The sequence below is a fragment of the Dipteris shenzhenensis genome, chromosome 13, assembly GCF_047967505.1.
Source record: "Dipteris shenzhenensis isolate YYH24624 ecotype China chromosome 13, Dip_SZ_1.0, whole genome shotgun sequence".
In the NCBI taxonomy this organism is placed as follows: domain Eukaryota; kingdom Viridiplantae; phylum Streptophyta; class Polypodiopsida; order Gleicheniales; family Dipteridaceae; genus Dipteris; species Dipteris shenzhenensis.
This window is the reverse complement of record NC_141608.1, coordinates 19,070,989-19,215,167: the sequence shown is the minus strand read 5'-3', so window position 1 is coordinate 19,215,167 and position 144,179 is coordinate 19,070,989. Positions and strand designations below refer to the sequence as shown.

General features: G+C 41.6%; 1 protein-coding gene and 1 pseudogene across 1 annotated transcript; both read right to left on the bottom strand.

The window, feature by feature from the left end:
• Positions 1 to 44,871: 44,871 nt before the first annotated feature.
• LOC147895125 (aspartic proteinase nepenthesin-1 pseudogene) lies at positions 44,872 to 46,341 on the bottom strand (annotated as a pseudogene).
• A 37,816-nt stretch (positions 46,342 to 84,157) lies between these two features.
• Positions 84,158 to 143,621, bottom strand: LOC147895124 (uncharacterized). The gene is made up of 22 exons (XM_087383372.1): positions 143,491 to 143,621; positions 140,430 to 142,791; positions 140,193 to 140,261; positions 139,795 to 140,047; positions 139,587 to 139,674; positions 139,325 to 139,406; positions 139,109 to 139,168; positions 138,958 to 139,010; positions 138,657 to 138,838; positions 130,988 to 131,198; positions 118,372 to 118,429; positions 118,203 to 118,259; positions 117,742 to 117,996; positions 112,700 to 112,764; positions 112,526 to 112,582; positions 112,235 to 112,328; positions 111,983 to 112,123; positions 111,682 to 111,790; positions 111,433 to 111,593; positions 101,424 to 101,645; positions 84,758 to 84,843; positions 84,158 to 84,467 (listed from the first exon to the last, which is right to left on the bottom strand). Exons 2-18 carry the CDS (start codon positions 142,731 to 142,733, stop codon positions 111,683 to 111,685), a joined length of 4,137 nt encoding a protein of 1,378 aa, XP_087239498.1. The 5' UTR covers positions 142,734 to 142,791; positions 143,491 to 143,621; the 3' UTR covers positions 84,158 to 84,467; positions 84,758 to 84,843; positions 101,424 to 101,645; positions 111,433 to 111,593; position 111,682.
• Positions 143,622 to 144,179: the final 558 nt, after the last annotated feature.

The following is a 144,179-nucleotide window of genomic DNA, read 5'->3' as shown; positions in this document are numbered from 1 at the left end:
TACCAGGTATAGACTAAAGCCATATCTGAGCACATCCTTTGCCACATCATGTCAATACCAAATATCATGCCCTACTCCTAGACATACAGGGTCTAATCCCCCTAAATACTAACAACAAAGATGGGCGTAATGACTTTATCAAAGCTCTGTAATCTCATGATGTAGGAGCTCACCAAGAAATGATAGAAGCACATCAACCAAGTGGAATAGATCCTCATGCTTGGCTACACATGAATTGCTATCCTTTGTTAGGATGAGCCTAAGCCACAGGTCCAGATGCCAGAAGCACGTCCCTAATGTTTCCCTAGCATACCTTGCAAATTACTAGCCTCAACAATCAATTGTCTGAGCATAATGAAAGCATCCAAGGTAGTAACACACAAACACTCAACAACCAAGCTATAGCTAGCGCTCTCTAGAAGGGCCACATCCATGATGATCAATCCACCCCACCTATATGCCCTCACACTCTTTGCCAACCTGGACCAGTGCATGTCGCGAGTCCTTACAAGTTGTGATCCTAAAGGAGCAACTATTGGCATTCCAACATAATTGGGATAGATTTGAGGCTGAGCTCTAGGTTGCATGCTTGCATTTTGATCTAAAAAGTAAATCCTGGAGCAAGCAAGAGGAGTACAATAAGGAGATCTTGTCCCTCCAACAATAGCTCCAAGTGCTATAACAGCAAGTGCACGACTACCTCAACCAATCCCACGCAGGACCAAACACCGCTATAACCACCCCACCTCCAACCCATCTGATGCCGCCTCCATCTCATCCCTTTTTTAATCGAAGCTATACTTATATATGAATATAAAATCTTGGCGAAAGTTTATCAAGCTAGTTTTTTTAGTTTCACAATATTTGTAGGAAATATTTCAATATTATATATTTTGTGTTGAATTTTAAAGAAAAAGTTGTAAATCTTGGCAAAACTTTAAATTTTTTCTCATAAAAGTTTTAAATCTTGGTGAATTTTTCAAACCTTTATTTTTATCAAGGCATACAAACTTTCGACACCAATATAAAAGTTTTCTTCTTAATGAAACTAATAGGAAAAAATTATCCATGTGTGGCCTAAGACTCACCAGTCAAGAGAAAACCTCGGAGTGGCAAAATAGATACTCAACCTAGCCAAGACAAAGCTAATTGTAGAGGTTGTTGATCTAAGAATGGGCACCTAGGAACTTTATCAAGAATGACAGAACCTACAACATGATCTAATGATCACCCAACAATGCCTCATATTTTGGAATGTGATCATCAAGGAATTCTTCCTTGGCATTCAGTGCCTTGCATAGCTAGTTGTGTAGGCACAAATTACCACAACCTTCATGGTATCCATCCTTAGCGTGGCTTACACAGGCCCATGTGCATAACCTTGTTGCGTTGCCCCTGCTTCCAAGTCAACCACCGCCTTTTCCCATTTAACCTGTTGCCTCTTGAAATGCTTAACCCATCGCACCTCTGACCTACTTAACCCATTGTACCTCTGATTGCCACAACACCCCAAGATGAGTTTTAGGAGATTATAACAAATCAACTAGTAGCTAGTAGCAGTGTGGTGCACTAAGTGCAATGTCTTTTGGAAGTAAGATTGCAAGAGCAAGCATCTTCACCAAGCACTACACAAGGATGGCCGAACACCCTTAAGTTAGTTGTGGTTGAGTGAACCAAAGCGTCAACATTTTGGCAATCCTTCTGGGGAGGGGTCAATAGAATTGTGAGTTGACAATTATTAGTTTAAGAGATCTAGAGAAACGAGGTAGTAAGCTTTGAATTGAGTGGTCACTAAGGTTCATGTTGACCAGTACAAAGTGAAATAGTTTCTAGGAAGTATGGGCTATGATAAGAAATTTCTCCTAGTAACTCTAGACGCACCTCTTCTTGCTATTGGATGGAAGCGCTGGCATAACTTTTGGCTCTTCATGACTACATGTAGATCTTCCACAAGTTCTATCTCTACAGCAACTTTGGAAATATCGTGTGATTCTTGTGTGGATGAGCTCTGAGTGCTAGGAGCTCGTAGTTTTCTTTTGTGGCTTGATAGGTGATTGCTTATACACAGATGCAACAAGCCTCGTAGGGATAAGCATCTATTAGACCAGTGTGTGGGATATACAAAGTATGCTACTCGAGTATTTTATGCCTTAGTCCAAGGCTGACACACACTCAAAAAGAAGATGAAGATACATGGCCATGAGAGAAGAGTTCTTGAGCCAAAGGAATTGGCTACATCCTACCATGAGAACTAGAGTGGTCTCAGAACCGGATTTCAATGCTTGAAGGAGACTGTGGGAGAAGCATCAAATGTCCAATAAGAGAAAAGAGTGTGAGGAGAGAGACTTGGCCATGCCACCGCTGCAGGGGTGGAAGTTGATTACTATGCAGAGTCAAAAGAACAAAATGAGCTACTCTTTGACTGAGGCATCTCAAAAGATTGGCAAATGAAGGTTCGTCATGGGCATTCATCCATAGAAAGCTTGGATTTTAAACAAATGGCCAGTTTTTGTGTGGAAGATCCAAATGAACATGAAGACCAATTTAGAGAGTAAAGAGAATGACTTTGACAATTACCGACTATCATTCTAGAGGAATTAAGTGAGAGTAACACCACCAAAGACCTAAAGTGAATGCGGAGCAGCTTAGGCAATCTTTTTGAATCCCTCTCACTATGGGAGAAGTTCTAATCGGCCTATAGGCATACAATGACTTGCCCCTCTATGGCCTGAAGATACTATAACACATCGATTGTTGCGGGTTAGTCAACAGTGACCTCATACAGTGGAGAACTAGTGGCTTGGTTCTATCAAGTAGAAAACCTATCTACCCTCATTATAGAGCAAGGATCAAACCACCTCTAGAATGAGTGGAGAAATCTAATCCAGCACTAATATTAAGGTAAATTTTTGAAACTTTAAGGGCACTGATGATGAAGACCCATATAGTCATCTACTTCTTGCATATCAATGGTGCCATGACACACCAAGAATACATGGATTATTTTCTATTTACCTTAATAACAAAATGCATAGAGATGGTTCAACCAATTTCTGATTGGATACTTCCTTGATTGGTAAATGTTTGAAGCTTTCCTATGAAGGTTTAGGCAAGAGATTAACAGAGAAGATGTTTGTATGAAGCTATATGACTTGAAGAAAAACAAAAGGGAGTTCATCCAAGACTTTGTACTGAGGATGCAAGATCTTATCAATAAGTTGAGTACTGTCCCAGATGACAAGTCTATGTGAGCCTGGCTAATCACAAGCTACACTCAAATAGATTTGTGCAAGCAAGAGATAGTCAGTCTGACTAGGACTTATGAAGAGTCGCTAGACCGAGTTGTTTCTCTAGAGAAGATTAAAGGTTTAAAAAGCAACGCAAATAAGAAAGATGCTAACAGCGACACCGAGGAGATGCTAGAAAAGAAAGATAAGCTCAAAATTGATATGAGGGGTCTTGAAATAATTGGGCATTTGAGGGAAACTAGGAAACAATGAGACATGGTATAATAAGTGTTCTAGGAGTGAACACTTAGAAGAAGAATGAAAAACTCAGTATTGCAATACTTGCACCAAGTTTGGGCATGACGACTCGGAATGTTTGGTTCAATGGTAAAAATCACAAAGTGTCAACAAGCTAGGTGACAACTGATGCTCTTCCACCAAATGGTAAGCCACCATGACCCAAGCAAAAGGATAAAGGTGAATGTTAAGGAGAAAACAATCCATCCAAGATCATGTGTTTTTGTTGTGGAGAAAATCATCTAAATTTGGGTTGAACATTTGAAATTTCCCAAAACTAACATGGAACGAAAGGAAGTGGATCCAGAATGCCAAGAAGTTGTAGCCGAGCTACCAGATGCAGTTGATGTCTAAGTGGTTACTAGCTCAAAAAGACCAATTGCGACCACTGCAGAAACAGGTGCCTCAAATAAAGACATTAATTGGAAGAATAAAAGGAGTTAGCTGCTACAATTACAAGGGATTTAAAGGGGAAATCTCTGATAGTGGAAATACTCAAACAGATTTTGTAGTCCATTATTGAGCAAGGAGAATCCTCAAAATCTAAGGCAAATTTATCTGAACCAACAGTTTTGCCAGAGTCTAGCATATAGCTAGCCCGAGCATGGAAATTATTCAAGAACATGCAAGTCAATCTGACATTCATTGAGTTAATGTGTATCACTCCATATTGTCGGGACTTATTTGCCCAACCAATTAAAGAGTCATTGGAGCAACCAAAAGAGGTAGGTTCTTTAGCTACTATACCTGTTATTGGCACTCTAGTCAATTGATGAGGAAATACCAATGATCATAATCAAAGCTAAGAAACATACTATACCTATTATTGACACTCTAGTCAGTTGATGAGGAAGTACTAGTGATCACCATCAAAGTTAAGAAACATACTATACTGGAGTGATAATAGATGGTGGTTCTAGAGTCAACATTATTTGTATAGAAATTGCTAGGAGGTTGAATTTAAAGTCCTTTAAACCATCACATTTTTAGTATGCATGGCAGATTAATGGCTAGTTGACTCAAAAGGTATGCTACACGATGTTATCTCTATAGGTGGAATCTATTATATATTAGTTTTATTGTGATTGCTATGGAGTAGCATGCCTGCCCAATACTATTGGGACAACCTTGTCTCAAAAGTGCAAAAGTACTCCATGATTGGGGTTCAGAAGAGATGATCATTTAAATGGATAGTCAAGATGTATGCATTCCTACAAACCCTCGAAAGGTTTGAAATAGTTGTCGGCCAAAGGATTTGGAAGCCACAGATCCATTTCCTCAAGATGTCAAATCACGATTGATGGAATTACAAATATCACCTATGGGTGAGATTTATATTTTTCAAGTGGCTACAGACATTAAATAGAAATTAAAAGCTGAGAAAATTGCTAAGCAAAAAGATCTCATAGTAAGTTCACTGAAGACATTGAAGGGGAACGAGAGTTAGCTAAAATAACAATGACTATTATGAGACTCGTTACTATGCAATTAGTACTAGAGCCAATAAAACTAAAACTTAGAACAAATGATAACCCTGCAATGGTAGTGGTAAGTGCCAATCTTTCTTCCAAGCAACTAAGGGTTACAAAAGATTTATTTATTGAAGGTATAAGTACTTTTTCCTGGAATTATAATGATCTACATGGAGTTCCTCCTAAGTTGTGTCAACATAAGATATACCATAAGTGTTGGATGCCAAACGAATCTGACAAACAGAGTTATAGAGTGAATCCCAACTATGCTAAAGTACGTAATAACCAAGTTGGATCAACTTTTGTGTGTTGGTTTTATATATACTATTGATTGCAATGGCAATTAGCTATTTCCTATTGTGTTTGTTCCTAAGAAAAATGGTAAAATTTGAGTCTAAATGGACTATCGAAAGTTAAATGCACAAATAGTCCTTGATCCATTTCCAATACCCTTCACTAATGGGACCTTGGATCAAGTTGTAGGACATGAGAAGCACTCATTTATGGATGGTTACAGTGGTTATAGTCAAATTATTGTAGCTCCAAAAGATCAATCTAAAACTACCTTTCTCATAGAATGGGGTGCTTATGCAACCCCAGTAATGCCCTTTGGATTAAGAAATGCTCCATCAACATTCCAAGAGTTTATTGTACAAAATTTTTTTGATTATCTCATTGAGTTCATTGCCATTTACTTACATGATTTCTGTGTTTACTCTTTAGACAAAGATCATATCAGTTATCTGAAAAAGGTATTTTTGAGATGTAGGCAAGTGGCTATTTCACTTAACCCACCTAAAAGTGTATCTGTGTCTAAATAGGCATATTGCTCAGTCACAGAAATTTTCAAGATGGTATACAAACCAAGCCAAGTAAGATTTGAGTTATACAACAAATCCCTGAGCCTAAAAATCTAGGTCAATTGCATTCTTTTGTGGAGTTTATCAACTTCTATAGATGCTTTATAAAGGATATTGTATCTTTGTTGTAAGAGCTGACAAATAAATATGCTAAGTTCAAATGGACTACCGAGTTGTCTATGGTTTTTCATGATCTTAAGAGCCGAGAAATGGCTACAACCATTTTAAGGAAACCAAGATGGAATGTTATTTCTAGATGCATGTAGATGCTTTTGGGTATGCCTTAGGCATTATTTTGGCTTAGCTAGATGGTCACCTAGATTATCCAATTATTATGTGAGTCGTTTATTGATGCCTACTAAGTCCAACTACAGTACCACAGAGCGAGAAGCTTTGGGGATGATATTCAGTGTCCAAAAACTAAGGCATTATTTACTCAAAAATCCTTTTGTGTTTTATGTGGACCATTAGGCATTACTTTATCTAATAAATAAGACTTAATATTATCCAAGTGTGCCTTGTGCATTGGATGCCACTTCTTTAAGAGTTTAGCTTTAAAATCATTCATAAGCCCAAGAAAACCCATGTAGGAACTGACCTCTTATCCAGACTTCCTACACCCGAGGATACTCTGGGAGTTGCTACTAAACTTTTAGATGCTTAACTCTTTAAAGTTGACTATTGTGAGCATGAATATGCCGAGTTGATGGGTTATTTGTTTAAGGGTACATTTCCTTTTCGTGATACAATGCATCTTGACAAAACATAGACAATTGGCCTTGAAGGCTTGGAAATACTCTTTAATTGGTGGACACCTTCGTAGTCAGTTTGTAGATCGAGTTCTTCGTTGCAGATGGGTTATGCCACACAAGAGAGCAATGATTTTGCAGGAACCTTACTCGAGTCCTTTAAGAGGACATTTTTAAGGGGAGTTAACTACCATAGTTGTAGGTAGGATTATGGGAGAATTATGGTGGGAAACCTTATTTAATAATGCTCAAACTAAGTGTATGCACTGAGATGTTTGTCAACACACTGGATGGTTATTGCCCAATCAATATATGCCATTACAACCTACTCAACCTTGGAAATCTTTTCATATATGGGGTTTGGGTTTTGTTGGCCCTTTCAAACCTGCAAGGTTTACATAGATTAAATACATCATGGTAGCTATTGACTATGCTAATAAGTGGGCTGAAGCTAAGGCACTCCGAGATAACTCGGCTCGTAACACTCCCAAGTTTATTTTTAACAATATCATCTATAGATATGGATGCCCTCTACAGCTTGTTAGTGATCATGGTTCACATTTCCTTAATGACACTATCTCCTCCAAGCTCAAGATGAACACCCCCATAAGCTATCTTGAATATAGCCACCAGATTATGATGATTTAGCAGGCCAGGCTGGTGTGTGTGAGCTTTACCAAGCTAGCACAATTAGATAGGTACCTTAGGTCCAATACCCATCGAAGATGAAGGTACCTCAAGCTCTAAGGAAGTAGAGGAAGTAACACCCCAAGCACTGCTCTTGCTTAATCCATTAGGTCCAGTGAAGCATAGGAGTATGCCCACTCAGACTTGTGCTTTTGCAGATGCTGCAGTACAAGTCACAATTTTGGTAGACACATGTGACGTGGGGATCCAGAGGTTTGACCAAGTTTTAGATGCCAATGCAGGATCTTTTCGAGGTTGTGCTAGTGACTAGAATTTTGCACCGAGTACTAGGCTAGGAGAGATACTTATTAGATATCGTACATGGTGGCAGATTGAAGAGGTCAAGGTCACTCCTCCCCCATAGTCTATGCATTAGGGTGTATTTGGGCTAGTGTAGCACATTATCTCCGTGTATGATCGAGCCATAAAGGCTTTCAATCATTTTTTAGAAGATCGAGCCATGCAACAACATAATATTTTCAAGGTTGAGCGATGGATGATCATTTCTCAGATCTGCTAGCTACCCAAATTAACTATGCTCGAGCTTCCTTCTTACTATTCAAGATTTTGCAAGAGCTCAAGAAGTTCATAAGTAGCCATGTCACTGAGGTAACAGCCATGCAGAATAATGTTCATTGTGACCTATGTAAGGATCCACTGACCAAGTGGTAGGAGAGAGTGACCCCGATTCATCACTACATGACCAATTTTGAGAGGGCACTATGGACATCAGTGTGGCCAAGATGTGGAGTGTTGACTGGCTCACTAACCCGGAGGCCTCCCCTCATCATTAGCTCGCTATTTCCATGGCCTCACCATAGACAAGGAGTTTTGGCCCCAAGACTTCAACTACTCCCTAATCCCCATCTATAGATGAAGCTAGCCCCTCCAATCCACCACCTTGACAATAATGCCATCCTTTGCAGTGCCCCTCTGGCTTTAATCTAGGAGCTTAATGTATGTATATAAAAGTATGTTACAACAACTACACAGGGACAACTATCATGGAAAAGGTAAGACAGCACATTGAATTACCAAAAAGCTGGATCCAACTTCTAATTATCACAATGGGCATTACATAGTTTTTTCTATCTGATATTCCTACATAGTGTCTATCACCTAATCTCTTATTACATCATAGCTTAGCTATAATGTAATGGGAGATTACATCATATCATAGCTATCACCTAATATCCTATTATTTCATAGCTCAGCTATGACTTTATCATAGATTGCATTGCACCTTGCTAAAATTTCACTCACAACTTAACAATATAAGATTGACTTACTTGCATTCACGTGAAGGGCCATCTCATAGCTTAGAAAGAATAGCCCACATTTTCATTATTCTTGATGGAGGTAGATTATCAATCAACATGTATGCATATTTATGACTTAGCTATATCATGAAGACATGAAGGTCTTCCAATATAGTGAAGCATTGGAGATATACTATGACAATCAAAGTTGCATAGCTATCACAAAGACCTCAAGGTTCAAAGCCAAGAAAAATAACATAGAGATTTATTACCAATTTATCAAGGATGATCAAGGATGGGTTGACAAAATTGATCTACTGCACCACGGAGGAAAATGCCACCAACATTTTCACAAAGACTTTATCTTGCAAGTAGATGGAGCATCTCATTTAATATTGAGTGATTGAGAGGTGATATTGGAGATCAATGGCTCCATGTGAGCCCCCATATGAGGAGGACAAATCGGTTGATGATGGAATAGCATAGACCTATAGGTAACTCAAAGTTGGTATTGCATGAGTAACCTAGATGTGATCTACATAGAAACCTACATTTGATTTCAAAAGACAAGATTCTTGGATTGGACCCAAATGACACCTAAACCAACAAGAATCCTAAATAGAACCTAGGCATCAAATCAAGCATGGATTTTGGTATTTGTATCTCATTAGAAATCAGCAAATAATTACCATGATTGTCAAGCACCTTAAAGGCAGCCATGATTCCAAGATGGTAGAAGGTATGGAGCTTTCTTAATAAAGGATGCACAATTACTTTGTTAGGTGGTCAAATGATAAGACATTGGAGGCACGAGGTAGGAGAAAGGTAGTTGCATAGCATATAAGTCTCAAGTGAGCTACATAACATAGATGCATGGCAATGGCAAGCTCAAAAGCATGAAAATGAAACCATGTAACATAGTTGCATAGTGGGGGCAGTAACAAGGCAAGTCTAAGATGCAAGATCCACATCATCCCTTGAGTAGTCATGGTTGTAGTCATTTTTAGTGCTACTATGCATTCTACCAATGTTTGAAGGCATTGAAGGTCCTTGATGGGCTGTGCATCATCAAGGAACTAGTTTGGTGCAAAGTCTTTGGTTTTAATCTTATCTTAGTATACTTTTTGTGCATCATCATTCAAGTGTTGTTATCACCATACTAGCCAACATAGGATCAGAGAGAAGCTTCAAATCTAATCCCCCAAAAAATAATTTCTACTACATAATTCAAGGGATGGCTTGTTCCTCCAACATTATACTATTGTCATGGTGTCCCATCATAGCCATTGCCACACATGTTAGTGTCATGAGGTTTATGTTGAGAAGATGGAGGTGACAAAGAGAGGTGTGTAAACTACAAGATTACTAACTATACACAACATTCAAATGAATAAAAAATTGAATACATATAGCTTGACAATGCATTGGGTTAGAGTTACAATTAGGGTTTGTCCCATGAACAATATCTAGTCTTCTATGGATAAGTGTAGTTTACACTATCCTTAGCACTCACCTTAAGCTACACTAGTAAAAGAGGTAAATTTACAATAAATTTTTTAATAAAAATATCACATTATGACAAAAAAGTTGATGAAGAAGGAAAAATAGTATAATTACATAGAGTATGTAGGAGGTGTAATAAAAAAGTATGTGTAAAGGGAACAACTTCACTTTCTCTTTATCCCTCTTAAGTTGTAGCCAATTCTTGAATATACCAAGGTAATGTCAAGATGTAGATAACTTATAAGTAGGGTGGTAATTTATAAGTAGATAATTTATGAGTAGAGTCGCTATTGGGACTTTTTAAAATGTTCTTTATCTTTTAAAAATATCAACCAAATAATTTATGCCTAGTTACCACATGATGGGATGCAATTGACATACTTTACCACATAATTTAATTACGTATACCAAGCAAGCTAGCAAAAAGAGGTCTCCTACTTTCCTACATTGTTTCCATAATTTCTTGCCTCTATGAGAAAATTGTATCTCCTTCTTGTGAACTCTTGTGTGCGCTTTCTATACAAGGCTATGTGTGGGGGCTCATAGTTGCCAAACTATCCACCCCATTTTGATGAGAAATTGGGGAGAGAGAGAGAGAGAGAGAGAGAGAGAGAGAGAGAGAGAGAGAGAGAGAGGTAGAGGTATGGCATGAATGAATACCTCACATTGACCTAGATAGGTATATTCAAATTTAGTTACATCATTGTGTGTCATACATCTTGCATACATAAATATGTATGTATGTATCTATATATTTAATTGTTTAACCGTAAATTAATTTAGACATATAGAGAAGGATAGAAGTTAAAGAAGTGAAAGGTAGTCTAGCCGGTGGAAGGAGAAGGAGAATAGACATCAAGTGGCGATGCAAACATCTCACAGCTCAAGGAGACATCAGAGGGGTGAACATGCAACCAAGGAAGTTGCCAAAAAAGACTAGCATGTAGCTATGCAAATGTCGAGAGACACCAACATCTCAAAACGAGCCTTGGTTAAGAAGCAAGCAATCGCATAGGTTTGAGAGGTGAGGAAAAGTGAGCCAAGCAGGCAGAAGAGAAGAGAGGAGAATATGGGTGAGCCCACTAAGGAGTATTCAGTCTTTGAAGGCTATCCAAGGCAAAGAAGGGGATCCCTGATCATGGCCCAAACGGCCACCATAGGCAGAGAACCAAATGAAGGGCAGCCAAGAGGCGAGTCTTGGCAAAAGAAGGCAAAGAGACCATGGATTGATACAAGAGCATCACTGAGTGGAACCAAGATGAAGATGATAAAGGAGTACATAGGATAGAGACTAAGCGATTGTAGCAAGAACCATATAATTGACTAAAGAAGAAAACAAGGCAATTTCGATCTGTTGGACGCTCAATGTGCTTTCAACAGACCCCAGAGTTGATACAATTGAGCTAGTTCCAAAAATGGTAGCATACCTATGTCAAGAAGCAAAGTAGTGAGCTCCACCTATAGTAGCAGTGTGAGGAGAAGCTCATAGAACTAGTAACATAAGTAGGAGATGGAAGCAAGGCCAAGCATGGAAAAGCTTATTCTTATACTAGCATAAACAAGGAAGTTGACCAAGGAAGCTGACCAACCGTAAAGCATAAAGAGAAGGTGTGGGCTCAATGTGAGAGGTAGAGATGGTGTAAGAGAACAAGTGGTCAACGTCTTTGAAAACAATAGAGAGATCCGTAGATGGAACCAAGCATAGTTATGCAGTAAGAGAGAATATAATAAAATCTAGAAATGGGACAATGCAAAGTCTCTATTGAAACCTACTCAATCCATGATTGGATCCACTTAGGGACAGGAGTAATGGAGATAATTGGAGATTCCACAATATAGAAGAGCCCATCATTAGGAAAAAAGGGAGCTCATTTTGGGGTCTTTCAGCGAAGAAAGAAAATAGCCCTCTACCAATAAAAGGAGGGCCAATGTAACGTTGAAAAAATAAGAAAAAGGAAAAAAAAAGAAATGCGATCAACTTTACTTTCAATGAGGATACTTGAGCTACTTTATTATATCTAACGTACGGTTAGAATTTGGTATTTCCAACATCAGCGATGCATCTGGAGCATTTCAAAAGCCTTTTCGAGGGTTTTGGCCTGCTGCTCTGGATGCATCGATGATGTCAGAAATACCAAATTCTGCACCGTACGTCAGTGGGGTTATGTCATATTTTATTGTTTTTAAGGAAAGAAAAATAAAGAAATCGTGAATTTCTCTCAGGGCCCCAAAATGAGTTCCCTTTTTCCCTAATGAGATATTACAACTCTCTGTAAATTCTTGAGTCCGCTTTTATACAACCAAAAGATAAGATAGTGGAAACGACTTCTTAGAAAAGAACTAAAAATGAATGGAAAGAATTAAAGAAACTCTAGATTGGGGACATTAAACTATGGAGCTTAAAGAGTCTGCTAACAAGAGCCTAAGAAGGATAGTGTAAGCTATTGTGATGTATATAGGATGGAAAAGTATCTCGACTAATAAGGGAAACACAGGGCTATTTTTACTCGAGCTAGTCAGGTCCAGTTAATGGAAGCTGGGACCAAAAGTGACTCTGGCTTTCTGAAATCAAACTATTACAAGAGGAATAAACATTTAAGGGACAGGATTTTAGTTTAGAAGACAACAATTTATAGGCATGTATGCCCAACCCTAGTATACACATAACAAAGGAGCAAAGAGGAGGGATTTATCATGCATCAATTCTTGATTGCAAATTTGTTTTATGAGGATGGGTTGCAGCTTATTGGGTTCTTGGGTTCTCATCATTAATGTGCATTCTAGGGACTAACCAACACCAATATGGCAGACACATCCTAGATTGGGTGTTTAAGCAATACACTAGTTATTAAAAGTCATCCTTGAGCCAAATTCACACATGTAGTATAGAGACACAGGATTTACTATGAAGACCAAGTCAATATGTAGCCGCATTTGGGTCTTTACTACATTTTTCTTGTCATGAGAGCATTGCGAGTCCATTCTTTAGCATGCTATCCACAAATAGGCCGAAATGGGTGGAATATAGCCAGGGAATGTGAGAATGCTTCCACGCATAGCATAATTGCATGAGCTTCTGGCATACAGGGAAGCATGCAAGGAGATAAGTGGAAGATAGAAAAGAGAGAGGAGATGAGCGGAGAGGTGGAGCCACATCAATGCATTGAGATAGCCTCGACATGTATGAGCCAAATTGGCAATGAAACCAACACCAACAAACCAACAAATGAAAATAGAGCTACTCGTCTCACACCAAACAGACACAAGCATGAGCATTTAAATTAGAACACACCAAAGAATGGCTTACCATATAACGACTATTAGATTGATGTGTAGATTGGTGGTGACGTGTAGGAACACCAATGGAGTACTCCTCCAAGCTACCTTGGGTTAAGAGAAATGCATGAAAATTCCATCCACTAGTGTCACTCTAGCAACTCCTGGCTTGTTGCAACCATGAATCCATAAGGAGAAGAAGAGGGAGGGGAGAGGGAAGCGGAGAAAAGAGAGGAGGCAGAGAAGAAGAAGGGAAGAGGATAAGAGAACATGGCATTCACAAAAGGCACTATGAGGGAACAAGAGACAACTCCAAAGAAGAGAAGGAGAGATTGTATTCCAATGTGTGCAACCAACTATCTAGCCTACTACACTACTGGACCAATAGTTTCCAATATTATAGTAACCCAAATGCTAGCATATGCCATTGCCCTTTTCAAACACCAAGTCAAAGTAATCCCTTCATATTCAACCTCTTCAAACAGGTTAACAAAATTATTCCCATTCATGCTAGTAAAATTTACAAATTCCAAAAAGAGTCGAGTGATCCCCAGTAGTTAATTCATTCCTACGTTACAAGAGCATTACAAGAAATAGAGATAATACACCACCAAGTCCTCCTCGAAGTTGCCAATTCCATATTAAATCATGCCAAATATTTCATAATAATGCAAATGCAATGGAGAGGTATGCTAACTCACCTGGTTCCATCACAATCAAATGAAAGTTAGATCAATCCATTTAAGTTGTAGAAGCCAGGCTTCAATGCTGGCACACAGTTGTTATCCTTGTCACTCTGTCTAAATAAGCATCAAATCTCGACAATCTTATAAAACAAAGGTTGGCATTTAGAATGTCAAAAAGTCTAGTAGACTATAGTAAGTAGAAAGGTAGAATATAATGAATAAAGTGTTTAATAAATCGAGGCTGAAGTAATACTCATGTTGTTGAAACCGTGGGTGTCAATGCTACAACCCCAATATCACTTTCAAAAGGTGAGATCCAAATTAAAGTCGAGATACCAACTATTATCAAATCTTATTAAAAGAAAAATTCAAAGGAAGTTCCTTCCTCTTTAACCCCAAACTCTTGCCAATATTCCTCTTTAAGAAAATTCCTAGTTAATAGTCAAAACTCCAAAGGAAATACTCCCTCTTTCCAACCTTTATAAATACTCCTACAAGGGATCAAAAGAATGTCCTGAAAAAATCTTCGTAAAAAATTTTAAAGAATAGAAAGATCCCATAACAAATAAAGGGGACACCCATGGATATCCTAAGTAAAAGACCATGTAATAAAAATTGCCATGGCAGTATCCTTTTTGTTCATGAATCATTATATCAATATGTAGATTTTAAATAAAGTCCAGCCTTCTCATTTCAATCGGTAAGCTCAATTTAAAAAATAATAAATACTCATGAAAGATTCTTTTTCTTACTCCTAGCCCCTTCTATATAAGAGGACACAGTGAGAATGATAAAACTATATAATTATCAACAAGTAATTGAAACTAATGTTACCCAAGGAATTATTATTAAAAAGTCATAAGGATGCACTAGAATATTCCTCTATCTATGTAAACTGTAAAGCTTGTGACTAAGCTTTTTGCCTAATGTTCTCAACACACTAAACTCCTCAATGAAAATAAATTAGACTTTCTTGGTGCCTTAACGTGAAGACTTTCTACATGTAAAGAAGAAGCCTCAATGCTAAAGGGCATATATATTGAAAACACATTCAACGTACGACAATGCCACAGCATTCCCAATTAATATTGCTAAATGGTTCTCAAACAGGGGATCATATGAAATCCCATAAAATGTAAGAGATTAAGCAAGTAGATTTTGAGTGTAATCTATTTAGACTAAGGTTATATAATCAATGAGGGAGTATAAAATTCCCAAACAATTTAAATGGCAACATCTTAATTCTGTCAACCTGATAAGATTCCAAGAATTTTTTGATGCCTATGGACCCACATAGGTCCTAGAATCCCAAGTGTAAAAGGTTTAATGCGATCTCTCTCAACTAGGTCTCCTTTCCATATCTAAAAATGATTCTACATATAGTAAAAAAGAAATATAAATTGCAGTGAAAATGATTACCATAGATCAGTAAGCAAAATTAACACTACTGTGATGAATTTATTCAATTAGCCTCTTTAAAGAATTAGAAACGATGCCTCAGCCAAGCATTTTACAATGAACGTCACAATCATAGTTCGGGTTAAATCCACATTTTTGGAGACTTGGAGGGTACATAGGCTCTCTTGCTACTGGAATCCATCCTCATAATCTAAGGACGACCACAAGTATATCATCTCTCCACAGCGCAACTAAGAAGATCTTTTGCATCCAACATGAATCCCAGGCATGCACGCTATTATTTGTGGTCAACAACAAGCTCCCTTGTGTGATCCACACTATAATTTAAGCTACTAATATATAGCCAAATCGTAATTCACCAATGCTTCTCTAACCATGCTTGCCGATCCATAAACCTTTGCGTAGATCCATCTATTAGGACTAATTCTAAGCTGTGTCAAGCCGGCTAGCATACTGCCAATGTCACAACGCCCTTCTTCTTTCCAAAGCGTGTGCTATTACAAGATAAGCCTTATATTCCAACTCACTTGGAGAATGTAAATAGGCGGCCATACCTCTAAGACATATCGAGGGAGGAGACCTAAGCCATAGCGCAATGATCCTACGATCCATAAACCTTTGCGTAGATCCATCTATTAGGACTAATTCTAAGCTGTGTCAAGCCGGCTAGCATACTGCCAATGTCACAACGCGCTTCTTCTTTCCAAAGCGTGTGCTATTACAAGATAAGCCTTATATTCCAACTCACTTGGAGAATGTAAATAGGCGGCCATACCTCTAAGACATATCGAGGGAGGAGACCTAAGACATATCGAGGGAGGAGACCTAAGCCAAACTTGGAAGATGGACGTGGTTTAAGCATTAACCAAGGACCATGGACCTACGTAATGAGCATAGCTTCTGTAAGAGTATACCTGATGGACATTTTTGTTGATAGGGAAATCCCTGAGATCCAATGCAGCAAAGAAGTCCGAAAGAGGCGAAGAATGAAGAAGAAAATTGTGACGGCAGTTCTTGAATGTGGAGGCCAAGGTCCATGAGCTTTTGCGTCATAAGCCGGGACGGATTGGCAGCCTTTCAACACGAGTTGCATGTCACACAGAGTTGAGAACACAGACTAATCTGTAGACCACATGGGTGGCTTGACCACACAAGAGCCCATACACCGCCTTCACAAAGATGCGCACGCAAAGTAGTAGACGCGCAGAGTCTAGCTCTGAGGTGGATAGTAATCAAAGCTTCACATAATCGACCTAGGCTCCGGGAATAAGATATCGCTTGAGCTAGACATCGTTCTGCCAGTGAATACAGAGAGTTCTGCCAGGGAGCAATAGACCCCGTTGGGTTCATCTCAGAGAAAAATGTTCATGGCTCTAGGACGAGAAAAATGCCATAACCATATATATGAGACTTGCTAGAGATAGTCGTATTCTCTGTCCCTGGAGCCCAAAGGGAGCATTATATTAGGCTAGAGAGAGTCGCCCATCACTGGTGTATTCGCCCACGTCTACCCAGATTTCATGCATGCATCATTCTCTTTAATAATTCCAAAATGCTCAAATCTGAGCTAGATATCCCATCCAAACGGTTTTGCAACTCACGCTCTGTGTCATACACACACAGTTGTGCAAAACGTGGAACTTCTCATCTAGACTTATTAGGTAACAAATTCCCAACACGATGATATATAATATACCATGAACTCAAAAGTTGTGTATGCCTCTATTCCCAAAAAGCAATATCACACTATTATAATCCCTTATGTTTTGCTTAAATAGTTTTCTTCTAGCATCATTTCATGCAATAAAACTTTCAAAAGCTTTGGTAGTTCATCTAATGGAAATAGTGATAAATGCCCAACTTTACAGTAGTGCTTTCCCACAACTTGATGCATATCTCCTCTTGTGTCTTGCTTCCACAATTGAACATTGCAAAGTCTCCAAAAGTGATTCATTCCTCCAAGAGACTCAGGAGTAGGAAAAGACCATTGGAGATAGAGATGGGTGCCCTATATCATCTTTTAAAGGAAATCTTTGTAGAATAGAGAGGTACCCCTATGCATCAAAAACCGCAGCCATGTTGCTGACAATGCCCTGCCTAGCAACTGAATGTCTGGAAGCCCTAGTTGCAACCAATTGAATTATTCTTCTTACAATTGGAGTTTTTTTCTCATTTATTTCTTCAAAATCATGTTGTCTTCCACAAGACACGGGTCTCTTTCCGATGCTATCTATCGATGCCTCATGGGCACGAGCACAAAAATCATCAGTACGTTTGGTAGGCAGGGAAGGTATCAGTGTAGATGATGAAATTCTAGTCGATATGAGCATCAGTATGCATATTGGTATAGGCATCTGTATAAACCAATGCCTATACCAATATGCATACCGACAATTAACAATGCTTTCACTGACATTGATACCAACTCTAGGTTAAAATTTTCATATCAACGTTTTTACAAAACATTGTTTCCAAAGGGACTTAAAATAATTTTTAACCATAAGTTTGATGATTTGAAAGATAAAAAATAGAAGAGTCTATACACCAAAATTGAGATCAAAACACTCATATATTGATGGTGTAACATACAAATGTACACAATGTCACTATAAAAATTAGAGGGCCAAATATAGGAAGCCTCATCCATGTCAAAACAATCAATCAGTAGCATTTACATTGATGACTTCGTCTCGAGCCAAGTCTCGCATGCCAAATAACTCTATCTCAATGTTTACATACAATTGATCACCTATATCATCATCCCCTATTGTATGTCTACCTTAGACTTAATTCTCTAGTTCACCCTCTACTTCTCCCTCTTCTTCCCCAATGTCATGATCTCCACCTTCCTCCATTACAATGTCATTATTGTCACCTTCTTCCTGTACCATATCATCACCTTCATCCTATTCCCTAGACCCATCACCATCATTATTTGGATCTATTGATGGCATCTCCATATCCACATTCCTATCTTCAAAAATATGTTTGCTTCGAGGAGCAACTTGGACCATGTACCACCATCTTCGATCCAAATGAAATACCACCTACATTGAAGGAGCATTGAAGATGCAAATTAGATGCCAGTAATTATATTATAAATATAAATATAAATAAATACATAAATACATACATATACATACATACACACACACACACACACACACACACACACACACATATATATATATATATATATGTATATGAACATCTACCAATAATTGTTTGAAAACTAAGATATTAGCTTTTAATAAATTTGTTGCAAAGAAATCACTACTGTCTCTTCTGACTGTAGCATTGGGACCATTGTAGATAGTTCTAAACCATTTGACATCAAGAATGAAAATACTAAATCATCTACCAATAATTGTTTGAAAACTAAGATATTAGCTTTTAATAAATTTGTTGCAAAGAAATCACTGCTGTCTCTTCTGACTATAGCATTGGGACCATTGTAGATAGTTCTAAACCATTTGACATCAAGAATGAAAATACTAAATCATACATGTTTCATATGGTCCTACAATAATCTGACTACGAGGAGAGAAGATTGGTATACAGTTTCTCAACTATCTTGTATGAAGTTACCATGACTCCACAATCATAGGTGACTCTCCTTGAATCGATGCGCTCCACATGAAAATGTCGTCCATGTGACCATAATGCACTGTACTTTTTGTACTACAAAAGAACATGATTAAAATAATGAGGTTCCATTTTGTAGCGATTGTGACCATAAATACCCAAATTAAGTAGAAAGGTAAGAAACTTACATGTGGCATACATTCAACTGTAAGCTCACGCTCTCGATCATTTATGTCCTCTCCATCATCTTTGGCTCACAAAGAGCTTCTTGTAGACAATCATGTGACATGTGATTGGGGAGAAGAGCAAGGTCTGGTGGATGTGGCACCCTTCTCTTGTGCATGACTCTAAATATCATCCTCTCATTTATTCTTTCTGCTTTAGCCCCTTGATATCTTTCCACCCATCTTTGCATATTGGGACCATTGAGGATACAAAACTTATTGTATTTCTCTCTTTGCTCTTCGCTCATCTTTCTTTTAATCCCTTTACCTTGGGGAACCTCCGCAATAACACAATCATTTTCCTTGATGTTCCAAGCATGTGACATATCAGGATCTATGGGTGCAAGAAACTCCATGATGTATACTAATGACTCTTGCACAAGCCATCCCTCTACCATGCTTGCTTTGGGCTAGCTCTTTGCCTTACAAATCCCTTCAAAGTTTTCATAAACCATTCAAGGAAAAACATCCAACAACTATGAACGGTTCCTACAATGGCAACCTCATCAACTACCTGTAGTACAAGCAAGTGCACTTGAGTTATCATAATGCTTGAGGGAAAGTGCTTCTCAAGCAAGCACAGAGCTTCAATGGAGTCCACATTAGCCCTCTCGATGCTTGATATACACATCTCTTTTTGTGAGATCCATCTATTCCACGTGCACAGGTAAGATTCAATATTTTTTACTGATCATTGAAAATTGTATGAAATATAATGAAGGTGATATGATTTTAAGCATACCTAACAATGCCAATGATCTTGTAGATAGCTTTTCTAACATCTTCCGATAAGCATCCTCTTATTATAATTGGGAGGATAAACTACCCATGTGTCCCATGGGTATCCAAAAAGATGCAATGTCTACTGCCTTGACCCTTGCCTCCTCTACCTTGTAAAGGATCCATGGTGCCTTTGGGAGAGAAATTCTAGGAGGATGCCCTTAGGTTCCTAAACCACCCTCTTGAGTTGTGGAACCATGCTCTCAGGTTCTACACACATGCTCTTAGGTCCATAAGTGAGGCATCCTACCCATCTCGTGCAAGTCTTCTCACACTCCCCTTGTGTCTTTGTCACCAACCAAGTGTGCCCAGATAGAAGCCCCCAAGATATGCATGGGATCCAAGAGATGATTAATTTGTAACTCACCCCAATAGAGCCCCAATATGGAAGCTCGTGAAAGATCAAAATCCATTCCATACTAGTAGAGGCTCCTCACTATTATCTCTAAGTCCAATCTCAAATCCAGTCACTTGCCTTCCAACGGACATGTTGTGGATCAAGTTGACCTTCATGTGCAAGATGATCAAGCAGTGAGAAGAACCTTCATAAACCATCTTCCTCATATGTTTGGAGTGTCATGCATTCAAACTAGGACCACAAATAGGCCAAGTAGGGTACCCTTGTGTTTTAAGTCCTACATATATGCATGCACAAATAGGTCATTTGACATGCATAGATCATCACCACAATAAATCATAAAGGTATCAATAGGCATGCACAAGCATGTATCAACACACTCCCCATATCTTGGATAGTTATGCATGGTCCCATCAGAATTACCATGATGAAAATATATGTGGCATGCCTCGGGGCTCTAGAAATATCAAAGACATGTATGCCACTCTATAGAGTCTGCGGCTCCTCGATCAAGGGTGCCATGTACATATCCATATTTTTTGCCTTGTACTTCCCTGGCACAAGTAGGGCAAGCATGAGGTGTCCCTTCTTTATTGTTAGCCATGGCAGGATATTGTAGCTCACCAAGACTATGGGCCATGTCAAGTGTAACCTGAAAGTGTTCACGCCATCTATTGTGAGCTTGAGATGTAAATTGTGTGGCTCCCTTGCAAAGTTCGGCCGCATGTTGTCTATGTGCTTCCAAGCAGCACAATTTGCAGGGATCCTCGAAGTGCCATCAGTGGACTAGTGTGCAGCATGCCATGTCATCAATTGCACAATGGACTTGCATCTGAACATGTGCTATATTATGGGGATGATGGGAAAACATGTCTCAAGACCTTCACTAGGATCATGTTTTCTAGCAAGTCCTGTCTATAGTGCTATGCTCCACAATCCAGACAATTGACCAAATCGCCATACTGATGACGAAACAAAAGACAATCATTAGGCTAAGCGTGGTTGGTGTATACTCCATCCCAATCATTGTCAACATCTTCTTTGCTTTATCTATGGAGCTTAGCATGGTATTTGGGATAGGCAACATCTTCTAGAGCAACCTATTGCGATTTGCATATCAAATAAACCTTAAGAATGAGATACTAATTAAAACAATTAGGAACAAAATACTAAGGACGAGGATCCAAACATGATTTGCACTAATCTCATCAAGGCTGAGACACTTGCATCTGACCAGCCATACTTTGACTGCAAATTCAATACCGAGAGGCAAGCTCGTTGTTTTGTCATCCTCGCACCATCATACAAGTGTGTTGATGTGAGGTTGATGTCAAGTCTCACATCATAGTCTCATGCTCAGATATCTCACTTCCATCTCCAATTGTGCCTCCAAAAATAGAATCCATCATGTCTACCATACCCTTGTCCTCCTCTAGAGGATCATCTGGCTTGAAGTGTGGTGGTGGTGCATGTGCTCCCTTAATGCTCTCCTCATCTTGTATAATGACACAAGAATTGGTCTAGAAGCTTTAAAAACAATTTGAGAAGCCTTTTATAATTATCAATTTAGGAGCATGCATGTGTGTAGCCACACATTTGTTCGTATGTATGTGTGTTTAAGATAACCTTATCAATGGGAAAAGAAAAACAAACATCACCAATCTAATGTAATGAGGGAGGTAGAGGGGATGTACTCACATAAAGAAATGAGTGAAGCTACGCATAGTGACTATCCCTACCAAAAGTTGAGAAGATTCATAAAATGATTTGGAAAAGACTTTAAAATGAGTATGAAGATTTATTAAAGAAATTGCACTAGAAGCTTTAAAAACAATTGGAGAAGCCTTTTACAAAAATCTCTCTAAGAGCATGCATGTGTGTAGCCACATGTTTATTTGTATGCATGTGTCTGTGTGTGGTGTGTTTAAGATAACCTTATCAATGGGAAAATAAAAACAAACATCACCAACCTAACATAATGAGGAAGGCACAATGGATGTACTAGTGGTGTAGGGAGTTGTTAAGACGGCACCGATTGGACATGTGCTATAATGAAAAAACCATAAAATGTGTGTTTGTATGTGTGTGTATCATTGGTATATGTGTGGAGGCCTATATACTACATATGTACATGGGTATTACAATGTCTGTGTACGTGCATGTGTGTGTGTGTGTGTGCATGCATGCATGCATGCGTGTCTGTGTGTGTGTGCATGCATGCTTGAGCTTTAGTCACTCTTATTGAAGGCCACATACCCATTAAGAAAATATTTTAGAAGATTCGTCGAATGATTTTTGAAATGAGTAGGAAGGTTTATTAAAGAAATTGCTCTAGAAGCTTTGAAAACAATTTGAGAAGACTTTTAATAAGTTTTCTCTAGAAGCATGCATGTGTGTAGCCACACTTTTGTTGTGTGTGTGTTTAAGATAACCTTATCAACGGGGAAGAAAAACAAACATCACCAACCTAATGTAATGATTAAGTTAGAAGGGATGTATCGGTGGTGCAGTGAGTTGTTGAGCCACCACTAACTGGACAAGAGTACCTTTAATTTTAAAACTAGAAAATGTGTGTGTGTCATTGCTATATATGTGCAAGCATATATTCAACATGTACATGCATATTCAAATGCATGTAGCCTGATCACTAGCCTTCAAGAAAAGATTTCTTTAAAAGGTTGCCTAAACAAATTTCTTTAGAAGATTTAAATAATTTGAGAATCCTTTCAAAAAGATCACTTTAGAAGCTTTAAAAGACAAATTTGGCTTTCAAAACTCAACTTTCAATCAAGCATGCTAAGGTTCCCTACCCAGTAAGAATATATTTTTATTTTAAAAGTTGCTTCAGGAGCTTTGGGAAACTATTTGCGAAACCTTCTAGAAAATGATTGTGAAGTATTTAATTTGAAGAAAATGCTCTAAAAGTTTTAGAAAAATATTCAAAAAACCTTTTAAGATAATTATAAAGAATTCTTTAAAAATTTGCCTTAAAAACTTAAAAATGATTTGAGAAGCCTTTAAAAAAAATGCTTTAGAAGCTTTAAAGATGATTTTTTCTTTCGACACTTTGGAGCAACTTGTGTGTGTTGGGGGGGGGGGGGGGGGGTGTGTGTGTAGATTAAAAAGTCCCATCAAGAGTTGAGCCATACAATTAATTCCATCAATTGGATAAAAAGTAAAAAAAGGGGAACATATTGGCAAAAATGTTTGAGACATCTAAGTTAAAAAACACGACGACTAGAGTTTGCAAAAATTTCCACCAAAATTACAATTTTTTAATAATATTGAATTTGACAAACAAAATATTGAAAAAAGATGTTGAAAGCTCAAGAAGTCAAGGTTCCAAGGTCAGGCTCCACTTACCTACCACCATCCAAACAAACTAGGTGTTAGAACATCATGAGAGCATCATAGTTACTTTTGGATAGATAGGTAACACCTGTTTTCCTTGGCTTGTTATCATTTACCTAGGAATACAGTCAACCATATGCATTCTTAGATAATTTATTTAAAAATAATAAAATTTAGTCACAAGTGGAGTAAGGAGTGAATGAGTGCATGAATTCATAAGGTATTAGAGGAGGTATGGGAGGATTAGTGTGCTTGGTGTGTGGGGTGGTTAAAAAGAGAGAGTAAAGGGGAGACTTCACAAAGGTTACATAAAAGAATAATTCATATTTTGGGAAGAATACATGTGTGTGTGTGTGTGTGTGTGTGTGTGTGTGTAAAGAAATAAATGTCTATGTGTGAGATAAATTTACTAATCAAAATTATATTGTGTGTGTGTGTGTGTTTGTGGCCCACCCCTAACCCAGAGTGTAAGACCACATGGTGGCGAGTAAGCCCACCATGTGAAACTTACTCCCCACTTATTGATAATAAGTGAATAAAAGTGGATCTGTATGATGTATCAAAATGAAAAAATGATGCCAATAGTAAATGTGTAAACCACTTCTACAAAATAGATATAAAAGTTAGTAAAAAATAAGGTGGATCACAAAATGACTATGGATTATCCATGCTAAAGAATTATCCAATGGATGTGAATTAATTGTATGGCACTAGCCCGACCAAAGGCTAGATGGGAAATCAAAGTGTGTGTTTAGATTAAAAATTCCTATCAATAATTGATCCATACAATTAATTACATCAATTTAATAAAAAGTAAAAAAAGGACAACATATAAGGAAAAAAATGTTTGAGACATTTAAGTTGAAAAATGCAACTAGAGTTTGTACAAATTTCCACCAAAATTAAGGATTTTGAATAATTTATTGAGTTTGACAAACACAATATTGAAATCCCCAGGCAGTCTACGTTCCAAGGTCAGGGTCCACTTACCTACCACCATCCAAACAAACTAGATGTTAGAACATCATAGTTATGTTTGGGTAGGCAGGTAATGCCTATTTGGTGCGGTTAAATAAAGAGTGTAAAGGGGAGATTTCACAATGGATACATAAAAGAATAATTCATAAGTGGGGAAGTGTACATGTGTGTGTGTGTGTAAAGAAATAAGTGTCTGTGTTTGTGAGATACATTTACTAATCAAAATTATTGTGTGTGTGTGCATGTGCATGCGTGCACGCGTGGAGAGGGGGCACTTGATAGGCATAGGTTCTCCAACAATTTTTTGATGAAAATGCACATGATTATTTAGTACTCTTCAAAGGGCATCATGTGTCCTTGAATTTCTGGATGGAAGATAAGTTTGGTAGTTACATTTCTAGGTCTTGCAAAAGCATGATTTGAAAAGTAGCCTCACCTTATAAATAAAATTTGGTCTTGATAGCTATAATTCTAAAGGAGCATTTTGAGAAGGGAGAAGACATCATTAATGTGCATTGGGAGGTGGCTATGTTGAGGTAGGAATAAGGTGACACAGTGCACTATTATGTGGATCAGTCAGCCACAACTTTGGATAGTTACACAATTTGGCAATGAGGTTTCCTCCACCAAATTGACATTGAATGGCTTCATGCACTAAAGCTGGCTCTACTCTTGAGAGTAGAGCTACTCACCTTTATATCATAGCATGGCTATAGCTTTCAATGTCAATGCCTTCAACATTTACTGCCCATTCAGTGGATCTACTGACCTTAGCACCACAAGGTTGAGTGCAATAGCTTCATTTCTCTCCTTGACTACATATATCACCTCCTCTTCATCCTCTTTCTCTAATACTTCCCCCTCCTATTGGAGTTCCTCTTTATCCGGTTCTTGATATCAGGGCTAACTTGATGGTAGTTTAGGTACAATACAAACCCCAAACATTCCTCTAGAAGTTTACACTTTTTATTTTGCATGTTGCACTCTACCTTAACATGCTTTGGCAATAGCAATACATCTATCTCTTGGGAATATAAGGATTTCGCATATGGAATTTTATTGGGCTTTAATGGTGAGCTATTAAGAGGTGGAGGAGTATGGTGTCTTTGTGTAATAATCTCTCTTTCTTCTTGAGTGAGCTCATCCATAGCTATTAGGCTATGAGTTCCCACTGGGCAAGGAGATGTGTCTCCAAATAACCTCTTTTTTTGTGAATATGTAGAAGGCACATCCTTTAACCCATGGATTTCAGAAAACCTTTTTAATAACTGGGGAGTTGTAATCATAAAATGTTCTTGTTGTTTCTCATCTTGGATTATCAACTCTTTAAGTTGAATTTGAATCTACACTAGCTTTATGAGTGAAACCTTTTTATCTATGTGATTCAAGTGCCATACTTTGCACCAATCTTCTACTGCTACCTTGAAGTTAATAAGGTTAAAGCCAATCCAACAACATAATTTGATCCACTCTCTAAGTTCCTACTTATGGAGGTGGAGGCCTTCACCTCTCAATTTGGCATTGGAACATGGTTTATTGAGGCAAGGTCACAGCTGTTGACATGTAAAATTATCATATACTTTTCAATTTTTGTGTTCATAGAAAGAAAACCCACAAACTCTACCCCTTACTTCTTAAAAGAATGTATAGAAATAACTAGATGGTGGTATTAAGGGAAAAGGTCTTATTTGCCAAGGAGTTAACAAAATGCATGTCTTATAATAAGCAATTACAAGCATTCTATCTAGGGCAATAAATAAATAAATGATGCTATCTAGGGCCAAGGACTTTTCTACCAAATAGTCGGCAAAATTCATGTGTTACAATAAATAATTATGAGGCAATTACATCCTTGATTAGCATAGGCTAATAATACCCTGTATGTAAGATCTTTTCAAAGAATGGTCAATGGCATAATATCCATAAATAAACCCATCATGCCAATTAAGTTATCACCTACTGCAATTTTTATACATCAATTACCCACCACAAAATTCCATTAACCTCTTGATGGTGCTGGATGCCCTCCAAGCACCTACGATCTTTTTGGATGCTTTTGTATCCTTGGATGGAACAATTGGGAGGGCATTTATCATTATGGTTATGGATGACAAGAGTTTTCCTTGGGACTTTCCTCTAGATCAATTAGTGCATTTTTCAAATTAGATTAGTATATGGGCAATCCTTCAAGAACTAAGGCCCTTGGCACTTGCAGCATGAAACTTGCTGATTGGTTTCTTCCTTGTATGGACACTCACTAGCCCTATGGGTATCTTGATATGTATAACATTGAATGGGGGGTTTGTGGTTCTAGGTGGCCTTTACATTGGGGTCCTTGTAAAGATGTTTTGCTCCATAGCCAGAGAATAGCAGTGAACCTACATTGGCTAAGGTTTCCATTGAAACTTTATATGGGTAATTATAGAACTGAGCTCTTGGCACTTGTAGCATGAAACTTGCACTAATTGGTTGCCACCTAGTATAGACAGTAACTAGACCTATGGGGACCTTTACATGTATAATATTGAATGGGGGGTTTTTGATGGTGTAGGTAATGTAACTCTAATGTAAGAGGTGGCCTTTGTTGATACATCGACCGGGGCAAAACCTTAGGGCAATGACACTATGAGGTATCATGATTTCACCATTGTGCAAAATGAACACAATAGAGGTTAGGCCTTGCCCTAAGGTGAGGGCATTCATTGGTGGAATGATTCCTAGTGTGAATTCCACACCACACATTATCACATTTTGGGAACTTGGTGAGGATTGCTAGGGATTTCCTTAGCTATTCCTCCCTTCAATTATTGGCTCAACTGATTTAGTAGTTTTGTATAGAAAATTCATCCACCTTGGTGGGCACAGTTCTCTCCTAGTGGTCTTGAAGGTTTGACATGCCTCTAATGAGGTAGATTGGGTCTTCTCTTCTTAATATTGTCATCTAGCCATACATTAGTCTTGCTACTACACAACTCAAATGAGGTGGGATTCATTACAAAGAGATGGTCATGAATCTTAGAGCCCCATAGCCCCATGAGGAAGCATGTCAATAGTTGCACATCACTCATCCTCGTGTGAGTCTCACATCATGATTTCAAGCCTGCTTGATCTTGGCAATACAATCATGAAGGGACTCGGTTTCCTTCTACTTTACCTCATATAGTTGATTCATAGGGCTCCATTTGGGTCAACTAGGGCCAACCCACTAAAAAATATTTTGTAGTATATCCCAATTAATTTTCTCTTCAAGATTTAGAGCCCTATACCATTGGCCTTCTCTACCATCCACGCAAAGTGTTGACTTTGTCTAGCTCTCCAATGTCCCCAAAAGTTTCACAAATTTGCTCAAACCTCTCAACGTGGGACATTGGGTCTCCTTCACGTAAGAATTTCATGATGATCTTAGAGATCATGAATGGCTTACTCCTCAATGGATTAGTATCCCTTCCAATAAAAGTTGGTGGCATGGCCCCCCTTCCTAATGCTTGCACTAGGATCCTCCTAGCTTCAACACTTGTGGTACCAGAGGATTTACTGGAGGAGGCATTGCCCCATATGTTGGTTGTCTTGGTGGGGGGTTACAAAAGGTGGTCGGGTTGATGAAAGTAGGATTGGTAGACCTTGACCCAATGGGTATTGGCATTGGCATACATGGTTGGCTAGGTCTAGGAATAGGCATATTGATGTTGGGCATTGATCTGTATCAAGCAGCTATCAGATAGGGAGTACTTTCTAGGCCACTTCTCCAAGTTGGATATAAAGGAGGTCAGGAGGCCAACATTCTAGGAAATGTACCCTCCTTTGGTTCATTCCACTCATTGATCTATCCCATCAAGTCTTCTTTCCAATAATCACTCGGTACCCTAGGCTCAAATATATCACTGAATGAGGGTCCTCCCTCATAGAGCTATAAATGTGGTGTGGTAGTACCGATTGGTACAGTGGGAGTTGGTGTCATAGTTGGTTGGGTTGGTCCATGCAACTACACTGGCACTCTATTCAGCCTAACAAATGGATTCACTATTTGCTAATTTTGACATCCCAAACCTCCCCCATCATGTTGGAAACAGTCTCTCAAATGGCACTCTATTCAGCCTAACAAATGGATTCACTATTTGCTAATTTTGACATCCCAAACCTCCCCCATCATGTTGGAAACAGTCTCTCAAATTTGAGATTCAGTGGTGGAAGGAGTGGGGGAATGAGGTCGAACCAAGCTAGATTTAGGAGCCATAGAGGCTCCAAGGTTTGATTTTTCACCCTAGCAATTTAACGTTCCACCAAATTAGCAATTTAGCATGGCACTGAATTAAACTTGTCCCAATGTGGTGTATACTAGGCAACTCCTACTGCTGTGAGTTGATTGTTGTGGTCTTTGATCTGGAGTACATAAGCATGACCAGTTTCACTGCTATTGTGGAAACTCTGGTTGTTTTGGTTTCTCAGTGTGAGAATTCTGGAAGTATTCTTGGACTCTTAGAGAGCTACGAACATATCCTATGCTTCTTTTGATTTCTTGATGGTGTTGAGTTGTCCTAGCATGACATCTTACACGTTCTGCTTGATCAGATAATATGCATACTTATCTTTCTCATCCCATTCTACCTGTGCTCGGGCAATGGTAGGATCTGCTACGGGTGCGAAAACTATTTTTGTAGCTGGAGATCCCACTGTACATCTCGCTACTGGTGCTATGTTGACAACAGGTGGAGTAGAGCTACTGCTGGTTGGATCCTCCAATGGTCTAGGTATAGATCCATCGACATACTCCCATTTGTCTTGAAGTACAAGAATGGTCTCCATTCGGTATTTCCATGTGCCATAATTGGAGTTGTCTAGCTTAGTAGATGCCTCTAGATTGAGGTTGCTAGTCGTAGACATGGTGCAAGAAATGTACTTAAAGTGTCCTGAAAATCATTGTCTGAATCAACTGACTGTGACAAGTGAAATCTGAATCAACTGCAAAACACTTACCCTATCTTGCCTTAACTACACCTGTGGGTGTGGTTTGTGGAGAGCCAGTTTCTCTCTTAGAGAGAGGTCTTGTCGATGGAGAAGCTCTGAGCGCGGGCGTCGATGGAGGCAGTTCATCGTTGCTACAGGTCAAAGGTTCATTGTAGGAGTGCTTGGTCATTGTGAGCTTGGGCTCGTTTGCTTGAAGTGCTCTGTGTGGAGTTGCCAGCTACTTCGTTGGAGGCTTTGTCTATGTTGATGACAGGCGATGGGAGCTGCAGAGTCGTTGGAGCGCTGTGTAGTCATGGGAGTCTCTTGTAGTTGACGTTATAGCTGCTGTGGAGGGAGGCCGGACGTTAATGGAGTCTAGGCTAAAGTTTGGTGGCTATACGAGGTGCTGTAGAGCTCATTGAGTGTGTTGCGGGTGACATTGAGAGAAGCTCGAGCTGGACGTTGCAGATGAAGTGGCACAATGGACCGTGTAGAGGCTTGGCACTCACTGTTTGTGACCTAGCAATCAATCACTGAAGTTGTGGAAGTAGTCGAGGTGCTGGCTGCTCGTAGGGCACCATTTTGTGGAGGAGAGAGCCGCCCATTGGCCGCCGCTGGCGTTGAAGCTTTTGAGGACACCTTACTATTGAGAAAGAGTCACCTTCTTTGTTGTCTTTGGGAAAGGCCATCTGCATGCAGGGAGTCGCTGTGGTTGAGTAGGCTATCACTGCCTTGGAGGTCGTAGATGAGCCACCAAGAGCTCGTAGATGGCATAGATAGGTGTCTCTTTAGAGCCAGTGTTGTGCATCTGTAGGCTGAAGCTACTCAGGGATCATGTAAATCTCTTAAAGAGTATTGAAAACCTTGTTGCAGCTCCGTAAGCTGCAAATGCAAGAAGCTTAGGATCTCTCTCTCAATCTTTCTCTCTCAGAATGAATAGAGACTCTCTTTCTCACACGGAAGAAAGAACAAAAGATTATGAAGGAATCACTCTCTTTCTCTCAAGCAAGCAGAAGACACTCCCTATCTTTCTCACAAAACCTTTGAAGACCTCTCAATGAACGGAAGTCTCTCTCTCTCTCTCACATGGATGGAATTGTATGGCGTAAATGATGAGTGACCCCCCGAGGAATCCAATGGGAGGAGGGGATCATCATGATACCAAAGTGAGTTCTCTAAAGCCTACTAGCTCTGATACCAAATGTAGAAGTATTTGAAAATGAATAGATGCATCATGGTGCCACAAAGAGAGAGAGCTCAATTGAGGGAAAATCCATTGTATTATAATGAAGGAACATCCTCCATTATATAGAGTGAGAGGTAGGTGTAGGCACCTCCCCTATATCAGTGGCAATCAGGCCCTACATCAGTGGGACTGGCTAAATCAAAGGAACCTCCCATGTGGGGGCCTTTGTGCTTACATCATCACTTAGGTCATAGACTCGACACCTCATAGCACTAGGTGTGCTTCTATTACACACAAACGCACACACATGTGACTTCCCTAGATGCACACATGCACCTTAGAGCAAGCCCTTGATCACACTTATCTGAACATGGACATGACTCTACTGGCGGAATTCCTCAAGACATACAACAACAACACCAACATTGGTGTCTTGCGGGATGCAGCAGGCAACCCCCACCACTACTAGATCAATCAAAATGTGGTGCAGGCAGCATTCAACCTGCCAGTGGTGGCAAAGAGATACTCCAAGTAGGAAAAGAAGCTCGAATCCCTAAAGACGATCTGCCACTACGACCGCCACAAATGCAGAGGCCGCATCCAGTTCACCACCGTCCACAAGCCCGAAGTAGAGCGACCAACAAGAGCCTTGCAATGGCTCACCCAAGTGAAGCACATGGACCATCATCAGTCCATTGTGCCCAATATCTTACTGAGAATGGTGAACTTTAATGCTGACCACCTTTTTGGTAATTGGTATGATTGCTTTTTGCTCACTAACTGAACATTCTTTGTTGTGCCCCAAGAAAAGTTTCTCTTGGATCAGGAGTTTCATAATAACAATGATCAGATTACTCAACTACAATCAAAATTGTCTAAACACACTCAAGAGGCAAGCAGATGTTCAAGTGCAAGGCTGGACAAGCACACCCAGCTCATCCCTCTACTCTACCCAGTCAAAGAGGAACCAGTTGATTAGTCTACTCCAATTGGATCTTACTCCTCATTTGTTTATCCCATGTGCACAGATTACTACTGAAGGCTCCAGTGTTGAAAGATGGCACATCTTCAAATCCTTGCTGTTTTCTTTTGTTTGCCATGGATCTCTGCCTCCTTCTTGGGTTGTCAAGGACCTAACTGGGATATATATTTTGAGACATATCAACCTATTAAAGTTAAGATACTAGTTTTGTTTCCTCTTATTTATAGAAAGATGCTTTTTTGTATGCTGGGAGCCCTCATTAGAGGTAAACTTGTCTGTCAAAGTTTTGACAGCATTGTACAGATGATCAAAATATAAACAAAATTTTGTTTGCCCAAAAAGAAAGCCATCCCTTATCTTATTGTTCACTTTTGACCCTAGAAGGCACAATTCCCTGCCTGATTGGAGCTTAGAACTGTACAGTGTATCAGTGATGACAGTGAGGTGAAGCACTGTGACAAAATGCATAGCATTTTTTGTTTATGGGAAGTACATTTGTGAATGTGTTTATTTGGAGAGCTGCAATGCTTGCCAATCTAGAACACAAGCTGAACAAATGCTTTGCAAGGACAAAAGGGTTGTTGGTTGGGTCAATTGCACAAGAGAGTTGCTCGGTGGGAAATTTTGAATTTCCAAATGGGAAACTCGATTTTTTTAAGCATATCAAAAAATTTTGGAAGATTTATCCGCACTTCGATGGTACAAACACCTTATTAGTGGATGACTCGGGGTACAACTGCAGCGAGAATCTCCTGGTACATATGTGATAGTCCCAAGGATGGAGGACCAATCTCCGAAAGAGATAAGAAGTTTTATAACGTGTGACCTTGGGCGATGGGTGAAGAAGTGGTTGAAAGCAGTAGATCGGGTGGAATGGGCATCAATGTGCCCATTTAATGTATGTACCATGCCTAAGAATCAGTTTGTCCTAAAGTCTCTACTTGATGGAGGAAGAATTTTACTGTACAATGAGTGGTGGTACCATGAAAGGGATTGTCCAAGGAAAAAAAGGAGGTGAGGGGAAATTTATGTAACCCTCCCTGCATTTATACCAGAATTTCGTTGGTATAAATGCAAGTGGTTGGACATCAATGTAAATTGCAGAATTTTGATGTATAAATGCAAGACTTTTGCTAATACAATGTAAATTGTAGAATGTGTAGACTACTTTACTTGGTCACCATGTTTGCACTATGTCTTTTACATTGTACTGTAAAGTATTGGGAAAATAATTTAATGTGTGTGCTTATAAGTATTTGCAAAATATTTTATTTGCATATAAAGTACTTTTAGTACTCTTGAGGAACTTTCCATTTAATTGAAAGTAACCGACGTGTACCTACTTAACCCACATGTACCCAAAACTAGTCATTCATTCAGGCATCATATACCCAAAACCAATCATTCATTCAATATACCCAATGCCAAAGACACATCATGTTGCAGCTGTAACTATAGAAGGCAGCTGTACAAACCAGCACTTACCTAAATGGTGAAAGGCATGCTATTTGGCTACATGGCCAAATCTTCACAGACCATGGTGCTTTGAAAGGAAGATAGCAAGATTTATCCACACAACCAAATCTCCCGAGACACTGGTGCTTTCAACAAGCCATCAAGATTTGGCCACAAAACCAAATCTACTTAGACTTTGGTGCTTTGAAAGAAGCCAAATCTCCCCATACCCTGGTGCTTTGAAAGAAGCGCACAAGACCGGTGAATGAAATTTGACGGTTAACGATAACCAGTCTAACGGGCACTAGCACTATGCAACAAATTTTAGGATAGCACGACAGTAGTATAGGGATAGCACGTTAGTAATGTAGGATAAGTTATCGCTAGCGTGGTGGTTGGTTGCACTATGATATTAATAGCCACCAACGTGGTGGTTTATTACAAGATAAATGGATTTGTAAGATGTGTGGATTCATTATGGGAAACCAACGCAGTGGTTGTTGGGATATACTAAAAATAAGCATGAGATGAAATTTGACGATTAACGAAATGATAAACTAAAGGGCACTAATTTAATATAGCACTGTGCAACAAATTTTAGGATATCACGATAGTAGTGTAGGGATAGCACGGTAGTAGTACAAGATAAGTTATCGCCAGCATGGTGGTTGGTTGCACTAGGATATTAATAGCCACCAGTGCGGTGGTTTGCTTCTATTATTACAAGATGAATGGGATTTGTATGATGTGTGGATTCATTATGGAAAACCAGCAAAGTGGTTGTTGGGATATACTAAAAACAAGCATGGGATAAAATCTGACAGGTAACAAAACAATAAATAGTCTAAAGGGCATTGTTTTAGTATAGCACTGTGCAACAAATTTAAGGATAGCATGGTAGTAGTGCAAGGAGCACGGTAGTAGTGCAAGACAAGTTATTGCCAACACAGTGGTTGGTTTGCACTAGGATATTAACAGCGACCAATGCAGTGGTTTGCTTCTATTATTACAAGATGAATGGATTTGTAAGATGTGCGGATTCGTTATGGAAAACTAGCGCGGTGGTTGTTGGGATATACTAAAAATAAGCATGGGATTTACCATTTGGGATTTAGAAAAATAATTTAACCAAACTAGCACGGTGGTTGTTTGGGATATAATAAAAACAAACATAGTCTCAAATACAAATTCCATTTTGTAGGACAAGTGGACGTATTGTTTTCTTGCAATGAGACCATGCATTTTCTTAGTACTATCTCAGTCGTCCTCGTCCACCGCTCCAAGACACCCCAAGATGTGCTCATGTGTGTCTAAATCCAATTTGAAGACACTCTTGCCCTTCTTTCATTGTGGCATAGGTTGCATCTAGAACTTAATAGCTCTTACTAGATGAGAGTACACACATGTTTGTGGACCCTTATGTAGCAGTTCATAATTGCAGCCTCTCTTGGATATTTTTTTGTACCAAAAAGCTCCAACTACTACATCCCACTTCTCATAGGTTGCTCCCCAATTATCCTTAAATGTTTCCTCAACCTTATACTTAGCTTTTGTGCACTGCAACAGAAAGTATGGGTCATCTTCCTCGTTCTCCCCAAAATCTGTGATAACTACAAAGTTATCCCCCTCTACCAGATAGTCAGTGAGGTCATCGAAACTCTCCCCAAACTGTGGTGAGTCGTTTATCTCTCCATTTTTTGTCACTCCATCTGAATGTAGAGGGAAAACTTGAACTCACTTCCATGTCTTCACAGTTGCAATGTTCTCACAATCATCACTCATGATCCCCTATGATGCACGCATAGCAAAAACAATAAAGTTTTCTTGTTTTTATCAATTGGTTGTTTGAAAAGCCCCATATGCTATGCAGACCACGAACTCCTTTAATTTTCTCACAATCGTGTTGACTTCTCCTTTGCACTCCATCCACTTTCACTTCATGGAACACTCTATGTACTATAGTATTCTTAAGGCTTTGTTTACTATATGTTAAATGTGTGCCTGTGGAGAGGTTGGCTCTAAACCATGTTACAATATCATAGGCATCATTGAGGTTTTCTTGAGGACATGCTAATTGGTGTTTAAATAGAGTTTGCTTAATAGCAACACTGCATCCATCATGTTCACCCTTGCCATGGCTAGACCCAAATAAATTCCACATCATGTCTAGACCGGTCAAGGATTTGAACCTTGAGACGAAGTAGAATCCACCACATGCTGATTTAAATTGAGAGGCAGCACCATCTGACCACACCCAATGTTGTTTTATATTTTCTGCATGGGGATTTTCCTTTTTCAGCCATTTCCAATGCAGTAGAAAAGCATGTTGCACAAATAAGATGTCATGTTCCCTATCATCTAAAATGTAGAAATGGCATGTGCATTGCACTGACCTGGACTCTTGTGAGTTAGCAAGCAGATTGGCATCAGGCATGGAAGAATCAAGCAAATGATTGTACGTGATATGCACAAGAATTTTTATCTGCTTGTTATACCAGTGAGCACTTTGTATCTCATCTTGTTCTTGAAAAGAATAATTCTCTACAAAATCTATGACAAATACAATAGTGTCACGGGGAAAATTGGCAAGGCACGTCCTGAACTACTTATCCTGCCAGCTGGCCATCGTGAAATTGTGATGCACATATTTTGGGATGGATTGAACCACGTGACCTATAAGCTTCCTTGGCTAGGTTCTCTTATATGACAGTAGCCATTTCTTTTTATCGGATCCTTCAAAATTGACATTTTCAAATCTCCTCCATTTTAGACTCAACATGGTTGTCCTTTCTCATTTCATTTGGACAGACATTGAATGTCTTCTTCTTCAGCTTCAAACTGCAATGCTTGCATGTGCTGCGAATGCATTCAATCCTATGCCACTCACAGTCTCCCTTTGGACAAACCATTGGCTCCCACAGAGACCTCAGACTACAAAACTTGCCCTCTCTTGCAACACATGATGAGGATTTAGGTGGCCTACAGATTGCACATTCATTGGGGAGACATGGGCATCGATGATCCCAATGGAGCAATGCTCCAACATGACCAAATCTCAAGTCATTCATAGCTTGTCAGGCCAGGTCAAAGTCTATGTGTGTTTTGTAACAAGAAACATTCCTGTCTTTGAGTTTCCTAACGTACCAGGGCTTACAATGCTCAAAACTCCTCTGCTTAATTGAAATGTTCGGATTTTGATCCACAAACTTAAGATACAACTTCGTCTACTGAACCAACATGCGGGAACAACACATCGGGATGGTTTAGCCTGACCGTCTCAACTTCACATATTAGACAATAACAAGTATATTGCTTTTCGTTTTTGAATTTCACCATTAGAAAATATCATTATATTGCTTTTCATTTTTGAATTTCACAATTTAACAGTGGTATATGACCAGAATAGCAAGAAATTAAATTTAACGAATTTAAGTACTAAGAAACTAAATAATTTCAACCACCGAGTTGGTCAATAACTAATGTCTATTCAACCATGCTGGTTCAGGATAATCACATAACTGGTGATTGAGCTAAAGCAGCCACGGTTGCATTATGTTCCAACCACCGAGTTGGTTTAGTAAAATAACAATATATTGCAAAATATATTGCTGTTAATTTTTGCTCAACTATGCTACCGGGTTGGACAACAACTAATGTTTGTTCAACCATGTTGGTTCAGGACAATCACATAGCTAGCGATTGAGCTAAACCAGCATACAGTTGCATGGTGTTCCAACCACTAGGCTAGTTTAGGACAATCACATATAGTCCAACCCTGGTTTAAGAAATGAAACAAGTAAAATACTATCCCAAAGCTTAATCACAAACAACCACTGGGCTTGTTTAGGCACCACTGACCTGCTTTGTGTCTAGCATGTGTATGATGTGCTACTCAAACACCTTGGGTCCCATCTGCTTCTTACAGATGTCCTCTCTATTTGGAGAAACTCTTGTATTTTCATTGCCAAAACATCGTCACTGTAGCAATGACTTCCACACTTAGGCTGTCTCTCCTTTTCTTGTGTTCTGTTGAAGCCCACAGACTTCTCTTATCGGGATGATCGTGCATTGCTTCTGCTCTATGTTCAACCATTGAAGACACGTTGGTCCTTTTGATTGATAACATCTTTAATATTGTGCACCCAAGCCATTTCTCCTTTGTTTCAGGGGACACTAACATAGCTAATGTCGTCCTCTTTGCACCTAGTTGATCTAAGTTGTGCACCCCTTTCACTTTTGTTAGGCCATTTCTTAGGTTAGAGAGCATTGCCTCTTGGGTGTGCATCTCCTGAGGTGTTGGTAGGGCTGTTACTCTACGAACTTTAGGGTGCAAGCTTGTGAAGACTCAAGACTGGTAATCACCTGAATGGGGTGATGTTGCTGCCTCAAATGCTCCCACCAATTGTGACACCACAGCTCATGTTCTTCGCTCCGATGGCAATGATCGAATGCATACATCTACAACTACTTCTTGTTGCTACTCCGCAAGGAGTCTTCTTTCTTCTCGTTGTTTCTCCCTTCATAGATGTTGCAAAAGTGTCTTCCATTGCTAATTCGATACCGTGTCAATGCTTTCCTCAACTTGCATTCTTTTCCTTGTGCCTTGACCTGGCTTTTCAGCTTTCTTGTCTCGCAGCCTCTGTCTACTTTTCTTGCAAGCCATGGTGAGCTACATGTTTCCATTGAGCCATGGGCACAATCACTTCAGAATAGACCCAAAGAAGCTAGCTGGTGAGGCAAGCAAAGAATAGAAGACAACTTACCCGAAAGAAGAAAATGGCAAACCAAAGTTTGTGCAAGCTTACGTCGAGGTGCATGCGGGTTGCAAGGCGTTTGCAAGGTGGGGGCAAGGTGGGGCCGTTTACAGGGCAGGGGCAGGTTGCAAGTACTTAATCTTCCAAGATTTGATGGATGGGAGGTGTGAAAATTCAAAATTTGCGGGAGTAGTGAAATTTCAGCCGCCGATTTTTTCCCCTCTGGTGATACAGCTACCAGATTTGATGATGTGTATTATTAAATGCAATGATCTTTGGCATGCTTATGGACCATATAGCAAGCAAGTGCATGGAAAAAGAAATAGTTCAAAATTGTAAATAGTGTTGGATTTATTAAAATATCTTTTCACATGCACAAATTGCACTTTTCCAACTTCTTCCATTTTAGGGTGAATCTAGATACCAATACCAACAACTATCAATGTTTTAAGACCACCATGCACTAGTCCCAATAGTTTGGATTCCAAATTTTCAATCCATTTTGGTTTTCAACAAATCAAAAAAATTTAGTTATGGAGCATGCCCTCAAATGGGTATACATCACTTTAGCACAACATTGGAGGCCCATTAACCCATGCATAATGATCTTATTAATTAGGTGTATCCTTGGGTTGAGGAGAAGCTCATGTAGTGTACTTTTGAATGATTACTTGGTTTCATGTATGTATCGAACAAAATTTTGATGTTTTTGAATAAATTACTATATCCTATAGTCTTCTGGATGCATGCTTCACATGAAACATAGCACTTGTAATGCTTTAATGATCTCATTTCAAATCCTTATTCCATAATTTTTTCCTCTCATGTGCAAGTTTGGAATATGTACTTCAACTTGAAGACAAATTTTGCCGAATTCTGTTTAGCAATGCATAAGTTATGGGTCATACAAGATACTTATATACAAAACAGTCCTTGAACCTCACAAAAAAGGGCTACACCCAAGCAAACAATAATCCTAAGGCCTTCATAAATTTCTATCGCCATAAAATCAAAGCAAAAAGAAATTCATTTATAAAAATTTTCTAATTATTAAGTAGATTATTCCGTCTAGAGTAATTGTTGTATCTTACAAAGGAAGCTCACAAAGGAGATGGCAATAGAGTTTGTTTCAATGTTAACATAGACAAAGGGAAACCTTGAGCAAAGGACCAAGCCAACATGCAAAGCTTCTATCTGAAGGCATGATAGATGAGTGGCTAAAGGACTAGGTGAAACAATAAACACAACAAACCACCAATTAACTTTGTCTACCAATGCCATTCAAGCAACAATAAAGATGAGGGATGGTGGAAATCACATGATAATTAATGTGGACGGTGTCCAATTGGTAGGTGGTGCGACACAAGGTAAATAATTTGATAACCAAATCGAGTCTTGTAGTAGGCGGGTGTCAAGATCGAATTGTCAAAATTCAATCATCATAAAGGTATAATTCAACCATTGTGTCAGCGTGGGTACTACCTATTGCCTCAAGTGTTAGTCAAGATTCCATTAGTATAAAGGTGGAATTCAATGATTGTAAATGTTGTGGATAGTACCCATTTCCTTGAGCATCAAACTCCTTTGTAAACATGTATTTATGTATAATTACATTTCCTTGAGCATCAAACTCCTTTGTAAACATGTATTTATGTATATACAATCATATCTCTTGCTAAATTCTTTGGAATAAGAAAGAGCCTTCCATGTTTCTTCTCTATTTAAAGGTTAATTTATGTATATTGTGAGTGCCATTGTTCTTTACACTCCAGTCTACATGCTAAGAGGCTCTTGTTTGACATGGATCATAGTGAGCACTCCATAATAGGATCTCTTCACAAGCATGCATGATTTTCAATTATTGGAGGGAAAAAAAGGAAAAAAGATAGAGAAAAAGAGAAAAAATATATATAACAAGGAGAAAATTCATTTCATTTTCTAGGCTTGGAGCTTAGTGGGGTCACTCATCATATGTAAATATGGTACACGGGTTCAAGACCAGGGGCTTTTCAATAGCAAATTTTTATAAAAATTTTATTATCAAAGGGGTTGCTAAATTAGGATATTGAAAATCTCAAGTTTGTATAGTATGAGGGCCATGTTAAATCCTAATAATGTTGTGTGTGCAAATAGGTGGCACAAGTAGTAAATAGTGTGCATAGATGTTGATATGTTTTTTCAAGACAGAGTCAATGATCTTTAAGGGGCAGAGGTGCAACATTTGCAACAACCATGACATAGGAAGATTCCTCAGTAGACCTTGGGAAAAAGCATGGTAAGGTTGCTTATGTGACATGAGTGTGACATAGCAACACGGGCAGGGCACAAGCACAGCGTGTTGGATGATGCAAACAAGTAGTCAGACATAGGCAAGAATCTCTCGGCTATTGCATATAGCTTAAAAACACAATAGGACAATGGGTCATGTGACAAATGTATCATGAGGTATGCAAGCAATGGCAACAAGCAAGGGGATAGTGGTAAACACGATGGTAGGGCAAACATGATGCACAATGGTGGCATTGTGACTAGTAGTGGTGGTGGTAAATGGCAGTTAGATGTTGGAAGTGGCTAGTGCATGGCATAGGTAGCTGGCATAGATGGTTGGTGCACAATTGCTAGCACAAGTGGCTAGCACATGGCACTAAGCAATAGGTGTAATTGGCTCTGGCAACATGCTGTAGGAAGAAGATGGGCACTAAGCAAGTGTACGGGTAGCTTTGCAGAGGCTAAGGCATGGTCAAGGGGACATAGGCAACAACTAGTAGGTGCGGTGCAAATTATAACAAGGGCAATGTGGGCCAAGTAGTGGTGGCATGGCACTAAATTTAGGAAGACTCTTTTAGTAATTTTGGGACAATACCAAGTCCCAATGTTTCATGCCATGCTCGAGCATGGCTTGCAATTTTCAAGTGTTCCATGCTCAAGCACTAGCGTATACTCTTCAATAAAGAGGATAAAGAGAGAGGGAGAGAGAGAATCAAATTCATTCCAAAATCAAGGAATTGTCCCAAAATTACTGAAACAATCTTTATGCCTATCATTGGCTTAGTAGTAACGGGTGGTGGCACGGAACGGATTCTAGCAATGGGTGTCACTGACAATAGGTGGAAGCTAATAAGTGTGATCATAAGCATCGAGATATAGGTGTGTGGCTTGGTCATTCTTGTCGCAATAGGGTGCACATGTGCAACAACACACAATTTTTGTGGCTAATGAGGTGGTAGGGTGCGGCTTGGCATATATGTGTCTCAAGGGGGTCACATAGAAAGAAATTGACTATCACGTGAGTTTAACTTAAGGATATTTTTACATGATGTTTTGATAAAAATATATTCATGGAGGGGTATCATCAATAGCATCTTGAAAAAGGGCTACAGATTTGTATTAAAAAAGGGGTCTTTCAATCATACAATATTCATAGATAAGGGATCTAAAAAAGAGTCGTTGAATGCATGTGATATATAGTGACCCCTTGGGGGGGTAACTCATGATATGTAACCCTAGCACGTGGGTTCAATAGATGGTTATTTTTAATTCCTAAATTTTATAACAATTAATTTACATAAGGGAATATTTAAACTAGTTTGGGAAAAAAATTACAAATTTGTACAGATAAAGGGTACATTTTATTAACAAAAAATTTACAGATAATGATTTTACAAATAGGCCTCGAATGCACATGATATAGAGGGTTTATACATAGTAACCCCCCCCAAGAGTGACCCCCTAAGTACGTGCCATAAATGGTGCATGCGATAATGGAAGGTATTAAACTTTGTGCATGGTTAGGCATGAGCATGATGATTGTCCCAATCTAATGATGGACTTTGAGATGCATACCGAACATAGATCTTGTAGTGCAATAGAGAAAGCTCAAGAGAAGCATGCCTTTGATGCAACTTGAGATTTTGCATGCTTTTGAACTTGAAGCACTCATACACTCCCAAGGATCCTCCACATGAAATGCCGTAGAAGGTGCTAATTGTGAAAACTCCCTCCCCACTATTTGACCATATTGCCAAAACAAATGAAACTTTGGAAACTCTATAATGAAGAGTTGCAAACTGAAATAACTTGAGGGAGGAAGCTAAATGAACATGTTGTAAGAACCAAAAGTGTAACTCTCTCCCTAACCTATAAGATGAGAACAAGTGAGGCTACAATTGAAGAAAGCATGATCAAACAATGCCACATTTAGGAAGCATGGGAGAGAGGAGTGCACACAATATGTTAAATATGCACTAAATGTACTATGGACATAATGGAGAATATATATACCATCTGTCAAGGTTAGGGTTCAGGAGTGTCCTTGTGCCCTTATATCCCTCTATGGAATAGTGCAATTTGCACTATTCTTGACATGAATCTCTCTCTCTCTCTCTCTCTCTCTCTCTCTCTCTCTCTCTCTCTCTCTCTCTCCCTCTCTCAAATTCTCCTCACACCTCCCTCTCTCCCTCTCCCTTAGTCAATCCTCTCCGTTTTTTTTTTAACTATTTCAAATTTTAGGTCCTCATTTCTATATACTATAGGGATATTACATGTCTTAGTTTCATCTCTGAATCATTAATTAGGTGAAGGATGCCTTTTGATGGATTTCGATCATCTTGAGGCTACAAAAGGCACTCCAAAATCTTTGATGGTGACCGCAAAGAGAAGGTTATAATAGGCTCTCCAACATCTAATGTTTGAAGAAATGAAAAAAAATTATTTGAGAGATGGAGATAGAGATGCTCCAAACTATAGTGCCCCAAGCCTCTCATGGATAGTCTCATAGTCAGGCACATGGGTGAGATGGTAGGAGTTATAGGACACATGCTTCCTTAAATCACAATTTCTAGAGGCTCCAAAACTCTTAAGAGCAAGCATTAATTGACAACCCTCCATTACTATGTGGATGCCAATGGGGGCATAGTCTAGGACAAACATAAAAAGACAATCTTGAAAGAAATGCATTCCCTCCTCACATGACTAAATTCAAGGATGCACTAGTTGACTTTTACGCAATCAAGAAATTAAAAGAAATTAATGTTTGAAATCAATTGAAGAAAACATTTTTCCATGTAAAAAGAATTTTTAGTTGAAATTGGACATTATTAAGCATAGAAGGAGGTCATCCAAAAAGGAACTTTAAAAGGAACTTCTGATAGAACCATCCTCACTAAGAGCCAACACCAATTGGAATCTCATGTGAAAGGAGCTTAAAAAAGGAATCTCATGTGTAACAAACTAAAATAAGGCTTGGAATTCAACAAGCAACAGAAGAAGGCAATCTAAGTGAGGTTGCAAAAGGCAGGTGCATCTTGCTTGGGTCTTGCGGGGATCCTACTTGGGTGATGGGGTGGACAATGACTTTATGCTTTATTTCTAAGTTCTCTCATTCCCTCCCTCTTCAAAGATGCATATGTACTTTCTAAATTGACTACACACTTTCCAAAAAGGGATAGAAAAGTTGAGAAATTCAATGAATTCTTCATCCTGTAAGTGTAATTGAAGCCAGAACCACTCTCCAATTTTTCTTTTTTTTTTCACCTTTGAAATTTAAAAGCAAACCTTTGCGATATCATTAAAAACATTTTGAGAAATAGTTAAAGATTTGTATAGAAAAAGGTGTCTTTTATAGCGAATGCCCTTGCTAATCTTGGTGCTTCTTCTCAAAGTTAGGCCTATTTTGTAATTGTATAAATGATTTACCTTGCTAACAGGACCCATATGCCTTGAGAAAATTCGGTGTTTTTTTTTAAATGAAAGGACGAGGAGGAGGAGGAGGAGGAGGAGGAGGAGGGACTCCAAAGGGCAACGTGAATATTTATTGATTGATTAGAGACAAATTGATTACTCTCCTTTGTATTTCCTTTGTATGAACATTCTATTTAATTTCTAGCTCTATGATTCAAGTCGTTCGTGTGACATCATTTCCGCTTGATATTTTCCATTGCGTGTAGCACATTTTTTCAAGGATCATAGCATCTTAAACAACACCTCCACTTTTTCGGCTCAACTTGCTCAAGTGATGCACAAAGACATTGATGTGGTACTTATAAATAATTATGGAAAGGTCTCAGCAGCTATAATGAGCATCGGCATTTTTGTCTCTAGCCTCGCTCTATTAACTCTTTGTTAAGCATGAACAGGCTCCCCAATGTGGTTGGAATAGTGGCCTACACGATCTTTTAATGCTTTTCTATAGATCGGCAAATAATGTATAACTTAGAGTCTAGAGAAATGCAATGAACGTCTCTTCTAATTTGTATCCACGAGATAAACTCAACCCAAATCATGAAAGCCTGGCAAACTTCGTAGGAGAAAAAGGCTAGCTTCTAATGGGAAAACTAATTTTTAGAAGAATAAGTAGAGTGACAAGTCATCTTAATAAAATTTGTTAAAGAGATAGCTTGGAATGAGAATAGACTACAGTGCTTCTTTAAAAGACATAAACGAACGGAAGTTCGTAAAAATACTAGGTAGCGCTTGTTAAAACCTTTGGACATTAATGGCTTAGTAAATGGTATCTTGTGGATCAAATCAAAAGAAACATACACTCCATGAAACAAGGCATCAAAGTAGCTTTCACAATTATGTGGTCAAGTCTGAAAGGGATAAATCAATGCTGTACATCAAATAACATATCTCTTTTCCACTGTGAAGTTAAAGTGCACATTTCTTGTGAGGACATTATCGGCAACAGACTGGCCATGGAAGGCGTTTGTTTAGAAAAAAGAGTAGGTTATGGAAGACATTTTCCCGAATTAGAAAGAATGTAGAGCTACGCATTTGAGGGCCGTAGGATCCATAATGAGGGCCTTTTTAAAAAATAATGAAGGCCTTGAAAAGTACAGCTAGTCTTGCAGCAGACTGCAATCTTGCTCTAAGAATCCAATCTTTGTGTTATCCAAATCATACAGGACATGAAAGTTCTGGTGTAGCATGTTGCCGACTATTTGTAGTCCTCCCGAGGTGGGAATCATAGCTAGGCAGTAGTTACCTTGGTTGTCCACCGGAATGAAGTAGTTTTCGAGAGGCAATTGCAGATCGACGCCTTGAAGGTGAATGGTGAGAGGAGGGATTCCTGCAGGTTGACTTTCCTGAGAAGTAGAATAGCAGAGAGGAAGATATGGGTGGCCGGTATACTTGGGAAGCTGCACTAGGGAGTCGAAGGCTTGCTGAAGAGGAAGGAAGGCAGCATTCGGAATGTACGTGTAAGTAGTGCCTGAATCTAAGATCATTCCTCCAGCACCTTGAGGGTTGATATCGAATGTACCAGCCGGTATATTTAGGCGCTGATTGTTAACACTGAAACCCTCAACGTTGATATAATAAAGTGAGGCAACAACAGCAGTGTTGGCAACCATCGGAGTAAACTGCATCTGGTTAACGTTTGAAGGAACCGCAGAGTTTCCAAGGATTAGAGAACTGGTTTTCCCGTCAGAGTTGTTGGTTTGCGGGAGTAAACAATAAGAGAACTTCTTTCCCAACAGTGGGCCTAACTGCGAGGGTAGCGAGAGAGCGCTCTGTCCCATCCCCACTAAGCCTGCAGCACCTCCGTAGTCACCTTGATTTTGGTATCCACAACCAAATGCGAGGTTGGAGACGCTTTGAGACGATCCATCAATAGTAGGAAATGTGAGAGTCTCAGTGCCCAGGGAGCCCTGTGTGTTAGCTTGGCTAGCATAGCTATACGTGTACTGGCAGCTAGAATCTGATGCACACTGCCCAGGCAAGCTTTGGCATGCAGAACTGGAGCAAGGCAAAGTTGCATAAGTTGAAGACTGTGACGGAGTGAAGGGAGGAGTATTTTGTGGAACGCACGATTGACAAGGTTGGCATTGCATCCAAACGAGCTGGCTACCTGTATCCATGATCATAGGGAACGTTTGAGGAGGGGTACCGATCGTGATCTCCAGTATATAGATCCCCGGTCCGGCGTTCACAGGCAATTTTACACTGGGCGAGAATTGACGTGAATCATTTTTTCTAGCGCTCCTGGCAATCACCGCATCGTTGATCTGAGCATTAAGTGCCTGTAATCGGGCAGCGTCGTGTTGGGCAAGAGCGTTGAGCCTCTCGGATAGCGTCGCGTTCTCCTTGAAAACATCTTTCCTGCGTTGCAACCTGAGCTGCACATCTTTAGCAGAAGCCGGTGCTGAATGTTGCTTTTGTTGAAGAGCTCGCCTACCGAAGGAGCTGAAAAGAAGAGATGGATTGTCCAATTCTACCGATTGCACAAGGCGGTCAGAAGAAGTAGCAAATGCTACTGCGAGGAGCAAGATGAGCTCGAGTAGGCTAAGGCGAGTACGTACAGGGGCCATATTTGCGAAGGCAAGCTAACAAAGAAGGGAGAGTGATGAAGGATCACGCCCCGGCAAAGGCTGATGATATTGTGATGCACCAAGGACTGGATGGAAAGCTCGAGAGTGGGTGATGGTAATAAAAGAAATGGATCTAAGCGCAGGTACTGCAGCATGACTGTGGCTGCCACCTTCCTCGAAATGAATACCAGGATGATAGGATCTACGCAAGGAGATGTGAAAGCGAGGTTATCGATAATCTGGTAAAGGGATGCAGGTAATGTGGATGGGAGACGAGGAAGATGAGGGTAGTTGAGGGAGGAAGAAGCTGGTGAGAGGAGATTGAATAAAATCTGAGCAGAACGCCATGCCCTGCAAGGTTACGATCAGAAATTTTGGAGACGACGAAGGTGGCGGAAGTTGGCGGCGGATAAACGTGAGATAATTGCACCAACAACGTACGGCCGTTAACATTTTAAGAACCCTAATTTCCTTCCGTCTTTAATGGGTAGCTTATTAATACGAGCTTAATCCTTGAGTGTGCAGGTTTCATCAATCTCCGGCGATTGTTTGTTACGAATACCAACCTTGAGTATGCACTAGAAATTTACACCTAATCACAATTGGAATTCACAATCAAGCTACTTTTGGAATTCACCTACCACGCACAACGTTACACCTAATCACAATTAGAACACAACGTCACTAAGCCACACAAACCTTCAATTGGGTGGTTATTCAAAGTTCTTACACCATACACATGGCAACCAAACCTCACATGCACTTAATTAGTTAACCTCGTCCCATATATGTTTTCAAAAAAAGAAAAGATCAAAATAAACAAGAGGCACACGTGCCTAGAGCACTGCCCCCAAGTGACTGAGTTGTTCTGCTTTCAAAGGGCCTCAAATTTAGCAACTTTCTAGTAGCTAGAGCTCTGCCCCTAAATCACCTCTCGACCACCCTCCCCACAGCATGCCACCAATGAAAACAGCATGGCGATTCCGTTTTTCGGCCTTATAGCAACATGATCTCGCCGGAGTCTGGTTGTCCCCTCCTATTCATTGCACCCTATAACCCAATATTTTGATGCTTCCACCCATGCCTATGGAATTTGTGAAGAACTCTAAGTGTGAAACCATTGGTGGCCATGTTAGTAAAGGCATTAGAAACAATACATCACTATACAGTATAATGCCATGTACTAACACTCTATGTATAATTTAAAAAATTGTGTGGTAGGCTCACGCTCATAAAGACCCATTTTGCCCCTTTATAAGTCATCATAATAATGAGATGGACTACACCCCAATAGGATGCTACGATGTATAAATGAATATAAAAGTATAAGTCATCATGTATTATAAAAATGCCTTCAAGAGGGATCCAACATAATGCTCTCACATGAGTGTATAAGTTGAATACAAAAAAATACTTCAAAGGGAACCAAAACCCCTTTAAAAAAGGGAGACTAGACAAGGTAAACATATGTGGGATATATGTACTAATTAAGAAGACTACAATATACATGATAAAAGACAACTTTAGGAATTTGGAGACAATCCAATGAAATTGAGACTATTGAAATTGTAGATTGTAAACAAAATGAGACCTTCTAATGTGCTTGTGTTGCAAGATTATGTTGCAAAGTAATGATGCTCGCAAATTGATCGATAAGGACATACAATGCCACAGGTATGAACCTGGCACTAGGCTGTTTGTTAAATTAGATGCTTTGTAGTAGATTTGACAATTATGTATAATTCATATTTCCTTGTCATTGCATAGTTCAAATTGTATCTTCATTGCAGCCTTCATCTTTCTTCATTACTAGCTCAAAATGATATAGTTGACTCTTGCTTTTTTATTTGACCACTTAAATGCTACATTCTTTTGAACACATTTTAGTTCTAAGCTATTGCAATTTTGTAGGCTTGTAATGCAAATTGATCATCTTCCACAATTTTTTGGTTTCTTATGTATGGGTATGTGCATGACAATGAGATGACAATGTAGGACTACAAAAGGCCAAAATGGTCAATTTGCATATATAGTGCTTGCTGCTAATTCCCTTCATCCATTTGTTACTTTCTACATTTTGCAAAACAATTTTATTTACAATGTTATTGTATAGGAATTGTAATTATAAAAATATTATTATAAATATTAGTTTTCTTCACCAAGATTTCATACAAATTTTAATTACTTTTTATTCAAACACATCTTAATATGTTTTAAAATAATATTTTACAATAATTGTAAAGGAGACACTGAAATTGACCAAAACAATCTCTCTTTTTCTTGATCTTTCTATGGTATTTTAAACTTAAACATCTTAGTGGGAGCTTTTGCGAGGGGTTCACTTAGAAATATGTAAGTACACCACGTGGGTTCAAGTAGAGGGGTTTTTTCATTCAAAACTTCAAGGTAGATTTACAGACATGTATTTATGTGTAGGGTCTTTTAATCGAATTTTGAAATAAACTCGTAAGTTTGTACATTAAAAAATGTTCTTTTTATCCATACAAAATTTACAGTAATACCCCTTGAATGGACATTGTATCTAGGGTATCTGAAAAGTGCACCCCCTGGGCTTTTGTTGTGCTCCAAGTCCATACAAATTGAATTCACATGTTCGATCAAGGAATTCCTTGTTGCATTGTTGTTGCTTGGCCTAACAATTATTGTACCTAACTCTCACCTAACTGCATCCTTGCATTGTCTTTTATTGGAGGATCCCAATACTATATGCTCACTTTCTTGTAGTTTGTTGATGGTATATTAAACCCTATATTTGTGAGTATAACACTCAATATATAAATGGGATATATACCATCACATGGCATCATGGTAACATTCTTCATGACTCAAAATAGGATATGTCATGTAAGAAATGACTTTGTTTCGATCATTGATCACTAGAGAGATCCATGTTTTATATGATTTGCTTGGTCTTTTTCCATGTCCTTTTCAATCCAAGACCTCCAATTCTCTACGTGCAGCTTCCTCAATCTAGGTAGTACTAAATCTTTGCATTTAAGTAATCATGTAGGGCCAATGCATGATTGGGTGTAGCAATTTTTTTTGGAGTTCAAGGAATATACTTCATATGGATAACTTACTCTATTTGTATCTTATGCATTTCTCAATGTAATTTGATAAACTTGGTGTCTTAAATAATCTACACATTGTGAACTTGAATCTAAGATTATAGCATTACACAATTAGCATCTTGAACGAGACCATTAAACTATTGCAAATGCTATAATGTGTATGAAGCATACATCTTGGGTTGTATAGGATATCCAAAATATTTTTAAAACATCAAGTCATTAGAAAAAAAGGAGCTCATTTTGGTTCCTTTTAAAGGTTAGATTTTTTTAAAAGAGATCCTTAGGATAGGGTCAACGTTAGCTTGGGTGTAGCCAATCGTGGAACTATTTTCGGGGCCATTTTGGGGCCACGATGCGATGCACTTCTGGGTGAATATTTGAATTTTGCATGGACCCGCACTCTCGCTGAAAATTTTTCCAACGTCATGAAGGCGCACTGGCATAATAAAAATGAGGCGCAATCTATTTGTTCAGAACACTACATAGCTCGACACATGGCATCTCTGCACTGCTTCGCACACCACAGTCTCTAGCCTACGCCGCCTGATCACTTATCATCATGCAACCTTTTGCTATAGCTTTGCCACCTGTCACTAGGCACACACCCATGCAGATCATTAAAATTGAAGGTTGGCTTGGAGAGACCACCGCGCTAGTTCTTGCCGTAATAAGTAAACGCAATCTATCATTCTAAACACTATCGCAATGCAGTCTCTGGCCTGACCACCTGTCATTATGCAGCCTTCTGCATCTTCTTTGCCCACAGCCCATGCAAATCATAGGTTGGCTTAGAGAGACCACCGCGCTGGTTTTTGGCATAATAATGAGACAGGGCCTATCATTTTGAGCATCGCCTCAGCGCAGTCTCCAGCCTCTGACCACTTGTCATCGCCCAAAATTCAAGGTTGTATTGGAGAGACCACCACGCTGGTTCTTAGAGTTATAGCTCTGTTACCTATTTTTACGTATTACAAGAGGAGATCTATAAAAGCCATCGCATTGGTTCTTGCAGTTATATACTTGTGTACCAAGGAAAATGTATTCTGTTGTGCAACCAAGCAAAATGCAATTGACGATATGGCCCTTGATGGGTCCCACTCTAGGGGCAAGGGCCATATCTAATCATGAAGAAGATGCCATGTGATGCCACTCCAGTGGCTAGTAATTAACTACCAGCCCGATGGAATCTTAGCCATGATAGACATGGCTGATGAGAACCACCACCACCAAGTAGTAATTCTCATTACCATGTCTAATCACTCATTACCATGCACTCTAGTTATCTCTACTAAGCATGCGAGCTTGGTGATTGGTAATTTTTACTGCACTCGTAATAATCATGCATGCTAAAGCACGGTGGTGGGTGAGCAGTGGCACAGTGGAATCATAGCCACAATAGACATGACTAATGACAGCCACCACCATCGAGCAGTAATTCCCACAAAAGTAAATCATGAAGCCTAATCACCTCTAATCCCTCATTACCATAATTTACTGCACTCGTAGTAATCATGCATGCAAGCCCGGTGGTGGTAACTAGAAGCTGAGTAATTGTGGGCCACTACAGTGGCTGGTAATTAACTGACAGCCCGGTAGATCTTAGCCCCACCACCATAGACATGGCTGGGAATCTTAGATGCCACCACCTCTAATCATTCATCACCATGCAAGTCAGTATTGCTGCCTCGAATTATTTTTGGGCCAACCACCACGGTGCTCTCACCTTGACAGTAGTTGGGCTATAACCACTGCAGTGGCTCTTACCTTTCTTAATAGTATCGAGCTACAACCCCCATAGTGGCTCTCACCTTAACAGTGTAGTCAGGCTACAAACCGCTATTCCATTACCTTAACCATTTCCTCTTCTATCCCTCTCGAACGTTTCGTGTCCCTTGCAATCTCAAGCCTCCACTATTCCATTTCCTTCACTGCTTCATCTTCTATCCCTCTCAACCATTTCTTTCTTCCTTGCACTCTTCCTGCAATTTCTATCCCCTCTCGTAATGGATCTTGCACAGCAGTCTGGGAGCTCCTCACTCAATCTTTCCTCCCCCTCTGCAGCATAGTGCAAGAGCCCCTCCTCCCCTGATCTTGAAATCATGACATATGGGAGATCCTCTTTCGCTATTCAAAAGCCCAATTTGGATGCTCTTCGAAACTTCACCAGGATGGCGCAGGAGGTGAACATGAAGGAGGGGCAACTAGTCTGTCAAGGTTAGAAGATTACCATCAATGAAAGCATGATTGAAAAGGCTCTAGGAATTTCTGGAGGCAGTTCGCAAGCACACTTTTTCGATAAGCAGTGGAAGAGACCAAATATTCTAGACGTATACCCTAACGCTCAAATTAGTAAAGATGGTGGAGTCAAGATTTCAAGCTTGCCAATAGACCTCCAAGATGTGTTGAAGAAGACCATTCACTTCTGATATGAGAGGAACCTGCAAGTTCTGGCATGTTCAAGCAACAGTAGACCAATTGAAAGGATGTGATGTATCTTTCTTAAGGGCGATCTCCAAGAGCGTGTTAACCAACCTAAAGAATTGTGTGGATGGCAAATCCCAATTGTCATCTCGGTTCGCTGGAGTTGCAATGCACCTAATGGCATCTACCCTCAAAGGGATTTTTGAGCCACTATGACAGATACAATAGTGTCACTGGGAAATTTGGCAAGGCACATCTTGAACTACTTATCCTGCCAACAGCAGCTGGCCGTGAAATTTTGAAGCACATATTTTGGGAAGGATTGAACCACATGACCTACAAGCTCCCTTGGCTAGCTGCTCTTATATGACAACAGCCATCTCTTTTTATCAGATCCTTCAACATTGACATTTTCAAATCTCCTCCATTTTAGAGCAACGTGGTTGTCTTTCCTCATTTCATTTGGAAAGACATTGAATGTCTTCTTCTTCAGCTTCAAACTGTAATGCTTGCATGTGCTGCGAATGCATTCAATCTTGTGCCACTCACAGTCTCCCTTTGGACAAACCACTGGCTCCAAGAGAGACCTCAAGCTACAAAACCTACCCTCCCTTGCAATGCATGATGAGGATCTAGGTGGCCTACAAATTGCGCATTCATTGGGGAGACATGGGCATCAATCCCCATGGAGCAATGCTCCAACACGACTAGATCTCAAGTCATTCATAGCTTGTTGCGCTAGGTCAAAGTCTATGTCTGTTTTGCAACAAAAAACATTCCTGTCTTTGAGTTTCCTTACGTACCAAGGCTTACAATGCTCAAAACTCCTCTGCCCAATTGAAATGTTCGGATTTTGATTCACAAACTTGAGATACAACTCCGTCTGCTGACCCAACATGCGAAAACAATAGAACAATGAGCCCCCTTTTTGCTACTACTAAAAGAATACAAAACACAGTCTAATTTAAGTATATAATGAAGCAAAACAATTTTCAACCACCGCGCTGGTTTAGGACAATCACAATTTTAATCACCGGACTGATTTAGGACAGTCAACCACCGGGCTAGTTTAGGACACGTTTAGGATAGTCACAATTTCAACCACTGGGATTGTTTAGGACATTGTCACAGTTTCAACCACTGGGATGGTTTAGCCTGACAGTCTCAACTTCACATATTAGATAATAACAGGTATATTGCTTTTCATTTCTGAATTTTACCATTAGAAAATAACAATATATTGCTTTTCATTTCTGAATTCCACAATTTAACAATGGTATATGACCCGAATAGCAGGAAATTAAATTTAACGAATTTAAGTACTAAGAAACACGATAATTTCAACCATCAGGCTAGTCAATAACTAATGTCTGTTCATCCATGTTGGTTTGGGACAATCACATAACTGGTGATTGAGCTGAAGCAGCCACGGTTGCATTATGTTCCAACCACCGAGTTGGTTTGGTAAAATCACAATATATTACAAGATATATTACTGTTAATTTTTGCTCAACCATGCCACCGAGCTGGACAACAACTAATGTCTATTCAAGCATGTTGGTTCAAGACAATCACATCACTGGTGATTAAGATAAACTAGCCTATTGTTGCATGATGTTCCAACCACTGGGCTAGTTTAGGACAATCACATTTAGTCCTAGCCTAGTTTAAGAAATGAAACAAGTAAACTATCCTGAAGCTCAATCACAAACAACCACTGGGCTGGTTTAGACACCACTGAACTGCGTTGTATCTAGCATGTGTATGATGTGCTCCTCAAACACCTTGCATCTCGTCCGCTTCTTATAGATGTCCTTTCTATTTGGAAAAACTCTCGTATTTTCATGCCAAAACGTCGTCACTGTAGCAATGACTTCTGCACTTAGGTTGTCTCTCCTTTTCTTGTGTTCTATTGAAGCCCATAGACTTTTTGGATCGGGATAATCATGCATTGCTTCTTTTCTACGTTCAACCACTAGAGCTACGTTGGTCCTTTTGATTGACAACATCTTTGACATTGTGTGCCCAAGCCATTTCTCCTTTGTTTCAGGGGACACCAACATAGCTAATGTTGCCCTCTTTGCAACTACTTCATCTAAGCTTTGCACCCCTTTCACTTTTTGTAGGCCATTTCTCAGGTTAGAGAGCATCGCCTCTTGGGCGTGCATCTCCCAAGGTGTTCGTAGGGTTGTTACTCTATGAACTTTAGGATGCAGGCTAAATCTTGTGAAGACACAAGATTGGTAATCACCTGAATGGCCTGATGTTGTTGCCTCGAATGCTCCCACTGATCGTGACACCATAGCTCATGTTCTTTGCTCTGATGGTAATGATTGAATGCGTGCATCTGCAACTGCTTCTTGTTGCTTCTCTGCAAGGAGACTTCTTTGTTCTTGTTGTTTCTCCCTTGACAAATGTTGCAAAAGTGTCTTTCATCTTGTAGCCTCTGTCTACTTCTCTTGCAAGCCATGGCGAGCTGCATGTTGCCATTGACACCATGGCCATGATCAATCTAGAATACACCTAGAGAAGCTACCTGGTGAGCCAAGCAAAGAAGAGAAGAAAACTTACCCGAAAGAAGAAAATGGCAAACCAAAGCCTACGCAAGGTCACGTCGAGGTGCATGCGGATTGCAGGGCGTTTGCAGGGCAAGGGTAGGTTGTAGGTACTTAATCTTCCAAGATTTGATGGGCGAGAGGTATGAAAATTTGAAATTTGTGGGAGTAGCAAAATTTCAGCCGCCACTGGTTTTTCCCCCTCCGATGATACACGTCAGCAAAATTAAATATCCCAAACAAGTGCAATGTGGCCTTAAATGCTTCAAAACAGAAATAGGCCAAAGGGCACGCTATCGGGTTTGATGCTGTGTATTATTAAATGCAATGACCTTTGGCATGCTTATGAGCCATATAGCAAGCAAGTGCATGTAAAAAGAAACAATGCAAAATTGTAAATAGTGTTGGATTTATTAAAATATATTTGTACATGCACAAATTGCACTTTTCCAACTTCTTCCATTTTAGGGTGAATCTAGATACCAATACCGATGACTATCAATGTTTTAAGACCATCATGCACTAGTCCCAATAGTTTGGATTCCAAATATTCAATTCATTTGGGTTTTCAACAAATTAAAAGAAAGTTATGGAGCATGCCCTCAAATGGGTATGCATCACTTTAGCACAACATTGGAGGCCCATTAACCCATGCATAATGATCTCAATTAGGTGTGTCCTTGGGTTAAGGAGAAGCTCACATAGTGTACTTTAGAATGATCACTTGATTGCATGTATGTATAGAATAAAATTTTGATGTTTTTGAATAAATTGCTATATCCTATAGTCTTCAGGATGCATGCTTCACATGCAACATAGCACTTGTAATGCTTTAGCAGTCTCGTTCCAAATCCTTATTCCATAATTTTTTGCTCTCATGTTCAAGTTTGGAATGTGTACTATAACTTAAAGACAAAGTTTGCCGAATTCTTGAGCAATGCATAAGTTATGGGTCATGCAAGATACCTATATACAGAAAAGTCCCTGAACCTCGCCAAAAATTGGCTACACCCAAGCAAACAATGACCCATAATATTACACTTTTCTTTTCTTTTTTTTAAATATACTTTCTCTCTTTAGATATGTCTAAGAAACTGACCTTTTGAAGTTCTCGCTCTCATTTTTTAGTGTCATAAATGCTACGTCAAATTACAAAAAATATAAAATGACATTTTGAAGTTTCCATTCTCATTTTTCAGTGGTTATAAATGCTACGTCCAAGGACCCAAATGGCTTTCTACTATTTTGATGTAAAATATAGTAGTTTTGACATCACCATTGTGTCCAAAGTAGGTGAAAACCCACAAAATGACTTTTGAATCACAAAATTTGGACAACTGTAGGGCTCAAAATGACCAAAACAAGTACCATGAAAGTAGTTTGGGGCACTATACAATAGAAATAAATTTGGGCAGAGAGCCAAGTGCCCAAATCGCATTCTATTGTATAGTGCTCTTTGGCACATGTTTGATCGTTTTGACCCCTTTGGCTATCCAAATTTAGTGATTCCAAAGTCATTTTAGGGGTTTTTACCTGCTCCAAACACAATGGTGATGTCAAAAACCTTAAATTCTACACCAACTTGATTGGAAGGACAAGGTATCACATGATGATGTTAGGACCTTTTATGACAACAGAAAAGGATTACATTACAAGTTTCAAAAAATTTACTTTTGTAATCTCATCATGCAAAATGCTTTAATTTACATGTTATACAAGGAACCTCTGATTGAATGCTTGACCATATAAAGTTATGCTTCTCACTCTAGAACTTTTTAATTTTGAGCCAAGAAAATAAGAAAATAATGGATTTCTTACAAAGCTCCAAAATGAGCATCATTTTTTCCTAGTGTATGGAATCTATGTTCATTTAAAAGTTCACTATTTCAACTTTCCGTAAACCAAAGGAGCCTACCCATTTGAGAACCTTAGCTATGATTTAGGGGATGTCCAATACTATGGTGCAATTATGTGCATACATAGTTTGAGGGCATATTTAATAACTTTTCTAATTTGGTTGGAAAGGAGCCATGTGAGATGCAATGATGAACTTGGGTAGTGATTGTGATACTAGAAGACTTCAATATGGTTGAGAGCCCAAGAGATAGGTGGTTACAAAAAGGGTTTGTCCTTAGAGGCCCTGAGCTTCAACTTTGGGAAGACCTCAAGGGAACCTTCAAGTTGTGGACATAGATTCAACTGGCATATATACTTGGTGCAATAGATAGATAGGTGAGCTAAGAAGAGAGGCAAGACTAGACAGAATTTATGTTGCTCAATCTCTTCTAGATCAAGCCTTGGGATTCAAGCAAAGAACTCTTTTCTCTCTCACTCTTTCAGACCATAAGCTTGTATTAGCTTGGATAGACTTGGGAAATGGTAGAAAATGTAATTCGTGGCTTAAAGCAGACCCCTCCTTATTCAAACTTCAGCCTGTGTAGAAATAGGTCATTGAGAGATGGAATATGGCTTTTTTTTTTGCAGACTCTTGCTCTCAAGGATGGCAAAATGTTGTTTCCAGTGTGCAAGCAATTTTAAAAGAAGTTAGAAAAAGCAGAGCTGCTGTCAGGACTAGGCTTGGGCTAGGAGGATGAACAAGTTGAAGGATGAGCTGGAACAACTTGAATAGAGGGCAAGACTAAAGGACAGTAATGCCCAACAACAACTACTAGAAAAAAGAAAGAAAATCAAAATCTAGGAACAAATCAAGATCCAAAATGCTAAAATCTATTTTATAGATTGGTGGGCAGGAAAAGTCGACAGACCAACCAAAGAAAACTTTATGAGAATCAAAAAAAAGAGAAACAAGGAGGAAATTCCTCTTTTGCAGAAGGAGGATGGTTCTATTGTCAAAACAGAGGAAGAAAATATGGAGATCATTGTTACTCATTTCAAGGATTTACTCAGCACAGTTGACCCAAGTGATGAATAGGTTTTAGAGGCTAGGAATAGATTCCAACCAATCGAGAACTAGTCAAACCATGTAAAGTCTCTAGCTTGGACAAAATGCAGCTAGAGGATGATCTCTCTTTACAAGAACTTAAAGAGGTTTCTTTCTCTATAATTGATGGTAAAACTCTAAGGGAGGATGCTCTTCCAGTAGAATTTTACAAGTTTGTCTGGGACACAGTTGGCCCTTCTTTAATGGCAGTGTGGAGAGGGAGTGTTGAACAGTGAATCTTAACCAATCACAAGTAAATGGAGGAGTTATCAAACTTATTCCAAAAGATGGGGACAAGATAGTGTTAAAAAACTAGAGACCTCTAACTACATTAAACTACTCTTACAAGATATTTGCCAAAGCCCTTGCATTAAGAATGAGAAACAAGATGGATAATTGGATCCTTTAGGAACAGAAAGGATTTATCAAAGGCAGACACCTTTTAGAGTCAATCATAAACCTATGGGAAGGATACACTCGTGGTGAGGAAGCTAAACAAGATGTATGCTTTATAAAGATTGATTTTGATAAATAAAGCTTATGAAAAACTTAACTGGTATTTTCTTTTGCAATCCCTCAAGAATCTAGGGCTAGGGACAAAGTTCACATCATTTGTTGCTTTACTGCTTTCCAATGCATCAGCAAAGGTCTGTGTAAATGGAGAAATGTCTCAATATTTCTTCTTGAAGAGATCAATAAGACAAGGGTTCCCTTTGGCCCCTTTATTATTTGCCATAGCAGCTGATGCTTTGGGGTGGTTGATAAAAGACCAAGTGTGCATGAGGACAATTAGGGGAATTGAGCTTCCCTCAGGGAAACATTTAGTTAATCAACAATTTGCAAATGACACAACACTAACTATCAGAAACATAGATGTAGAAATTTAAGGGGCAATGGAATGTATGGATATATTTTATGTGGCATCATGGTCTAAGATAAATCACACTAAAATAGGTTATGCTTTGCTCTCAGGTGACTCTCGAAGAAGAACAAGCCAAGGGTACCTCGAGTAGCCAAGGGGACTCTAGTCAAGGTAAAGCCTTCACTGTGGTCCAACATAAAAGAAGACAATCTAAATCTTCTATTGTGCAAGTAAACAACCCCAACCCCAGGGCAAAGAAGGGGCAAAAAAGTAATGTCAAATAAATTAGTCTCTTTCTTGACTTTTAATGTTAGAGGGTTGATGGACCCTGGCAGAGGTGAAGAAATAGCTCATAGGTTGAGAGGTAATTCTCTTTCCCCTCTTTTCCTAGAATTACAAGAGGTCGAGGCTTGTGGAGACATGTTAGAGGCTAGATTGAATACTATTGACAAAATAAGAGTCGGGTATGTCACCTTCCATGTGGACGGTAAGGGTGGGACTGCCATTGGAGTCTTGTCTCATTATAATGGAGGAGTCACTCAAGTTATCATAGATGATCAAAACATATGGGTGCTACTTAAACGCCTTATTAAGGGGATGAACTTTGTAGTAATCTCTCTGTATGCTCCCAATTTCGCGGCACATAGAAAGCTTTTATGGGATTCTTTATTGTGTGCAAATGGCAATTGTTTTGCTATGGGGGACTTCAATATGGTAGAGATGAAGTAGGACATATGGTTGGAAAAAGGCACTGTCATCAAAGGTTATGAGTTGGTTGCTTGGGAGGAATTCAAAGAGCACTAGTAGATGGTAGATTCTTGTACAGATGGTGAGTTTACTTGGTGCAGCAGTCAATTAGGAGACCACAAGAGAGAAGCCAGATTGGATAGGTTTTATGTTTCACAGGGTAAATTCGCTTGGTAAAGGCATTTCTATTACAGATGCTTGGCTTTAGCTGTTGAGGACACTAAAGACATTCTTAAGATAGCTATAAAAAATAGAGCCAAGATAAGGGCTGAGAGAATGGATCTAATTCAAAGTAATATTTAAAAATTAGAATAGTAGGCCAGAGCAAGGTAGCATAGCTGCACAAGGGGATCTACTTACTGCTAAAAAGGAGCTCAGAAAACAAGAGAAGATCAGGTTAAATGACTCCAAGATTTACTTCAGAGATTGATCGGTAGGAAAAATAAACAAACCTACCAAAGAGACCTTCAAATTGATCAGAAGAAAAAGAGTCAATGAAGATATACCCCTTTTTTTCTATCTTCTACCTCTCTTGTTGGGCTCCTTCAAAAGCTGGGATAGACAGGTTTATAAGAATTTGCATATCTTTTATGTGGGGAGGTAGATCCAAGATATCTAAAGTAAGATGGACCTAATATACTAAACCTAGAAAAGAAGGAGGGCTTGCAGTGATAGATGTCTCAATTGTAGCCAAAAAGCTTTCTGCTACTTGTGTAATTAAAGCTATTTTCAACCCAGAGTGTGATTGGGATCAGCTTTTGCTAAGAAATATGAAACACATTAGACCAATTAGGGCTCCCAATTGGAAGAATCCCCCCCTAGTATCTACTGTTTGTAATCCTGAACCCTGCAAGGCTAAAGGGAGCTCACTGTGGCAATCCATTTGGAGAACTTTTGAGGATATAAAAGCATTTTTACAATTCTTTGGCAAAGGAGATTTTATGGCTCATGACTCCATTTAGGTCTCAACAATTTTTAGGAACTCTCAAATAACCGATGATGTACTTTGGAAATTATCCTTTTTAAGAAAGGATTGCAAACCTGGGGCTAGCTGTGGCACAAAGATCAATTCAAATGGAAGACATGGCATGAGCTTAGAAGGGAATTTGCTTTATCTAATCAAAGCCAGGGCCTTGTCTTAAGCAGGTTGGAACTATGGCAAGGATATGTCAGATGGAAGGGAGGTTGTGTTTTAATCTTTCACAAAGAGGTCAGTGGGTAGGAAGCTCCTCAATCCTTCCTATTTCGACCCAACTGCTACTATGGATGATCTATTTAGAACTCTTAATGCTAGATGGAATCTACACGACAGTAGAGATTAATGGTATGAAAGATTTCAGAAACTCTGGGTTAAACAGGTTCCTGAGAAGATGTCCTGCCTTTCGTGGCTCATTCTGCATAATGCAAAGTGGAAAAATGTCAGAGGACTCAAAATAGGAAAGGGAGATGGGAAGCCTAAAAGATGCCTTGGTCCTTCGGAGGATATTTTTCACTTGTTGGAAGTTCATCCAAATTGAGTATGGAGAGCCATTTAACTGGAAAGCTATATTGCTAGAGGATGCATGCAAAGCCATGCATGAGCTTTGGTTCCAAATAAGGACACATGCTCTATGGTTTATCTGGATTTCTACAAATAATATTCAATTTAATTATTAAAAAATTTGTACTGATGCCTTGTTTGCTGCATGGTGGGACAGGAAAAAAGAAGACTTGAATTTTAGATAGAGGCTTACAATCTGGAACACACAAGGTTGAACTCTTCTAGATCAAAGCACAAGAGCATGTGTTTTATCTCAAAATAACATGACCAGCTACCCCATTTTCACCATAGGAGGCCTCCCTCAACTGGACCCCAGCTTTGTGGCTAATGGCCCCTCTACACAGCACCCATCTACCCAAAGCCAAGGAGCTACTGCCCCCTCATCTCAGCTTTGGTCTCATATTTCCAAGATGTCTCTTAATCTCATACAGGGTGTCCCTACTACTACTTTTGCTCTACTAGTTTCTCTTTTCATGTTCCCTCTTGTTTACACAGGAAGAAGTGAGGATGATATGTATCTTGTATGTCTACTACTGTTATTTTTTTGTTAGGTGTTAGGCCTTTCTAGGGCTAGTTGATCTATCATGGATAAACTCTATTGATGATGTACAAAGGTTCTTCAAAGTTAATATAAAAACCCTTTCTTTGCCCCCCCAAAAAAAGACACATTTCCACTTTAAATGAGAATGTCTATTGTGTCCATAAATGTTGGCACAAAGATGGAGCACGTCATCTAATGATGATAATGATGTTAGGCATGGTGGATACTGGGATGGAAACAATTTTGAAAAACCCACATGTACAGTGGGTTTCTCATAGAAAATCTAGTCATAACTCCTATTTGATAGGGGAGTATACTTGAAGAAAATTTCTCATAACCCTTCTTCACGGGCGGTTTCTCAAAAGAAACTCATTTGAAGAAAGTAGTTTCATCATGAAGCTACATTGGACTTTGAAGAAACACTCTCATCACCCCTCTTGATGGGGGGTTTCTCTAAAGAAAGCCATTTGTACAAAGCCGTTCGCCAACAAAACTATCTTGGATAACATTTTTAAAAATGTCATAACTGTCACATCCAATTTCTAAATTATAGTCAATTAACCACTCAAATCGAATAAAAAAGTCCATTTGAGCACATATACAAGGTTATAAGTTATGAATTATATCATATAGAGTCTTGAATTCTGAATTAAATTTTTAAGAGTTAGCCGTAATATATAGTCTTGGTAGATTTTTCCCATTTTAGTGAAATAATCATTGATTCTCATTGATTAGGCCTTTGATGAGAGCCACAAAAAGTGATAAGAATTTAGCTCTATCAATAGGAGGTATAACAAGCTATGGCTTGATTGAAGGACGGTATTTAATTATTGGGTTATTATTTTTGCCTTGGTTTTTTGTGCTTTCTAATTGTGCTTACTTAATAGAATAGACAATCTATAAAGTTCGTTCTACTAGACAATCCTAAACACTGTAGAAATACCCTGATGTAAATGATTCCAAGTAACCATATCATAGGATTTGTAGAAAAAGATTTGTACTTGTAAATTAAGCATTGTAACTAAAGCCTTGCAATGTGAACATGGAGACCATGTCCCCATAAAGATGCTGAAATTCTACTCCTTTTATAAGAAAAACTCATAAATGGTTTGTAGACATAAATCTCAATTAAACATACATACATGAACATACATAAGTGTTAAGTTAATCATCAAATAAAAATATAACAAAACAGTGCATGCATTGAAAAGTGCTTGTATTTCTATAACAGTACCCACTACCTCCAAATACAATAATGTAAAGAGGTAGTAACATTGCACAAATCTAGACACACACACACACACACAAAGGGGGGGTGCTTGTCAAGGAGTAGAGGAATAACTATGGAAGAAAAAGGGGCCAATGGTGGTCAGAGGAGCTACCTGTTCCACTAAAAAGCAGAACTGCCACATCAATAATATTTTCAAAAAGGCTAAGGGTTGACTAAGGAAAACGGTTAAGTTTCAGTTGCATATTATGGAATTGAGAGAGAGAGAGAAAGAGAGAGAGAGGAAATATTCTCTTGCAAAAGACAAACATGGTGGTTGAGAGAGAGAGAGAGAGAGAGAGAGAGAGAGAGAGAGAGAGAGAGGAAATATTCTCTTGCAAAAGACAACCATGGTGGTTGAAATAGCAACCATTTTGCTGGTTGCAACCACTATGCTTATTGCTTGCTACTATTATGTAAGTTAATTTTCATTTGTATTGTATGGGGGTGAGAGAGAGAGAGAGAGAGAGAGAGAGACTACCATGCTAGTTGCAGCCATTATGTTGGTTGAGCAATGTGAGAGCACTTTTTAGTAATGTCGAGCCATTTTTTAAAACATATTTTTACTCTTTAATATATTCTATCACATTTTAGCACTTTTGTTTACTTTTAAGCACTTTATAGTATCTCTTACATTTGTTAGAACTTTTTTAAGTTCTTCTCTTATGAAAATAAGAGGGAGGCAAAGAAAACAAACTTGATAAATTTTCAATTGCATCACTTGTACCAAGAGTTCACTAAGAATATGTAAGATAGTTTTTCAAGTAAGCAAAAGGGGACTATTTTCTTCTAGAGTTATAAAAAATATATATACATAAGGTGTCTAGGAGAACCTTTTGCTAAATGCTCATAATTTAGGGGAATTCAACACAATGAAGGCCTTGAGTGCCATCCACCCTCATTTTCTTAGTCTTGGCTACGTTTATCCCAAAAGGTTGAAAACACTAGCAAATTTTAAGATAAGACAAGATCTAATCATTACAACAAGACAAATGGATGTCAATTCTTGAATGGACTTGTCACAATGTCAAACCCATCATGTGTGAAATGTTTGAGAGTTGTACATTTGAGTTTCAAGTATTACTGCTTCATAAACTCTATTTTCATTGGGAAATGCTTTCCATTTAAAAATTTGTATCTATAATTCCTTTTATTTATAATGCCTTTTGTGATTGGCTTTTTACAATTATTTTGTGCATGTGTTACCCTAGCGGTGTCACTACTTAAAAACCCTATGTATCTTATGCATTCAAAGGGTCTTATTTAAACCCCTTATTTATAAATCATAACAGTTTAAAATTATCCCTTTCCTATACATATTTGTGAATTTTCAATGCCCCAACTAAAAAACCCCTTTAGAAACCACTTCTGTTGAACCGACATCTACATTTACATATCATGAGTGCCTTCCCAACTATGTGGCTCGTTTTGCTTTAGGCTCCTTTCTATTATTTTCTTGGCAAAGTGCCCATGGGTTTGTCTTTGCAACCATCTACACAAGTTGTGTATGAGGCATAAGAACAAGGTAGTCATTTCAAAAGAAATTCTTAGAGGATGTGATCAATGCTAGCTTGCATACAAATATAAAGATTGAGGTAGAGTATACTACACAAGCTAGCCTCTATCAAGACCCTTATGGTTGGAAGTGGGAAAGGATCAAGATAGTCATCACTCATGACCAAATCATTGCCATTTGGCCTCGTAAAGAATTGCAAGGACCAATAAATACATGAAAATGCTTTATCTCCCTTTGAAGATGTGCCTCAGATGTGTTTACTACAAAACAATATCACAAAATTATTCCACGTTCTACTATATTTTGCTACACATTATGCTAAGTCTTTTTAAAGTTAGGTGTTGTTTACACTTGTCCTTAAAGTCAAAGACCCTCAAAAGAAAAATTCCACCCTATCTTTGACCAACCATAACTTACTCATTTGAAGCCCAAAATGTACCCTGCCAAAGCCCAACTTTCACACATCAAAATATCATATCTTGCAAAAAAATTCAAACACTTGTGTAGACTAATTGAATAGTAAATCAACACTTTAGGAATTTTTAGCTTCCACTGCAAATAAAATTGGCAAACTAATCCCTTGGTTGTCACAGGCTTGGGTCAAGGCAACAAAGATCAGCTAGAATTGAATTACAATGCTTCTACTTCATAACTTTCCTATAAGACACTACAAGACATAGACTTGATTAGTGGCATAGCTCACAATGGAGCCATATAGGATCAGGTTTCAAAAGACTGCCCCCAATACATGACATGTATTCCAACAATACATAGGCATCTATACCAAAAGCAAATTTCATTAATTTGCGACTTTTTAACGTCCAAATTCATTTTACAAGTACTTTTGGACACCGTTTTTGGACAAAATTTAAGAAAAAACCCCACTATTCAAAATATAGATCAAATTGTAAAAGCAAGCAAATTTAATGAGTTTTTTAAAGGAAATAAAATCAAATTACAAATTTAATGTGGCATAGTTAAGCTGCACCAAATGATCAAAAGCTTGCCCCTCTGTTAGCTTGAGACTCAAGATTGAGTAGTAGCAAGGTCTGAGTGGTGTATTGTTCTTTTGTCTTTGCATCTGCTTCACCAGAGTGTCTGGCTCTCTTAATTGATATGGCTACTACTACAGTGACTAGAATAGTGGTGGTTGCATTGGATTGATCTACTATGTTCACCACTTGAGCTCATCCACCCTATTCCAAGCCTGATTTTGGCCATCTTGGCCTGGATCATTATCCTCATCATCAAGGCCTTTCCTCCTTGGGGTATGCCATGGTCCTCCAAGGACCATTGGTCTAGGTCTTGTAGCAATGCCTAATTCTTCTTGAGCTTGGCAACCCCCTGGTGTAGCTGCTCGTTCTCACTTTTGCTCTATTACATCTCAATGTGGTACACCACTGAGGGTTATCAAACTCAATTCTTGATGATCCATGATCTTCCATATTGAGAAGCTAGGGTCTCCTATGTAGTTTTGAGAGACCCCGTGGCCTCATTGTACTCCTGGGGAAAGAAGTCACATTCCAGCTGGAGTTGGTCATGAGGTGCTTGTAGGCAAGCTATCTTCTCATTTTTTTCATTCTGCCTTTCCTATAGAAGCTTTAATATCTCATCGCAATAATAGGCCTTTAACTCCCTAGTGTATTTGGCATGCTCTTGATTCGCGTAAATCAAGGCCTATGGTAGCAACATGTTGGGTTGTACAAGATGCTTCCAAGGCTGACTCCCTGATTTGTTTGATGCATCGATAAAATCCACACATATATTTAAGTAGATAATCTAGATTTATACTTTAGTATGTATTCAGATACAAAGAGACACCACTTGTGGGGTGCATCTCTTAATTCTCAATCCTTATTGCAGTTAGATTATGTTTTTGGTTGTACGATTGAGGAAGAAAGAATATAGAGCTGCCTTACTCATATTGATTAGATATCTATTTGTTGGATGCCTATTGGTGGATGGAAGGAATCTCCTCTGAAATGCCTGGGATCCATTGGCTGCATCATGCCAAAAATGGATGTTCAACCACGGATGTCCTTAAACAATAAAAAAACTTATCACCAATCATCGAGAATGAATTTCCTCTAAAGTGTCTGGGATCCATTGACTGTGTCATGCCAAAATTGATTTTTTCCATCTTGTTTCAAATAGATGGGTGCGTCGTCCTAGGAATCATCAATCTTGGAGTTGGTAGAATAGTCAAAGAATAGGATCACTTGTGTTTACAAGTTCACTTACACTCTAAAAAATAATATGTAGGCAATAGTGAAAGATAGAAATCTCGCAACTTTAATGATCATTATAGAACTAACATAGAAGACAACAACAAAGTGTAATAGGAAAAAGCATGGATGAATGGTGATACATTTTCCTATTGTCTAAGAACACCCATGGTTGAAGTCACTAATGATCGCATAATTCTAAACCATTAGGAATTAACTTTTAACACTTGGTGGGTTCAGTTTCAAAAATCCTATCCACCAAGTATGCCATTGATGCATAGATAAATTCTACACATATATCTAGTGGATAATTTGGATTTATACTTTAGTAAGTATTTAGATACAAAGAGAACTACTTGTCAGGTGTACCTCTTCATACCTCGATCCATATTGAGGTTTATGATTTTGGTATTATGATTGAGGAAGAGAGAATATAGAGACCATCTTACTCATGTTGATTAGAGGTCTATTTGTTGGATGGTCTATATTTGAAATATATTATGAATATAATGGATGTTTTTGCCTCTCTGTTTTGCTCTGTTTATTATAATGAGTATACATAATGTTCTTTTTCCTATTACACTTTGATGTTGTCTTCTGCATCATTAAGTCTTAAAATGATCATGACAATTGTGAGATTCATTTCTCTCCTACTTCCTACGTATTAGTTTTGGGAGTCTGTATGAACCCAGGAACATTGTTACCAATTATTAGTAATGACCTCTATGTTTGCCAAGTCTTCAGTGTAAAAGAGGGTTGATATCCTCTCCTAGAAGTACATAATGTAGGGGTGGCAGACGGGGCACTTGCCAAGTAGTTTTTGGAGAGGGCAACAAATTCATCTATGTGGTCATTGTTGCTAATCATCCTACTCCCTATATAATTTGCATGTTGTAGCCTTGATTGTCTTTCCCTTTTTCCCATTTGTTGTGATATAGACCTGTGGCACAACCAAGGCATTCACAGCCTATCAAACCTTTCCTTGGCTAGGACCAATGGTCTTGCGTTCAACTCCTTCTCTTGTATGGTCCAAGCCATGACAATTACAATTCTCTATAAAGGCACAAGGCTAGTGCCTAGGCTCAATTATTTACTCATCATATCATCTATCTGGGCCTCCTGCTTTGCCTCAACTATAATCCTTTTGACCTTTGTTTCTATTCCTCAGAGTCTATGGCAACTATAGAAGTGCCTATAGGATCCTTTGAGGTCTCCTTTCTTGTCACAACTTTTGTAGCGAGATACTCTATCAACAATTTTTTGTTTGAAGTTTTGGTCTACCTTTGTGGCATCTGCTTCTCCTTTCATGCCCTCTGTGTCTTGAATCTCTTGTCTTCCTATACATGGTTTGGGGTGATCTGTTCTCTTCAATCTCCTTTGTTAGTCTCATCTTAAGCATCCCTATTTTTTGGCTCAGGTCCCTCGTTCTCAACACCAATAGTGTCGGTGACTTCTCCTTTAGCTACATTAGATCTAGTTGTGATGCTTTCATCTCTTGTATGGGACACCTCTAGGCAAGTTGGCAAGGTTTGGGTGTCACAGAGGGGAAGAATGGGACTCAAGGTTGATTGGGACATTATACTAAGGAGCTCATGGAGTGGGAGTACATTGATTATAAAGGTACCTCTACAAGAATCTACTTCATGAGTAGAAGGGGGTGACCCTAGAGACAAGGGAATGGGAGTTAGAGTTTGCCTGTGGAGGAGAGCTATGGTAGACCAAGTTTTTTTAAGAAAACTAGGTAGAGGAGGGGGTGGGGGAGCCTAGACAAAGACTCCAGTATAGCTACCTCTAGATCCTATATGGCCAATATTGATTCTATAGCCATTCCCAAGCTGCCTTCTCCCTCAAATGCACTTGTTCCTTTTGGTCTAGTTGATGGTTCCACTCGTCTCATCACATCTAACTCCATCCTATGTTGGATCATGTAGAGGTGTGGACTTCTCCCCCAAACGCACTTGTTCCTTTTGGTCTAGTTTGCTTGTGGAGGAGAGCTATGGTAGACCAAGTTTTTTTAAGAAAACTAGGTAGAGGAGGGGGTGGGATCCTGGAAAAAGACTCCAGTATAGTTACCTCTAGATCCTATATGGCAATATTGATTCTATAGCCATTCCCAAGCCGCCTTCTCCCTCAAATGCACTTGTTCCTTTTGGTCTAGTTGATGGTTCCATTCATCTCATCACATCTAACTCCATCCTATGTTGGATCATGTAGAAGTGTGGACCAAGCTTGCAATGGGCTTGCACTTGTTCCTTTTGGTCTAGTTGATGGTCACTTTGTCTTCATATGCTGATAAGGCCTTAGCCACAATTGTGCATGGAATGTAAGATGTGCACTTCTTAGGGCCAATGTACTCTAAGAAGGTTTGCTTCACCTCATTGCTTGCTTTGTTGATTAGGTAGCCCCATGACTGGTGGAAAGACTTTGCTTCAAATTGTTTGTCACAATGAGCCAAGGTTGCTTGGTACACTTGTTTGCAACACCGCAATGGCATTCGTGCTAGCTTGAATACTTTTTCATAGAGCCACTTGTTGAGATGTACCCTCCTTCTATGAACAATGATGTTGTAGGTATCATCATCATACGAGCTCATCGATTCTTCTACAACTTTTGGGCTCCAAACAATGAACCATGGTAGATTTACCATGTTTAATAGTGTGTTTCTCTTGATGACCAGTCATGGCTAACTATTCAATTGGCTAGGGTCCTCGAAGCTGCGGGGATAGTTTCTAGCATTTGGCAAGTCTTTCCTCTCCTCCAAAGGTAGCAAAAGCCATAGTTGAGGTGAGGATGAGGATGACAGTGAGAGCAAGTATGCAAGGGTAGCTAGGTATGTGAGAGCAAAAGAAAGTGATAAGCAATAGAGAGTGTATGAAATTTGAGTTGTTGCATGAAGCAATGACTCGTTGAGGAAGATGCATCATCAAATCTAGTGTCCTATTATCAAATCAACTTCCATTGACCAACTTGGTCATTACTGTCCCTCCAAATCAGCCAAATCAACTATACCATTATCATTCACCTCAATTAACATGTATGGATTGTTCCAACCAAATTTAAAATTGGTTTTCATCTTTCCCTCCTTTGCATTGTATAGTAATACTAGCACACCTTTCTTCAAATTCTTATGCACAATGTGTTGGACATGCCAAGCCTTCCTCCATCTTTGATTTACCTATTTTGTCCACACATGTCATAGTTGCAACTCATCCAGATCATTAAATTATTTCTCAGCTGTTGCAAGCATCACCAAATTGCATCTGGCTCACCAAGACGATGGTTAGCAAAAATACGTAAAGTTGAAACCAAAAATTCCAAGGGAACCATAGCTTCTAATCCAAATGCCATATGAAATGGAGTGAGGTTGGTTGTAACCTTATAAGGCATTCTATTATCCCATAATGCAGCATGCAAATTTGTATCCCAATTTGTGTGATTTGAATACACAGTTTTAGTAAGCACTAGCTTTAGAGTTGTGTTGGTGGACATGGCTTGTCCATACACCATGCATAATATTTTTTAGCGACCTGGTGTAGCACCTCAAAATCCTTAGTTAACAACTAAACATTTCATTCATAAAATGAGTCCCTTGACAAATTCAATTGGGCATCCATACCAGCATATAGTATTTTTAAAGAGAAGCTTTGTTGGTCTGAGACGAGTCATCTCTAATGGCTTTAGCCTTATCCCATTTTGTGGTAGAATCTATGGCTACAATGACATATTTGTTTTGATGATTTATAGTTTTTAAAAGGACCAATGAAGTCAAGGCCCCATTGTAGAAAAGTTTCCCATGGCTCACTCGATTGCAAAGGCATATGATCAGAGGGTGGCATCCTCCCTGTGTGCTAAAAGAATTATAGTGAACACAATGAGCATGCACATCTTTGAACATAGTACTCCACCATAACCCATCTTGTAACACTTTTTGTGTAGTGAGATCAGTAGCAAAATGACATCTAGCAATCCCCTTATGAGCTTCATGAAATATAGCAACTCGTTTGTATTGCAACACCCATATGCATAGGATGCCATCAGCACCCTGATGATACAATTGCCCACATATTAAGTTGCACTTCCAAGCCTTCATATCTAGCTACCTGCACTTATCTTTTGGCATTTTCTCAGGAAAATTTTCCCATTTGAAGATAGTTGATCAATTCATCATACTCTATTTTAGTAAACTCAACTACAAATAAGTTTGCATCTCCTAATTTAGTGGTTACACCCTTATCAATTGTTGATGTGAGAAAGCATGAGCTCTTGCATCTGACTTCCTTGGTTTATGAATACCCCTGAAGTTAAATTCTAGAAGCAAGAGCATCCATGTTACTGATCTACCTTATATCACAATTTTTTGTTCATAAGGTATAACAAGGCCTAATGATCAATATAGAAAATGAATAGGTTCCCAAGTAGATAATGTTTAAGTTTTTATAAACTATAAACCATACCAAGTGCTTCTTGCTTAGTTGTTCTATGGTTGCATCACCACTCTACTTTCATAATAAACTAGGTAATCTAGCTTCCCATCAGGATGTGCTAATATAATCCCAATTTAAAAACCAAAAGCATCCACATGAACATGGAAAATTACATCCTACCTTGGCTATCACTCGGTGCTTTAGAAGCATGCTTATTTAATGTATGAATAGCATGAGACAACTTGAGTGTCCATTGAAACTTCACATCATTTTTGGTGAGTTCATAAAATGGACCTACTATCTTAGCAAAACACTGAATAAATCTTGTGTAAAAATTGATAAAACCAACAAAGGACCATAACCGAGTTAAGGTTTCAGGCTCGAGTATTTTTGCTATGGCCTGAATCTTCCCTGTTTTAGTTATCATGTCATCCTTGGAAATCACTTAACCAAGCAAAATATTGATTCAGACACATAACATTCTTTTGGTAGTATTCAATGAAATACTAGCCTATCTACATCTTTCAAATACTTTTTCAAAATAAACTAAATGTGCAAAGATAGACAAGTATATACACAAGTCATCCAAATAAATAGCAATAAACTTAGTCAAGCAGTCTCTCGAGACTTCAATCATAAACCTTTGGAAAGTAGATGGTGCAAATCTAATTCCAAAAGGCATGAATTTTGTGGCATACACATCCCATTCAATGACACACGTAGTATTATTTTGATCCTTGGGTGCAATAAAAACTTGATTATAACCACTGTATCCATCCATGAATGAGAACATCTCCTGTCCTACAACTTGATCTAGTATACCACCTATGAATGGTATAGCAAATGGGTCTAGCATAGCTTGGGCATGCAGGTTTCTATAATCCATGCACACTAGACTTTCCCATTCTTCATAGGTACTACCACAATAGGGAAGAGCCAATCTCTTTTATAAATTGGATAAATGAATCCAACTTGAATGAGTTTATCTAACTCAACCTTAACCTGTTTGGCATGATTAGGATTCATTTTGTACCTTTGTTGCCTAATAGGGAAGAGCCAATTGCTTCTATCAATTGCATAAATGAATCCAGCCTGAATGAGTTTATCTAACTCAACCTTAAAATTTTTGGCATAATTAGGATACATTCTATACCTTTGTTTCCTAATGGGTTTTGTATTTGGACTTCTATGTTGGCAGACTGCTTGGGGAACCCCTTTTAGATCATTATAGCTCCAACCAAAAACATCATGTACTGCATTAATAAATCCCTAACATCTTTTCACTGACCACATGGGTTCTAATTAAACCTATTTTGGACTCCTCTTCGATCCCAAGGTTCAATTCTTGTGTTTGTTAAGGGACTAATTGTTCAAAACCAAGCCAAGTGATTGTCAACAACCTTGGCTCGTCGACCACCTTCCTTTCATCAACTATATCTTTAGTGAAGTTGCTTGGATAAATACTTTATTGTGCATCTATTTTGTCATTCTTAAGCTTCTATTTAAGCTCAATAGCCACCTCGAAGATTTTAATCTCTCCTAGTGATAGGATATGTAGTTCCATAATTTGAGGCTCAACATCTTGTGGAAATTGATCTCGAACTTCTAAATCCTTAGATCTATAACTCAGGTATTCTAGTGGGACTAGTAGGAATTGGTACTTCCTTATCCCTAGTCTTAATTTTCATTTACTCAGTTTCCCAATCATGAAATAATTTTGCACTTTTCAACCAAGGTCTCCCAAGCAACGATGGGTAGGCATTCTCTTACATAGGGATCACCGACAAACTTACATGTAATAGTTCCACCAATGGTAAGCACAATATCAAAAAGCACAAACTTACGTGCAATAATTTCTACAAATGGTAAGAAAAACGTTAGGAAGCATACCTATTGGTTCAATTGGTCTCTGATCCGCCATTCAAACATGGAATGGTGAAGGCTTCATATTCTTGAGCTTTAGTTTATTTGACTACGGATGCTAAAATGATATCTACTCTAGAGACAGCATCAATATTTACACCTGATACATTTTTCTTTTTTATTTTTATGTCTATGATTGGTACTTCTTCATCCACCATTGGAGTGTCGATGATTGGAATGGTGACAAATGAGTCCACTTCTTTAATGGACTTTCTTCATTTTGGAGTTGATGTAGGAGAAATTCTCTACAATAAGGTGAAACCTTTAGTAATTCTTCCACTATCAAGATAACCTTCATACTTTTAAAAATGTCCCATGCTTTTGCCATTTAGGACTCAGGCCTCCTTAAGAACTCGATTCTTCTTGAGACTTGCTAGTGGAAGCCTCAACCAAGTTATTTGTTGGTGGAAGTATACTTAGATCAAATGGTATATCCACAACTAGAGCTTTGCCTTCCAACTCCCAAGATACTTGAGATGAAATTTACTTCTTTGCTTTCCAATTGATGTCTCTTATAGAAGTGTTTGGCTATCCTCATTGTTCTCACTAGTTGTTGTGACCAAGTTACTGCATAGGTATCCACTAAATTTGAAAGTTCTGCCAATATGACTTGGCATCTAGGATCCATTTCCCATATTTTCCTATTACTTTGGAGTAACTTCAAAAGTTCTTGCCATAGTGCGCACTTGGTCTTGGTATGATCACCTTGCAGAAGTAACATCAGATCTACGAAAGATCTTAATTTTTGTCCTTACCATTTTTACCTTTACCTTGACCCTACTTGGTTTTGATGGTCGTGCTTCCTTGGCCTTAGACTTGGGCACCAACATGATTCACTTATGGTGTCTTTTTTTTTGCATACCAATAGTTGGACTCATCATGTCCATATTTGGAACACCTTCCATAGTACTTTGTTCTACAATCATCTTTTGTATGTCCTTTTCTGGAACATTTGTTGCACCATTTTTCTTCTTGACTCAGCTTTTTTCTAAAATCCATTTCTTTTAGAGCCTTATTTTGTGTTAAATGCAACTTGTCTAGCATGTTTGAGGCTTCCTTATCATCATTTAGCCCGGTCTTTTTCTTGGTAGGTCTGCTCTTTTCTAATGCAACAATTTGGTTCAATAGTCCTTCATATGTCTTTATTGAGTTAGCTATTTCTAGAGACCTGAGGTCAATTTGAGTAAAGCCCATAATTAACCATGCTCTTAATGATTTCTCATCTCATGAGGTGCTGAGTTGATTGATCAGATCTTGCATTTTGAGCATAAAATCTAGTAAAGAGTCGCAATCCTTTTGCTTTAAGTCATTGAGCTTGTTATGGATATCTTCCTTGTTAATTTCTTGTGTGAACATTTTAAGAAAAGATTTGTACATTGCATGTTTGATTATGTAAGCTCTTACATCACCAATCCAAGGAGCAAGGACTACTTCCATAATAAACGACCATATCCTAAGAAAGCCAACATCACCTATGTAGCAATCCAATTCTAAAAATTGATAAAACTCCATGGCGATCGCAAGGTGTAACTCTAAATAAAAAGAAAGTGAGGATGGATAATCAAAATAATCTCATGGATATGTAACCCTATATTAACAAGATTCAAAATCATAGCCAAGTGCATATAGATAGTGGCAAAGTTCTACTTATATTAACTTGAGCTTGAGAGAAATGTTAAAAGATCTATTATAATAGGTATAGCCAAAACACTCTCTAGAAAATATTTCAGCATACTTGCAAAAATGATCGAGACAGAAAAAATCCTTATCATATGCTTTGAAGAGAGAGAGACACACAAAGAGAGAGAGAGAGAGAGAGAGAGAGAGAGAGAGAGAGAGAGAGAGAGAGAGAGAGAGAGAGAGAGAGAGAGAGAGAGAGAGAGAGAGAGAGAGAGAGAGAGAGAGACCATTACCACAAGCTTTGCACACATGTGTGCGTGCACACACACACACATAGGCCCTTACCTTATGCTTTGAAAAGATAGATAGATTCTTGACAAATGTTTTGGTAAGGGCAAGAATTTGTAAATACCTCATAATCTAAAATACCCACAGTCTTTCGATTTCACTCCACTGTTGTGATATTTGAACTCTCACTCTTAGTGTTCATGACCCCTCAACACTATCGACATGTGATAGCATGCTCTAACCTTGCAATCCCCCCCCCTTTTCATTATTGCACTCTCCTAGTGTCTCTCTTGCCCTCTTCTTTCTCTTGCTTTCTTAGATCTACAATTCCCTTTAACTCCAAACCTCATTCTACTTTCACAATGCTTCTCTCCCACTCTTGGTCCACCCTTGTAACCCTCTCCCCTTCTGTCAACATTATCTTTTGAATAAACCCTACAACCTTGTCTTGGACCCTACAACTCCTTCTCACCTTCTAAACTCCTGATGGAGCCTTGACTAAATTCCATGAACAACAATCTTGCATCACCTAAGCTAATGTGAGAATGGCTTTCTAGGCTTGATCCTATAGCTCTAACCAAAATATGACCCAAGGCCCTCTGGCTAATATTTTAATCACTTTGTTGAAATAAACAAACACACATATTTGTAGGTGACCAAAACCTTGAAACTTATGAATAACAAATAGTGGCAACAATTGCAAATCCTTTCAAATATTTCACTTTTAAGAACGTCAACATGTCAATAATAACTCATGTCTACTCCTAGAAGCTATCATAGCTATTTTAAAATCTAGTAGGCATAGCAAAGATTACTAGGAAAAGGACCATATATCTATGTACTAATTATAAAAGAGTATAGAGATTTAGTATACTATATCTGCATACTAACAAGAAATAATATAGCATTGATATCATATGTGAGAATAGCAACTTTTACAAAAATATGCTATACATTTTGCTTTGTCTTAATTCTCCATGAGAAACCATATTGCACATTATTGTACCCCATGTATTATTAGACGAACTTGACTTCAATACATGTTAATGACTACATGAAGGTTGCTAAACATCTACACTTTTAGTACTAATATCATACTTTTGACTCAAGGTTTTGAAGCCATCACATCCTCGGTCATATTAACTTCCCAAGTACGATTCATAGTGCACATAATGGAAAGGATTCTTGTGCAAGAATCATTCATAGTGCACATAATGGAAAGGATTAAAGATGAGAAGTGTGTAATGCCTTGGTGCTTTCTTCTAGAAGAGGAATGAGCATGTATTATGCTTTCAACCCATCGGCTGGCTTCAAAAATAATGATCAAGGAGTAATGAGCCATGCCTTAGTGGTTTCAACTAATGAAAATGTCATTAGACCCTTTACTTAATGTGGTCATAAATCTTTCATAAGGTCATGATACCCTTTGCCTTCATATTTTTTGTTTCCTTCAAAACCGTCAATGCTAGCTTCCAACTTCGTAAGTTCACTACTAAGCTAGCTTCCAACTTCTTAAGTTCACTGCCCCTATCAATTCCCTATGCACATAGAACGAATCTCTAGATTTGTTAGACATACCACAACCAATCTATGCCTTCTAATCTTCAAAGCCAACCCAATCTGGTGAAATAGCAAATAGGTATCCCTTTGATGTGGCACTATTCCTATGACATGAGTGGACTAAATAATGAATTACTACCTCACCACTAGGAACCAACCAGTGTACTTAGAATGGTGATCCAAGGACTTTTCTCTAGATGCCCGGAGATCTACCAAGATTCCTATATGGGTAGAGCTACCTGACCTACCTCTCTATTTGTGTAATCACCCTTCCTGTGTTGTGGGTTGGGTGAGGTCCTTAGTTTGGAGAAAGAAAACTTCATCAACCCCAGAGGTAATCCCCAAGTTGTATTAAGATGGATATTGCATAGGAGATGTCTAAGACCCTAATAATTCTTAACAAAAATGCTAGCACATTTATGGAGCAACCTTTAATCTATAAGATGGATATTGCAGAGGTAATCCCCAAGTTTGTATTAAGATCAATATTGCAGAGGAGATGTCTAAGACCCTAGTAATTCTTAACAAAAATGGTAGAGCAACCTTTAATCTATAAGAATATGCCCAAGTCTTTCTTTTTGTGTGGTCTCTCCACACATGTGGTTAAAAATTGTCCTCTAAAGAGGGGCAAGCCCAAGGATGCTAAACCTTCTACTCCCAAACAAGTTGCTCCTGTAAAGAAATGGATTCCCAAGCCTCCTTCAATACCTTTGAGTACTTGGGAGGAAGGCCAAGCCTTCAACAAAAACACTAAAAAAGGTAAGGAAACTTTAGTGACACCTACAGTAAACAAGAATCCTTTGACAAGGAGTTCACTGAAGGTAACAACAAGGTGAGTCAGGATGACCACATGATCATGGAAGCTAGATGGTCTAAAGAGTTTGAGGAAGATGTTAATAGAGAGGATGACATGGATGGCGAGGAGGTCAGTGAAGAAGAATCAGAAGAAGAATAATCCAAGGGTACCCCGAGTAACCAAGGGGACTCTAGTCAAGGTAAAGCCTTCACTGTGGTCCAACATAAAAGAAGACAATCTAAAGCTTCTATTGTGCAAGTAAACAACCCCAACCCCAAGGCAAAGAAGGGGCAAAAAAATAATGTCAAATAAATTAGTCTCTTTCTTGACTCTTAATGTTACAGGGTTGATGGACCCTAGCAGAGGTGAAGAAATAGCTCATTGGTTGAGAGCTAATTCTCTTGAATTACAAGAGGTCGAGGCTTGTGGAGACATGTTAGAGGCTAGATTGAATACTATTAACAAAATAAGAGACGGGTATGTCACCTCCCATGTGGAGGGTAAGGGTGGGACTGCCATTGGAGTCCTATCTCATTATAATGGAGGAGCCACTCACGTTATCATAGATGATCAAAACATATGGGTGCTACTTAAATGCCTTATTAAGGGGATGAACTTTGTTCCCTCTTGTTTACACTGGAAGAAGTGAGGATGATATGTATCTTGTATGTCTGCTGCTATTATTTTTTTGTTAGGTGTTAGGCCTTTCTAGGGCTAGTTGATCTATCATGGATAAACTCTGTTGATGATGTACAAAGGTTCTTCAAAGTTAATATAAAAACCCTTTCTTTGCCCCCCCAAAAAAAGACACATTTCCACTTTAAACGAGAATGTCTATTGTGTCCATAAATCTTGGCACAAAGCTGGAGAACTTCATCTAATGATGATAATGATGTTAGGCATGGTGGATATTGGGATTGAAACAATTTTGAAAAAACCCACATGTACAGTGGGTTTCTCATAAGAAATCCAGTCATAACTCCTATTTGATAGGAAAGTATACTTGAAGAAAATTTCTCATAACCCTTCTTCACGGGCGGTTTCTCAAAAGAAACTCATTTGAAGAAAGTAGTTTCATCATGAAGCTACGTTGGACTTTGAAGAAACACTCTCATCACCCCTCTTGATGGGGGGTTTCTCCACAGAAAGCCATTTGTACAAAGCCTTGCGCCAATGAAACTATCTTGGACAACATTTTTAAAAATGTCCTAACTTTCACATCCAATGTCTAAATAGTCATTTAACCACTCAAATCGAATGAAAAATTCCATTTGAGCACATATACAAGGTTATAAGTTATGAATTATATCATTTAGAGTCTGGAATTCTGAATTAAATTTTTAAGAGTTAGTCGTAATATATAGTCTTGGTAGATTTTTCACATTTTAGTGAAATAATCATTGATTCTCATTGATTAGGCCTTTGATGAGAGCCACAAAAAGTGATAAGAAAGCACTATCAAGAGGAGGTATAAAAAGCTATGGCTTGATTGAAGGACGGTATTTAATTATTGGGTTACTGTTTTTGCCTTGGTTTTTTGTGCTTTATAATTGTGGTTACTTAATAGAATAGACAATCTATAAAGTTCGTTCTACTAAACATTCCTAAACACTCTTGAGTGTATTGCTCATCTTGAATTGCTCATATGATTTTGCTCAAAGGAAGTGCAACTCCACTCCACTGCATCAGTGTTCTCATACAATGTCAATTTCCTATCTACATTTGGACTCGTAACTTTCATCACTGAAAATAAATTAAATCTAGTGATCGTGCAAGTTGGATATGCATGCGATGTAAATGATTCCAAGTAACCATATCATAGGATTTGTAGAAAAAGATTTGTACCTGTAAATTAAGCATTGTAACTAAAGCCTTGCAATGTGAACATGGAGACCATGTCCCCATAAAGATGCTGAAATCATACTCCTTTTATAAGGAAAACTCACAAATGGTTTGTAGACATAAATCTCAATTAAACATACATGCATGAACATACATAAGTGTTAAGTTAATCATCAAATAAAAATATAACAAAACATTGCATGCATGGAAAAGCGCTTGTATTTCTATAACAACATTGCACAAATCTACACACACACACACACACAAAGGGGGGGTGCTTGTCAAGGAGTAGAGGAATAACGTTCAGCGGGTAGGAAGCTCCTCAATCCTTCCTATTCCCACCCAACTGTTGATATGGATGATCTATTTAGAACTCTTAATGCTAGATGGAATCTTCACGACAATAGAGGTTAATGGTATGAAAGATTTGACAAACTCTAGGTTAAACAGGCTCTTGAGAAGATGTCCTTCCTTTCATGGCTCATTCTGCATAATGCAGAGTGGACAAATGTCAGAGGACTCAAAATAGGAAAGGGAGATGGGAAGCCTAAAAGATGCCTTGGTCCTTTGAGGAGACTTGTTTGTAGCTTTTCCTCATGCTAGAAGAGTTTGGAAGTTCATCTAGATTGAGTATGGAGAGCCAGTTAACTAGAAAGCTATACTGCTAGAGGATGCATGCAAAGCCATGCATGAGCTTTGGTTCCAAATAAGGACACATGCTCTATGGTTTATCTGGATTTCTACAAATAAAATTCAGTTTAATTATTTAAAAATGTGTACTGATGCCTTGTTTGCTGCATGGTGGGACAAGAAAAAAGAAGACTTGAATTTCAGATAGAGGCTTACAATCTGGAACACACAAGGTTGAACACTTCTAGATCAAAGCACAAGAGCATGTGTTTTATCTCAAAATAACATGACCAGCTACCCCATTCTCACCATTGAAAGCCTCCCTCAACTGACCCCAGCTTTGTGGTTGATGGCCCCTCTACAGGTACCTATCTACCCAAAGCCAAGGAGCTGTTGCCCCCTCATCTCAGCTTTGGTCTCATATTTCCAAGATGTCTCTTGATCTTGTACGGGGTCTCCCTACTACTACTTTTGCTCTACTAGTTTTTCTTTTTACGTTCCCTCTTGTTTACACAGGAAGAAGTGAGGATGATATGTATCTTGTATGTCTGCTGCTATTATTTTTTTGTTAGGTGTTAGGCCTTTCTAGGGCTAGTTGATCTATCATGGATAAACTCTGTTGATGATGTACAAAGGTTCTTCAAAGTTAATATAAAAACCCTTTCTTTGCCCCCCCAAAAAAACACATTTCCACTTTAAACGAAAATGTCTATTCTGTCCATAAATCTTGGCACAAAGATGGAGAACTTCATCTAATGATGATAATGATGTTAGGCATGGTGGATACTGCGATGGAAACAGATTTGAAAAAACCCACATGTACAGTGGGTTTCTCATAGAAAATCCGGTCATACTCCTATTTCAGAGGGGAGTATACTCCAAGAAAATTTCTCATAACCCTTCTTCACGGGCAGTTTCTCAAAAGAAACTCATTTGAAGAAAGTAGTTTCATCATGAAGCTACGTTGGACTTTGAAAAAACACTCTCATCACCCCTCTTGATGGGGGGTTTCTCCAAAGAAAGCCATTTGTACGACGCCTTTTGCCAACGAAACTATCTTGGACAACATTTTTAAAAATGTCAACTTTCACATCCAATGTCTAAATAGTCATTTAACCACTCAAATCGAATGAAAAAGTCCATTTGAGCACATATACAAGGTCATAAGTTATGAATTATATCATTTAGAGTCTTGAATTCTGAATTAAATTTTTAAGAGTTAGTCGTAATATATAGTCTTGGTAGATTTTTCACATTTTAATGAAATAATCATTGATTCTCATTGATTAGGCCTTTGATGAGAGCCACAAAAAGTGATAAGAAAGCTCTATCAAGAGGAGGTATAACAAGCTATGGCTTGATTGAAGGATGGTTACAGATTGCATTGCACAGGTATCAGTGCATTCGGGACAGTTTTTTGGCTACACATTGAGTGCAAATCATTGCTCAGGTGTTGTGCATATTTCGAGCCAAGTATTGGCTGTAAGTTGATGCATTTTTGGATGCCTATTGAGCAAGAGTTTGCTATTACATTGTGAGCCATTGTTTGGCTGAGATACAGGCTGATTTTTTGGGACAGAAGCACATTGCGTTTGAGCCAGTGTTTGGCTATGGTTGAGGACAACTTTTTTGGGGCAGAAATATAGTGCTTGATTGCATATTGTATCCCGGAAGGGATTGACATTTGAGCAGAATTTTTGGGGCAGATTTACTACTATTTCAGAGCAACCACTGTCAATGAATGCCATTGCGACAGGAATGTGTTTTGAACAAGAGAGGAGCTCCCGTCTGTAGCTGCCCGCCACCACCCCGTCGCCATTATTTAATTATTGGGTTATTCTTTTTGCCTTGGTTTTTTGTGCTTTCTAATTGTGCTTACTTAATAGAATAGACAATCTATAAAGTTCATTCTACTAAACACTCCTAAACACTCTAGAAATACCCCAAAAACACTCCTTGAGTGTATTGCTAATCTTGAATTGCTCATATGATTTTGCTCAAAGGAAGTGCAACTCCACTCCACTGCATCAGTGTTCTCATACAATGTCAATTTCCTGTCTACATTTGGACTCGTAACTTTCATCATCGAAAATAGATTAAATCTAGTGATCGTGCAAGTTGGATATGCATGCGATGTAAATGATTCCAAGTAACCATATCATAGGATTTGTAGAAAAAGATTTGTACCTGTAAATTAAGCATTGTAACTAAAGCCTTGCAATGTGAACATGGAGACCATGTCCCCATAAAGATGCTGAAATTCTACTCCTTTTATAAGGAAAACTCATAAATGGTTTGTAGACATAAATCTCAATTAAACATACATACATGAACATACATAAGTGTTAAGTTAATCATCAAATAAAAATATAACAAAACATTGCATGCATGGAAAAGCGCTTGTATTTCTATAACACTACCCACTACCTTCAAATACAATAATGTAAAGAGGTAGTAACATTTCACAAATCTAGACATTCAGAAGCAACTACATATCAAAACACCATAAATCTTACAACAAATTCCTTCCATAAACTAATCACATAATGAAGAAATGGCATATAAAATATAGATTTAATGTAATCATCACACAAACACATGAAGATGGTTCATTAGATTGAAAATCTCTAGAAATGATTAAACATTGTGTGCATGAACTTCACTATTATAGAGCAACTGGAAAATAAATTAGCATTGCATTGAACGAAATATTCCCAAATGCACTGTAAATAGTAACCAATGCCTCGATTATCCCAAAAGAAGACATGTAGCAAACTGGTCTACCTCTATGTGCATGTGGCATTTACCAAAGTTCAATTAATGAAGAGCTATTGAGGTATTGATCGCACAAGAGCTATGGCATTCCTTTCCTTATAAAAAATCTCTACAATTGTAGTGTGCGCCTCATGGTGCCCTTATAGCCACCAACCTAAAGGCCAACCCCCTAGATGCATCAAACAAGATCCCATAGTCAAACATGATTCTATGAGAATAGGGAATACAATCGTCTCGATGCGCGACGCAACCAACCTTTGTCATCTAGCAAATTATCACACTGTGTAATCATGTTAACAAAAAGATATAAACAATCTCGACATGGCAATACATCTCATCAAGAGAGGGACTTAAGACCCCATCTCATATCTCATGAGATAGCTTTCCTCTTGCCTAGGTAGGTGCCTCCAAGTGGTGTTATGGACCGACGCTTAGGAACCCCTATGACTAATACACACAACCCTAGCTCCCACCTTTGACTATTACTTTAACATTTCATTAATTAAACATGGCGCTGCATAACGTCAATAGAGCAACTTAAGAATACACCTAGTTGCAAACGATATCTCATGATATATAGCTTTGGACATGCCAAGTTAGGTGCATGATCTAGGCTTACACGTGGTATTATAGACCAACACTCATGAACCCATAGCCAATGGGGTCCTAGCTTGGTGGTTAAGGCAGGTGGGGTCCTAACTTAAGAATACACCTAGTTGCAAGCGATATCTCATGATATATAGCTTTGGACTTGCCAAGGTAGGTGCATGATCTGGGCTTGCATGTGGTATTATAGACCAACACTCATGAACCCGTAGCCAATGGGGTCCTAGCTTGGTGGTTAAGGCAGATGGGTGTGTGATTGTGTGTGAGTTCAACCCCAGGATAGGCCCTGGCAGCACTGCAATACAAAAAAAAAAAAACACTCGTGAACTCCTATGACTCCTAGACACACAAATTCCAAGCTCCCAACTTGGACTATTACATTTTCATTGACCATCAAACCAAAAGATTACACAAACCTTCTATAATACTTCAAATCAGCATATAAGTGCAAGCATTTGCCTTTCTTTGCATGCTTTGAAAATCCTCTATCATTAAACAAGCATGTGTGAACCTAGTCTAGGCCCAAAAGCTGTCAAAATCCTTACAAAGATAAGTTGCTCACCACCAAAGTCTGTGTAAAAAACCAAGGCAAAACAATTAAGACAATCTTACAGATCAGATTCATCTACAAAACAATCTTACGGATCAGATTCATCTACAAAATATCAAAGTTGCCGGCCCTTGACTTGGTATTCAGCAACCTCTCTTGGATCTCCTTTTAATAGCTAGGCCTATGGTTATGAATTGTTCCTTGCTTTCTCCACGTAGAGAACTTCGTTCTTGCCAAAATAATGTATGATTGTATTGCTAAAGTAATGAGATGAAATATTTATTAAAAGTTTCCAACTGCAGAAATGTAGTACAAGCTCTAAATCCACTCGAACTAGAACATTAGCTTCATAAAGATGTCACCTAAACCCATCAAAAATTAGTGCGAAAAACCTTGCATATCATCCACTAATCATCTGTAAACCTCTTCTTGGACAAAAGTTAACTTTACTATTTAAGCCCTCAAAATTTTACACCTTTGGCACGTGCACATATGCTTGTAGGTGTTCCTATAAGGTTTGGGTCATCGAACAACGTGTTCCTGTTCATTCACTCCTTCAATCATCGTGCTTTAAGCAAACTTTTCATTTTGAAAAAAAACCTGCACTAGAAAGCATTTCTTTTAGCATTTAGCATGTGAGATTTGTCATCTACAATGGCTTACACTCAAAGACTGTCTCCAACTTGCATTTCATGAGGAAAAACAAATTATATTATAGTAACTAGCACAGCTCCAACACAATCGTTCGAACTCCATCAGACCTCAACACGACAATTGACTTCTTTATATATCTCTTCCATGGTTGTCTACCAGAACGTGTGTACAAAACTGGATTTGTTTACAAGAAGTGCAAGCAGCAGGCTTGTCTTTTTGCAATTACAGTACAAGATTAATACCCATACATGAAAATAAAGCAGAATGGCGGGGACAACTTTTCTAGACATTTTTGGCTACAGAATTTTAACAGTGCAAATTGTTCCAACAACTAGAAAATGCATGGGTGAGTTTAGCATTAATAATCATGCTCTCTTCAAACATAAGAATCGCACATCCCTACCAACAAACACAAGTAGACATTAGAAACATTGGCATAGATTGATTAAGTAGAACGCCTGCTACTCATTTACAAGCCAGTGATCTGCACTGTAACTGCAACGATAACACCTTTGTATAAATTGATAAAAAAATAACACCCCATGTTCATTTACAAGCCAATGCTTTGCATTGCAACTGCAACAACTGATTTCACAAAACATAATCGGACATCTCCGGCGTCTCAAACTTCAAAAACCATGGACCCATTAGAGGTACCTTTCTCATGAATATTTATTTGGAGCAGCTTCAAATTATATGGCATTCCAGGTAGCCGGACCTCTTTGTCCTTTGAAACCTGTGAGCCCCAATCCTGGAACACTAGGAAACATCAAATTTTCTGCAGTATGTTCTATCAACTACTAACACCATTCCTGGTAAAGTTTTCTAGCAATAAAGGTGCACCCAGACATTTCCTCATCCCCTTCATAGACTCAACCCATGCTACATTTGACATGTCGGAGATCAATCCATTGGCAAAACAACGCAATAACAACATATCATACAATCCTTGTATGCATTTTACTGAATTTCACTAAGGTTTTACTCAATCCTCAACCAATTTACAAATACTAAAAGCTGCCCACTATGATGTCACAGTACCTGCTCCTGAGCATATATGGGCGTCTGAAATTCTGAAATTCAAATGCAATTAAGCTCATCTGCATTCCTGCCTTCACCTCCTGAACCTAGAAAAACAACCATAACATTAGACAAGCAAATCATCCTACACACTAAAAACTTTATATTTGAAGCAGGCTAGTCTCAGCAAGAAGAGAACTTAGAAAGACAGCTGCATGACCTTAAAACCCAGAATGCACTCTGGCATGTACTCAAGCTTCACCTCAAAAGTAGATATGTCTAAAACCTACTGATAATAGATAACATCACTCAAAAAACCGAACTCATAGAAGTAATTGCGTTCAATCACAAACTCACTGACCTTTCTGCCATACCTAAGGGAGGTGAGTTGGCATGTGTGTGCATTTTTTCCTTTTACTCTTTTTTTCTAAGGGGAGATTCCTTAAGAAAAGGCTTTCAACGATACTCTCTCACAATCTACAGGGGCTGCGTGTACACAGGTGTGTGTGAGAACTCACAAAACTCACAAAACCAGACAAGATTAAACCTATGATGCCAGAAGTTAAGGTTTTAACAACCCCACATGCCACATCACAGCCTTCTTTTAGAAAACATATCAACCCATTGTACACATAGATGGCACTAGCTCAGCTCAGCTGATGTCAAATTTTTAAGAAGAGGATGGGTTGGTCTGAAGTAATGAGTAAAACTCAACACTAACAGTTAACCTAACACTCTCCCTCAATGCTCAATTATATCTTGCAGCCCCAGCATGTCTTTGTACCATCATCCATTCAAATTTAGGATGTCCACCTAATGTGATATGCCTCTTCTCCCAACAAAAAGTGGACCCAACAAAAAGTGGACCCCTTGCAATGGCACTAGTAACTGTCACAAAAGATCACTATGGGATCCTCTTGGACTGCTCCTAGATCGTCTACAACCATCTCAGCCATCGCATGCTCACAGCGCAACAAAGATATATGCTGCCTGCACCATAGTAAAACCACAGTTACCTTCTTCTTGCTGGACTAAATACACGTAGATTAAGCGCATAGCTGCCGGCACCATAGTAAAACCACAGTTGCCTTTTTGTTGCTGGGCTAGATACACAATGTAGATTAAGCACACAATTGTACTGGGTCGAAGTCCTGGCTGTCTTTAAGGTGTGATCCTGGTATGATAGCTTATGGTCGATGTCCTTGCACCACAAAACCCAATCAACAGTGGGTCGATGTCCTGGCTGTCTTTAAGGTGTGATCCTGGTATGATAGCTTATGGTTTGCTCTCTCACGAAGATCTAGAATTCACCCCATTCCAATGGTGAACACAGGGCTTCACCATAAACTGGCTCACAAACCTGCTGCATAGGAAGCGGCTTGCCATGTCAAAGTATCAAATACATAGCACTCAATGACAGTCTCGAATGGTGCACTAATAGGTAAGGCTTCTAGCCTGACTAGCCAATATGTAATGCAAGTAGCCAAGATCATGCATCTAAAATTGCCTGCAAAGATTAACCTTGAACTCCTTGACCAGCTTATTGTTGCCACTATGATGAGGTCATCCACATAAGTGTAATACAAGTGTGGCCTTCTTCATTCCTCTTCACATAATACTGAATTATCCAGTTAACTCCTGATGTCTTTGTTCCCCATCTGTGAGCCCCCAAATGAGGAGAGCATGGCAGAGGTGTACCAGGACACGTTAGATGACATGTGAGCAGTGATTGAGCCTGCCACATGGGCAGGTCTAAGAGGAAAACAAGGCTGCCACATGAAAAGCACATGGGCTGCCATGTGGGCAGCAAGTACAAAGAGAAATCAGGGCTGCCAACAAGAGCAGCAGCCATGCTGTCGTGTGGACAGCAGAAGAATGCTTACTTGGCTGTTTGAAGTATTAGGCTGCAGGACTGGTCGGGTTTTACAGACTGCCAGGTCCGCTGGTAGGTCTGGAAAAGTTGGGTATTGTCAAGGGCTCTTTGGGCCTTAGAAAGGGGAGCCCTTCCAGGGCCCATTTGATCCATTCAGTTACTGAGTTTTGTGAGCAGTCCAGCCTGCTTCAAAGGGCAAATACTGGTGCAGAAGGGGAAGTGGCTGATTCCAGCAAACAAAGAGCTCAAGGGGCTTCATCAAGGGCTGCTTTCACAGGAGCAAAGGAAGACGGATCAGGAGGAACTTGTGCCTCACCATTGGTTGTCTTCAGAGCAGCAAGGAGGTCAAGCATCCATAGCAAGCACTACCTTACGATAGGCTGTCCAGGAGGTGCAGCCAGAAGGTGTGATTACGGGGCCCCATAAGCTCTAGGGGAGCAGCGCAGACAAAGTGTTTTGGGGGTTTCAAGGAGGTAGAGAATAGTCTTTTGAGCGTGCAGGGTACACATCTAGTCAGCATTCTGCTGATAGAGGGTGGCACACTGAGCACCTTTTTTGTATTGACAAATATATATTTAGCTGGTTCTACATCTCTCGTGCATTCCCATTTACTATCTGCACATCTACATAGTACAAATCATAGAACTAAAGTTGGATTTAAATACACACAGTGTGAGTTCCTGGGATCTCTATCTGTGTTTGAGCTTCTGCTGCGTAATGGGGAGCATTGGAACATGCCAAATCTTAAGATCCCTTCCGCAAAAGAACTTGTCACTACAGCACATAAGCCTCTTCTCGCAATTATCCATTTAAGAATGCTACATAAACCTCTTCTCGCAATTATCCATTTAAGAATGCTGACTTTACATCCATCTAATGCAAGTGAGTCTCATACTGCAAGAAGAATGTGACATGCCTACTCTAGTCTATGCAAATCTACTTATATTGTTTTCTTTCACTTATTGTTTGTGCATTACACATGTGACTGTTGTTTAAGTTTGTGACATACTAGTGCGTTGTCTTCATTCAATTAAACAGGTTGGTCATCTTCAGCTAAGAGATGTCCCTTTACCAGGCGAGGCCCTTGAGGGAAGCAGATGAAGCAGCCATCTCCTGGCAAGGAGAAGGCCATAGGGGGGTCATACACATGAGACACTAGAGCCACATGTCTCTACATGTTGCTCTATTGAGAGCCACATCACACAAAAGTGGATGGTCCCTCCCGCCACCTTACCTCCTCCTTTGCTATAAAAGGACCCATAGGGCCCTTAGTGATTCACTTTCTCATAAAAATTCTCCCATGTGTTTAGTGCTTCTTAAGGGCCCCGGGATTTAACCTTTAATTGCATAGAACTGCCTCTTAGAAATTTCGCCTTCCAGTGCCCCTTCGAAATGAAATGTTCACCCTCTCAAGCTCTACAACATGGTGACCTCAAGTTCCAAAAGCCCCAAAATGGCTCCATTATCTTTTTACTAAAAATAGTAAGAGGAATTTAAAGTCTAAATGATACCCAATGTACCAACCAAGCTATGCACAATCCAAAGCCTTCTTGTGTTCCTAAGAAAGCTTGTTAGTGCCAAAATCCTTCCTTTGGCCATTGACTAAAAATAGCATGTCGAAAAACCCCTCCCTACGAATCCTCTAGAACTCAATATTCTTCAAGATTCTTTTTTAAAATGGCACGCTAGTGAAGCATTATGACATTGGCCAAAAATAGTAAGCACACATTCCTCGACCAATTCATCCTTTGACCATTGACTAAAAAAAGCACATCAAAAACCATTCTCTACCAATCCTCTCAAACTCAATATTCTTCAAGAGCTTCTTGATTTTTCCTTCTTTTTAAAATGACATGCTAATGAAGCATTATGCCATTGGCTAAAACCAATAAGCACATATTCCTCAGCCAAACTGATTTCATTATTCAAGGGTGGCTTGGCCACCTTACTTAGGCATTCCTAGATCTTTGCGGCCATGCAAATAACGTCTTTAGGATGCAAAGCTATCAGAACAAGTCAAATTTAGGTAGTTTGCATCCTCCTATAAAAACAAGACCTCAGGGACCACGTAATTGCTTGTGTTATTTTGACCCATCCATTCCAAAGCACTAGTATATGTCCAAAAACCCTTCCCCGATTAGGGTGCACTAGATTAGCCTGAAAACAGTGCCCATCTCACAGTCTGCACAAGAGAGATTATATGAGCAGCGATGACACTTTGTGAGAGGGCCTCGAGGCGGGTGCTCACAAGAGTGGAGATAATTAGCACCATAAAGGTCAAACAAAGTTCCCTTTTAAAACCAACTTTGTTTGGTCTTTAGGCCAATGAATTATTCACCTTCAGCGACTGGTCATCCCAATTTTGTTTTACACACATGAAATGTCTTTAGATTATCTCTTCTGCAGATGGCACCTAAATGGCCCATGTATAGGGGAATTTTCAAAATTTGCAAAAAGCCAATTCAAATAGCCTTATCCCTTATATATCTCGTTATCACATTCACAAAGACCTCCAAGCACGCTTGTGAGTACATCTCATGTCCTACAACTTGATCCAAGATTCCATCAATGAAGGATATAGGAAATGGATTAGGAGCTATCTAGGCATTTTATTTCCTATAGTCCACATAAACTCAGAGTTTATCATTTTTCTTAGGCACAACCACAATAGGAAAGAGCCAGTTGCTACGATCAATTGCATGGATAAACCCAGCACACAGGAGTTGATCCAACTTGTCTTTTATCTATTTGGCATGGTTAGGATTCATTTTGTAGCTATGTTGTCAAATCCGCTTAGCATATGGCACCAAAGGTATCTCGTGTTGACACAACTCTTAGGTGGTAATCATGCCCAATACTTTCGGAGTTGAACCTTGTTTGAGATTTCTTGGAATGGGGTGACCTACAATTTACAAATATGCATTTCAAAAATTTTGGTTGTTGGCCTTGATAGATTCTACTTCATCCATATAAAGGCCCTCCCATGCAATTTGCACCTCGTCGACAAACTCCTTGGGAGGGAACTGTTGATAGAATAATTTCTTAAGTTTCTTTCATGTTTTAGGAGCGACCCATCTACATGCAAGGGCTAGCCGTGTCTGTGAGTTCCTTCTCCGCCTCCTCCTCGCATTGCGCTGCCACACCCCCGCCTCCCTCCTCTTCCTCCCCCTTCCCCACCTCTGAGCCGCGCTGCCACCCCCCCCTCTCCTCCTTCCTCTCCTCCTTCCTTCCCCACCTCCGCCTCGTGGCGCGCTGCCACACCCCCGCCTCTCATCCTTCCCCGCCTTCGCGCTGCGCTGCCACCCCCTCCCTCCTCCTTTCCTTCCCCTCCCTCGCCATTCTCTTTCCCCACTGTCGTCTCTCCTCCCCCCGCTTCCTCCTCTCCTCCCCCCGCTTCCTCTTGCGCCTCCATCCCTCCTTCTTTCCTTCCCCTCCTCCGCCTCCATTCCGTCCTCCCTCGCCTTTGCCGTTTCTTTTCCCCCGCCTTTTGGATCCTTCGCGGTTTGTCGAAGCGGTATGGCAGCCGTAAGCCCGGAACCGGTGGCCCAGACGGACCCCCCCTCCTTCAGCCTACCGCATAACACTGATAGAGCATCAGGTCTCCTTGGTGAAGCAGGCTGCCAATGACTTTTCCTAGACTTCCGTTTATAGAAGAGTCATTGGCTACGCCCCTTCACGAGCAGACATCAGGGACTGGCTGCAGTCCACCCTATACCTTGAGGACAGCCACATTGAGGAGGTCGCACTCATGGGACATGGTATCTTCTAGCTCAAGCTCTCCTTGGCGCAGGCTGCGAGCGATATGGTCAAACGGTCCCCTACCTCTGTGGGTGGGAAGATCATCTTTATGGTCCCATGGTATAGGGGTTTCAGTGTAGCGGACTTCGATGCCCGCTTCCGCATCCCCCGCCATCCAATTACCCTCATCTTCCCAGGCCTCGCAACAGAGCTTCGCCCAATCATCAAGGACTTGGGGGCCACTTTGGTTGGCTCATGCAGGACACCTTCGTTGATGCGACGGCAGCCCAAGGGGTGCCACGCGTCAAAGTGGCAGTCCTAGATCCGCAAAGTATCCCCTCGGAATTCAAGATTGAGACGGACACAGGTGTGGTGACGCAGCGCATTATGGTCACCGGTCGCCCAGATCAGTGTCTGAGATGCCACGGCTTCGGGCACCAGCCGCGCTCTTGCCCTCGCTTCACGAGGACAGAACCTCCGATGGCCCCCAGCCAAGCAACTCAGGATCCCCCCCCCCGCTAGGCATCGACAACCCCTCCAGAAGGGGAAGGCTCGACTAAGGTCAAAGGGAAACGGAAAGGAAACAAAACAATAACCAAAAAGCCCCCTCTCCAGCAGGAGACCCCTTAGGTCACCAATCAGCAGCAGCCCGGTAAGGGGAAGGAGAAAGGGAAGGAGAAGGTCAGCCAGCCTCCTCCTCATCCTTCATCCCACCCCCCCTCCTCCTCCCCCCTTCTCCTCGGTTCCCCTACCTCCCCCACCTCCGGGACCCCCCCCGGCACCTTTGGTTTCAGCCCTCCCCTCTCCCTCGAGCATGACCCCGCGGGGACCCCCCCCTCCTTCTGCGGCCCCGAAGCTAGCACAGACCTCCGCCGCGCCTACCCCCCTGGCCCAATGGAGGGGAGAGGCCTTTCCCCGCAGACGGCCAGCACCACCCCAGTTCTTCCGACGACCAACACCCCGCTTTCTGGTTCTGACTCCTCATCTTCGTCCCCCCACCAAAGGGCAGCTCCTAGAGCTCTACCTTTGGAGTTCTACCAAGCAGGACCTTGGGATTACTTGGATGCAGCTGGTATTGGCTCCTTCCCCGCATGCCTAGACATCAGCATCTTCTTCCTCCAAAAGGGGGCAGAGGGTAAGCTGTCCGTCCTCGCCCCCCATGATTGTCCTAGCTATTCCTTCACTATCACTAGTGACGGGAATGAGCAATGGACGAATGAAAATGTTTGGGAGACGATTCGTGATCAGTCCCAGGAGCAGGTACAGGACTCGATTGGTAGCAGAGCAGCGGAGCTTCTTCAGCAACAGTGGAAGGAGGGTGACGTTCGTCTGAGATGGGTTCGCAGCAGGATAGTGGACCTGTGGGAGTAGGATTGGGACTCCTTGGGGGATATGGCAGCTCACGTAGCTCAGGTTCTCGCTGAGTCTAGCCTCATATGTCAGCAGGAGGCGACTCTGGTCAGGCAGCAGTGGTGGGCGAAGGAGAGGGGCCTCAGACAAGACCTTGCCTCGATACAGCGGATGCAGCAGTCTTCCCTAGGCTCCGAGGAGCTCAGACGACAGGAGGTTAGAGCCCGAGCCATGTTAGAGGAGATCACCCACAGACGCTCAGAGTTCTCGTTCCACGCTTCCAAGTCCTTTTGGGCTAGGAAAGGCGACAGGATGTGCAGAGAGTTCTTCAGGACTCATGGCCAGAGGTGAGCAGGGGAACAGCTCCGATCTCTTAGGGCGCAGGATGGTAGTGTCAGGACAGATCCAGACAAGGTCAGGGACTTGGCGACAGATTTCTATAGATCCCTGTTCCAACAGGAGCCCCCAGACCCTCGTGCTCGCCGTTGCAAGGAGGAGGTGTGGAGGTATACGCCGACACTCGTGCAGCCTAGCATGAGTGAGGCCCTTCTCGCCCCGTTCACCGTGTCAGAGATGCAGGATGCTGTGAGCGATATTGATGGGCAGAAATGCCCAGGTGAGGATGGGCTCTCTAGAGCTTTCTTCACCACCTTTTAGGAGCAGATCCACTAGCCCCTGCTCGCAGCCTTCCAGCATATCTTTTCCAGTGGACAGATGCCAAAAAGCCTTGCGACAGGCTTGATTTGCCTCATCCCCAAAGGGGGGGACCGTCAGGAGATCAGACAATGCCGCCCTATCACCCTCCTTCCGACTGCCTATAAAATCCGCGCCAAGATGATCAGTAGCTGCATCCGACCCCTGCTACATGACTTGATCCACGACACCCAGACTGGTTTTGTCCAGGATCGCAGCAATTTGGACAACATCTTCACGTTCTCAGAGGCGACGGAGTGGGCCCAGATAGTAGCCAGCACCTAGCCATACTCCTCCTTGACTTTCAGAAGGCGTATGACAGGGTAGACTGGTCCTTCTTGGAGGGCACACTTTCTCTGTTCGGTTTCCCGGACGAGTGGATTAGAGGTATTGCTAGCCTCTACAGATCAACCTCCAACTGGGTTATCATCAGTGGCAGGATGGGGGAGAGATTCACCCTCGAGCACTCGGTACGTCAGGGCTGCCCGCTTGCGCCCTACCTCTTGCTCTTTTTGGCGGAGGCCATGACTCACTTCCTACGAGCCTGTACCACTGGTCTTCGAGGGATGCGCCTCCCTATCAGGGACGATGCTGAACTTCTGGACTCCGAGTATGCAGACGACACGGCCCTGTATGTGCAGGATGATATTGAGTCACTGGAGCGAGTGAGACTGTCTCCAGAGGTTTTCTGCCTAGCCGCTAGGGCGAAAATCAACTGGCATAAGTCAATTGGTTTTCTTACGGATCCGGGAGACAGCTCACAGTGGGGTATTTTCCTGGGGTTTCGCTGGATCCCTAGAGGACAAACGACACGTTACCTGGGATTCCAGGTAGGGCTGGATACCACACCGGCTCAGCAGTTCCTACCGGTCCTAGCTTCCATACGACGGAACCTAGCCTTCTGGAGCACGGCTCGGCTATCTTTGGCAGGCAGGGCCCTTGTGGTCAATCAGGTCCTCCTAGCCACCGCTTGGTATGTGGCATCCTGCCGGTGCTTCTCAAGATCGTGCGTAGCCCAGTTGAGGAGACTGGTGCGGAACTTCCTGTGATCTGGCTTAGACAGTTCCGGCACCACCAGAGCCCGGGTCGCCTAGCAGAGGGTCATTCTCCCCCAGACAGAGAGCGGTCTTGGCATCACAGATCCAGAACTTCAAAGTCATGCATTACTTGACAAGTTAGTCATCCGCGGCCTGACCCCAAGAGGGCAGACGTGGAAGCTCTTGCTTCAGCATGGTCTCAACGCGTGTATCCCCCAGAGAGGGGGTGATTGGCAGCCTTCTATCCAGTGGATTTTCACTTCAGTCCTGTTGACTCAGCCCCGCTCCCCCTTCCTCCGCAGCCTCTTCTCGGTCTGGAGGAAGCTGCGGCACAGCCTCTCCCAGGTTCCCCCCAGCTGCCGAGAGGAGATAGACAGACAGCCCCTGATTTGGAGCAGCCAGGTGACAGATGATACAGATCGCCAACTTGGAGAGAGATCCCATATCCCCTAGGCGCTCTGGGTGCGTGGGCCTACGCGCTCGCTCCGGGTTTGGAGGATGCTGCCATTCTTGCAGGTTGGAGGATTCCCAAGATCACAGTAGGACTATTATGCAGCCCCTTGCTGGTCAAAAAGGCATGAATCTTGGCATACCATGCACGAGGGGCCTGTTTCAGCCCATACAAAGCTTTATTTAGTTTGCATACCTGAAGTGGATCTGCTGTAATTTCAAAGCCTGGAGGTTGTTTGACATAAACCTCTTCTAACAAGTCTCCATTTAGAAAGGCTGTTTTAATGTCCAACTGATGAACATTCCACTCAAAATGTGCAGCCATTGCAATAACAGATCGGATGGTGGTCATCCGGGATGTAGGAGCAAAAGTCTCCTCATAATCTATGCCCTTTTTCTGAGCATAGCCTTTGGCAACCAGCCTTGCCTTGTATCTGTCAATGGAGCCATCTAGCTTCCGTTTCACCTTGAAAACCCATCGTGTGCCAATGGCATGTTTACCTGGTGGCAAGTCTACGACATCCCAAGTCTGATTTTTCTTAATGGACTGCAACTTATCGTGCATGGCATTCATCCAATGCACATTGTCCTTTGCTTCTTCAAATGTTTCCTCATCGAGAAGAGTACCTGCATATGCTGATTCCACTGAATTAGCACCTTCCATGTGCCTTACTGCACTGCGAGTCCTACCAGGTAATGGAGCATCAATCTTACTCTCCCTGAGATTCTGTAACAGCCAGTTTGGGACTGTTTTTGCTGCATGTATGTCTGCAATTTCTTGCTGAACCACCTGTTCCACTGCCTGTGGAGGTGGCAGGACATCCTATGGCTGAACTGGAGCATCGGGAGGTGGCTGTAAATTCTGATTTGCATCAGAAATATCAGCAGGGGAACCCAAGGCAATGGGTAGCAACCCCTCAAAAACATTTTCTGAAGAAGAAGGCATATGAAATTCAGCCTGAGTGTGAGCTGAATTTTCTGCAAATATCACATCTCTACTGACAATGATCTTGCGTGTAGCAAGATTGTAGAGACGGTACCCCTTGCTTTCTGCACTATACCCAACAAATATGCACTTAATTGCCTTATCTGACAACTTATGCCAAAATTCAACTGGCACATGCCGAAATTCAACTGGCACATGAGCATATGCAAGGCATCCAAAGACACGGAAATGATCCACTGAAGGCTTTCTCCCATTCCAAACTTCATAGGGAGTTTTTGTTTTCAAAGCCTTAGTGGGAGCCCAATTCAAAATGTAGTTGGCACACATTAGACCTTCAAGCCAGAATTTGTGAGGCATGTGTTTGCTTTTCAGCATACATCTGTCCATCTCCATAAGAGTTCTATTTTTCCTCTTAGCTTTGCCATTTTGCTGAGGGGTCAGCCTCACTGTGAGCTGATGCTCAATACCCTTGCCTTTCAAAAAGTATTCCCCACCTCTATCTATGCGCAATGTCTGTATCTTGAGTCCAGTTTCATTTTCAACCATGGCTGAAAAGTGTTTAAACACCATGAACACTTCTGATTTGCGCTTCAGCCCAAAGACCCAAGTGAAATTGGAGTAATCATCGATGAAAGTAACAAAGTAGAGATGACCACCCAATGATGGAGTCCTCATGGGACCACAGACATCACTATGTATAAGCTGTAATTTCCAGACAGCTTTAACTGAACCATTCTTTTTGAAGGGGAATCTATGCATCTATCCTTTGACAACTGTCCTGACCCACTGGAAGGCTGATTTACTGATGTCTTTGCCTGTCCCTTTGTTTTTGACTTGAACTTTGAAAGCATAGCTTGTTCACCTGCACGTGAAGCCAAGTTTTTCCTGGTCTGCTCTTCTTGAAGCAGAAGTCCTATCAATTCATGAAAAGTGAGAGGATTTGCACCCCCCTCAATGATAAGTTCAGCGAGGTATGGAAGCTGAGATAAGACTCAGGAAGAGAATTCAAAGTGGTGGTGATCATCTCTGAATCAGGAATAATCTCATCAATGTTCAATAATTGCTCTATGAGATCTTGTAGCTTTGTGAGGTGGACTGACATGGAGTCACCCTCTTCCATATGCGTATTACTTAACTCTCTTTTCAAGAAAGATACCCTTGCATCATTCCGGGCTGCATACATGCTTTCTAAGATATCCCACGCTGCCTTCGAGGTCTTGCACGACCAAATATGCGGAATGATAAATCTTTTCACTGAAAGAGAGATGCATGACAAAGCTAAGGCATCCCGTGAATCCCATCTCTTCTGCTCTGGAGTAGTGGCTATAGCTGCACCACCAACTTGTACTGCAGCTGCACCCTGTGCACGACCTCATCCACCTCCTTGCTCGGGAGGGGTATTAGGTGCTATACTTGCTGGTCGGATCTCACCCCCATTCACATAATCCCATAAATTGCGAGAAATCAGAATATTACGTACCATAAAACTCCAGAGGGAGTAGTTGGTACCATCCAACTTGTCTTCCTGTGAAAGACCACCGAACTAGAAATCGTTCTGATTTTGCTGGGCCATATCTGAGAAAGAGATTTTAGCATATACAAAACTGAATTCCCTTACTAGGAATGAAATGCACAACTCCCAAAAAACACAGCCAAGCATTGGCTGTAAATGCAACTCAGATTTCTGCACTTGCACTGTCAGAAATCTGTCCAAGCATCAAAAACTCTCCAGAATCTGCCAAAAGTGCTGCAAAACACTTCAAGAAAGGCAGTATGAACTGAAATCTCCAAAATTGCTCTCCCAACACAAAAGCCCCAAAATAGGCCCGAAATTGCAACCCGAAAGGGACAAATTGATCAAAAGCCCCAAATGTTGCAAGAATTGCGCTCTGTTTGCAAAAGCCCCAAATTTCACTGCGAAATTGCAGTGTTATCACAAAATCCCCAAATTTCTGCAAGAAATTGTACTGCAAAACTGAAAGCCCCAAATTTCGAGCTTGAAATTGCAACCAGAAAGGGGCAAAAGCACAGAAAGCCCCAAATTTTGCAATTTCAGCAGAAAGCCCCAAATTTTTGGGCTAAACCTCTGAATCTGCCTGCAATGTCTGCTTCACAAGCAACTACAAACCCAAAGATACCCAAATGACTACAAAAGACTGCAAATGTCTGCACAAATACTACCAAATCTGTTGGTACGGTGACTGTACGACAGAGTACGGATGACCGTATTGTACGGTCGATTCAAGTTGGTGCCACACGTATGGTACGGAATATCTATACGCATTTGTACAGAAGCAGGTACGATTTTTGTACGCAGGAGCTGTGCGAAAGCATGTACGATTTTTGTACGCATGAGCTGTGCAGAAGTAGGTACGATTTTTGTACCCATGAGCTGTACGGAAGCTTTGACGACAGATGTACGGAATATGACGCAAGGCTGGTACGGCGATACAGCGTACGGTGCCACACGTGCAGTACAGCCTACGATCTGTACAGCCGTACGGTCTACGAGACTGCAGGTGCGAGCAAGTACGGCACGTACGACAGGTACGATGATGATGCAGGGGTGCTGGTACGGCGCTGCAATGTACGAACGTACGAAGCAACCAACGACGAACTGTACGATCGCAGGTACGGACGAGCAACGCAAGTACTCTTTAGGACTGTACGGAATCAATCCGTACAGATTGTACGAACGACGAACGATTGGAGCAGGAAGCTTTTGGGCTGGTGATGGAGGCGAATGTGCAGCATGAGCTGAAGGGAGCACGGAGCACGCAGCTTTTGAACTCGCTCTGATACCAAAGAGAGCAAGAGAGTGAGCTGAGAGCTGAAAGCTTGAGAGCTTAGTTGCAATAGAAGAGTGTGAGAGTATGACTAAAAAAAGTGAGAGATAAGGTTTTGTCCTAGTGACAAAACCTTAGTAGTCACTAACCATAGTTAGTGGACTAACTACGGTTAGGGGAAAAAACCTCTTAAAGAGGGAAAAGTGCCCCTAACTAGCTTATTAAATTACATTGGTCACTGGTGAATTATATCTATAATTCTAACACAGACAGCTCCTCCCAGGAGATGAGAGGTGGCTAGGGCACTTCACACCCCGCGGCATTCCTTTGATGGTTGCAGGCCTTTTCTCGGACTCCTCGATTCATTTCTTCTCCGTCGCCGATGGTAGCCGTCTCCAGAGCAGAGAGGCAGTGATCGACCCCCAGCTTCCCTGGCAGCACCTTCGCATCATAGGGCTGCAAGGGAAAGCGTGGCATATGGACCCCCTGGTTGTGCAGGACCACGACTGGAGACTCTGGATTTGGGAGGGCCGCTCCTTGACAGAGTTGGAGTGGGACCCAGGGGAGTGGCGCTGGCCACCACTGGAGACCTCAGAGAACCCTACCCCCTTCTTCTCATATAGCGCGCGCACCGGCAGGCGTGCTCTTGGGGCTCTCCAGCGCAGGCTACCTACCCAAGGGATATCTCTGGTCTTCCTTCGTACATTCTGGAAGACTCTTTGGGCAAGCTGGCGGCCGAGGAAGATCTCTTACTTTCTTTGGATGGTGGTCCATAAGGGGCTACCAGTGGGGAGATGGCTGAGGCAGATGGGGCAGGAGGGGCACTGCCAGATGTGTTTTCAGGAGGAGGAATCCCTGAAGCACTGCCTTTGGAGCTGTTCGCATGCTCAGACAGTGTGGAAGGGAGTCATGGGGATCTTAGCGAAGGCTGCACCCGAGCTAGGACCGGTCACTTGGGGAGCCGTTTGTTGGTGCAGCACCGAGATGGGACACCACTTGGCAGAGACAGATGCAGGAGCGATGACTCGGCACCCAGTTTGGGAGATCATAGGGAGTATTGTAGGCTGGCATATCTGGACTTCCACATGCGCACAGACCCTACGAGATCAGGCTTCTTCTGCTACCCAGACCCTAGCAGACATCTGGAGCACGATCATTCACACGCTCAAGGGTCAGTGGGATCAGATTCAGGGGGACTCCCGGGCAGGGAAGAAGAAGAGACGGCGCTTCCTTCGCGATTGGGACCATCAAGAGCTTTTCTTCCAGCACTCTACTCAGAGTCTTCAGTGGCATTACTTGCCCCCACCGTGGCTGTTTGTCCACACTCAAATGATTATGCCCTGAGAGGCTTGTAATTTTTTATATTTTGTTACCACGAGCTGTATCCGTTTTGTGATTACAGCCCGCTGGCCTTTAGGTCTTCTTGTACTCTCGTTTTCAAGCAATATAACTAGCACTATTTTTTGCGGGGAAAACAAAAAAGTTAAAGACTGAGAGTCTCTTGGGAGTGTGTATAGCATGCTCTAGTTCTAAATTCTCAACTCAATAATAAAATTGCAGGCCAGCTCTAGTTAACTTGCACTTCAAGGTCAGGCTAGATTGCAGGAAAACCCAAATCAAAAAGGAAAATTCAATGATCCGGCCAGCAAGGAGTTCACAATTAGGAAAGAGAGAGAGAGAGAGAGAGAGAGAGAGAGAGGAAGAGAAGAGCACACACACACACAGGGCCAGAAATAAGGGCTGGCCCCTTCCCGAAGGTTTTTATTCCGAAAGAGAAACTTGATATAAGATTGGCTCAACTTGGCAGGCAGCTAGAAAGCTTATGCTTTCCAAAAGCTCTGAATTTATAGACTTGGCAGGAAGCTAGAAAGCTTGTGCTTTCCAAAAGCTTGCACCTGCTTTTAGCTAGGATAGGATGGCTTTTTAGAAAGCTGAGCTTCCTGGAGCCTTCTTCATAAATAGGGGCTGCAATTGCTTTTGCCCCAGTGGGCCATCTTTTAAAAACGGTCACCCCTTTTGTTTTGTGATTTTTCCCTTAAAAAGTGCGGTAACTTAGCACTCTCCTAGGACCCGTCACAAACAAAACAATATCTAGCACATAAATCATGTCATGACAGTCTATGGTTATAAAAGCATCCACCCAATAGAGGTTAGATAATGCATGCACTCTAGTTATTGGGACTAATCCTAGTCCTCTGTGGGCGTACCCACTATGCACGCAAGCAATAAAATAGACATTTTCTTTAGTTGAGCAAAGTCAACTCTCTTTGACCCGAGTCAAAAACAATTTAGTTCTCTTTATGCTTGAGATAATTGCAATTCTGTGATGCAACACATAAAATTTGTAGATCTGCTTGTGCCAATCAATGACATGACTTTTATTCAAGTGACATGCCATTCCGAGAGCTAGATCTGTGTGAGCCAGTCAAGTAAAGAGTCTTGGATGTGTAACTCCAGTCGGGTGATCCTTTGGTCCCACACCTGAGTTGGACTCCCATTTGCCATTCGGATTGTATAGGCATAGTTTGATGGGTTGGTATTCAACTTCAGTCATTTTATCAGTTTGATAAATAATGTTGTGCGTTGACGCTCAGTTAAACAATACAACCACATTGTACTCGGCAGCTTCTTCTTTCATCTTTCTTAATTTCATTTCAGCAAATCTGAATACTCCATTGCTGCGAGTACTTAGGATATTATAAGGTGCATTCTTAAGGCTTTTAGAAAGAGAAATACATGAAAAGGAGTTTCTAACTTGAGAGAGGGACCCACTAGCTGGATTTGAAGGGCCTCAGCTGTGTAAATTCTTCCATGGACAATCCTCCACGCACGGATGCAGTTGAAGGCATCCGATACACAACCCCTCTTTCTAGAGTCAAAGAAGCTTTCGACAATGCCTAGCACTACAAGTTATCCTAACCTGCTTGGCTTGATCATTGGTTTGTTGTACTGTTACCTTTCTGGATGAACATTTTAGGCTTCTTTGGGAACTCGTTTTGAACTCTAGGGTGCGCAATATTAGGTGCCTTGCTCCTTTCATCCTCGTAATTCAGCATAATCCCTATTACATCAGAGTGTGTTGGCATACTTACCCTTGACTTCCATTTTCTATTATTCAAGCTACAAGGTCTAAAGTAACCAGTTAGCCATGCTTCTGGGCAGTAAGCTTCCAAAGAGCTACCAAGGGTTGTCGACAACGCTCACAGCTGGAGTGCCAATACTGGGTCAGCCAGATCAAGCACTATATTAAGCCATCCCTTGGAGTATTTTGAAACATTCATCAGTGGCAATTCTGAGCATCCCCTTCACACTTCAGCCTGCAAACCAGCACCTGCTGGAGAGAATTGTGGAGGTCAGGAATGCAGCACCAAGCCCAGGGATCTACATCAGTACAGATCGTTCCTTGCAGGGCAGAAGTCTATCTGCAGCATCAAGAGGTGCACACCTGGGCACTGAACATGAACTTTTGCGTCTTCGATTCCTTTGCATCTGAAACAGATCTATCCAAAAAGTTTGTAGAACAAAAACCTATCCTTAAGTTATAAACAAACTTATAAATCAGATAAGTTTAGGTTCTTCAAACCCATGCCCTTTAAAGCATTTAACTATTTGTCGAGTACCTTAAGGCATTGTCAGCCATGATTCATATTAACAACTTGCCCTAGTTGAGTATAGGGCAAGTCAATAAAACAAAGAAAATGCTCACCATGTATGGAAAGAAAATAATTTATGAACATCATTTCAACACATAGGTACTTTGAAGGAAAATGTAAAAGAGAAAGAACCATTTGTTAATTTATAAACCACCACTTACGAATTGTTCGTGGCGGGCCCGTCTTCGAAGAAATGCAGATGATCCCAAGGTATGTAAACTGTACTCAATGCCAACAGCAAAGTCAACATGATGCCGTATTGAGACTTCCAAGGCACACGTCTCCCTCACGGTGGTCATATAAACACCCACACTATTCCAGGGAGGACCAAATGCAAGTGCACCCCAATTGAGGTCTAAAATGAACTACATAAAATAAACCACCTGCCACAAGGCCTTTTATGGAGTAAGCTGATTTGTATGCAAACATTAAGCAAAGCCAAAAACCTAGATAGCCAATCAGAACAAGAAAACCTACAAAGCCAATAAGAACAAGAGACCAACAACAAAACAGAAAGGCTCTAAACTAGAAGTCTCAAAAAGAACCAACACATCCCGTAGATGTGGTCCCGTTTCTTGAAATATTATCTCGTCAGAAAATCTATTCGTTATGCACCACTTCAAGCTTACTCAAACACTAATGCGAATCAACTATAATCGTGCGCTAAACGCACTGTATACATTTGTGCATAACCAACATTGTTGTATAATTTTACAACAAGGGACGTTCACAAATTCCGGCAAGAGGGCTTCCCCTCATTTTGGAATCTTATACATAGCTTTGTAACACTATAATATATCCAAACATACAAATTCAGATTTCTGTTGTTCTAAGGTCCAAAATTCTAATAGTGAAAATAAAAGATAAAATGGAAGGGAAGAAAACGAAAGGCACACTAAATGTTACGCTCAAGTTGAGGTAACATTACCTCGGAAGGGTCGGTCGACATTTGCCTATAAAGGCTCAATGTTGTATGGTATTTATTTGGGCTTCATGTTAATGGTCAATAGGATTAATGTTAAGGTCCTTGATGAGGTTGACAAGGCACTAACTAGATGGGTCTAAGGCTATGGGTCTTAAATGCATTAAATGTGTAATGTGCCTAAGGGCCAAGTGAATAATGGTATCCCAAGAGAGGGGTAGAAAAGATGCATTTAAGAGGTACCCTAGAATAAAGACGTGGCATACTAGATCCATCTAGGGAATTGGGGCTTGGTGGATTTTGCAAGCAGGAGCTTTCACGTACGGTGGGATTCTGTGAGCTTGCTACTACTGAGAATTGGTTGGGAGGATAATCTATGTGCCTGCACCCGTGATTGATCGTAGACTTGGGCAAAATGGAATAGGTTACTGAAGAGGGAACCTATCACTAGATCACACCTTCACTCTAAGGGCTATCATTGAGGCGGCGAGGTCCAAACACCAGAAACTCTACATGTGCTTCGTAGACTTTCGGAATGTCTTTGACACAGTCCCACATTCCCGCATAATTAGGAGGCTACAAGAGATGCAAATTCTAGGGACGCTGATCTAGGGGGTCATGAGCCTATATGAGTCAGTCACAGGCAAAGTTCGTGCCCAAGGTGGTCTATCGGATTGGGTTGAGAGCACAACGGGTGAAGAAGGGTTGCCCCCTCTCACCGACTCTCTTATACATTGATGACATGGTCCTTATATCATCTTCAACAGAAGAGTTGCAGAGACATCTGGATGCCCTAGAGGTGTTCTGCAAAGAGAGAGACCTGGCAGTCAACCTTGGAAAGACCAAAGTTATGTCCTTCAACACCTCACGGGCAATGCTCCGCCAACTCAGCTTCACTTACCGTGGCAAGCCAATGGAGATAGTACAGTCCTACACGTATTTGGGAGCGATGTTCACAGGACCCCTCTTCATGATGACCCATGCAGCCCAAGCACGACTCGCACGAGGGCGGGTGCTTTGGCTCGACTAAAGCGACAGTGCTTCTAGGCACACTTCCAAGATCCACTACGGCACGATTCATACAAGGATGGGATACGACTCACACAAGGACGGGATGCTCTGGCCTACCCAGAGAGGCGATGCTTCTAGCCACACTTCTAGGAACCCCAACGAAGGGCTGGCTCTTTGACACGCTGGTGAGACCGACTACCATGTATGCAGCACCTTTCTAGGGGAGTGATATTTCAGCGATGGAATGGAAGAGATTTGAGAGACTACAGGTGACCATGGGATCCAAGATGATTCGGAGTAAACCCTCAATCCCCCATCGGATTATACACGCAGAGTTCGCCATGACCCCTCTCCAGGTTGATGCCATCTTTCAAATAGTGACATTCCTCCACAGAGTCTGGACCTTACCCCAAGGGAGACTACCGAGATTAGCACTTGACTCCTCCAGGCGACTCGCAAAGAGTGGTGTTGATACGGCATGGTACGCACAGATATCCACATGGTTTGGTAGTCACGGCATTCAGATAGGCAGACTTCCCCCCTTTCAGTACAGTTTGGACGCACCACTCGAGATGATCCCACGAGATGAGATCAACCGTATCATACGGTTGGAACTCCTCCAGCTCCATACATCTAGGGCTTGGGGGGGAGAGGAGCTCTCCACCAAGATCCGGTTCTACCATGATCACTTCCTGAGGATCTCAGAGCACGGTCTTGTCATCAAACCTCAGTATCTTGAGGACAGGAGAGTTTCACATGCATTGAGGATCACCATTGGTCAGTTACAAGTCTCGTCACATCAGTTGCGGATTGAGGCAAGGAGAGCTACAGGTATACCCAGAGAGCTAAGGACTTGCACACTATGCCAGATGGGGGAGATCAAGACGGAGGAGCATTTTCTATGTGTCTGCCCAATCTACTATGAGATCCGAGGACGATATCACTGCCTCTTTCAGGAGGGACATGCCTTTGGTCCACTCACACGATTGATACATTTTCACGATCAAGTCTGTGTTGGGCTCTACCTGCTTGAGATGCGCCGACAGAGAGACACTGATGCGACAGGCCAGAGAGCGACATGGACTAATGCCACAGGTTGCCATCGACAAACCACAAACTTTTGTTACAGACTTCTATGCATCGTAGTCAACTGCCAAAGTAGCTGAGGGAGAGAAGCTTGATGAGATCAGAGCATCATGGATCAGTAGTAGGATTGTCCACCACGATGCGGTCAGACGAGTGACACACTCCATGAGCGACACGGAGAGAGCCACGAGTACGCACGATCGAGGTCAGATATATCTCATCCCAAGTCGCGAGACAACTCGACAGACACAGATACAATAGCTTCTCACATCTCATCAAAGTGCCACCGGGTTACCTGGATATATGGAACCTGAGCACATACTAGGAGTGCTAGCCTTGAGCGCCTGACAAGCTTCTGTTACTTTGCTACTCTAGTATTTTGCTCACTGGCTGAGCATATTAGCATTTTAGCTTTTGCTTTCAGTTTTCAGTTCTCATCAAGGGTCTTAGTGTACCCTTTGCTTCAGCCCTCAGTGGCTTGTATGAGGTACTTCTTGGATTCACACTTTGTCTCATAGGCCTGCGAGGCCTCTCGCAGACGTTAATCCCTCCCTCCCTCCCTCCCTCCCTCCCTCAGTGGCTTGTATGAGGTACTTCTTGGATTTGCACTTTGTCTCATAGGCCTGCGAGGCCTCTCGCAGACATTAATCCCTCCCTCCCTCCCTCAGTGGTTGAGCAGCAGCAGCGCCAGCAGCTGCGACCTACAACAGCGCCACCGACACCACCACAGCACCACCGACAGCGGCACAACAGCGCCGCCGATTGCATCACCAGGAAGCCCCCCCCCCTTCAATCTGATTCGACACTGATTCATTCATCATATTCAATTTGATTTGATTTGATTCATGTAAAGAAATATATACATCATGGAAAGCCCGGACAGACAGACACGAGGGGAAAGAGACAGAAAGATCAATGCCATTTGGACCAAGGGGCCAAACATTTCAGATGCCAATACAAAAGGATGCATGAATGCAATAAAGGAGGTTGTCAAAATGCTTGAGAGTGATATTGAATCACTACAAAAGAAGGGATCCATATATGCTGATTGGGAAATGCAAGGCAAAAAATATGAAGCAGAAAATGAGCTCCAGATGAGCAAATGGCACACTGAAATGCAAACATCCATCAAAACTATGATAGGGAATATGCAAACTGAAATACACCTGAATGCCTCAAAAATACATGAATTACAAGAACACCTCCAAAAGCTTCAAGAGGAAAATGAGTCACTGAAATCAAGGCATACAATGGAAGAAGGGGAGATTCAACCATCTATCCATGATGAGCTGAATTCACTCCGGGAACAAATCAAGAAATTAGAGAAGCAAAAGGAGAACCATGCAGGATCATCAAGGGAGAATGATAAACTCATCATTGAGCTGAAATCCGAAAATGCCCAACTAAGGAAGGAAATGAAGGCACTACAAGCCAATGTTAGTGGAAAACACGATGAAATTACACAGCAAATCACAAAGGGGAAGGCTGACATGCTAGCATGGAAGGATGTGGTCAAAAAGGGTACAACAGCCCCCAAGAGGGAGCTAATTTCTGAAACCCTAGAGGAGAAAAAGAGACAGAATAGCAAAGATTGAATGTACTAGTGCGAGGGTTAGATGTAGGAGACACTCCAATGGGAGATGCAAAAGCTTTATTTGAGAAAATGGAGATAAATCTTACATGCGATTCAACCTGGAGCGTTGGGAAAGAAGACATGCCCGAGAGACCTATGGTTATCAAAATGAGGACAGCCACAGACAGATCCAATCTCCTAGAGGTGAGGGCACGATTGAAGGGGACTAGAATCTTTCTAGATGATGACCTAACACTACTACAGCAAGAACACAGAAGAGAGGGCATGGTCAAGGTTATGGCTGCGAGACAAGAAGGAAAGTGGGCTGTGTACCGAGATGGAAAAATCATTATTCGGGACAGAAATGACAGCAAAAAGGGGACAAGTGGAGAAGTGAGCAGAAATGACAGCAAAGAGGGGACAAGTGGAGAAGTGAGCAATGCCAGCCGTGACAAGAAGAGCAAGGAGATAGTGAAAGACAATAAATGACGGTGTCTATCTGATGGAGGAAGAGACTTAGAACAGCTACGCATGGCTGTATGGAATTGCAATGGCACGCTTTGGTCCAATCCAAGGGGGTTCCTAGAGACATATGCTGACCGAGATGTTATTTTTTACACAAAGACACATGAGAGCCCAAAGAGAGGGCTGCCCGATGTGGTGGGCTACACATGGGAGTCGACCCATAGGAAAGAAACCCGGAGAAGGAACGGAGTCCGTGGATAAGGAGGGGTAGCTGTCCTATTCAGAGCACATCTGAGACCATGCATATCCACAGTACAGAGAGAGGAGCATGCACGATACACATGGATACGACAGCCACCAGAGGCCCGTGCACTTTACATAGCAGTATGTTACTTTCCCCCAGATGGTTCCCCTTATGCAGCTGAGGTCACGACAGACAGACATAACCCATTTGAGACGATCCATGACAACATCATTGAATTCTCTAGAATTGGGGACATTCTCCTTCTAGGGGACTTCAATGCACGTATAGGGGATCTACAGGTGGGGCTACTAGATTTCACACACGAGAGGGACTACTAGATTTCACACATGAGAGGGACCCTCACATGATTCCAAAGCTAGATGCCACCGAAATGGGGATACTAAGACATTCCGCAGATGCCCCGAATGTGACCGAATACAGGAGACAGTTACTTGATGTAGGCACGATACATGATTTGATCATATATAACGGTCTCCAGCAATGGCCATCATCAAGAGGACTCACATGCTTTCCACACAAAGGGGGGACAAGTACAGTAGACTATCTTCTCGTCTCACTAGCCTTCACATCGAGGATATCTGACTTCACAGTGCCTCCACCCCCACTTGGAGACGATCACACATATTTGGCATTCAGTATATCAGCCGTTATACCTCACATAGATTGACGCCCCTAGAGACAGCCATGCACCCAGGTTCATTTTGATCGAGCCCTCGATCCGGTCTACACCAGTCATTTGGCTAGAGAGCTCTCTGACTTACTCGGAGATGGCGGAGACTTGGATATGACTCAAGCCTCAGACACACTTGTTACCGTTATACGAGATGCTGCCAGTAGATCCTTCCCCACGACCCGACCCAGACAGGCACGTGAGGGGAAGATGCCACAAAACTCATGGTTTGATGATGAGTGCAGGGCGGCCAAAGCACACCGCACACTGGAATAGGCATTAGATCACATGCCTACACATGAGGCACAAAGGATCCTCCGCCGACTGACACGCCGTAAGAGACGAGCTTTCCTTTCACACAGAATGGAGGATATCATCAGCTGATTTCGAGGAGTGACCACACTACTGGATGGGGGTTCTTGATAGAGAGGAAGCTGCCTATCCCTATCACGGACCCATCTACGTGGCACACTTATGCATGCTCCGTATATGATGTCCCCGATCAGGCTCAGCCCGATATGTCATCTATGCCGAGGCCCACGCATTGTTATCTATTCACTACACGGAATATACAGGATGCACTGCGACAGCTGAGGGACTACGGACGGAACACTTTGCACATGGCCATGAGGTTTTAGCCCCGATCCTAGCACGGATGTTTAATCACGCAGTATGCCACGGCTTCCCACATACTTGGTGCACCACCACCATAGTCCCGATACACAAAGCAAGAGATCCCATGGACACAGGGAAGTATCGCACTCTCATGATTGGCCACACATTGGCCAAGATCTATGGGTCAATACTAGAGAGTTACTTAGCAACCACACAGAGCTCCATGGGTAGCCAGCACTAGGGCAGGGGGGGTTTCGGATCTACTAGATTTAAGTTTCCCATGTTTCGTCTTTGTCCTTCTCACCTTCACACTCAAAGTCACGACTTTCAAAAACAAAACATGGCTTCATGATGATCATCTTCAATGTGCCATGTTGCATCACGTAATCATCGAACTTGAAGTGAAAGCAAAAATCATATGAAAACACAAAAGCATATATTGCAATACAATACAACGGTACAAAAGCATAAGTACAAGTAGAATAAATAAAAACTCTGGTGTAGAATAGCTCTAGGGTAGGATTACCTCTCATACGTTGACTTAGTGTGCTAAAAGTACTAAATAGTACTAAACACTACTAACTCGCCAACAAGGGCCTACCAAGGTAGATATACTAAGGTAAATATATGCTATGACCCCCCCCCCCCCCCCCCGGCACCCTTTTCTATAAGATGGCTGATGTACTCCAAAAACATCTCAAATATACCCGGAATGGATACCATGGTTGCATATATTTGTCCAATAAGTACATAGCAATCTATGGAAATACAAGGGTGGCCGTATCAAGTCACAAATGGAATCAAGTGTAAAGCTTGCTGAAAAGCTTCAAACTTGGGTTGTGATAATGATATCTGCCAAATTGTCTTGTGTTGGAACATAAGACAAATTACACGAAATGGTCGAAGCTATTTGACTGTCAATGTAGATAATTGTGGGAGATACTTTACCAACATCAATATCTACAAGTAGTTTCTTGAGCCATATACATTCTATAGTAGTTGTAAAAGTTGTGACGTACTCAACATCACAACTCGAAGTAGCAGTTGTAGGTTGTTTTTACTAAACCACAATCTACATGAAGTGCAAAGCATAGAACACTTAACACTATGTGACACTCTACTGTCATCACATATTGCCCAATCATTATTTTTGTTAAAGCACTCACAATAAGAGAAGAACCGAGGATGTAAAGACGTCGCAAGGTTTGAGTGCCTTTTTAAGTATCGAAAGATGTGTTTCATTGCCTGCCAACGTTGTGTCCTCGTACTATGCATGAATTTTCTCAACTCAAAGACAGCATATTGAAGATCAGACTATGTGTGGCATAAATAGAACAAGCATCCAACAGGCTGCTGTTAAAGATTGACATCAAAAGGCTCGTTTGCATCTTCTGAAGAGAAACGGAAACCAAATTCCCAAGGATGAATGTATTTCGACTGACTCATCATAATGACGCCCTCTACATGAGCAAATTGAATGCCAAGATAATAATGGGGTGGGCCCGAATCTGTCATTTCAGATTATTTCTGCAAATCAGCCTTAAAGGCTGCAATATGCTGAGCAAACAATCCAGTAAAGAGCATATCATCAACAACATCAAGATCAGCAAATTTGCATCATGCTTTTGGGCATAAAGCGTACTTTCTGTTGGGCTGTTCTGAAAACCAAGGCTGAGTACATGAGCAAATATCTTGTCATACCAAGCCCAGGGTGATATCATCCACTAAAAGCTGTCCACACTGGACACACATCACTGTGAACCAATTGCAACTTGCAGGCTGCACCTACACTTCCACCTTTGGGAAAGGATGAACGACGCATCGTACCACTTAAGGGTCCCTCAAAAACATGTTTTTATAATGCATGCATCTTAGGAAGATCAACAACCATACCCTATGAATGTAACTAACCAAACTACAGTAAATTGAAAGTCTGAATGGCTCAGTGCTTACCTGAGTGTCCACAATGACTGAGTCATCCAGTACAAGTACCTCTCTGATTGTTTCTTCTTCTTTTCAGATTGAATGCGCTTATTGCACCACTCGGAAATGTCATAGCTAGATTTTCTGCAGTAATTGCACCTCTTCATTATCTTTTGAGGATTTTTATTAGCACCAAATATGCTACCAGCATCGTTTTTGGGTTTCCCAGTTTGCTCTTTCCTTTGCCCTTGAGATGGGCGGCAAATGCTTGATCTATTATTAATAGAGGTAGCCCTGTTTGCACGGCCTTGCTCCTCCTGTAACAACAAAGTGACTAGCTGGTCAAAATTGTGGTGGTTGGGATTGTCCACAGCACCAACCTCAATGTAGTTGCAAACCTTGGTAAGAATCTCAGCAGAACTCAACGACCAGTCAACAGCAGTCAAACTTTGACTAGAGCAGAGAAATTCTTCACCAAAAAACGTGTCGGCCAGTCAACAGTTGACTACAGCAGAGTAATTCTGCACCCAAACTGGTCAGCCAGCAGCATCCATCTCTTTGTACGGGCATACGATTCTGTACAGCTGTATACACTTGTACTGACAGCTCTCAAAATAGGGGTCGGCAGCCTATGTGAAGAAGAAACATCAATTCTGTTGTAAATGGCAGGCAGAGTGTGTACAGTCAACACTTTGTTATGGCACAATGCCACACTTCTGTAACAGTCCTGTTTCTGCTGCTGGTCGAACAGATATAAAGCATCAAATGTCAGCCAGAGACAGTCATTTCTAGTCGGGCAGGGCTGAGACACCAGGCAATGGCATTAGCGCTAAAAAACGGCAGCGCCCAGTTGAAAAAGCCCCGAAACAGGGCAGATCTGAAGCAGCAACTTTGGAGATAAAAAAACACCGGGCTATTCAGGGCTGAGCGACCCCTGAATGGAAGCTTCAGACAGGGTAGAGATGGAGTAAATAGGATAGGCCTAAGCTAGGCGATGACCTGAGCAACGGCACCCTGAGAATCCGAACCCTTGCTGAAAGTACCTACAGCTGTGCCTAAACAACGACAGCAGGCAGATCTAGTCAAGGAGACTTGAGCAAATTGAAAGTGCCAAGTGCCACACTGCAGTGACCTGCCTGATACCACTGTTAAGAAGCGGAAGCAGGAAGCAGAAGAAAAACGCAGAAGTCTATAGTGCAGTACAGTACCAATCTTAGGGAGTACAAGTAAAATATATAAAAGCCCTAGTGTAGGACAGGGTAGAACTGACTGTCATATGCTGACTTAGTTTACTAATTGTCATATCTGAGAGTGATAAACAGTACTAAATACTCTAACTGTCATACAAGGCCATACAAGGGCAGATATATGCCACACTCTGCTAGCTACATTTTTATGAAAATCTATTCCTCCATGGCTGCCTGTCAGCCTGCTAGTATTTGTCAGCTTTGTAGGCCAGCGAGTGAACACTATTCCATATGTGATGAGTCTTTATGGTGGACAAAAGAGCTTTTGTCATAACTACCAGGGTTTAGCTGATTTTTTACAAGAAAGCACAAAAATTCTGCACCTTTTCCTCCGCCTAAAATTCAAGATTACCACTTTTGCCCTGTGACTTTGATAAGATGTGGCAGGCATACCTTTCATTGCTCAGCCAACACTCTCACGAGCTTCTGCTTGGAAAGGTACCGCAATAATTTATCAAACCCCCAGACTCCAAGCCAAATAATTTTTCATAATGATCGATTCCTGGCTGTAATGCGTGCAGCACACCACACTCAGGATCTCCATTATAGGCATGCTGCAAATTACAACCATGTTCACCATCAGCACTTACACTTGAAAAGACTATGCATCCCATGTACAGCCAAAGTCCCAAAACACAGCACCTTATTTATTTGAGAAACATCTTGATGATCGCTGCAAGGGAATGGCTTTTAACAACATGGAAGAACCTTGAAATATCATCATCTGCACCTCTGATCCAAACCGCTGAAGCTGTAACATGACCCCACAGGCTTGTAAGGAAGCACAGTCTTGCAGTACAATCAAACACAAAAAACCAAACAGTATCACCAATAACATTGGGAACCTACTCCAAAGCCTCTTAATGAGATGAAGCAATGATCAACATCTTAATCATGAACCATTTCAAGGAAGTTATATTTTCATATATGAAAGGAAATAAACCTGCCCATCATGAAGCTTAGAAAAGCCAAACTTATTTGTCCAGATGCCTTCTGCCCCTTCAGCAGCAGGCAGGATAAGATGCTCAACTTCTAAGAGGGTGAGTAGGCGTTCAATACTTGACATCAGTATTTGAAAATACCCCTGAATATTAAAAATACATATGTTCATCAGAGAGGGCAATCAAGACTAGGCATGATTCAGGGACCGTAAAAAGCACCCATTAAAACCCCATACAGTTACAAGCAGAATTACCTGCCCACGATTAGCAGAACTCGTTGCCACTAGCGGCATCTCTGCAAATTGGCGCCCAAAAACTCGGATTATTGCAGCTGACACAACCGTTTCCCTGCAGAGAATTGTGCTCAAGTCCATGAGATAACTGAACATAGCATTCCTCAAACTTATACGTACCACCCAAATTAAGGTTACAGAAAAAGTATCCAGATTGCAACAAAGGCCCCTTAAACAAAGCATTCCTCAAACTTTTATGTACCACCAAATTAAAGTTACAAAAGAACGATAGAGATTGCAACAAAGACTTACTTCCACTTGAGGACAGCACAATACATGCCACCAAAATCTTGATCCCTTATACTTCGGCTGCAGCTTGCAAACAAGACAGTTAATAAGCCATCGAGCCAACAAGACATTTCAGCTATTGGACAGGTAATCAATAGATACCACTGTTCATGTTGGAAAATGATCAGAGCTTTCAACCTGTAAACCATAAGAGAGATAAGATCCCGTCCCGACGTTGCATCCACAATTGGATCAAAGCTCTCCTGCAAAAGATGTCTGCTTGTCAGATAATTGTAGTAGGTAATGACTATAAATACACAAGCAAACATTCAAAAAATATGTGCACAAGCACACATAGCATGCACACACATGCATACCTGTAGGAAAATGCACATGTGTCTCATATCCTTGTTTTGAGTCATACATCGATTATCATCCCTCTTCAAGTTGCTCTAGTTAAGCTTACACTTAAAGTTGTCCAAGCATGAGCAAGACTTCATGTGTCATTATTATTAAAATTACCCAACATTAAGATGTTCAGAACAGTCAGCATCCCAGAAAGGGATTGAGTTTAGGCTAATAAAACTTTGGGGCTCTTTGCTTTGCTCTGTATTCTACATTTGCCGACTAGGCCCCTCGTATTCTTGATTGGTTAAGGCAAATAATCCTGAAATCCTTTGGACAATGGGTACATTTGCACAACTTTTGCTCCATATATGAAAAGAAGCGTACAGTGACATCAAAGAAACGAGGGACCACCCTGTCCAACTCAAAGAGCACTACCAAAGTGTCTTCAGCTAACGTGGCTCCATAGAATAAGGCTTAGCCTCATGATAGCCAAGTGACTTCTCATAGGCAAGGGGGGTCGACAAATGAAAAGAGAGAGACATGTCATAACAGTTCATTCCAAAGCTCTTCTCATCAATGTTTCTTCAAAGATACTCTGTAACCTAAGGGGATGACAATGCTTTCAACGTATTGTAAGAACATATCATCCCCATGTTTTGTAAATGCAAGGTGCGGTCGGTAGTATCACACTCTCAATGTCTTTTTGGTGTGCTTTTGGCCAGAGCAAAGAATGGATAGAAATATTTCGTGTGTCCATTCTATTTCTCAAGGTAAGTGTTCACGATGCTCAACGATACTTTTTTTGTAAACAAGAATATCGCCAACAAACTTCGAACTTCTCGATATATGGGCGTAGTATATCATCCATAGGCATGACGAACGTAGCCTAAGCATTGGTAAGCCTAAATGGCATTAATAAACTTTGTAATGTTCAAACCTGCCTCTAAAGGTGATTTTATGCACATCCTCAATTCTAATCCGAACTTGATGGTAGCCACTCTTAAGACCTATCTTGTTGCTCCATGTAATGCATCTAGCAAATCATCAATCCGAGCCATCAGATATCTAGTGATATTATTCAATCTTCTGTAATATATACAAAGACGAATGGTATTATCCTTCTTCTTCTTCAATATTGTCGAGGCAGAAGGTGAGAAACTGGGCTGAATCTGCCCCAACTTGAGCTATTCTTCTAGTTGACTTCGCACCTCAACTTCTTTAGTAAAATTCAGTCTATTGAGGGCCTATTAACAAGTTTTGCTCCCGAAATAATTTCAATCTTATGTTGAACACTGGTAATCCATAAAGCATATCACCCCTAAAACAATCAAAAAACTCCTCTGGGATCTAATCAACCAACTTGGCCATTTCCCCGAAGCCTCAATGCTAGTCGACGGACCACCAATCGACTCTACCAATGCAGTACAAAGAAATAAAAAGATGAGCCACGAGCGAGTCTTGACCATGATGTAGGAGCACCAATAAAGAAGCAAGGAATCAACGCCTTCACAATTCAAGGAGCAAGTGCAAGAGCAAAGCTATGAGTGAGGCAACCCTTGCCTCAGGAGCACCCAAGACAACAAGCCCCAAGTCTCAACGTGCCTCTAATTGAGGGCGATCCATAAGCTTAGAGGAATGACACACCAAGTCTAAATAGGTGTCTAAAGACAAGAGATACACGCGACTCGAGAAACCAAGAAGCCTCGCCTCATGGGTGACCACAAAGAATGAACACATTATGCTTCAAAGGAATACAAGGCAAAGAATATGGATATGTGTATGGCAATAACTCTTCCGAATTTTTTCGAACTTCCATTACGAATACTAACGGACCTTGAGGCAAATCCTTTTCACCTAATAAATGGCTAGATTCTTCCTAGAATGCCATGCCTTTCTTAGGTCTATATCTACTTGAGCAAATATCTAAATGAATGCCCAAACTCAACCTCTAAAAACACAACATAGTGCAGTTTCGATCTCATGATAGTCACTCATAAGGTTGAAAACCATAAACTCCATCACGCATAGCAGGGACTAGCTACGATGACATCCCCACTGACATCATCAGTGCCCAGCAGTGGGTGTAGACCATAGTATAAACATATGCTCTCACACATATAAATCCACACACCCACATATACTTGAGCATTCGTTTATACAAAGTCTTCGTACTACGTTTCTATTGGCACTCTGGAGGTGAAGGGCATACTCAGCCATGATGAAGGCTAGCACTAAAGGAGAAGGCTAATTAAAAAGTAGTCCAACATCTCTTCATTCAAGCTACAACTGCTTGTGAAGACTAAACAATTTCATTTTAGTCTCCCAGAGATTGAGACAGAGGAGCATCTCTTTTGCGTATGCCCAGCCTACTACTAGATCCAAGGACATTACCACTGCCTCTTTCAGGAGAGACATCACTTTGGTCCACTCTCACGAGACTAATCCATTTCCAGGACGAGGTCTACATTGGGCTCTATCTGATTGAGATGAGATGGCATAGAGGTGCGCTACTACGATCAATCAAACAGTAGCAGACAAGTACAGCATCACAAGCTTTGGAGGCCGACCGAGCACATCGACGTGTCACAAACTTCTAGGCTTTTGAGTCGACTCCAGGACACAATGAGGTGGAGGAGGAGTTAGCTGACCTGCGAGCGCTACGGATCAGTGGAGAGAGACAACACGATACTGCCGAGTGAGGAACGCAATCCACACACAACACGGAGAGTAACCAGGCCTCACACCATCGAGGTCCGACCTATCTCCGCATTCCTCTGAGGCGATCGCCCGAGACGAGGAGTCACTCTTGATATAGCCCATCGGATATAGAAGTGGAGGAGACCACGCCCTTCGCCACAGCACGAGACAACTCCAGATCTGAGAGATCTTCACGACCCATCGGAGAGAGACTACCGTGCCGGGTTTCGATTTCTGATTCAGCTCTGGACTCTCATTTTTGCTTGATTGATCTTTTGAGGCTTGAGATCTATAGCTATAGCTTGGTTTAGCATAGCAATTAGCAAGGGCCCTAGCGTGCCCTTTGCTTCAGCCCTTTGAGGCTTGTATGAGTTTCCAGTCTATATAGGTGTACTTTGTCCCATAGGCCCGCGAGGCCTTCCGCGGACGTTAATGTTTCTTTCTTTCTTTCTTTCTTTCTTTCTATCTACTAGAATGTGTGGTTGTCTCTACTTCTTCTAAAAGAGTTTGGCTTATGACCTTGAGCTATGTTCCTAGCTGTGGCATTTCACTCAGTAAGCATTTGTAGCACCTCTGACTTAGAGTGTGTAGTACCGCTTACACATATTGTTGTTATTGTTATTGCTCAAATACAAGATCCTATTTTATTACGGTATTAGAGACTCAATTGGTGTATCTACCGCGTATTGTATGTGTGCGCACTTACGTACATTGCATATGATACACATGCAGCTAGACACACTACACTTGCAGGGAGTCCGGACACATGCACACATGTGTACACGAGTACACAATCATATTCAACTGCAGGGAGTCCGGACACATGCACACATGTGTACACGAGTACACAATCATATTCAACTGCACAAAAAGCTAGCATGCCACTTCCATCACTTTTCCCTTCTCCATGTGTTTTTCATCCCTTGCAGAGCCTGCTGCAGCTCTCTCTGTGAATGGAACTTTGCTGATATGTCCCCCTGTGGCTACCAGCACTTGGCTTCCAAACCTCCCTCTGGTCTTGCCTGCTCTAATACTCCTTGTCTGGTGCTTGTTGACTGGCCCAAACTTCCTCTAGACACCTCCAAGGGCCTCTAGTGCTGCCCGCCTCCCACAGGTGCTGTCATTCCCAGTAACGACTGCTTGGTCCCTCAACCTGGCCTAAGCTCCACACTGCATCTCACCCCGGCCACAGAAAGCTTTCCCAGTTTTCTATTCCGCTCTTTGAGCAAGTGACCTAGTAAGCACTGTCGAAAACAACAATCGGTAAACGTTTGCATGGAAACCTGGTGGTACAAGCTGACCTGTGAAATGTAAGGGCTGGGCTACTCTACAGTCCTGAGTGTTGAAGAAATAAATTTGTCCTTTCAGTAGGCAGGCCATTCAGACTTGTCAATGCGGACAACTCAACTAGTCATTGATGTGCATACAATTAATCTTCTCTCATGTACCATGCTCAATTTTCAATTCTTACATTCATCTTTGGATAAGTTGGATTGCAAATTTTCAGTTCATGTGACATGAATACTTTCTGTAATTTTGAAGAATTGATTCTCTAAAAAGCGACACTACATGTGATACCTTCTGAGAGGTGTTCCGTGGGGAACACTCAGCCTCACACTTGTTTCAAATTCTTAAAGAGGACTGTAAATTCCCCCGGACTGTGTAAGTGAATGAAAGTGCAAATTAACTTCTCTCAAAATCTCTCGACAATTCTCCCTCCCTACCATTTATACATGATCCTTGTCCTAAAATCAACCACTCTATATCCCCCCCCTTTTCCCCAAAGGAACGCGTCCACTAATAAACACATTTTAATTACGTAGCTTGGGCACCAGTGACCAATTTGATACAGATGAGTCAACAATCACTCTGTGTGCATGAGAGCCCTATTTTGTGGCGTGAATATTCTACGGGCTTGCTTCAACAAAGCAGTTTGTGCAAGCCTCCACAACGGCGTTTGAATCCATTGTCTTCTCCAATACATAGCTCTAGTTTCTCTCATCACAGGACCGATCTTTGGAACAAACAGACCCAGTAACTAAAGAAAAGCAGAGAAAGACCAAGATAAAAGACTTAAAAATCAATCAAACCTAAACGGAAGTGGAAGGAAAGAAAACAGAAAGTGCAAAGATCTTCTGTAAACAATTTCGCATTTGAATATACTTCCAGAGATAAAAACAAAGAGTAATGCTCACTGTAAATATGGTCGCAGCTTCGGACAGTATCCTGCCATTCTGAGGGTCGCCCCTTCTACCATGAAGCAGCTGCCAAGTAAACTCGCAGTCCAGAGGATTTACCTGTTCTGGAACAAATTTCTGCTGCTTCTTTTCAAGCACCCAGCTGCAGATGCTCTTATCTACAGGTTCTGGTCCATTTAAGACAAGAGCTTCAAGAATACTATGAATGCGAGTGCATTCAGCACTGCAGAACCACTCTCCTGCAGGCAGTTCCTGCAACCAGACAAATTGATAAGCTTCTCCGTGCACTGAATAATGAGACGAACACTTCTTATGAGCAAAAGATTGCTCAATAGCTGCTTGGCCTTCATTCTGACTTTCCCACAAAAGTAGTTAAAACTCTTGGTACTTGGAGAGGAAATCATTTATGTAAACCCTTTAAAAGTAACTACCAGAATTGAGATGAAAAAAGTATCTACCTGCAAATCTGCTACCCCCTTTTCTTTCATGCAGCCCACATGGTATTCTCTCTCACACTGCAGATATAGCCAGCAGAGTCATTTGAGCAGTAAAATCTTTAAGTGGCAAAAACATTTACATACAACAGTGTCTCTGAAGAAAATTTGTAAGCCACTAATGGACACTTACTTGGTCACATAGCATAATTGTCTTTGCGCCAAATCCTGATTTTAGGAAATCACCATTCCTAAACATAATTTCATACAGTCATACACTTGCATTAGCATGAGAGTGCAGTAAAAATATAATCGCAAGTACAGCATCATAATAAAAGGTCCTAATTTATTGACAGAGCAACACCTTGCAGTTTTGCTTCAATAAGCTGACAGATAAAGCCAATACATCAAAAAGAGTTTGCAGCCATAGCATGCACAACCGTACACTTCCATTAGCATCAGATGCACCAAAAAGATTCTCACAAGTAATTGTTAGAGACTCACTGTTCCCACCTGTGAGCCCCCGTTTTGTGGGGACAAGGGGCAGTGAGGGTAATGTTGGGGTAAAGGCACATTGCCAACCCTTCATTAAAGATAGGACACCTATGACTGTCTTAAGACAGTCATAGGGTAAACCTAATCCTAATAAAACAAATAAGTTTGTGGTGTGGCTCATCACTTCACACCCACACACCTGGAGTCTTCTCTCTCTCTCACTCTCTCACTCTTGCTCTTCTTCCCCCTTCAGCTCCTTACAACTGGTATCAGAGCCTTACGGACCTCTCCCCTTGACCTCTCCCCTTCTACCTCTACAGTGCCGTACAGACGTACGACGTCCGTACAGCCGTACGGAAGGGCGCGTGGGCACGGGATCGTCGCGGGCTGTGGCGAGAACACCGGAGCAGAGCGGGTGCGAGCGCGGTCATCGAGCGGGCGCGGGCGCAGTCATCTAGCAGGCGCAGGCGGGCGCGGGCCTTTTTGCATAGCAGCTGCTAGCTGCAGCTCGAGGCGCCGCATCAAGCCAGCAGCTGCATAGCAGCTGCTACTAGCTGCTAAGCCTCTCGAGGCGTCGCACAGCCTACTCCAAGGGCAGCCGTACGGACTGCTGTACAACCGTACGAACGACGCCGCCACATTTTTCGACTGTTTTTTTTTTCGGGGATTCCGTACAGGAGCCGTACATCTGTACGGATCTCCACAGCGCAGGTACAGGGAGCTGCTCCCTACTTTTGCAGCAGGAGTACATTTTCTTTGCTTGGGGAAGAAAAAGAGGTGAAAGCGCATTCTGCTCTTCATTCCTCTTGATTCAGGGTCTTTTTCAGTTCACCAAACTGTGTTATCTTGACAGTACAGCAAGTACTTTCATTCATCTCGTGCTCGAGGTGAAGAGAACCACAGTGTGTGGTTGATTGCACAGCTATTTTGTTCTAGGAAGGTAATGCCTTGATTTTGCAAGAGGACATATGCTTTTACTGGGTTTGAATCTCAGTTTACAGGTGAGCAGATCATAGGGCTTTTGCCCGGAAGGTGATGCATTGTATGCCTTGAGGCAGTGTGGAGCAAGAGAGCACACATTTGTCTTGATTTCCGCAGTGTCGAGGTGACATTTTCTTGCAGGTCACATTCCTTGTGCCACACTCAGAGAACTTCAGTTGAGCCACGCTTGGCCAGGGCGCATCGAGTTTACTCGGTCCCTAACTGTCCTTCGTTGACAGTGCTCAAAAGGTTCCTCATTGAGTGTTTGTACGTTGGGATCTGTGTATGTCATTTCCACACAGGGCAGTATATGCATTACACTGGTGGATGATTTTGTCAGAGAGATTTTCATATTGCATGCTACCTCAGTGTTGAGGTGTTCTCCACTTGATTCAGGTGTCAGATCAAGGGGCTTTTGCCCAGACTTTGTTTGATAGCACTTGGGTTACCGACAGAGATCTTCAGATGCATTTTCTCCCCTTGGTATAAGGGTGATTGCTTGGGATTTATCCCATTTTCTGTTGCAGGTTTTGTGACAGGCTGAAGTGTCATTTTTTTTTTTGGGTGTTTGCCAAGTGGTTTATGCAATTTAACTCAGTGCAATACCTCATCTGAGGTGGGAGAAGTGATCAGTACAATCAGTACAGCAGTGTTTACAGCAGTGTTTGTGCTTTGTCAGATGATTATGCACTGTTAAGCACTTGTTGAGCAGCTGCAGCAGTCTGAAATTACTGTTTTTTATGCCTCTTTGAGCACGGTACACTGTGTCAGAAGGTACAGTATTTGCAGGGTCATTTACTGTTTTGCTGCAGATTTTCCTGACAGTAAAAACAGCACCATTGAGAGTGCTTCTGGCTCTTGAATAGAGCAGGTTTTTTTTGAGAAATCAGAATTTTTATTCAGCTTTTTTTTTACTTCCAGGGAGTCAGGTACTTTCCTTATCTGATATGGCATCAGGGGGAAGTGATTCTTCGATTCTGAACATAAAGAAACTGGAAGGAGCACACAACTATGCATTATGGGCAGAACAGTGCTTGAATGTACTTCTGTTAAAGAAGATTGCTAAGCCCATAAGGGTGAAGGGTGTCAAGCCATCTGACATGGCAGCTGATGACTGGGAAGAGCTTGATTTGTCTGCGAGGGCAGCTATCATGCTCACTATTTCAGACACTCTTGTGTTCAATGTTCAGGCTGAAAAGACCTCTTATGGTCTATGGCAAAGACTAGAAGAATTGTATGCCCAAAAGAGCTCAGCCAGTAAGGTTTATTGGCTGAAAAAGCTGGTTGATCTTCGCATGAAGGAAGGTACAGCTATGACCTCACACTTGAGTGAGTTCAATGCCATCTTTACACAGCTGATTGCACAGGGGTTGAATCTTGATGAGGAGTTCAAGGCTACTTTCTTGTTGTGTACCCTCCCTGAGAGCTGGGACACTTTCAAGACCACCCTGTCTAATTCAAATGTCACTCTTATATATGCTGATGTAGAGAGCTCTCTCCTTATGGAGGAGATGAGCAGAAAGAATAATGCGGGCAGCAAGTCTTCAAATGCTTTGCAGGTACAAGATAGAGGCAGGACTCAGCAGAAGGGGAGATCTGCTAGTAAGTCCAAATCCCGAAGTCAGTCCCGTGGTAAAAAGGATATTGAATGCTTTTATTGTGGCAAGAAGGGACATGTGAAGTCTAAGTGCTTCAAGTTCATACGGGATCAGAAAGCCAAGAAGGCTGAAACAAAGGATGCAGGAAATGCAAGCAAAGGCAAAGGCAAGGCCAAGGCAGATGATTTGGATGCAGTGAATGTTGCAGCAGAGGACAGTGACAGTGACATACATGATGTTTTATGCTCTTCTGCTGTAATAGCACATGCCTTGGTTATTGATGGTCACGACATGCACACCTGGCTCTTGGATTCAGGTGCCTCTTTTCATGTTACTCCTCATAGGGAGTGGTTTACTTCCTACACAGGTACTCATGGAGTTGTTCATCTTGGGAACAACTATGCATGTCAGATTGCAGGGATTGGCAGTGTACAGATAGTATTTCCTGATGGACGCATATTCATGCTTGATGGTGTCCGCCATGTGCCGCAAATCAAGAAAAATCTGATTAGCACTGGCCTATTGGATGACAGTGGTTACCACACCACATTTGGGGATTCCAAATGGGTGATTACTGATGGCCAGACTGTAGTGGCTGAGGGTTTTAAGAGTGATACCTTGTACCCTCTTTATGTTTCCAGTGTGGGTAATCATGTTGTTGCCATAACCGAGCTGCCAAAGGTTTCATTGTGGCATAGCCGGTTGGGACACATGTCTGTTAAAGGAATGCAAGAACTGTCACGTTTGGGTTATCTGCCGCCTCTTTCTTTTTCAGATTTGCCTACTTGTGATCATTGTATATTTGGCAAGCATTCTGTGACTCCTCATAAGAGGAGAACTCCCCAGAATAGAGCACCACTTGATCTAGTGCACACTGATTTGTGTGAGATGCCACAGTTATCACTAGGGGGTGCAAAATATTTTATTACTTTCATTGATGATGCCACACGCAAAGTGTGGGTCTATTTCTTGAAGCATAAGGGAGATGCCTTAGATGCTTTCAAGAAGTTTGTTGCTCAGGTTGAGAATCGGACAGGTCGCAGGCTGAAATGCCTCAGGTCCGATAATGGGGGTGAGTATGTGTCACATGCTTTTGTGCAGTTTTGCCAAGCTAAGGGCATCAAACAGGAACTCACAGCTCCTCATAATGCATCTCAAAATGGTGCAAGTGAGCGTATGAATCGAACTATTCAGGAGAAGGTTCGATGTACGTTGTCTTATGCTGCATTACCCCATGGCTTTTGGGCAGAAGCCGTGCAAACAGCAGTTCACATTATTAACAGGTCGCCAAACAAGGCTTTGGAGTTGAAAGTGCCAGAGGAGGTGTGGTCTGGCAAGCCACCTTCATATAAGCACTTACGTGTATTTGGTTGCGAGTGCTTTGCTCATGTACGCAAAGAACTGCGCACCAAACTGGATCCAAAATCTATCAGATGCATCTTTATGGGTTATGGTGACGAAGGTGAAATGGGGTATAGGTTATGGGATCCCGTTAAATAGAAGATTATACGCAGCAATGATGTCATCTTTAAAGAGCATAGTGTACACAAGGAACCCGTGCAACCTGTGGAATACAGGAGGGTTATTTATGATGATGTTGGACAGCAAAGAATGCCCATTTATATGCTGCAGCAGGCTGCTGCAGATCACCCTGTTCAAGAGGGTATACAGGCTGAAAATCAGCCAGATAATTTTGCCAATGATGCACCACTGGATGTGCCAGCAAATGGCGCTGTAGAACAGCCAGATATGGTGGTACAGCCACCCGTCATGCATGAAGAACAGGCTGGACAGCAGCCTAATCCCGAACATTTTGTTAGGAGGAGCACCCGTACACAACGGCCTCCTGCCAGGTTTGTTCCAGGAGCCAATAATGTGGCTGATTTTATCATGCTGACAGATTGTGGTGAGCCTTCCAGCTTCAAGGAAGCTATGGGAAGAACAGAGAAAAAGAAGTGGGAGAAAGCCATGCAGTCAGAAATGGACTCCCTACTTCAGAATGATACATGGGACTTGGTGCAGTTACCTGCAGGCAGAAAGGTTTTGCCATGCAAGTGGGTTTACAAAGTCAAAGTGGATTCAAATGCTTTACCTAGGTATAAGGCCAGATTGGTTGCCAAGGGATTTAAGCAGGAGAAGGGCATTGACTTTGATGAGATCTTTTCACCTGTAGTCAAGATGACTACTTTGAGAGCAGTGTTGGCTCTTGTTGCTCATGACGACATGGATTTATGTCAGATGGATGTGAAGACAGCCTTTCTTCACGGAGATCTCCATGATGAAATCTATATGAGTCAGCCAGAGGGATATGCTGTTAAAGGGAAAGAGCAGCTTGTGTGTAAGCTCAAGAGGAGCTTGTATGGACTCAAGCAGGCGCCAAGAGAATGGTACAAGAAGTTTGATGCCTTCATGCAGTCCCAAGGGTATCATCGGTGTGAGACCGATCATTGCTTGTACACCAAACGGGCTAAGGATGGCAGTTTAATGCTACTCATTCTATATGTGGATGACATGCTTATTGCCAGTAAATCTCAGCATGAGATTAGTGCTTTGAAGAAACAACTGCATAAGTCTTTTGACATGAAAGACTTGGGTGATGCAAATCATATTCTTGGCATGCGGATTACTCGTGACAGGTCCAAGGGACTTTTGTTTCTGTCACAAAAGGAGTATATTGACAAAGTACTGCAGAGGTTTAAAATGGAGGGGGGGAAGTCTATTAGTACCCCGTTGCCTCCACATTTAAAACTCAGCAGTAAGGACAACCCCAGATCAGATGATGATAAGGCTGAAATGGCCAAGGTTCCGTATGCATCTGCAGTTGGATCTTTGATGTATGCCATGGTTGCCACTCGTCCGGATATTGCTTTTGCGGTAGGAGTCATCAGCAGGTATATGGCAAATCCAGGCAAGCGGCACTGGGAAGCAGTGAAAGGTGTCTTGAGGTATCTCAAGGGTACCAAAGACTTGTGCATATGCTATGGTAGGCAGGATGCATTGGTGCATGGTTTTACAGATTCAGACTATGCAGGGAATGCAGATAACCGGAAGTCTACTACCGGTTATATTTTCACATTTGCAGGAGGTGCTATATCATGGGTGTCTCGGTTGCAGAAATGCGTTGCACTGTCAACCACTGAAGCTGAATATGTTGCAGCCACTGAGGCCTGCAAGGAAGCAATATGGCTTACTCGGCTGGTGGGAGATTTGGGCATTACAGGAGATATGCCAGTTTTGCATTGTGATAGTCAGAGTGCTATCATGTTGGCAAAGAATCCGGTCTTTCATCAGAAGACCAAGCACATAGAAGTGAAATATCATTTCATCAGAGAGGTACTGGAAGACAAGCGACTTGAGCTTGTGAAGGTACATACTGATGATAATCCTGCAGATTTGCTCACTAAGAGCTTGCCTACAGAGCGGTTTACACATTGCCGCCACATCATGGGATTAGGATGAGACCATTCTTATTTTATGGTCTTGTATACAGTAACTGTATATTGCTGTAATTTTTATTCTTTTCTCCCCTTTAGGCACATTGGCCTTTAGGTGGGAGGTTGTTGGGGTAAAGGCACATTGCCAACCCTTCATTAAAGATAGGACACCTATGACTGTCTTAAGACAGTCATAGGGTAAACCTAATCCTAATAAAACAAATGAGTTTGTGGTGTGGCTCATCACTTCACACCCACACACCTGGAGTCTTCTCTCTCTCTCACTCTCTCACTCTTGCTCTTCTTCCCCCTTCAGCTCCTTACAGGTAAGATGGGATGGGAAAGAGAGACTCAGCAAACAGCAGCATTTTGGGGGGGGCTCCATGCCTTCCTAGAGGCAAAGGACTGGCTGCACAGGGCGCCCTTTTATAGGGGCCTGTTGCAGGACCAGTCGGTCCAACCAGGGCCACCGACCAGGGCCGACCCTGGTCGGTTTTACAGACTGACCTGGTCGGTCCCCAGTCAGGGAACCGACCCTGCTGGTCGGTCAGACCAACAGGCCTGGGCAGTGCCTATAAAAGGCCCACACTTCCCTTCATTTCAGCCATCCAGTGCAGGACAGAAAGCCTCTGATTTAGGCTGTGCTGTGCACTCAGATTTGGCATCTTCTGACAGAGAGAATTCCTGCAGTTTGTCTCAGCACTTGGCTGAGTTTTGTATTGCTCTCCTGGAGCCAGTTTTCTGCCCACCATCCGGTGGATGAATATATTCTCTCTTTGCCTAAGTTTTCTCTGAGTGAGTATTGTATCTGTGATCAGTTATCTGAGTTGAGTGTTGCTAGAGCGGGAGAGATCTTGGCTGGAGGTTAGAGTGATTCTTTCCTTCTGTTTTCTAACATGGTATCAGAGCCATAGGCTCCCGACTCTTCCTCATCAAAAACACTCTCTGAAGGAAGGAGTTCCTTGGCTGTAAGGCAACTCTGTTTTCAGCTCAGTTCAGTACAGAAGGTCAGTTCATTTATTTCTGTTTCAGTTTTTCAAGTTCTGTAGCTATTCACCGAGATGGATCAGCGATCAGAAGCCTCTACATCCATTGCTCGTCCTTCCTCCTTCTCCAGTCATCTTCCTTCTTCATTTATCCCTAATTTCAGTGAAGCTGGAAAGCTTGACGGTACAAACTTTCCAATCTGAAAAGTCAAGATCCGAAGCCATCTGTTGGCACGGAGGTTGTGGAAGATTGTCAATGGTACTGAAGAAAAGCCGGAGGATATTGTGGACAAGAGAGGTGAAGTTCTAGCTGAAGCAGATGCAAATGAACTCTGTGCATGGGAGGAGAGGGATGCTCAGGCCTTAGCAATGCTTATAACTGAAGGAGCTGTATGAAACCGATAATACAGCTCGTATCATCACATTGCAGCATCAGCTTTATAACCTTGATATGAATGAGGGTGATGGTGTTCATGATCATCTGACGAAGGTGAAAGTTGTGCGGGACCAACTCGCAGCGGTTGGTTAGAAGGTGGACTCGAGTCAATTAGCATTACTCACACTCCACAAGTTGCCACGGAGTTTCAAAAGTTTTGTGACTACGGTCACTGCGGGTCAACGGACAAAACCAATCAACTTTGAGGAGCTTTGTCCACTCCTACTTCAGGAGGAGGCCCGCGAGAAACTCTTTACGCAAACCGACGAAAAGGCATTGGTTGCCAAAGACAAGCCTGGCAAAGGCAAGTCAAAGGATTCCAAGAAATCAGAGGACGCTGAACGTAAGAAGAAAATGAAGTGCTTTTACTGTGAAAAGCTTGGCCACTCTGCCAAAGAATGCCGGAAGAAGAAGGCGGATCAAAAGCGGAAAAGAGAAGCCAAAAACAAAGAAGAGCCTAAGAGTGATTCTGCCAATGTGACAACTGGACAGTTATTCTTACTCAGTGAACATTGTTCAGCTTATGCAGTTAATGAAGGTAAAGAAGGTTGGTATGTTGACAGCGGTGCTTCTAAGCACATGTCCAACAGAAGGACGTGGTTCAAAACCATGGACAGTACACACCCGGATTCCAAAGTTTCTGTTGGGGATAGCCGGACATGTCCTGTGAAGGGCATAGGTAGCATTCCTTTCATTACCACGGCGGGTGAGGAGAAGGATATCTCTGGAGTACTTTATGTACCCGACCTTTGCAAGAATTTACTATCTGTAAGTCAGATGGACAAAAACAACATGGCAGTTCTTTTTCAAGATGGCAAGGTTACCGTGACATCCCAAGGGAGTGGGCAAGTGGTGGCACAGGGTGTTGAAGAGAATGGACTGTACCGTCTTAGTGCAATGTTGGTTCATGATGATCACGGAAAGTCCAAACTTTGGCATGAGCGCTTCGGTCACGTCAGCTATGGAATCTTGGCTGAAATGTCAAAGTCAAAGATGGTGGATGGACTTCCACCAATTACAGGCAAGGATGATGTCTGTAGGGCTTGTCTTGAAGGCAAGCAGCACAGGGATAAGTTCCCACAAGAAGCTTCGTTTCGGGCCAGCAAACCACTTGAGTTGATTCACGCCGACATTTGTGGTCCAATGTCTACTGCATCATGGGCAGGATCCAGGTATTCACTTCTCTTTGTGGATGATTTCAGTAGAATGACTTGGGTATATTGTTTGGCTAAAAAGTCTCAGGCTTTTGAGAAATTCAAAGACTAGAAGGCTAGAGTTGAAAAGGAGACAGGGGAAGATGTCAAGACATTTCGCACAGACAGGGGGGGAGAATTCACCTCTAGTGAGTTTAATACATTTTGTCGCAAGCATGGGATCAAGCGACAACTCACCACGGCACATACTTCTCAGCAAAACGGGGTAGCCGAGAGAAAGCATAGAACCACCACTGAGACAGGGCTTGCTATGCTCCGAGGGAGAAATCTTTCTAAAGCCTATTGGAGTGAAGCTATCAATACAGCGGTACACATTCTCAACCGGACCAAGACGAAGGCCGTCAAGGACAAGACTCCATATGAGGCATTTTATGGTAAGAAGCCCTCTATTTCTCATCTCCGCATTTTTGGTTCTAACGCGTGGGTGCATGTGCCCAAGGAAGATAGGACCAAGCTTGATTCCCGAAGCAGACCATGTATCTTTGTTGGGTATAGTGAAGAATCCAAGGCCTACCGCCTCTTCGATCCAGTAAAGAAGCAAATGCTCATCAGTCGTGATGTTGTCTTCGCGGAAAAAGAACCTGTACCCCAGGAGGAGCCTCAGATTGAGGAGGAATAGATTGTTCAACCCCCGATCCCACCCCGTCCCAGATTGACCATTCAAGAGGTTACCCAATCAAAGGCTGATATTCCACCCGATACTCAGGAAGAGCAGGATGTTCCCGCAGAGGTTCCCGTTTATCCTCCCACAGAGAAGCAGAAAAAGTTGCCCCAATGGTACCTCCGGACATTGGAAGAGTCTCGTGTCACCTCATTACCTGAGAGTAGCAGTTCCAGATTACGTCGGTCTCAACCTCTTCAAAAGACCCCATCCGTGAATGTTGCTTTGGTGGCTCAGATTGTTGAGCCAAGAACCTTCGCGGAGGCGAAAGACAATCCCGAATGGCAGGCTGCCATGCAGGCAGAGATGGATGCTATTCTGAAGAACCATACATGGGACTTAGTGGCCAGGCCCCTTCGACGGAAAGTCATCGGCACTAAGTGGGTATACAAACTCAAATACAAATCTGACGGCAGCTTGGATAAGTATAAAGCCAGTTTGGTTCTGAAAGGTTTTGCTCAAACTGAAGGCATGGATTTTTATGAAACTTTTGCTCCCACAGCCCGCATGGTTACTATCCGGACAGTGATTTCCCTTGCTGCCCAATTCCAGTGGCCTATTTTTCAAATGGATGTAAAGTCCGCATTCCTTAATAGAACCCTGGAGGAGGAGGTATATGTGGAGCAGCCACCGGGCTTTCAGGATCCAGTGTCCCCATTAAAGGTCTGCAGGTTGAAGAAGGCATTATACGGGCTGAAACAGGCCCCCAGAGCTTGGTACCAAAGGACTGATATATTCTTTCAGAAGATTGGGCTCAGTCAGAGTCCTTCTGAGGCAAACCTTTACTTGTTCATTGAGAAGGGATTGCGATTGGTACTCATCCTCTATGTTGATGATCTTATCTTGACAGGTGATCATGTCAAGAAAATTTCACAGGTCAAGAAGCTACTCATGTCAGAGTTTGAGATGACTGACCTTGGGTTATTACATTACTTCCTTGGGATTGAAGTAAAGCAGGCTAAAGACAGGATCTTCATTTCACAGGAGAAATATTGCAGAGAAATTCTGAAGAGATTTCAGATGGAGGATTGCAGAACAGCATTAACTCCCATGGAGGTCGGGCTGAAGCTAAGTGTTCACGACACATCTCAGCTGGTTGATACTCTTTTGTATCGACGATTGGTAGGAAGTTTGCTTTACCTTACCAATACGCGCCCTGATATTTGTTATGCACTTGGGCTATTATGTCAGTTTTCTGCTTCTCCCAGGAAGAATCATTGGAATGCAGGTTTACGTGTGCTGAGGTATCTGAAGGGTACTTGCACCTTTGGGATCAGCTACACCAAAGGCATTGAACTAGGCGGATTCTGTGACAGTGACTCGGCAGGTGATGTGGACACCAGAAGGTCGACGACAGGATATTGTTTCTTACTTGCATCTAGAGCCATCTCTTGGCTAAGTAAGAAGCAACCCACAATATCCCTTTCATCTACAGAGGCAGAGTACAGAGCCGCGTGTACAGCCGCTTGTGAGACATTGTGGTTGCGGTGGATTCTGGAGGACATGGATGTGTGTCAGGAGAATGCGACAGTGCTTATGTGCGACAATCAGAGTTGCATAGCTATTGCCAAGAATCCAGTGTACCATGCGCGGACCAAACACATCCAAGTTCATTATCATTTTGTTCGAGAGCTCATCATCGACGACGTGATCGAGCTTATCTACTGCCAGACCGCCGACAATTTGTCCGACCTTTTCACGAAGGCACTCCCTCGAGAACAGATGGAGCACCTCATCAAACGCATGGGGATTGGCCCACAGTTGTGACATTGAGGAGGGGTGTTAGAGACTCACTGTTCCCACCTGTGAGCCCCCGTTTTGTGGGGACAAGGGGCAGTGAGGGTAAGATGGGATGGGAAAGAGAGACTCAGCAAACAGCAGCATTTTGGGAAGGGCTCCATGCCATCCTAGAGGCAAAGGACTGGCTGCACAGGGCGCCCTTTTATAGGGGCCTGTTGCAGGACCAGTCGGTCCAACCAGGGCCACCGACCAGGGCCGACCCTGGTCGGTTTTACAGATTGACCTGGTCGGTCCCCAGTCAGGGAACCGACCCTGCTGGTCGGTCAGACCAACAGGCCTGGGCAGTGCCTATAAAAGGCCCACACTTCCCTTCATTTCAGCCATCCAGTACAGGACAGAAAGCCTCTGATTTAGGCTGTGCTGTGTACTCAGATTTGGCATCTTCTGACAGAGAGAATTCCTGCAGTTTGTCTCAGCACTTGGCTGAGTTTTGTATTGCTCTCATGGAGCCAGTTTTCTGCCCACCATCCGGTGGATGAATATATTCTCTCTTTGCCTAAGTTTTCTCTAAGTGAGTATTGTATCTGTGATCAGTTATCTGAGTTGAGTGTTGCTAGAGCGGGAGAGATCTTGGCTGGAGGTTAGAGTGATTCTTTCCTTCTGTTTTCTAACAGTAATATCATAGTAAACGTCCCTCATTTATAGAAAGATCATCACGTTTGGCCACTTATCTTTTGCTTCAATAAGTCGACAGGTACAGTGACATCAAGAAGAGGTTACAGACCATCCTTGCTGACGCTCCTACATGAACTATATATATATATATATATAGTATCTCCCAAGGGAAGAAAGAAAAAGAATAACGAAGGGATGGATTCACTCAAAACTGGAACGCGTGCACAAACAAAAAACAAGGGATGCAACAACTACACCAAGCAATGGTGATGGAAGATCCTCCTTAATGTAGAGGCATGGTCCTACAAAGATAGTTTATGCCTTTAACTGATATTCGTGCTGCAACCCGATGCCCAAATATTTGGATGAAATGGTTGGCGTCTTATAGTTGAAGCAACCATTAATGGCACTCCCTGCATAGAATTGCTATAACTACAGGCGTTTGAATAAAACCAGTTGAAACTACACCTGCCGTTGTGTCTCTGTCAAATGGGCACAAATTGAAATAGCAAAAAAAGCACACACCAATAAACGCCTGAGGAAATGTTTGACAGAGAATAATTTGATAGCAGAACAACTTGGAAATTACTTGCAGAGTACGCAGCCTCCTATGGCATTTTTTGATGCTTTAACCACACGTTGACACCGATCCTGAAGCTTCTCTTTGGGCACCATACTAACAAGCCTCCCACTTCCTCTTGTGCTCTTCTTATCCGCTTGCCTTCTGTCTTGCCCAACTTTAGCTTGACAAATTGGACAAAACCAGTCACCCTCAGGAATGCTAGATAGCCCCGCACATTCTGCCAAGAACAACACAACTTCCATTAAAAGAAAGTAAAGACAATAACCTTGAAGCTACCATTTTCCAAAAATCACAGTCTACAACACGGAAGCATACAGAACACTAGTACAGCAGGTTCTATTTAGGAAGGCAACATAATACTATGCTGACACTCCAAAACCAACCAACACAAGATACATCCACTGATCAAATTCACTACCTTACCCTTATACATGACTTGGTATTTCTTTTAATGTTCTTCCTGAGATTTTACCCACTCCCATTTCAAACACAGAAGGCTTTGGGGTCATTCACTGCCCCAGCTACACTCATAGACTAAACCATTCATCAATACAAGTAAAAATTGTAACTTTGCAAACCTTTCACTTCGTCAAATGTATCTATGAATGCCAAAGGATAACCTGACATAAGTACACCTCCTCAAAACCAGTCCAGATCTTATATTCGACGTTCTTTATTCTTGAGGCCCACAAAAACTGTGGCACATTTAATTAGAATTTTTCATGCTACGGATAATCGCAGAGCCATAACTCTGCATGGCACAAAAAGCACCTCAACTCTTAAGTTTCTACTCCCTGTGCAGCTTTCGAATTGATATACATCAGCAATTGCAATCACCTTGGAATGGATACACACTTGATAAAATGCTCCGCCTCTATTTCAGGAAACTGGAATGGGAATCCTGTAACAACACCACTAGACGATCACAACTGGCCAGGGTGTCGGCAGTACAGAGTTCGGGAAAAAAGCTCACTGTGGAAGCAAAATCGTGACATGAATGAGTTAAACAAGTCTGGAAATGATAGCCACGAATGGATATTATATGAACCAACAAGTGTTAGAACTATAGGAAAGCAGCATAAGCAACACACACGCTGGGAAACCTAAATAAAAGATTCCAGCTTAGAACAAGAAGGTGGAATTTGACAAAGGGGATGTCTCATTCAAGACAAGGCTGATGCTTTCAAGATCATAGCCAGGGTACTTGAGGAAAAAGGTCTTTATACCTCTCAATCAAATATTAAAGAAATCATGTGGAATGAAAGCTTTGGCCACCTGAACATGCAAAAAGCCTAGTTCTCATTATATAAAAGGTTTTGGGAATGGAACACCTCATCTTTGACAGGAGAAGATGACTTGCAAAGAATGTATCATGGGAAAGCACGGCCGTGAAAAGTAGGGTTCAAGAAAAATATCCTTGAGCTGACATATTCTGATCTATGTCGTCCTCTGAATGTCAAATCAGTAGGCGGTAAGGTCTACTTCCTGACATTCATAGACAACTATTCTAGTAAGACATGAGTGTACTTCTTGAAGGAGAAGTATGAGACCCTTAATTCTTTTTAAAGAATTTGTTGACATGGTTGAAAACCAAACTAGCAAGTATGTTACAGCTCCCAGATCAGATCAAGGGAGGAGCATTTAAGTCAACAGAATTTATTGAATTCTATAAAGAGAAGGCATTTGGAGACATCAATATACATCTCACATTCCCAAAAAAACGGTGTTGCTAAGCGCATGAACCGTACTCTATGTGAAAAAACGTACCCAGAGCAGATAAAGGGGAGCATATAAGTAAACAGAATTTATTGAATTCTGTGAAGAGAAGGGCATTTGATGACATCAATATACGTCTCACACTTCCCAACAAAATGGTGTTGTTAAGCACATGAACCTTACTCTAGATTCAACTACTAAGGAAGGACTCAAAAGATCTACAAGGATCCGAAGCACACCTGATAGGGCGGATAAAGGGGAGCATATAAGTGAACAGAATTTATTGAATTCTGTGAAGAGAAGGGCATTTGGAGACATCAATATACGTCTCACACTTCCCAACAAAATGGTGTTGTTAAGCACATGAACCTTACTCTAGGTTCAACTACTAAGGAAGGACTCAAAAGATCTACAAGGGTCCGAAGCACACCTGATAGGCTCAATGTGAGTCATGCATTAATCAGCATTTTGAAAGATATAGACGAGCCTGAGAGATATGAGGATGCCAATGATAATCCCAAGTGGCAAGAAGCCATGAAAGAGGAGTATGAGGGTATAATACAAAATTACATTGGGGAGTTAGTAATTTTACCATCAGGAAAGATTTTCATCGGATACAAATATGCTCCCATGACACTCGTTATGGCCGGCCTCTTTATCATATGGACGTAAAAACTGCCATTTGAAATAGTGATATGAAATAGGAGGCCTATATGGACCAGCCACGTGGGCTCTCCACAACAACACACGTAAAGAAGCCATCAAGTAACTACAAAACGGCAAGGCCAAGGAACACAAAGGTCGTCAATCATAACTCATGACTCATGGTTGGGGAATACTTGCTTTGATCCTGGCCAAACAAAGCAGGAACCCATGGACGCAAATAATTGCACCATCATGGTTGGCCACTTGATGACCAATTTGTAAGGGTTAGCACTTGAGATACACATTAGCAAGTACACTGGCCACTTGATGGCCAAGCTACACGGGTCAGCACTTGGGATACACATGCGCAGCACACTAAGCAAGAACGCATGCAAGCAGGCGTTGACCTGACAGAAACTTCTATTGCTTATTAAACTTATCCCTTTCATGTTGCATAAGCAATATCTTCGAGTTTGGCACCTCATATATCTAGATGAATCCAGAAACATGCCCAAAATCATCTTCTAAAACACAACACATACTGCAGTTTCAATCTCATGATAGTCATTCATTTTACCATAAACTCCATCACGCATAGCGGGGACTAGCTACTATGACATCCCCACTAAGGTCGTCAGCGCCAAACAATGGGTGTAGAGCATAGGATAAACATACGCTCTCACACTTACAAATCCACACCCCCACACATACTTGAGCATCCATTTATACAAAGGTCTTTGTACTGAGTTTCTATCACCACTCCGGAGATGAAAGTGCAGAATCAGCCATGATAAAGGCTAGCACTAAAGGAGAGGCTAATCAAAAAGTAGACACCTCATCAAGCACCCACTCCTCCCAATTCGCAAATCTGATCAAACACCTGAATTTCAGAATACTTTTGAAAGTCCCCTGATTTCCAGGTTTATCAACTGCACTGGTTGGATAATCCAGCAACATCTCATTGAACTAATGCAAAGAGTTAAATACATAATATTACCCCACATCACTGACAAAGTACACATTGCGACCAGATCCTGGTTGGTTTTAAGTAATAAACGCAGATATTTTAGTTCTTCCATCACATTCCACGTTCCAATCTCCGCAACCCTCCCTCCCAAGAAATGCCAGCACCAAACAGTAGCCACCTCATCAAGCATCCACTCCTCCCACTTCGCATATCTGATCAAACACCTGAATTTCAGAATACTTTTGAAAGTCCCCTGATTTCCAGATTTATCAACTGCACTTGTTGGATAATCCAGCACCATCTCATGGAACTCATGCAAAGAGTTAAATACATAATATTACCCCACATCACTGGCATAGTACACATTGTGACCAGCTCCTGGTTGGTTTTAAGTAATGGATGCAGATCTTTAAGTTCTTCCATCACATTCCACGTTCCAATATCCGCAACCCTCCCTCCCAAGAAATGCCAGGACCAGCTGATATACCTAGATGAATCCAGGAACATTCCCAAACTCATCCTTTAAAAACACAACATAGTGCAGTTTCAATCTCAAGATAGTCACTCACAAGGTTGAAAACCATAAACTCCATCATGCATAGCAGGGACTAGCTACTATGACATCCCCACTGACGTCATTAGCGCCCAACAGTGGGTGTAGACCATAGTATAAAAATATGCTCTCACACATACAAATCCACACACCCACACATACTTGAGCATCCATTTATACAAAGTCTTCATACTGAGTTTCTGTCGGCACTCCGGAGGTGAAGGGCAGACTCAGCCATGACGAAGGCTAGCACTAAAGGAGAAGGCTAATCAAAAGGTAGTCCAAAATCTCTTCAATCAAGCTACAATTGCTTGTGAAGTCTACACGTTTTCATTTTAGTCTCTCCCCAACGAGCATCTAAATCTAAATCTAGCTGATAGGGCAACGCACCATTTAAGATAGAAAGAATACCAGCAGGCTGCAACTTGGACGAAAACTTCACAAGGTGAAATTTGCATGTCCGCTAATACGGCAGAAGCATATACCTAGATGAATCCAGGAACATTCCCAAACTCATCCTTTAAAAACACAACATAGTGCAGTTTCAATCTCATGATAGTCACTCACAAGGTTGAAAACCATAAACTCCATCATGCATAGCAAGGACTAGCTACTATGACATCCCCACTGACGTCATCAACACCCAACAGTGGGTGTAGACCATAGTATAAAAATATGCTCTCACACATACAAATCTACACACCCACACATACTTGAGCATCCATTTATACAAAGTCTTCGTACTGAGTTTCTGTCGGCACTCCGGAGGTGAAGGGCAGACTCAGCCATGACGAAGGCTAGCACTAAAGGAGAAGGCTAATCAAAAGGTAGTCCAAAATCTCTTCAATCAAGCTACAATTGCTTGTGAAGTCTAAACGTTTTCATTTTAGTCTCTCCCCAACGAGCATCTAAATCTAAATCTAGCTGATAGGGCAACGCACCATTTAAGATAGAAAGAATTATCACCATACCAGCAGGCCACAACTTGGACGAAAACTTCACAAGGTGAAATTTGCATGTCCGCTAATACGGCAAAAGCATATACCTAGATGAATCCAGGAACATTCCCAAACTCATCCTTTAAAAACACAACATAGTGCAGTTTCAATCTCATGATAGTCACTCACAAGGTTGAAAACCATAAACTCCATCATGCATAGCAGGGACTAGCTACTGACATCCCCACTGACGTCATCTACGCCCAACAGTGAGTGTAGACCATAGTATAAAAATATGCTCACACATACAAATCCACACACCCGCACATACTTGAGCATCCATTTATACAAAGTCTTTGTATTGAGTTTCTGTCGACACTCCAGAGGTGAAGGGCAGACTCAGCCATGACAAAAGCTAGCACTAAAGGAGAAGGCTAATCAAAAGGTAGTCCAAAATCTCTTCAATCAAGCTACAACTACTTGTGAAGTCTAAACGTTTTCATTTTAGTCTCTCCCCAATGAGCATCTAAATCTAAATCTAGATGATACCTCATTTCAATGGTTCAGAGAGAGGAACATGCACAACATATGTTGGTCCGTGTTCAGCTACCTGATGACTGACCAATATACATCGCAGTGTGTTACTTCCCTTCAGATAAATCATCCTATGCACACGCAGTCACTACAAAGGGACACAGCCCATATGAGTCAATACATGATGATCTCATTGAGTTCTCTAGGCTAGGAGACACCCTCCTTCGTGACTTCAATGCACGCACAGGTGACAGGCAAGTGGGCCTACTTGACTTTACACAAGATTCTCTCATAGTACCAGAGCTAGACACTACAGAGCTTGGGATAGTGCGGCACTCAGCGGATGCACCACACGTGAAGGGATACGGCCAGCATCTACTTGAGCTGGGGGCTGTTCATGACTTGATCATATATAATGGCTTACAGAGATGGCCATTATCTGGTGGGCTCACTTGTTTCCCGCATGGCAGAGGTACAAGTACAGTGGATTACTTACTTGGTCCCTTAGCCTTCACCTCACGGGTACACAACTTCATGGTGCCTCCCCCCCCATTGGTGCCGACCACTCATACCTAGCCTTCTGTCTCTCCATCACTACACCAGTCACATGGAGAGCCCCCTCCACGCCCACTTGTGTACGGGTCCACTTTGACCGGACCCTTGACCCCATCTACGTGAGTCATTTGGCACAGGAGCTCCCAGGTTTACTACTTGGTGACGAGGTAGACCTCACCCATGCATCAGACACCCTCGCCACAGTGGTCATGGATGCAGCCATCGGATCTTTTCCTACGACTCGATCTGAACGCGTTTCAGTGGGAAAGATGCCTCAGAACCCCTAGTATGATGACAAGTGCAAAGACATGAGAGCTCACCTCACACACGAGCAAGCCCTGGGCCATTTGACACCACTCAATGCACAGAGGATTTCACGACGGCTGACACACCGCAAGCGGCGAGCTTCTCTCACTCATAGGATGGACGAGGTGATTAGCTCTTTCAAAGGAGGGGACCCTACCATCGGATGGGGGCTCTTATCGGAGGGGAAGCCGCTCATTCCCATCACAGACCCGAGTGTTTGGCACACGTATGCATGCCCTCTCTATGATGTCCCGATGCAGGCACCACCAGATATGTCCACTATGCCCAGACAGCATGATGGGTTAGGTTGAGACCAAGGAGCACTTTCTCTGTGTGTGCCCAGCTTACTATGAGATCCGAGGGCGCTACCATTGCCTCTTTCAGGAGGGACACAGTTTTGGACCACTCTCATGATTGATCCACTTCCAGGACCAAGTCTGTGTTGGACTCTACTTGATGGAGATGCGGCAACACAGGGAGACACTACTACGGCAGATCAGAGTAGCAGGATGTGACCACCACGACGCCACAGGACACTGAGGTGGACCAAGCGCAGAGACAGGTCACTGACTTCTACGCATTTGAGTCAGCTCCAAGGCACTCGGGGGTGGAGGAGAAGGAGCTAGCAACATGAGAGATAAATGAATCGGTAGAGGGAGCCAGTATGACACCACTACTGGGCGAGGGACACAGGGATCTCACATACGACAAGAGACCAGAGCGCACACGATTGAGGTTCAACCTATCTCAGCTCTCCTCAGAGGCGACCGACGGAGACGTGGCATCACAATTGACATAGCCCATCGGATCCAGAGATCGAGGAGACCACGTCCTCCACCACAGCATCAAACAGCTAGACAGATGCAGATATGTGAGCTCTTTGTGTCACATCAAAGAGCTATCACGGAGCCTGGATACATGGAGCCAGATCACGTTCTTGGAGCATTAGCTCTAAGCGCCTTACGCCCTCATGCCTTACTCCTGTTGCACGCTATTTGGCTATTCTGACTTGATATGTTGTACTACATTAGAATTTCAGTTTGTGGGTTTTTCTAGTACTCAGCGAGGGCCTTAGCAAGCCCTTCGCTCCAGCCCACAGTGGCTTGTATGAGTTTGCATTGATTTCCGCACACTTTTGTCCCATAGGCCCACGAGGCCTCCCGCGGACGTTAATATATCTTTCTTTCTTTCTTTCCTTTTAAGCCCAACCAGGTTAGTCTGCATTTAAGTGAATGCTCGAAATGTAAAAGACTTGAGAGAGATAGCAAGTAATGGTCTAAAAAACAGTTATCAAAGCTTTCAAAAAGTCTGAATAAGAACCATCGCAAGTAATAACTGGGTTAAATACATTTTCAATGTAAAGATCAGACAATATAGCTGAGCCAGGTAACTGTGGTAAAAAACCATATCCATAACCATATTTTCAATACCACACAACCAAAAACAAAATGTGGATCTCACCCGTATGATAAGCCCCCGGACATCCATCGCACAGAACAAGATTTCCACCATCACCACATTCAGCACAAAAATCGTCATTGTCTCTAGATCTGTCATTGGGCGCTTCTTCCTGTTTCTGAGCTGCAAGGGCTAGTGCCACTTCATGTAGAGACTGCCCATCCGATAGATATATACTGTTGTACCTGAGGACACGGAAATGCACTTTCTTGATTGTGCAGATACATTATTTCTTGATACAATAGGTCTGGTTCACATAAGCTGAAGTTCAAAATTCAGGATATAAGAGCGCTGATATGCTTACGGATTTCGACGAGAACCCCACCCAGCATGTGCTTCAAAAGACGAACAGCTGACCTGCAAAGAACTAACTTTTGACGAGAATCCAGGAGGGGACAAAAATTATATATGCAAAGCACTAACACATAATTACAAGACACAAGGAAGAAATTCACCACTTCGTGGCAGCACACACAGCAGATGCCATGGCCCTTTTTTCTACCAGTCAAGAAACGCTGCAAAAAAATCATCGAAGGAATGACAATGCATCATAAGGATGTTGCAACTGTAGACAAAACGTACAAAATCCCACGTGTCAAAATCTTTTCGCCTAAATCACAATAGAAAATAAGGATTTTGACAATGGAAAACATTTTAGGTAGACAACAAACCTGTCCTTTAATGTAATATGCAACCTCAGTCCCATCTGCTAAGCCTCCAGGTAAGAATAGCATCTTGTGCAGGTTCATGTCTCTGAAATGCACTCATGAGTCAGAGAACGAAATCATATAAGCTGTGCACTGACCTGAAAATTACATAAAAGCTCACCGGGAAGGCCTCATGCACCCATTGCTTGCACTGACATGGACAAAATGTAAGGATTCTCAAAAACTGAAGCTTGAATAGTGCAAAAAGTATGTGTCAATACTGTACCTTGTTTGAGATGGCTGTGGAATCTGGACACTTTTAAGCAAATTAGGATCAGACCTGCGCGCATTGTGGCTACCAACAACGGACGATTCTGGAAAAAACCATTCAAATTATCTGACTTTGCACCTTAGCGAGTAATTAAGAAGCAAGGCTAAAGCAGAAAAGAAAAACAAATCAGCTCTCTTGTCAAGCCAAGTAGATATGAAATAACCTGCATTTATAGAGTGCTCTTTCCTTGAATGGGCTACAACGCTCCCGCTTCCACTTCTGATACTACTTTTCTCACTCTCATCTTCAGTGCTGATTATGGCCTTGCGGAGAGCCTCTCCAGACTTTCCATCCCTGGCTTGCCATCCAGCTCTTAAAATATCATGCAAAGATTTACCATTTTCTAGAAATATATTGTCGCTTGGATGCCTTGCATTGCTGCCAGCATGCTTCTCAAAGCCAGACACATTGACAATCTTCACAGACCAAAAGTACATAAGATCTCAGTATTCAGCATCAACGGCAGAAATGAAGAGCCAATATTAAAGACTAACATCTAAGGTTTGCCCTCTACACTCCAAAGAAACGAAACATAGATTTGAGCAACCACAAGAACCTTACAATTCGGCCCTTGCAAGTCCTACAGTTACATAAGATTCCACCATTTTGTACCACTCCAGTAAGCATGACCTGATACAAACATTTACAATGCCCAAAGGACAATCAGGAAACGTTTGAGGGAGTCAAATTTTGTAAAATAGCACAGAAGCCATCCATGGCTGCAAAATAATCATCAGGGGAAATTCCACAATGACAAAAATTAGAAGCAACAAGGGTTTTTCCAAGAGTTTTACTAACCCCTCCTGCCCTGTCTTGATAACGTACTCCACACCCTTCAAGCAACCCTGATGACAGCAGTGCCTTCGCTGTACCTGGTACTTCTTTGAGAACAACTTCTTGGGGCATTTTTATTTTCAATTTAATTCCACCATGCAGTGGTGCCTGCTTGGGTAAATTCCGAAGTTCTCTAGATGTCCCCATAGATATCTTTCGACCTGCACTTACCATTGGATGCAGGCAAAGGTTCTCATAAGGCAATTGAGGGCCACTACGAGATGCACTTCCATCAGACATTGGGAGTTGGCAGCCAGAAAGAGCAGATGTATCCACATCAGTATCAGTTTCAAGATCATCAGTGTGGGGCCTTTCAGACGGTGAGCACTTTGAATGATAAGATTCCACTCTTCGACCATGAAGCTTTTCAGAAGAAACCCCGTCTTGGCCATGATACATGTCATCTGATTGCTGGCTTTCACTTTTTGACATATCCATCTCAGGTTCATGGCTTCTCTCGGGTAACCGAGATGACAATTTCCATTCAGACATATTGACTTCACTCTCTTCATCCTCCTCTTCCTCTTCACCTTCCCCCTCCTCCTCTTCTTCCTGTTCTTCTTCTTCTTCTTCTTCCTCCTCCTCCTCCTCTTCCTCTTCCTCTTCCTCTTCCTCTTCCTCGGTTTTCTCCCCCTCTTCTTTCTCCTGTCCATCCTCCTCCAGATCCTCATCAACATCTTTTTCATCATCCCCTTCATCCACACCCTCCTCGTCATCCTCATCAGCCTCTTCTTCGTCATCATCAAGGTCACTCAGGTCTCCATTTATTAATCTCTGAAAAGAAAATCTCCGTAAATCAGGGACTGCACCAACAGAACACGGCACATCGGAGGACTGAGCAGTAGAATCCGGACGAGTAAAAAGCGGAGCTATGCCTTGTGATCTCATTTCTGCTGGCAATACTACATCTTGAGCCCCATCTCTTGACTCCAATTCAAGACGGGATTGATTTGTTTCTTCCAAGTCGCTGCCTAATCCAGGGACATCCTGGCTATTTTCACCACTTTGCAGATGGTTCAAATTTTCAAAGCCCTGTTTGTTCACCTCTGCAGCACACGTATGCCTCATCCATATGCTTGAATCTTTTAAAATGCTTTGTGCACCCAACTCAGTCTCAAACTTTTGCAGTCCCCTGACAGTAGAAGCAAGCTCCAGCACAGTTGATGTGCTATGCGAAGAAGACATGCTTTGAGAGCCGCTTTGTAATGAAGAAAGCTTATCAAGCTTGCCCATGCTTTCATCAGGTAACCTAGCACGTGGAACACTAACATCAACAGAGCTTTCTGCAGAGGACACTTGATGCTGGATTGGAGGAGGCAAGGGAGATCTCACTACAGGCAAAGGAAGAGGTGATCTTTTTGCAGGTAGAGGGATGGAGCTACCGTTAGGGCTTCCAGATAATAAAGAACATATGGTCACTTGAGCATCTCCATCAAATCCACGCACTCCAGAGGAAGGAAATGCCAGTGGAGTCCTCCTTGCCTTTGGCATTATGTCTGGATCATCAGATTGTACGGACCCAAGATTCACAGAGCTCCCTGGGGTTAAGGTCTCCCTCTCAGCAGGAGCCCCATAGTTTTCGGTGAGACATCCTTTTGATGCAGATTCAATGAAATTATCATGACCAGCAGTGATAGAGTTCACCTTGCCAATGCATGCAACACTCAAATCCACCAGCTCTGACGTTTCTGCAAGGCCGAGTGAAGTAGCTGAGTTGGTCAAGACCGTGGAAATATGATCACTTAACGCAGCACTATACTGACAATCTTCAGTAGCCTGCACTGCTATACCCACTCCAAACAGTCGGCATTCAGAATCTGGCAAGGGAGTTCTTGGTAGACTACGTTTAAGCAGATTGATATCCACGTCTTGGTGACAATATCCTTGAATCACCCCCAAAGTCTGATCTGGCTTTGCCTCGTGGCTTAGTCCAGTAGTGTAGCCGTCAGGAAGTGGATGTGTCAAGCCCTTGGTAGTGCCACTCAATGTCTGTTTCTTTGTAGGCGGTTCAAGAACAACATTCACAGCATGGTCTTCTCCTGGAGTCTTCCGCTTGAAAACAATTCGAATCCTCTCTCTCCCCATGGATGCTTCGTTCTTCTTGGAACTGCATGACTCGATAGCAGGACCTAGATAATCTACTGTCCTCTTGTGATCTGTAAATTCTAGAGGTTTCTCTTCTTCGTCACAGCCAAAGCATTTCGTTCCAGCATCTTGCTGTCCCTCTCCGACATTTCTGTGGCCACTGAGGCCATTCAGATACTCCATCTCTATTAAAGGATTCCTTTGAATACTGACAACCAATTGGCCATTCCTTGTTGCCGGGCTATCATTCAAAAACAGAAAATAAGCTTTAGAGGCTGAGCTTTCCCAAGAGCGCGAAATAGTAAGGACGTGTCCTTGAAAAATGAGGATAATCACCGAGTGGTATAACGCTTTCTTGCTTCAGATTTAGAGGCATAAGCAATTTGAAAATGTACTGCCACAAAGCTTCTAGCAGCACTTAGTTAAGACACGACGATCAAGATTACATCAAGCTGTATTTAACAATGCCTGACGATTGTGAAGATGCGATAGAGTTCCACTGCAAATGCATTGCTGATCGCCTTCGCGAAAATGGGAGAATTTCGCCAACTGGATGGGAACGACAAATCCACGAATTTAAAGTTCTTCCGTCATTGAAGCGGAACATCAAAACCCATTTGGTGGTCATCATGACAAGGTGTCGCTATAGAAATACTAGATGGATGCGAGGAGGGCGAAGTGGAGATGACTCAACAAGGAGCCTGGCAGTGAGGAAGCGAATCCAAAAAGGAAAAAGGGGGGGTTTGAGGAAGAGGGCGGTGGAAGGGGAAGATCTAGGATGGAGATTGACGAGATGGGGAGATGGGGAGGCAGATCGAGGTGGCAGTGGCGATGGAGAAGGAGATGATGGTGATGGTGATGGCGATGGAGATGATTGACGGGGAAAAAAACTGCGAGTGATGAACAACAACAAAGAAGCCGGAAATCGAAAGCAGAATACCGTCTTCTTCGTGGTCGTGCTCGTTGCTTGCTGTCTATCGGCCTGTGTTCAGCGAGCTCCTCGCGCTCCTCCTCCTTTTGCTGCTGCTCCTCCTGCTCCTTTCTCTCCTCTCCTTCCCCCTCCTCCTTTCGTCTTCCCCTTCGCTTCTTCTTCGCCTTCCCTGTATCCCCCTCGCCCTCTTGCCCTTTTCCCCCTCTCTTCCCTCCTTGGCGTCCGCGATTCCTTCCCTTCCTCGCCCCCTCCTTGCCCCCTCTGCTCCGCTCCTCCTCCTCCTCCTCCTGTCTCCTTCTTGCTCTCTCTCTCTCGCTGCCCTTCTTCCCAACAATCCGTTTGCCTTTAGACGCGACAGCCTTGCACCCACGCGCCCATGGAAACAGGCCCAACCCTCACCGCCCTACTTGCTGCCTTCCACCTCATTTCTCGCAAAGAACCTTCAGCACCACCCAAACCTTAACGCATCCCGCTCACCTTCCTCGTCCCAACAAAGCCTTTACCCCACGCCACACCCTCTTCACCTTCCCCCCTCCCCCCCCTTTCTTTGCCCAATCCGTTCAAGATGAGCCCATGCTTACACATTCTCATTCAACGTGCTGTTCATGAAATTGCTTTCTACTTTTATGATCCTGTTTATCATCCTGTTTATGATGCTGTTTAGACCAACAAATTTATGGGGCTTTAAGCCTTTGACT

What these genes read in the sequence shown, in the direction of transcription:
- LOC147895124 (XM_087383372.1), bottom strand. Translation starts at nt 142,733, where the DNA reads ATGGAGTATCTGAATGGCCTCAGTGGCCACAGAAATGTCGGAGAGGGA. An exon ending in ATCAAGACAGGGCAGGAGGG is followed by an intron (nt 140,262 to 140,429) that starts GTTAGTAAAACT and finishes TGTTTGTATCAG; the next exon opens with GTCATGCTTACTGGAGTGGT. An exon ending in TGGGGTTCTCGTCGAAATCC is followed by an intron (nt 138,839 to 138,957) that starts GTAAGCATATCA and finishes CCGTGTCCTCAG; the next exon opens with GTACAACAGTATATATCTAT.